Raw genomic sequence first — 144,179 nt, forward strand, 5'->3', positions numbered from 1 at the left:
TAGTCTCCACAAGATTCATCCCCATTGACAAGCCCGAATCTACCCAGTCAGAGTCCAAGCCTGTCCGGATCTGAGCGATTTTATCCTGCAGATACTGAACAAATTCTTCAGCCCTACCCTGCAAGGGGTCTTTCCCAGCTCCTTGGTTAAGTAAGGAGTGGGTCACCCTAAACAGGGCAGTTGGGCAGTTATCTGCGGATGCGATAAGAGCAGAAAAATGTTGCCATTTTGCTGCTTTTATCGCCACTAAGTAGGATTGAATATGAATTCTTACTAGTGTTCGATCAGATTCGGACTGGCTGGTCCTCCAACCACTCTCTAGGCATCTTTTCCAGCGTTTCATCTCCTGGAGCTCCTTGGTAAACCATGGAGCTACCCAGGATCGACACTGGGTCAGAGGCCGCAAAGGCACAACACGATCCAAAGCCCCAGTGCCCCCCCTATCCCAGGCTTCCACTAGGGCTTCAATCGAGTTGTGAGCAAGGGATTCAGGAAAAGTCCCAAGCTCCATCAGGAACCTTTCAGGGTCCATCAGGCGCCTGGGGCGGAACCATCTAGTCAGTTCCGCCTCCCTGTGGTGAGCGGTAGCAGTATGGAAGTCAAGCCTAATGAGGAAATGATCCAACCATGACAAGGGTTGGATAGAAATATCCCCTAAATCTAGATCATTCATCCACTGCCCAGAGACAAAAATCAGGTTGAGTGTGTGTCCCCCATTATGGGTGGGGTCTTGAATTAACTGAGTTAGGTCTGTAGCCATCATGGAAGCCATGAACTCCCGAGCTGACTCAGATGTCTCGCCAATGGAAGGCAGAATGAAATCCCCCAGGATCATAAGCCTGAGGAAATCAACCGCCAATCCAACTAACAAATCCAGAAGCTCTGGCAGGGCCGATGAAATGTAGCAGGGAGACAGGTACGTAACAAAAAGGGCCACCTGAACTCCAAGGCCCCATTTCACAAAAAGGGACTCACACCCGCCTATCTGAGGCACAGTGACCTCCTGAAGTCTGAGACTTTCCCTAATAACCACCGCCACCCCCCCACCCACCCCTGCCCTGGGCTCTCAGCTGGTGAAATGCCCGGAAGCCTGGTGGGCATAATTCACTAAGGGGACCAGGGTCCTGTAATCCCGAGCACCCAGGGGTGTGAGAAGGTTGATGAGGGTCGGAACACGCGATCGCTCTTAAACAGCAGACCCGCGTGTCCTGAACATAATTTGGCCCTTGGCCCCCACCATATCTGCCTCTCCCACAAACAGTAGAGATGGTGAACCCCCCAATGGAAAGGCTTAATGTCTCCCCCGGAATCCCAACCCTTCCCAGCACTCCCGACCCACGCCCATTAGTTAGCTCTGGCCTCTGCCCTGGCAGACTCCCCCCAAGCCTGTCTGAGCAATCCGTGTCAACCCCCCCACCCTCCCCTTAAAATTTGATTTAAAACCCCCTGTAAAAAACCCCTAAGAAGTCTCTTCTTCGCATGCCACCTCTCGGGATTCCAAGATCCATCATTAAGGAAGGATCTTGATAGGCAAGAAGGCCATTCCCGGGAAAGGGGGAGTTCCTGAAGGGAATAAAGTTCTGTCGCAGTATAGCATAGAGGAGAGTGTAGCATCAACAAAATGGGATTACATCATGGGGAGATGGAATGAGGAGATGACATGTCCACGGAGGGGGAGCCGACAGTGTTCAAGGGGGGTAGCGGGAGGCTGCTGCTGGGCACACCCACTCCGGCTGGAGAGATCCCAAGCTGGGTGACCCGCAGCCGCTGCCGCTGAGCACACCCACACTGGCTTCAGATACCCCAGGCTGGGCGTTCCAATGACCACACCCACGCCAGCTGTGTTCAAGGGGGGTAGCGGGAAGCTGGTGCTGAGCCCATCCACGCCGGCTGCAGAGATCCCAAGCTGGGCAACCCACCGCTGCTGCCGCTGAGCACACCCACGCCGGCTTCAGAGACCCCAGGCTGGGCATTCCGATGACCACAGCCATGCCAGCTGTGTTCAAGGGGGGTAGCGGGAAGCTGGTGCTGAGCCCATCCACGCAGGCTGCAGAGATCCCAAGCTGGGCGTCCCGCCGCCGCCGCTGACCGCACCCACATCGGCCGCCGCTGACGCTCTTCATTCTCCTCTCACTGCCAGCCGCCCCCTTTCACTCATGATGTTCCGGCTATGAAGCAGTAAATCGCAGCTCAAGGGTATCCCCGAGGTCCCAGGAAGTTCTCATAGCTAGACCTGGAACCAACGATGGAATAGGGTACCCCTGCAAGCCCCTGAGAAGGACAATCATCTCTCCGAAGTTCTCCTCAAACACGACAGGACACCATCTTGGGCCTGCGCACAGAGATGGGGGGGGGGCAAATGTGGAAGAAGCAGATAATGTTTGAAAATTAGGTCAGCTATTGTTGCAACCAAAAGGTCATCAAATTAGTGACAGTCTCAATATTTAATGTTTTAGGCACTTATAATTTTTGCAAGCATCAGTTAATCTGTAGCTTTATGAATCAAAGCAAGTATGACTTTGTGACTGGCCTAAAATTCTGAAAAATAAAAATTGACCAAGTGTCATATCTGTTTTCTGCCGTAGTTATCAGGAAGGTGTGTTTTTATGGTCAGAAAGATATACTTCTTGATAAAGGAGTAACTTTGTGCTATATTGGGAAAACTTTGGATTCTTCAGTCAAGAACTGTTTTTTTCCCAGTTCCATCCGATTGAAGTGAAATACTCTGGAGCTTAATCAATACGCCCTGATGCTTCCAGAATATAGCAATTTATCTGAGGAACTTATTTTGCTAGCTTTGCGGTTGAACTTTGCTGTTTTGTTGGTGATTACCCTAAACCCTGTGATTGCTATCAAATTCGAAATAAGTGGCTACTTTCTTTCATGGAAGCCTTCTTAAATCTATGAAAATAAGATGATAAGAAAGAGAAAAAAATGAATTTATGAACCCCCAGCTTTAAAAGCGTATGGATTGGGGTTCATTTCCTTCCAGATATTTGGATGACAATACATGTTCCATAATATTCCTATAATGGTTCTTCCATAGTTTTGCCTCTGGAGAGTCTCAATCATCCAGGTCAGGGTTGTCCAATTGCCTTCTGAAAGAAGCACCTTTGGGACTTCCATAGTTTTGGTTTTGACATGTTAGGTTAAAGATAATTTCTTCACCCCCTTAAAGAAAATGACAGTAAGTGCAGAACATAGTTTATCTTATCACATACTACTATAAAGGAAGAGGTAGCAATAAATGGAATGATATTTTTTCTGTAATTAATGCAATAACAGAAGCCATATTGTATAATATAGAAAATACTGTTTTGTTCTCAGAAATGTATTATATATAGAGAAGTGTGAAGTTACTTGAAGAAAGCATTCAAGAACACGATAAGTAAATGGCAATTTAGACCAGGAAGGAAGAAGGGGTGAGAACAAAAATGAGGATGACCCTGCCTTTAATCCATTTAGTATAAGAGAGAGCATAGGGAAACTTTGTCAACATTTCGATATTCTGTTATTATATTCTACTACAATATTTTTATGGATTGATCAAATTGATACACTTCCTATTTCACTATCTAAATGACCCTGAGTGATTTAGAAGTAGAAAGATAATGAAATCCTTACAGATATACTTCCAGTAGTCCTTATCTATAGTATTTGTCGATCTTTCTGCTTTCTGAATCCCATGGGCTGACCACAGGATATGAAAAAAAAGGGGAAATGAGAAGATCAATGACCTAATGAGAACAAGGTTAAGAAAAATAATAATGTGAATGTAGTGAGACTGATAATTTATCTCAGCAACTTAATGGAAGAGGTAGTAATAACTGTGTGATTGAAGTGAGGGATTTTAATGAAGTACTTCAGCCACATTTCATCATTGTCTTTCCATTTCTCATTAGTGTCTTTTTAGATTTTATATAGTTATTTGTTTGTTCATTTGATTTTTATTCCAGTCTTATTGCAAAAAGGCCATAAACATGACAGAACTTTCTGTTTAGATATTTAGATCTTGGGACTCATTTAACTGAGTTATTTAGCTAGTTTGACAAGAGTATTATATAGTAATGTTAACAACCATTAAAATGGTGCCCTGTCTTGTTTAAATATTCTATTACCTATGTTTCCCTGAAAATAACACCGGGTCTTATTTTCCTTTGGACTCTGAAATAAGCACTAGGACTAGGTCTTATTTTTGGAAGATGCCCCCCAGGTATGGGAGGCCCACTTCTTCTTGCTTGTGGCCACAACAGAGCAAGAGGCCATGCAGCATGCCACTGCCACCACTGTGAGGCAGGTATGGTACTACTGCCCCACATGCTCTGCACTTGCTTACTTCAGGGCCTCCACAGCAAGGCCACCCATGCCCTGACTCCTGCCTCCCCTTGTGGCAGCAGCACTGGTGCATCTCTTGGCCTCCTGCTTCGTTGCAGCTGCAAGGAAGCAGCTGCAAGAAATGGGTCGGTGGCCATGTGAGTTCCTGCAGCATATGGTTGCTGGTGCTTCCACTGTGAGATAGGTGTCGGGACATGGATGGCTGTGGGAGCTCTGAGGTAAACCAGTGTGGAATAGGTGGGGCAGTGCCACATCTCCCCTCATCTCACCTTGTTTCAGTGGCACCATGAGCAACCAGATATAATGGGCAGGGGGCCAGCTGCACAGGTGCTTAAGTAGGGCTTTTTTGGGGGGAGGATAGGGCTTATATTAGGTGCATGTGTAAAACATGCTACATCTTATTTTGGGGGGAATGGGGCATTATTATTATTATTATTATACAATTGTATCACAGCGGCCAGTTGTTTCGCCGGATTTGGCATTGGTTACTAGTTGGGCCCCACCCAGGGGCCTAGGACGTCGTAACGTATTTTCATAATATGCATGCAGATCCAAGCAGTGCGGTTTTCTGCATTTGACTGATGGTGATTTTGTCAATTTTTAACTGTTTTAAATGTAATTCCAGTGCTTTTGGAATAGCACCCAGTGTGCCAATTACCACTGGAATTATCACTGCTGGTTTGTGCCATAGTCGTTGAATTTCGATTTTTAAGTCCTGGTATCTTGCGATTTTTTCATGTTCCTTCTCAGCGACCCTGCTATCACCTGGTATTGCGATGTCTATGATTGTGACCTTATTTTTCTCAACCAGTGTGATGTCTGGTGTATTATGCGCCAGTATTTTGTCGGTTTGTATACGGAAATCCCACAAGATCTTGACCATCTGATTTTCAGTGACTTTTTCAGGCTGATGTTCCCACCAGTTTGTTGCTGTTTTAATATTATGATTTTTGCACAAATTCCAATGGATCATTTGTGCTACTGAATTGTGCCACAATTTATAATCAGTCTGCGTGATTTTTTTTACAGCAGCTGAGTATGTGATCAACAGTTTCATCAGCTTCTTTGCAAAGTCTGCATTTGGCACCATCAGAGGATTTTTTGATTTTGGCCTTAATGGCATTTGTGCAGATAGCTTGTTCTTGCGCAGCCAGGATTAGTGACTCTGTTTCTTTCTTTAATGTACCTGTTGTTAACCATAACCAAGTTTGTTCACTGTCCACTTTATCTTTTATTTTTTCCAGAAATTGGCCATGCAGTGCTTTGTTCTGCCAACTCCCCATTCTTGATTTTATCACTTCTTTTCTGTATTCTTGTTTCGTCTGTTGGGAAAAATCTTCAGTAGATTTTTGTTTTTTATTTCGATTAATAGATGTTCTTGACTTTCTTTTAAATAATCAGCCAGTGCATGTTTTTCTTCTTCAACTGTTTGCTTCACTTGTAATAATCCTCTGCCACCTGATTTTCGGGGCAGGTACAGTCTATCAGTATCACCACGTGGATGTAAACTGTAGTGCATTGTCATTAGTTTCCTGGTTTTTCGGTCCAAAAGGTCCAAATCAGCTTGTGTCCAGTTAACTATACCAGCTGTGTATCTTATAACTGGTATTGCCCAGGTATTTATGGCCTTGATTGTATTTCCACCATTCAATTTAGATTTCAAATTTTCCTAACTCTGTTGGTGTACTCTCGCCTGACAATAGTTTTTACTTCTCCATGCTTGATGTTATCCAACTGCAGAATGCCTAAGTATTTGTAGGCTTCATTTTCTTTGCATTTAATTAATTGGCCATTGGGCATTTCAATTCCCTCACATGCAGTGATTTTGCCCCTTTTTATGGATACAGTGGCGCATTTTTCCATGCCAAACTGCATTGAAATATCGGTGCTGAATACTCGGACTGTGTTTGTCAATGATTGGATTTCTATTTCTGACTTTCCATAGAGTTTCAAATCATCCATATATAGTAAATGCGAATTTTTTTCAGCTTCTTATTATAATATATTATTATTATTATTATTATTATTATTATTATTATTATTATTATTATTATTATTATTATTGTTGTTGTTGTTGTACAATTGTATCACAGCGGCCAGTTGTTTCGCCGGATTTGGCATTGGTTACTAGTCGGGCCCCACCCAGGGGCCTAGGACGTCGTAACGTATTTTCGTAATATGCGTGCAGATCCAAGCAGTGCGGCTTTTTGCATTTGACTGATGGTGATTTTGTCAATTTTTAACTGTTTTAAATGTAATTCCAGTGCTTTTGGAATAGCACCCAGTGTGCCAATTACCACTGGAATTACCACTGCTGGTTTGTGCCATAGTCGTTGAATTTCGATTTTTAAGTCCTGGTATCTTGCGATTTTTTCATGTTCCTTCTCGGCGACCCTGCTATCACCTGGTATTGCGATGTCTATGATTGTGACCTTATTTTTCTCAACCAGTGTGATGTCTGGTGTATTATGCGCCAGTATATTATTATTATTATTATTATTATTATTATTATTATTATTATTATCATCATCATCATCATCATCATCATCATCATATAATACTATTATTATTATATAATATAATATAATTATTATTATACAATTGTATCACAGCGGCCAGTTTCACCGGATTTGGCATTGGTTACTAGTCGGGCCCCACCCAGGGGCCTAGGACGTTATTATTATTATTATTATTATTATTATTATTATTATTATTATTATCATCTTGACTTGCATAATTAATTTAATTAAAATTATAGTTTAAAAACATTTAATGATAAAATTAGATTTCCAAAATTATGTTAGATTGATTTAGAAAAAAGGGAAACAAACTAGCATTTTTTATAATTTACATTATGTATGTTTTCCTTCACTATTCTCTGTATAGAGCTACAGTGAAGAAAAAATAGGAAACCAGCAGTACAGTGAATGGGAGAAGTAGATAGAATTTATCTGAAATTGTAGCTTGGAACAAATGAATTTATATAGTAAAATGAACAATTGACACTGCTACTGACAGGTGTTAGGCATTTTTAATATAACTTTATTGGTGATATTTTTTAACAAGATAAAACAAGATGAATATTGTTAGAATGGAATTAGAAAAGAAACAAGCAAAATAAGGAACAATATTGCATGTCTAAAAAAGAAAATATAAAAATACAAATATAAAAGAGAAAAGATTATAAAGAAGCAGATTCCAATCTTTTTGATCACTGTTAAAAAGTATGTGAGTTAAAAAGAAAAAAAATGTAATTGTTTTGTATATAAATCCTGAATTGCAATTGAAGTGATATCAAATGATGATTATAGTAGATATGTCAGGGTGGAAGTGCTTTATATAGGAGGTGATTAGGCTGAGCCTAAAGGAGGGGTCAAACATGTCATCAATCATGAATCCCTTCACACTTACAAGAGATCTAAGCCCAGCCCACCTTGAATTTCTTTTTACTCTTAACTCCCACTAATTTTCCTTGACCGTTAGTAGTTTAGATTCTTGTACAGAGCTTGAGCTTACAATAAATTTTATACACATTTGAACTGCCTGGTCTCCTGATTTCCCTGGAGCTTGACATGACCAAACCTTTGATACTGAGAATATATGTTCCAAATGAGATTAATGTAACTTTTTACAAATGATTTATGGACAAATAAATGGTCACCATATGAAAATTGGTGCTTAATGGCAGATTGGAATGGATTAATTTGTCCTCAAGGTAATGACCAAAGAAGTGTGTTCATTATTTGACAGAATAGACAATCTGAAGCTTGTAGATGCATGGAGACATATAAAGTGATGTAGAAAATATATTTAGTTTTAAGAAAAAAACAGATCATGTTTTGAATATTTTACAATTTGGTTACTGCTGTTCACAAAATATAGATACTGCCAAAGATTTTTTTCATACATCAATTCAGTGTTAAAAGGAAAAGCAGATCTTTCAGATGAAGATTAAATGAAATATAGTTGCAGAAAGAAGCAATGGTGGAAAATTGTGGGAAATATATATATATATATATAGTTAAAAGACTTTTTTGATAACAATCTTAATAAAGGCACAGATATAAAATGGCTTGGGACACTATGCATTAACAATAGATGGCAGTATTGGCAATTTTCCCAGACATTCGATTTAAAATTAACCATAACACAAGCAAAAAAGAATTCAGGGGAAAAAATGCAAGCATACAGGCTTTTAAAATAATACTTTTGCAGAGGAGCTGTAAACAAATTCAAACTTTCCTGCAACAGATCCCATGGAATGAAATCAGGCTTGTCCATCAGCAGATTTTAAAGGTAAGATAAAAGTCTCTCCATTCAAAGGACAACTGAACTTGTGAAACTGCTCTTGATGATTAACACAGAAGGTCGTTGAGAAACACATGAAATGTTGAAGTTGTATTGATCTGGTGGGACTTCATGCTTTTTTAAACAGCTTTCACTTTTTGGAAACTTCAGTAAAATCGATCTTACATTGACTAGAACTTCTGTTCAAATGAGACTTGACTATTTCCTGGCAATATATACATAAACTCTCACTTCTTGTGATAACATGAAAGAACTGAACTATAATATTAGAAGTAGTTCCAGACTTCACATTAAAGGAATTATAATCACATGTCCAATTTTGACAGGAAAATCTGTTCCAAAAGGAAGGAGTTTTTTCCCCCAAAAAAGTCCTCCATAAATTCAGTCAGTTTTGATTGAATTGGAAGGTTTTCAATGCCCATCATATGTAGATTTTTCCTATACAATTGTGACTCTAAGTAAGTAATTTGTTTATTTAAATATTACTACTGGCTTGAATAACTGACCTAGGGCCATTTAGCTGATTCTCAAAATGAGCCATTTTTTTCTTGAATCAGTTTTAAATCACATTTACGCTCAGCCAGATCATGTTGGATTACTTTAATATTTGTTCTCAAGCCAGGATCTCTTTTAACAAATTACTAGAAGAATCTTCCTCTGCCTTCATGCAGCTGAAATTAAAGCAGTTTCTGAATGTTTGGATATAATTCAATTCAATACTATAGAAGTTAATCAGGAGAGAGAGAGTGAGGGGGGGGGAGAGATGAAATATGTGTATTCACAGTGCCAGCCTAAAGAGGAAAACATATTTTTTATTTTTTAAAAAAATAATTATCTTTAATACATTTGATTGGCTTCTTTTGTACTTTTTGTAAGCTCCTTGTTGATTTTTTTTATAGTTATTCATTTTCTTGTCTTCCTATTTTTGTTTTCTTCTTTTGTACTCCTTTAAGTAAAACTTAAAATAAAAAGTAAAACAATTTTCTCATGTACACATTACGCGAAAGAAATCATATTGAATAAAATGTCTTATATCTATGTTTCATTTTGGATTCTGTGTTTGAAATGCAGATTTAAATCAGTATATTTGTTTTCTTCTTCAGGGTTTTCTTCCAACCCTGGTTCATCTTGTATAGATAATATGCCATTAGAAAAATATTGATTATTTGAATAGACTTACATCCCTTGTCTAAATAGGATAGAGGTATCACTAAAATCGCAGAGAGGTATTGTGCTACCAAGTTCCAAATCATATTTATGCATAGCTTTCATAAATACAACAAAGAAAAATCTGAGAATGAAAAGGGTGCATAGAAACAGGTTTTCTGTTAGAAACAAATTTGTAAAATTCAGAGCAAGTTTAAAGCCCAACTTGGGCATAATGCTAATTCACTGGTTGACCAAGTACTCAGTTACTATTTCTCAATGAAATTTGTCTCATGAGTTTATTGTCAGAGTAAAATAGGGTATTCTCAAAATGACAAGATGATTTTTAAAATTCCCTCCAATTGTTTCGAACAAAAACAAAATTTAAAGTTTTGGAGACCAGCAGTGTCCTATATGTTTGCCATGAATTGTTTAGCTATTCTTCTGGATAACATTTCTGGCTCGCTGTGCTGGGAAAACTTGGCTACTTTTTAAGCAATACTGTCATGAAAAGTACTATAAAACAACTTTCTGTCATGAAAAGTATTATAAAACAACTTTCCTTAAATTTTAATTCTCCCCTGAAAATAAAAATTTATTCTCCCTCAAACCTACAGTTAGGCTGCTCTGAATTTTAATTTGTTTTAATTTGAGCTTCTTTGCATAATATAAAACTGTAGAAATTCTTATAAATCACTAAGAATGATTATATATTCTTGTACTGGCACGCCAATTAATTATGAGCTTTAAATTACCACATTTATAGAATTGCTTCATTGGACCAAGCTACGCATTTACTGTATCTGATTCATACTATTCTGTCCACTTGTCAATCTAGGAAACACCTTATAAGCTTTTAATGAGATAGTTTCTCAGATAGTTGTTTTTTTTTTTAAAGGCCAGTATTAAATCTATTGATCGAAGCATGTTAAAATTGGACAGCCACATATTATGTGGCAATTAGATGTCTGATACTATATTTCAGGACACATTATTTTGCAAGAAAACCCACCTATTTTCACTATCAGTTATCAGAAGGTTCAATATCCATTTTTGGACAATGATGAATATTTCATAAATTTGTATTGAAATATTAATATTCCTCTGCATATTTTAGTAAAATGTTTCAAGCTAAAATAGAAGGAAATATATTCATTTTTTAAAATATGAATATGTAAAAATCTTTAATATTTTGCATTCATTGGGAGTTAAGCCTAACTGGAAGGATTTTTATAAGTAATGTTATCACATTTGTATCATTTATTCTCAATTTTATGTTTAAATTTTAAGTAGGTGCATTAAACTCTATTTCCCCTTTTTTGTTTTTGAGAGAAATATTTGAATTTTCATTGACTTTATTTAAATTGTCGTAGTTTTCCTGAGCTGCTTTCACTTTACATTTTTCATGTAAAAAGTAATTTCACACTAAAAAAAAAGTAACAGAGAAAGAGAAAAAACGGCAAAAAGTGAATATAATTCTGAATCCTTTGAAAAAATCTACTTGATTGTTGGGAATTATTTGGAAAAATACTGAAATATAGTTGATTTATACTTTTTCTACCATAGTTTAATGCTCATAGTTTTTCTGCAAAGTTACATCATAACTGGTATAATAACTTGCATATCATTCTTCCCAGATCAGTGCATCTGGATCAAGCTTTTACTTTCCATTGCTTTTTCTCATGTATGAAATACAGGTTTTTGGCTTTTATTCATACCTCTTGATATTTCCTTTTTGGGAAAAAGAAATCTCTTACAAATTTTGTTTTGGATTTTATTCTGCCAATTCTTATTTGACCTTTCCCAAATGAATGGAATCTAGTCAAATTTTATAGTGGCAATCATTTTATTTCTCATGGACACATATATGTAAGACAGCATGGACATGGTCATGATAGGTTTCCAGAAAGTGATTTTGACATAAGTTAGCTAAATTAAGATTCCTACAAAGAAATCCTAGAACTACTTCTGGTAGAAATAGTTATGGAAGACAGGTGATGAAATCTGACTTCAATTACATAAATAGTATTTTGCCAATAACAATAATCACATAATCCCTGAATAAGCACCAAACCCAGGCACATCAGGTTGGTAGATTAAAGAAAAATAAATTTAATCTTTAATGCAAAAGCAATTATTCACTAGCTCTATCACAATCCCCAATATGTAAAATGCTAATTACGTCCATCTAGTCCCCCCCCCCTCTCAGTGATATAGTCTACTAAAGTAAAAATACATTTCCTTATAGCTGATTGCTAAAACTAATTAAACAATTTTCTTAATTAACAAAGTCTTATAATAAAATCGTCTGTCATCCTCCCCCCATATTAAGATAGTTTCATAAAAGGAGAAATACTGAGAAAGAACTTTTGTCCACACTCAGTAGGAAGAGTATTTGCTTTTTCTTTAATTATTAATACATAATGTTCCAGGTTGATCCTGACTGGCAAGTTACGTACGTATAAGGAAGAAGCAGTGAATGCTCCTAAACAGGATTAGCATGGGCAGCACCAGCCCAAAGCACTGCATATCTGCAAAATCTCTGATTTCATTCTACAGGTGTCTGATTTAGGATTACTGTATAAAAGAAACCATATTCTTTTATGCTCTAGGTGAATATTTTATGGATATGATTATTTTCAATACAATATCTGTTGAAGGGTTCATTTCCCTGCTCTGTTTATTGTAGGCCAATGATGGCTAACCTTTTTGTCATCGCATGCCAAAAGGGGGGGGGGAAGCATGAGGGGGTCATGCATGCACATGCCCACACCCATAATTCTATGCACCTGCCCCCATGCATGCGACCATGACCCCCCCATTTTTGGCATGAGATGACACAGTGGACCCATTTTTCGCCCTCCCCAGCCTCCAGACCCTTTCTAGGAGCCTGGGGAGGACGAAAAAGGCCTCCCCCACCCCCCTGAAAGCTGAATACAGCCCATTTGCTAACTTCCGGTCAGACTAGAAGGTCCATTTTTCACTCTCCCCAGGCTCCAAAGCCCCCCCAGAGGCCCCCCCGGAGGCTGAAAATGGCCCATTTTCCAACTTCCAGTCAGACCAGAAGGTCTATTTTTCAGAGGCCAAAAACAGCCTGTTTCCTGACTTCTGGTGGGCTCAGAAGGCCCAAAAATCAGCTGGCCCACTGATATGGCTCTTTGTGCCATCTGTCGCATGCATGCCATAGGTTCGCCATCACAGTTCTAGGCTATAGAGATAGGTAACTGGCAATTTGCGGTGTGGGAAAGAAAACTTGAGTCACTGGGAATCACTCTAAACTTGGAACAGGCTGTAAAACAACTTACCTAATAATGTCAATGAAAACTTCAGTGCTAATTTAAAGCATTCATATCATTGCGTCATATTGAACTGTGTAATAGTCTTTCGCAATTTGTTACTTTCTGATGTGTTGAAACATTTTCCAGACTCTTTCAACAGAGCTTGTTGTCAGCCCTGAAGCCATTTTGAGCTGAAACTATTTTGGGAGCATCTTCAGGGCTGCAGCAGCAAGCCCAGTTGGAGCTGTGAGAACATAAGAGGGGAGATACAGATAGCTGCAGATGCGTAGCCAAAACAACATTCTTTCCCATGGAAGCCAAGGTGTTGGCTTCCAGGTGTTGGAGAGGCATGTAACAAAGCCAGCCCGGATGGTGGCTGAGACCTGATTTGGCCATGTGATGGACATGTGACCTGGAGGAAAGAACTTTGAGGTTTGATATGGGTGGGGAAAACCCTTCAGAGTTGGGTTTTTCCCAGATGTGCCAATATAACTTGCCTAATAAATCTATACTTGGAGGAATATGTCTGCCTTAGAGTTTTGATTCTGTTGTGTGTGTTAACTGGAAGACTGACACTTGTCTTACATTACCTGGGAATTTAGTGTTACAGTCCAAACATGGCAGAATGGCATTTTGATGTAGAAAACTGCACTGCATCATTCAAAAGTAAGTGATATGAAATCTATGGCATTTTTTATGTCAGTGAGTTGCAACTCTCAGCATGGTTGAGAGAATTTATATAGCTTGTTGACAACTACTGTAGAGGCCATAGCACTCTACCTCTGAAATGCCTCTGAAATACTGAATTGGGCAATCACTACAGATTTTTTTTCATTTGATCAGACACTCGAACAAATTATACAGAATTCGTGATCACGTAGGAAAACTTGTAGCACTTCTTTTATAATATCTACTACTGTCACAGATATCAGAGTTTAGGTTTAGGTTTTAGGTTTTATTTAATTTGTATGCCACCCTATTCCCGAAAGACTCAGGGCGGCGAACAATCTGAAGGGGAAGGAGGTACAAAATAGAAAATAAAAATTCAAACAATTTAAAAATACAGCAACAGTCGTAACCTCAGATGGGGCTGGAAACTTCAACAGCCCCAGGCCTGCCGGAACAGCCAGGTCTTAGTTGCTTTGCGGAGGCTGGAAGGGTGGTAAGGGTCCGGATCTCAACGGGGAGCTCGTTCCAGAGTCAGGATCATCCAGCATGATCTTGCCACCTTTTAATATACTTAGGATTTATGAGGTGCATGAAAAACATACAAGGCAGGAAACACAAGCAAATTTAATTTATTTAAGAAAAGATGGCAACAACATGACAATGACCTTTGTTGAGTTCTGTAATATATATCGTTGGAAATCAGGCTTTAGCTTCCAATAAACATATTGCTTTGTTTGAAGGAATGTTTTCATCGAGGAGTAATCAAGTAAACAGCAACAATCAAACCATCTGGATTTCTGAGTTGATAGGCACCCAAAGAAGAAAAGAGGTGGCCATGTATTTGTTTTCTATTAAGGAAAAAAATTCTTTAAGGAAAAAAAATCATGATCTGTATAAAATCAATACAAACTTAGAATCTTTTTTATAATGAAGGAAAAGCTAGTTACACAAGTAATAAGACGTCACACCTTATATTTGATTTGCTTTTCCCACTTCAGGACTTCGTTCTTTGAAACAGATGTTTTTTCACATTAGGAGTGCGTTTAAATATTTGGAAATATGCCAGTAATACAATCTCTTAAGTAAGATGTGGTTTAGCCCGGGGGAGTGCGTGTTCGTATCTTTGAGTATTTTCTACAAGAGTTTGAGTTAGTTGTGCAACATCCTGTTACTATGAAAAAAAGTGCTGAGTAATGGTTAGCACTAGCTCGTATGGCTGATGCAAACCTGTGGAATTTGCATCATCATTCAGCAAAGCTAACTTGGTATGACAAGGAAGCTTAAACACAATACCATACTGAAGTGGAGCTGGCTTCCAATGACAGCACCAAAGTAGCTGGGAGAAAAAGCAGGTGTTTTTCAGTAGCAGTTTGATATTGCTGAAAAGTTAAAAGACACCCGAGGAGCTTTATACCTGTTGGCACAAGCAGGTTTAACAGCTAGAGACAGTAAGGAAGCATGTGCAATAGTTTTTAGCTAGGAAAAGGTGAAGAGAAGAAAAAAAAAACAGAGAAGTTTGTTTTAATCTTTGTAAATTGTGTGAGCTGCTCTAAAGCATGTTTAGGAAGTCTCCAGTCTCCTCATGTTCGAATGGAAGCTCCCCTCAGGGACAGTCTAAGTTGCCTTCAACATATGACATCAAGGTAGAACCAGGAGACCAAGTGGTGCTGAAGAAGAAAATAACTTTGCTGAGAGGAATATCCATTATAATTGGCACTATAATTGGAGCTGGAATCTTCATCTCTCCAAAAGGAATTCTCCAGAACACTGGCACGGTGGGAATGTCCTTGATTGTCTGGACTGTCTGTGGCATTCTTTCACTCTTTGGTAAGTTTGGAAAGTTTTTAATTGATCCTTGGGGTGGCTAGCTGTACTGGTGATGCTATCTATCTGTCTCTCCATCCATCTATCTATCCACACAGATACGCACACAGTCTAAAGGTCAAAAGTTTGGTTAATGTGCCTTTTGTACTGAATGGATTTAAATGTTTGCTTTTAAAATAGATAGGGCTCCCAAAAATAGATAAAGAAAGGAGTTTCCTAAATCATAAAATCTGTTATTTGTGTTGTTTCTGTATGCACTCTAAAAACAAGTTGCAGCAGGCTTGCAGAATGCTCCAGCTAGAGAGGATCTTCTCAGTCTTGAGAACTTGAGGCAAATAAGTTCTCAAATACCTAGCTCAGTGTTTTATAAAGATAATTATTAATGGAGTAAATTTTAACTGAATTATCTGCTAGTCTCCAACATATAGCAATATAGACTTAAATTACTTTTTTTAAAATTAAATGAGACTAAACTTTTCCTGGAGCTGTAGATACTGAACAGGAGTTTCTTACTTCACTGATAGGGAAGATTATTTGATAAAAGCAAAATCCCTAGTGCATGCTCAGAAGCAGTCTTGTAATGTGTGGATGCATTCTTGTAATGTTGGCAATTGCTGTCACTTAAAGTTCTACAGTTTTAAAATTTAATCTTTAGTAGTATGCATTTTCATTATTGAGCAATGTGAATTTCTTGTCAGTAGTTCTATATACGAGTGTAATTTTGAGGAGCAGCATTAATAATATGCATTGCAATAATTTGCAATGTACAAAATGGCATTGCTTAAAGATTTGGGATTGCTCTAAATGTTAATAATTATATTGGGAGCACAATGTATCATTGATATTAGAATTATCTGTCCTTCTTAAACTGTCCAAACAATGAATTCATTGATCTCCTTAATCAGCTAAGAAGGGGATAATCCATATGACTGGAGTAATTATTATAATCCATGCTACTTTTTTCTAGCATTAGGAACAGTGAATAAACTAGATTGAGTATCAAATATCCAGCCAAGAAATGGAGTGAATGTTGCTCTCTGTCAATATATTCTGCATGTTAAAGAGCAGATGTGAGGCTCAATCCACCCTTGATAAACAAATTGCTTTACATATACAAACTGGGTCAGAAGTAGAATATAGAATTGACACACCAAGAATAATTTATGGTTGCTTCCTTCAATCTAGTTCTTCCTGGGTATCTAGATTTCAGATTTTTAGAATTCTTAGATATGGTTATCAAACATTCTAGGAATTGAAGATATGGAAAACAGCTAGGCCGAAGACGATTTCCCTTTCTTATAGTTCTTATAAATTCCAGATGTCTTATTCTATGATGCCCAGGTAGTGTGACTGGTTCAGATAGGAAAAATACAAACAGTATATTTCACACTTTTTGAAATTCCCAAATTGGTTAACTAACATGGAAAATCCAAGGATTATCCATACAACAGATCCATATTTTGAACTTCTTACAATGGTATTGTTTCACTTATGCTACTTGTTTTTATTAGGGAATGACTAAAGGAACATAATAATTTTTATTCTTCTGAAATTTGCAATGCACAAATGTTTTCTGATAAATTCACTGAAAATGAGTTCAGCAGTAAATCCTTCCTGCTACTATTCAGTATGTTTAACACTGCCCCAGAACTATTCCATTTTCCATTTTTGTTCCTTATGGGGTTTTAAGACTTTAATTATTAAATTAAACAAAATTAATCTATTAATCCAATTATGCCTACTAAAAAGTAATATGAAGATAGTTCTGTAGCTGCTTATTTTAGAGAATTGAACATTTTCTTAAGGGAATCAGGTGAATGTTTATTTTGAATTATTGATAAACATCTCTAGGTTTGTCTCGTAATTTTTATTGTGAATGATTTAGAAAAGAGGCCTAGAAATGTACTGATTTGATTAAATGTAAAGAAAATGGACTTTAGATTTTATTCATTTATTTCTTACCTTTGTGGAGAAGTTCAAGATGGCGCACATGCAGGGTCCTCCCCTATATTTCTGAGAGAGGAAATTACTGTCCCAAAATGGGCTATGACAGAGTGATGTTTGAATAGAAAAATATAAGGCTACAACATTAAAATATGTCCATATGAATAGCCAGCAAAATTCTGCAATAATTTTGGAATGGTTGTTGATTATTGATACCTTAGCCAATGTAAAATGACAAATATTTATCAGAAAAATGTTTTTACATTGTTCCTTCTATGGAAATATTTTGTACCCTCTTTTGAAAAGAAATGAAGGATAATTAAATTGTTAAGAATTTTAAAGTAGAGTTTCAAATGTTCAGAGTTTAATAGTTTAAAACATGCATAACTAGTTATATGAACAATGTAACTTTTTGTCTTGGATAACAATGGAGTTTTTACACTGAGGATCAATAGTCAGGGCTAATTTTATACTGTCTAGGGATAGGTGTCTAATACATCAAATGAACATGTAACTGTTTGACTACAATTCTACTGGAAAACTCACAATATTGTATGGTGGCATCAAACGGTATGCATAATCATACGTTTTATGATATAGTATGATAATAATAATGAATAGGTCCCATAGCAGAAAATCTTCCATGACATTTAAAAAATCATTGCATTCACAAAATTGACATTTGTCAGTTCAAAAGTTATATAATATATGGCTTGCATTATGACATCCTAGGTTCTTAGGAAGAATTTGATGCTTATGAAGGCCACTACAGCTAAAGAACTAGCAGCCATGACTTCACATTATTGTGAACTGATAACAATAATTTGTTGTTTGCAATGATTGATGTAAGACTTATTGAAAAAAGGAAAGTCTTCTGGGAAGGCTTAATGAATGTATAATGATGTGAAATCTAGGCTAAATATCTGGGTGACTATGAAACCAACCATAATAATTTTAAAAATCAGGGTGACTATAGCAAGCCATTCTGGGTTCTTTGGAAGATAAGAGGATTCTATCTTAAGGCTTCACAACACTGAAATTCTTGGAGAGGAAGTTCAATTGAAACCCCATGTAGTATATCTCATGTATTTTCTTCTATTGTAGAAAAGAAAAACAGTAGCTCAACTTCCTACTGACATTTCCCTATATGCTCACCTGAACTGACCTTGTGTTAATGACTGATAGTTTCCTGGAGGAAAATGAAATGTAAATAATTGTCAGTTTATTACATGAGTATTTCAGACACCAGTGAAATATAAATCTGCTTATTGATAACAAATGAACATCTGTCCCCTGATTGTGAAATTTTTTGATAAACCTTGCCAAAACAATAGTTTAAAATTAACTCTATTTTTTATAGGTGCTCTCTGCTATGCAGAATTAGGCACAAGTATTAAGAAATCTGGTGGGCATTACACATATATCCTTGAAGCTTTTGGTCCACTTCCTGCCTTTGTAAGAGTTTGGGTAGAATTACTCATCATACGGTAAGTAAACATAACATTTGTTTTCTTGCCATTTTACTCCTTATGTGCTTTGAAAATCAAAGAACAGTTATAAATACAATAACAATGGACACAATCTATTGGTTTTTCTTAAGTTTTCTTTCGCATCTTTGTCTCTGAAGACAAAGCAGAGCTAAAGTAAAAGCTCATCTATATTTTGGCACTGCTGTATTAAATAAATAACATGCTGGTTTCCAAGAACAGTAAATTCTGTTCAGAACCTAATGATTTGGAACCAGTAACATATCCAATGAATGATCAGTTCATGTTCTTAATTTGTTGCCTAAATATTGGCTGTGCTACTCTCTAAACCAAAAGCCAACAGTATTCCAATAGCAATTCCATACACTTGGAGCCTAGTTTTCAAAAGGAGACTCCAAAAAACTGATATGAAGCTGGCAAAACAAAGTGGCCCCAAGCCCAAAAGGGTTAAATTCAAGTTTAGCCAATATTCAATGGTAGCAATCCAGAAAGTTACCTTTACCTTCAGAAGACTGACTTAGACTCACAAAATAACATTGGCAACACAATTAGAAATATGAAAGATTGTCTTAGACATTTAAGTTTCAATTGATTTGATACATTTCAAGCACTGTACATTTGGGTATGGTCCAAGTTAAGCTGCACAGATAATTTGTAGTTAAACAGAAGTTTTTATTTTTATATAGTTTACATTAATGTCCTTATTTTTCTGATGAAAATAAATTGGAAAGGTAAGCTATAAACCTCTGGAGATTGAATACAGGGTAGTACTTAACCTAGAACTAGTCATTTGGCAACTGTTGTGTAGTGGGATTCAGTAGGCAAGAACCAGAGCAGTATAGATACAACAGCATTTATTGACTCAAACTGAAACTCAGGAACAGCAGACAATTGCCTTTAATTTATACTCTGGGCCTACAGGGTCTTAATCAATCATAATACATGAAAATCCCCACCCAAATATGAATGCTCAAAGTTTCCCTCCAAAACAGTTGGAGATAACAGTTAGAGTCATCTAAAGGTTAGTTTCACTTTAGCAGGGCTTAACACAACCATATATATATATATATATATATATATATATATATATATATATATATATATATATATATATATATATATGTATATATGTATGTATGTATGTATGTATGTATGTATGTATGTATATATGTATATATGTATATATGTGTATATATATATATATATATATATATATATATATATATATATATATATATATATATATATATATATATATATATATATTAGATTTTTTACAACCCCTGGTAAGCCCCAATTATGGGAGGAAGCTAACTGCTTCCATCATCTGTCTATCGGCTCGTCACAAGAGTCCATCACGACAGAAACCCAATATTTTTACTGTTGCCTTTGTTATATTTGTGTTTTTTTTATTTGTGCTGATAAATAAATAAAGGGAGACTAGTATAGATCTATTTCAAGCTATTTAGCTCTCATCAGCTAGCCATACCCTTACTGGGATTTGAACCTGGGCTATATTACATCCTAGGCAAACTTCTTAGCCATTAGGCCACAGGCTCTTATCCGTTATCAGCGAAGCCAGGGTGAAAGGTATCTATTACATTTTTACAACTCCTGGTAAGCCCCAATTATGGGAGGAAGCTATATATATATATATATATATATATATATATATATATATATATATGTATATGTATATGTATATGTATATGTATATGTATATGTATATGTATATGTATATGTATATGTATATGTACATGTACATGTACATGTACATGTACATGTACATGTACATGTATATGTATATGTTATATTTATGCTGATAAATAAATAAAGGGAGACTAGTATAGATCTATTTCAAGCTATTTAGCTCTCATCAGCTAGCCATACCCTTACTGGGATTTGAACCTGGGCTATATTACATCCTAGGCAAACTTCTTAGCCATTAGGCCACAGGCTCTTATCCGTTATCAGCGAAGCCAGGGTGAAAGGTATCTATTAGATTTTTTACAACCCCTGGTAACCCCCAATTATGGGAGGAAGCTAACTGCTTCCATCATCTGTCTATCGGCTCGTCACAAGAGTCTATCACGACAGAAACCCAATATTTTTACTGTTGCCTTTGTTATATTTGTGGTTTTTTTTATTTGTGCTGATAAATAAATAAAGGGAGACTAGTATAGATCTATTTCAAGCTATTTAGCTCTCATCAGCTAGCCATACCCTTACTGGGATTTGAACCTGGGCTATATTACATCCTAGGCAAACTTCTTAGCCATTAGGCCACAGGCTCTTATCCGTTATCAGCGAAGCCAGGGTGAAAGGTATCTATTAGATTTTTTACAACCCCTGGTAAGCCCCAATTATGGGAGGAAGATATATATATATAATACACAAATACAACAAAATGTAACAAAAAGGCAACAGTAAAAATATTGGGTTTCTGCCTGGATGGTCTCTTGTGACGAGCCGAAGGACAGAGAGTGGAAGTGTGACCTTCCTCCCATATTTGGGCATACCGGGGGTTGTAAAAGAAATCTAATATATATATATTCATATTTATATATTCAATTCATAACACAGCAGTACTGAAGAAAGGGACTTATAATTGGTTCTCATAATTATAACTGTTGCAGCATCCCCATGGTCACATGATCAAAATTTGGGTGCCTGGCAAATTCAGCATTCTTGTGTGAGGTGATCAACATTTGCAACCTTCCCAATCAGCTTCTGACAAGCGAAGTAAATGAAAGAAGCTGAATTCACTTACCGATCATGTGGCAAATGGCAATGGGAATGGTTCGCTTAACAACCATGGCAAAAATCAGGATTGACTCACTCAACAACTGCCTTGCTTAACAACAGAAATTCCAGCCCTAACTATGATAGTTGAGGACCAGTTGATGGGATCTTGTATCTGGACAAACCAAGCATCAGTATTGGTTTTATGATCGGGAAGAATTATATTGTCAGAAATGAACAGATCATTCTGAGCTGCAGATATTTTTAAATGACTTCTTGTTTTCTGGAGATTACTTATAGTAGGGGGAGGGGTTCCCTTTTGTGTATTACCATGCAATCTGTCTTTATGTGTGGTGGAGACACTAATTTACTACCATTGTTGAAGTAATAAAGTTTCATCTGACATTGCAGATGATTTTTTGTGGAATGGAAAAAGGTATTCTGTTATATTTTTGAGGCATAAGCAGATGACTTGACATGTTACCTGAAGAAGAGTTGTTTGTCTGGATCCTTCCTGAACTTATTGAAAAAAATTACCTGTAGACTTTTTAATACTAAAACGCTCATTGTTTACTGTGTTCTGTTTTTAAAAAAAACACAGCATACAAATGGAACTAAACTGCTAATCAGTTTATGCATAGAAAGTTCAGTCCCCTGATTCCTTTACTTAGTGTACATATGACAGGTTCACATTATGAAAGGATTTCATTTCTGTGAAACTAAAATGCTTTATAACTTCCTCTTTCAGGCCTCACTCTAGATACCTCTTTTCTATTTATCTTATTGCTACATACACCCAATGTAATTCAGCAAGCAACAAAGATTTGCATATTTAACATGACCACAGTCATTCAAAATGCTGTCACATGAATGTTTTGATTTCTTACTCTTCTGGAAATTTTTGGGAGTACTGAATCAATTAGCACTGATCCAAATCTGGGACTTAAAAACAAATAATGGAAAATCATTTTTAAATTATGGCAGTTAGTGTGATTGAAGAAAAATGCTTGTTCAAACCAATAACTATCGCAGGATAATTTTCTTCTCTGCCAAAAGAAACATCTACATAAAATATATTTCTAACTTCAATTAGTACTGTTCATATACAGTAAGGCTAAAATTTAACAGAGGTTCTCAGCTCACTTTTCTAAAGATCCAACCTGATAACCAGTAGTAAGATTCAAAGATTGTAAAATCAAAAACATTAACTTTATCTACTAACTAATGACAATAATAATAATAATTCTCAATGACAGCAGATCAGATGAGTGTGAGTTAACTTTTAATTGTTCTAACTTGACTTGCTGTTTGATATTTCTCTTAATTGTTTTTTAAAAAAATGAATACTGTACAAGGTTTAATTCTTCTGTTTTTAAAGCTTTTAAAGCTTTTGTGGTAATGGTTGAGCTATCAAGTTATTATTTAGGATCCATTATGGATATAAATGTATTCTGGAAATTTGATATCCATATTGTTTGATGCATATTTATATTTAATATAGGCACAAAATTAGTAGTTTTGGCATTCCTTAGAAAAATAACCTCTTTCTTTTTCTTCCAGCCCTGCTGCCACAGCAGTAATCTCTCTGGCATTTGGACAGTACATATTGGAACCATTGTTTATACAGTGTGAAATCCCTGACCTTGCTGTTAAACTCATTACAGCTGTAGGAATCAGTAAGTATTGAATTTTGATACATAAGGGTTTAGGCCAGTGGTGGCTAACCTTTTTCTCTGCGTGCCAAAATCGTGCCCACACCCGTAATGCAATGTGCCCTGCCCCCTGCAGATGTGTGCATGACACCCCCCTGGGCTCCCCCAACCCGTGCATGTGCATAACCAACCCATGCTCTCTCACACATGCGCATGACCCCCTATGCCCCATTTTGGGCATAGCAAGCCTCCCTAGAGCTTCCTGGGACCAAAAATGGGCCATGGTGGGTGTCACACAACCCCCCTGCCCCCCACTGTGCATCAGTGCATGAACCCCTGCTCCCCATGCATGCATGAATGTCTCCCGCATGCATGGCAGCGATCTGAAAATCAGCTGGCTGGTGGGAGGCATGCACACTTGCGTGGTGGAGTTGAGCTAGGCGATGGCTCATGTGCCTGCAGAGAGGGCTCCCCGTGCCACCTGTGGCACACACACCATAGGTTCACCACCGCAGGACTAGGCAGATGATAAGTAACAGATCATTAAAACCAATTTGTTATTTAATGGTGGGATATGGAAACCAATTGCAAGTAACTCTATGTAGGTGTATGTTCAAAGGGAAAGACTGCTGTTATAAAACTATAGTCAACTAGACTCTCTGTTAAGGAAAAATGGGAAAGCCATTCTCTTTTTGAAGTTCAGTTTTTCAGAAGTAAAACACCAGTACACCTTGGATTAGATGTTTCAGTGAGATATCAGTGAATCAGATAAACACATTACAAATTAAAGAATGAAACACACAACAAATTGAAGTTATAATATAAGGAAAAAGCTGGAACCTGTAATAGCTAACATTCTCAAAAAATTAAGATGTTGAAAGTTGCAAAGTATTGGAATTCAATTTTTAATCTTGTAGTGTTTTAGTGCTTTTTTATCAGATAGATAGACCATCTCTGCCATTCTGAATACTGTGGAATCTCTGCTTTCAGAGGCCCATATATTGGGCATTTGGGAGACAAACTTTTCCTGCTTTGCTCCAGGCTATGGGGTGTATTCCTTCAGAGTTTGTATTTTCACCTTAGAAGACCGATAAGGTGCATCATTTTGGCAGACCACTAAATGTTCATGATATTTTATCCTGCCTTGAGTGTTCCACAAGAAAACAGTAATTAAATGGAAACATCATCCAATCATGGAACTGGATGGTAGTCTATAACTGAAATTACAGAAAACAGAAATATTAATGGGTCCAGATCCCGTGCCAATGATGAGATTTGGCAATGGATTTTTTGCTATTAAAATGGAAAAATGCTGGTGGCTAGGTATTAAAATAAAACAAAAACATTTCTGGCTAGGGTGTTAGCCCAGCTTTACCTAAACGTAACCCTGAAAAGAAAACATAAATGAAAAACACACACTCATTAGATCCCATTAACTCTTCCGCTTTTTCCTTGCCAGTTTTCTAATTCCAGTCATCCATTCTACTCTGTTTTGAAACTACTAAATTTAATTTAATCTTAGGTTCTACCCCAAAAAAACAGCAGTTGAGAAGATGGCTTTGAGTTCTACAAAAGTTCTTGAGGAGCAGTATATATATGAACTATATACATTATAGCCATGGGGTATATATTCTGCATTTAGTAATCTCTCCTTTATCATATTTTATTCATATTTTCCTATAACTTTGAAGGAATGTTAAAAATTTTGCAACAATTGTTTTTCGGTGCTTAATTAAGTCTAATAGTTATCTAACAAATACATTTATGATTTGAGAATAGAAAACATTTATTATAGATCCCATGTTTATACTCCGATTTAATGCATTTCAGTATTAAAAATAAACTTTTCTAGGTAATGATATTTATGACCAAAATACCATATATCTCTGGTTTAAATCAGAAATATATTCCAAAATATGGAGAACTACTGGATGATAGCAGAAGACTATAATAGATACTAATTCTTTGTGGTCATGTGGAGATTAGTTTTACAGACTAGATATAGTGGCCTAGGGTAGATGCAAGTAGGCGGTGCAGGATGATGAAGATGGCAGAAAAGATTATTTGCAGTTCACTTCCTTTTATCCAGGACGTAGCAAAAAAGCAATGCTTGAGCAGGCTCTGCCTGGGATACTACACATCTGATTCACAACTTGCTTTCCTTTTTACCTTCTGGGAGGAAGCTTCATGGTATCCGAAGCAGAACATTCAGTCACAGTTTTGTTCCATATAGCATCAACCTTGTGAACTCTCAAGTTTCCTCTTTTCGCTATGTATTAAAATGTGTGTTTGTCAGTGGTGAGTTCAGCCGAACTGGTAGTGGTTTGGCGGCCTGGGTCGCTGGAACTGGCAGCAACCCAGGCCTGCCATGTACCCAAATCAGTTCTCCTGGCAGCACCGTAGGCACCACCATCTTGGTTTTTTTTTTTGCTTCTGCGCATGCTCAGAACAATTTTTATTGCACTGTGCATGTGTGTGCAGTGTGCACGCGCGGTGTGCCCACAAGCAAATCAGCAGTAGTGACTGCTGGAACACACCCCTGGTGTGTGTGTGGGTTTGTGTGTCTATGTAGCATGTGTATATAAGTGTTATGTATGTGTATGTGTAGATATATAGTTTCTTTTGAGAACAGGAAACAGAATCTCATTTTTGATGACAATAAAGGTTGTGTTATCCTGTCCAGTCTGGCCTGTTCTGTCCTATCCTGTCTTAGGCTGTCTTAGTAAAGCTTTCATCTCAATTTACTTGGGATATGGACATAAAAGCTACTGGTCTCTATTCTACTATAAATTCCACTTCTTTATTCTAAGAAGATTGCAATGTGAGTTATTTGGAGACTTGCTCTGATTGAAACAAGAAGGAATAGTGGTTTGATTGTCATTTAAATGATCTCCATGCACAGCAGAAATGCAGCTAAGAGCCATTACTATTGTGAAACATTTAGGTTGTTTTGGGGAAAGCTTTACTGCCTCTATTAATTAATAGAGCATTTAACACTCTCTTTTATGAGGATCCTGCAAATGATTGTTTTACTAGGGAAAAGGTGGCCTTTTCACTTGCAGAAAGAGATGCAGTCATGAAGCTTTAATAATGGGGTATGCCACCCTAGGCATATATCATGTGGTTTGTGAGCACAGCTGGGGTTAATGAAGCTCTTTAGAACTGCTGTATGGCAAAAGTGTATAAGAAGATGTTATACAATATTAATCTGTATGTGTTTTATAAATTTTGCAACATATTGAACGACAATAATAACAACATCTCTGGCCATATATGCCATCTAATATTTGTGTATATAATAATTTTAAGGAAAATATTGTTTCTCCCAGATCAGTTTATTTGGGATATAATTTATAAAGGATCCATATGTGTGTCCATTGGTCTCTGTCTGGTATTTTATTCTTAGAGGGTCTAGCTACTAAGAGAATTAGAAATCTGATGTCGCAAGAAAACAATATATGTGCTTTATTTATTTAATTTAGTACTTAGTTCTCTTTATATGCTGGCCAGTGAACACTAGGAGGATTAAGAAAAGTTCCATGCCTTTTATGGTTCCTACTTGACCTTGAATATAGAAACTGAAGGATAAAAACTGCAGAAAACTATGAATGCTAATATACTATGTCCATTTGTATTTTTTGCAAGCAAAACTATATAGGCTGCTAAAAATGATACACCCAAACTCTGTTTGTTTATTTATTAGGTGTGTATTCTACCTTTTGTACAGGAATGTAAGAGTGCTCTCTCAATCTACTATATATTATCTATATTGTATATTAAAATTAATATCTATGCATTAAAAAGTACACACTCTTTGTGCAACTGCTTAACACCCTCTGTCCCCTCTCTTTTTCAAGCAGTATCTTGTAAGTCATGGAAATTTCCAAATAATTAACTACTCTAGAGTAGGGAAGTTGAACCTCATTCAGAGTGAAAGACGGAAATTCCCCCAAAGAAAGAATCATTCCAACCCCCAATCTAAAGCCATTCTTCCTTGGAAGGGTTCATTTGAAATTTATTCTTCATCACTACCTATTGGACCAAAATACAAGATGCATTGGGTATTATCAGCCTATTAATGATAAGAAAGCTCTGATCAGCAATGACCACCTTTAGCAGCTTCATGACAATGTGAAACAGAAGTAGATGGAGAAAATATCATGGAGGGACTCAACAGATTAGAGGTGTCCAGATACAATAGAGATCTACTCTCCCTCCACCATTGATTGGAATCAATCTTTCAGGAATAGGAACTGGGAAAAAGAACATTCTTGGCATCAGTCTTTTAATGGTAGTTTTGATGAGTGCTGTGTTCCATATCAAACCCCCCTGAGATGCTAAAGAAGACCTTGAGCATTGCAGTCTGCCAATTCTGATCCCCTGAAAGGTCATATACAAGCATCACCACTGCAGTTTCCATACTACAGGTAGTCCTTGACTTATAACAGTTCACTTAGTGACTGTTCTAAGTTACAATAACAAAAAAAGTGACTGATGACTGTTTTTCACATTTCTGACCATTGCAGCATCCCCATGGTCACATGATCAAAATTCAGATGCTTGGCAAATGACTCGTATATATGATGGTTGCAATGTCCCGGGGTCATACCTTTTGCAAACTTTTGATAAGCAAAGTCAATGGGGAAGCCAGATTTACTAAGCAACTGTGTTACTAACTTAACAACTGCAGTAATTCACTTAGCAATTGTGGCAAGCAAGATAGTAAAAAGGGGCAAAACCGACTTAACAAACGTGTCACTTAACAACATAAATTTTGGGCTCAATTGTGGTCATAGGTTGAGGTCTACCTTTATAGCCCAGGTTGAATCCTGTCTTTCAAAGACCCAATCTGTTTCTTCTAGAGTTCTTATAAAATTACCACTTTCCGGGCAACCTTTCCAAAATAATTATCAAGGCAGTTGGATCAAGCAAAAGCTTCTTGAGTTGGAACACAGCTTTCTTCAAAGGAAATACTCTGGACTCAAAAATACTTTGCATCATTGATGGCTCTCTTTCATGTGATTGCTTACAGAGAGGTTGGACATGGTACTGTACTATTGTAATACTATAATTCAAATAACTGGTTCTACTTGAAAGAGTTAGGAGAGTTTTTACATTATCCATTTTCCATTTCTTTACAAAAAACACCACCACCTGCAGACAGTTGTTTAGGAGTATGCAGAGATGTAGCATGAATTTACAATTTTGTAAAGTCCACAACTGAAGAACTATTGAATATAGTAATCCTGAACATACATACATACATACATACATACATACATACATACATACATACATACCAAAGTTTAATTACCCAAAGTAGGTAACATCATCAGTGCTAGTCATTACTTAGTTTGAGTAATGAAATGTCTGCAAAAAAATAAGCAAGCTCAGAGAGCACCAAGGACTCCTTATTTGGGCTTCAAATATTTTTCTTTATAAGTAAAATTTGAATTACAGCAAGTCATCTATTATCAGAACTAGTCCTACCATGAGGATCAAGCTTAATTATGTTTACTGGAAGGCTAACAGAACACGATGATTGATGCTTTGGAAGATGGAGATTTTTAGTTGATGATACTTTGTAAAGTTTTTTTTAAAATAAGCTATAAGAAGACTGCTCAGTAAAGGTTAGTAAGGGTAATGTGAGTTGTTCCACTAATGCCCGGGATGCATGGTGGGAGAGGTTTTGCCTAACAGAGCTTTTATAGTGCTTTTGAATGGATGAGAAATACTTCCTTTTAACTTTTCTTTTTCTTTTTCTCCAGCAGTTGTAATGTTCCTGAATAGTATGAGTGTCAGCTGGAGTGCCCGCCTTCAGATTTTCCTAACCTTTTGCAAGCTTCTAGCAATTTTGATAATTATAGTCCCTGGAGTTATGCAGCTAATTAGAGGTATGAAAGTAAAATGCTATTTTATGTGCTTTCATCTCCCTCCTTCTCATTCTTGCCCCTACCAAAGAGTGCTTATGCCAGCAAAAATCTTTTAATTAGTCTCTGCTTGTTCAATTTAAGTTCCATACTGTCAGGTAAATAACTGGAAATAAAACTTACACCACAGCATCTGGCTATGAGATCATACTGAGTCTCCATCTACCATTTTTAAATGTTGAACCAAAAGATTGTTTCTTGCAGCAAAATCAAAAACAAGCAAATAGGGTCTCAAAGATTCTTGTAATGATGGAAGACTCAAGCTTCTATACTATATGTTTTATATAGAATAATGTAGTGTATTTGTAATACAACTTTATAGCCTTTCTTTTTATTGGAAACATTCTTGTATAAAGCACCACTCCCACTAATTGGTGTTCACTCTTAAAATGTTTCTTAAGTAGAGTGTTTAAAGTTCTTTAAGAAGATAAGTGAGTTCTATTCCTTTAGACTGCTGTTGGCTACAGTAATATTATGCTTGTAGCAGATGTTAGTTATAATATAAAATCTCTAATAGTGTGGATTTACTACACAAATAATATTTTATTACTATTATTCCAACACTATTTCTTCACTATGAACACTATTTCTTCCCCTTTCTCTTTCTGTATGTGTGAAGGGGATCCAAGTACAGTTTGGATTAAGTCACAGTTTCCAACATAAGAACTGTAATTTGTCCAAGCTATGGCCAATTAATGAACCAGAATCTGAAATTAGGTGATGAGTAACAGTTACCGTACTCATCACCTAATTAGTCAGGTATTTAATAGTGGAAAGCCAATTATGAATAAAATATTTAAATTTTATTTACTATATTTAAATATTAAAATATTTGCTTGCTCTAGATTTTTTTTAAAAAAACACAGAAAAGCAAAGAAATAAGTGCCAAAATATTATAGCATGTTGTGTACATTATCTCTACATGTGCACACACACCTACACTTTTAAAAAGGCAGTGATGAGTTTATGCTAAGTCTGTGTTCTTGAATTTTAAAAAATGGTATTTCAAGGATGGCTCCAAGGTAAAATTGGGAAACCTTAAAGGGATACAATTAAGAATATAGCAGTAGACTTATATACCGCTTCATAGGCCTTTCAGGCCTCTCTAAGCGGTTTACAGAGAGTCAGCATATTGCCCCCAACAATCTGGGTCCTCATTTTACCCACCTCGGAAGGATGGAAGGCTGAGTCAACCCTGAGCCGGTGAGATTTGAACCGCTGACCTGCTGATCTAGCAGTAGCCTGCAGTGCTACATTTAACCACTGCGCCACCTTGGCTCTTTAGCTAAATTTAATTTCCTAACTGGTAAGTTTATCAGAAGTAAAAAGGTTAAAGTTTTATTTTCAGCAACACTGTTGCATCATTCAAGAACCTCTTAAGATGTTGATACCAAAATTGGGCTGCAATTCTTGGACCACAAATTGCAATAAGTTCTCCGAAATCTTACAAAAATGTCATGGGGAAATAAAAAATATATATTTTAAAATGTAGGCTATTGTTTCAGTTTTTTTCTGAAATTTAAATTAGTCTTAAAATGCAGATTGTGTTCTGAATGCATTCATAATGGAAGATGTTATCAGTGTTATTACCACCTGGCATGCAGGAACAAAGAAACTATTTTGATTTATCTAAACAATTGGAGCAGATAAAACTGAACTGGAAAAAATTACTGGATATGGATTTATCTCTGGGTTATTGATGTTGGTAATATTTTAACCTTAATAAAATTGAAATCAACCTTGGTATGTTTGTTTGTTTTTCCTTTCCCAGGAAAAACTGAACACTTTAAAGATGCATTTGTTGGAAATGCAGCCAGTGTCAAAGGATTGCCTCTAGCTTTTTATTCTGGAATGTACGCTTACTCTGGTTGGTAAGTTATACTGCTGATTTACTGAATGGCTTTTGATTAAGAACCTTCTTGTGAAATAAATTCTAACCCACAGAGACATTGCCTGAAGTTTTCTTTTAGTGTCTCTTTGAAGCTAAACATGGGGTGGAAAGAGATTCTGTCCTAATGAAACTTTTCATATGTGAACTCCAAAACAGGGAGTTTCAGAGACAGATTCCAGAATTATTTGCAATTTCAGGGTGCACAAGAAAAGTTCCAGGAAAACTGTTGCTATATATGACAGTGTTCAATTTCTCTGGTTCCATAGGAGGAACCAAGGGAAAAGTGCTATCAGGGTTTCAGTACAATAGATAAGATTATACTGGTTTCATTTGATTTAGTTTTGCTACTCTAGATTCTCAATTATACTGGATCATAAGGTGACTTCTATGGTTTGAGTTTATAGAATGCTATTAGAATCCTGCCACTACTAAACCTTTGTTTATTTATAAATCAAGCTCTTTTGATTTAGGCAAGAAATCATATATAGCTTTCATTACCTAACTGTGTAACATCATTAGTGCTATTAAGGAGTGCTGTTTGCTGTCAGTTTATATTCTGTATCTTCCTTGTCTGTGCCAGGGTGAAGGCGGGAAGTCTTAGAGATTCTTTGGTTGGGCTGTTTACTAATGTCTCTTTGGCAGTTTCTTGATTGGGGTATTGCTTACTTACAATCAAGTAAGCAACACCCAATCAATAAACTGCCAAAGAGCCATTTGTAAACAGCCAAACCAAAGAGTCCCTAAGATCCCCCCCCCCAATCCTCACACAGACTGGCAAGACATCAGAATATAAACGGATGTCTGCAAGAGAACAAGCAAAGTCAGAGAGCATCAAGGACCCCTAATTTCAACCCTGAGCTACAAATATCCTCCTTTATTAATAGCAGATTAGAGTTTAGTAATTCCTGCTATTTCAAGATTACTTGCAGTTTTTGGTTTGTTTGCTAGAATTATATCTTGTCTTTTATTCAGGAGCTTAAGATGGCACATAGAAAATTACCCCCTCCTATTTTTCACCACAGAAAGAACCTTGTGAGGTAGTTGGGACTACCAGCCTTGGTAACCTTACCTAAAGTGCCCAATGGGCTTCCATGGTGAAAGTGGGCTACAACCTAAGTCATATCAGTGTCAGTCCAAGACACTAACTGCTATACAGTTTAACTCTTTCAAAGACAGGATTTTAAAAACTATGGATAGAACTGCTAATCACTTTTACTAACACTTATATTGTGAGATAATATTTTGATGTAATATAAAACAGGCACCGCACTGGAGCCTTACTTCCAATTTTGTAGTTGGCCCTATGCCATAAATCTGGTTACGCTTCTCCTCCTATACCACATTTATTCTAAGCACATATTAAGACAAGCTATTCAAGTAATATATAGAAATTGTTATGGGAATGATGGCATTAACAGCAACTTTATTTTTATAGGTTTTACCTCAATTTTGTTACTGAAGAAGTGGAAAATCCTGAAAGGTATGTACCCACCTCTTCTTAACTTTTAGCAAAATTCTTAAACTTTTAAAATTTATATTGCTGGTTAAAAAGTGGGAAAAGATTAATATTCAAATCCTATATTCTGTTTAAGCTTATGTTTCATGATGGTCAGATTGTTTTTGTTTTGCAAAGTCCAACCGTGTTATCGCTTCAAACTTTGCTAGTTTTGATTTGACTTGTCCTGGGTTAATAAGCAAGTAGATCTGTAAATCTTCCTTTCGTAATATGAGATCATTTCAGTGCCAAGGCCCTAAGGGAGAGTTAATATTCTTAATGAAGATTTTATAACAGATGTTATATCTTGGATATAAGTCAGTCGAGTTGTTTTGTGATTTCATCCTACTAAGACCCAATTTAAATAAGGAAGGACCCTGTGGACAACATTCATGTAAATTGTTGCTGCTTTAAATGGAAGCACACAATTAAACCATTTATGTGCAGATTTAATATGTTAACAATCTGAATCCTGTGAGGATGTTTTGCTAGTCTTTTAGCATTGTTTGTAAAATGGATACATAAGAATTTTTCAGTAAGAACTCCCTTTTTATGACTCTACAATCCCTTAATTTGGGGTAGAATTGGGGCTATAGTGAATATTTATATGCCTCCATCCACCATGAATGTCTGATGTTTAAATCTAATTGGGGAACCATCTAAAGATTTTGGAATTGTGATGGAACTTTACTACCAGTGCAATGTAGTAATGTTGTTATGTATTCTTGGACACATATAAGTTCAAGTTTGGCAACTTGCAATTGCAGAGCTACAGGCTGTCCTTCCCCCTGCTTTTTGCAACCCCTGAAGTTCAACACGTTGGTAAGATGGTTGAAAATTAGCAAAATGTTTTCATACAACTTTGAGGTGGGCCAACATGAATATTTAAATCCCTAAATGTATTTTACCTGGTTCAAAACGGTAGCAAAATCCTTCTCCATTACCTCAAAATTGGAAAAGAAATAGAAAAATAATAATCCCACCCACATACCAATTTTAATTATTGGCTGATCCTTCAGAAATATTAACTGTGTGTCTGATATCAGAAAGTTGAGGTCTTGTGATGTAGGCTGAAGAATTATATAGTTGAATGGAAATCCAAGAGCAGCAGGGGATACCTTTGTCAGGAAAACTTAAGATTTACAAAAGACTAACAAAATAATACACAGCATAGCTTTCAGTCTGTGCTGAGCTTGAGGAATGGATGATAGGCAGGAAAATCCACCTTCCTATTTTCTTTCTGTTTGCCAAAAAGCCTCCCATTTGCCTCCCAAGAAGAGGGGAAAAGCAAAGCAGCTGGATGTGGAGCTGCCAGCTTCAGGGAAGCAGCCCAACAAGCAGAAGCACTGCGCCCAGAAAGAGAAGGGCAAAAGCAGTATTTGCACTGCCTCAAGAGGCTAGTGGGCTTCAGCTGCAGCCGGACAGTTGCCTCTCCACACCCGCACTGCCATGCATCCTGGCCATACCCATCCCCCCGGTCTTATTTTTGGGTTGGGTAATATTAGCCCCCCCCAAAAGTTAGGGTTGGGCTTATTATTGGGGTGGGTCATGTTTTCAGAGAAACACGTTATGTAACATCTTTTCAAGCCTCCCACCCCAATCCCAGACTACAATATTCTTTCTTTCATCCTTTGGTTTGGAGCAAACACTGACATTATTGCTTATATGGTAAAGGATAATTAAGCAACCGTTTAATTAGAAACAAGATGATGGAAAAGAGTAAGATAGCATAAGAATGATTTAATTAAATAAATTGTAGAATAATAATTGATAGCCAGTTTGATCCAGCAGTTAAAGGCACCAGGCTAGAGACTTTGAGATTATGGGTTCTGGTCCCGCCTTAGGCAGGAAGACAGCTGGGTCAGTCATTCTCTCTTAACCCTCAGAAAAAGAACTGGCAAGCTGCTTCTGAAAACTGCATGGACTTTTTCAGGCACTTACTAAGAGTTCAGTCAAAGGCATAACACAACAACCTTAATCCAATAAGAATGAAGTACATTCTTGATTTACAAGCATTCATTTAGTGACCGTTCAAAGCAGTGGTGGGTTTCAAATATTTTTAGAACCTATTCTATAGGTGTGGCCTGTTTTGCGGGAGTGGCTTGGCAGTCACGTGACCAGGTGGGAGTGGCGAACTTGATGTCACTCACCAGGAGATATCATGGATTGGGTAAAATGTGGTGAAGCTCACTTAACAAAGCTCTTGCTTAGCAACCAAAATTTTGGGCTCAATTGTAGTCATAAGTCAAGGACTATCTCTACCTTCCTCTGCATGGCAGCCTTGTCCTAGTAAACCATTTCTCCTTTCTGGCAATTTTCCTCTCTGTTAGAGGCACCAAAATAATCCATACAATGTAAGGTTTCCTGCTGCAGCAGGGGCTGGACTAGATGACCTCCTAGTAGCCTTCTAGCTCTAATTGCTGTGTTATTTTTCTTTCTTTCTGCTAACAAAGAAACCTGCCTGAGGCTCATTCCACATGCCTGGCAGATAGAGATAATGAGATAATGACCCTAGAAAAAGTTTGGCTCTATTCACATGCAGGGAATCATCCAAACCCTTTTAGAAACACTATGCTCATATTGCACAAACCACAAAACTTCAAAAACATACAATCATATAACATATAACCATATAACCATATAACAATATAACCAATTTGTTCTTTCCTGCACCTTTTCAATTTAAAGTTATTAAGACTTGTGGACTTCAACGCCCAGAATTCCACAGCCAGACATGCTCAGTTCTGATTTAAAGTGACAGCATTTGTTTTTCTCCTTTGCAAAAGAAGTTTCCTTCTTTCTTTTTCTTCTCCCTTCCCCTCCTTCCTCAAACAGACCCACACACACAGACACAGCTTCACTGATTACAAGTTGGATTGGATATCTTTTCCAATGGCTTAAAAGCAGTTCCTCTGCCATCCCCCCCATTCCCGCACTGCCTTCCCCAAACACCTCCCTCATTGCAAATGCAACCTGCTGTCTGGGTGGGAAATACCTGGAACGCAATAAAGCCCACCCACTCACCTTCTTCTGGCAGGTTGGGGTGAGAGGAGAGGCAGAGAAGCTGGAGGGGAGCCGATCCAAACCTTCTGAAAGAAAGGGGCTGGTGGAAAGTGTGTGTGCTACAGCATGGTTCTTTGCCTGGCTTCCTGCCTCCTCCTGTGGTCTCCTCAGTGCTCACTTGTGTTCTCCCTCCTCAAGTGTAGTTTGATTGCAGGTGGAGCCACGTTGCCTTTTCAAACTTGTAATCAGTGAAACTGGGCTGGATTTTTACATAGCTTTATTCAGTTCTCTCTCTGTGTGAGAGAGAGAGACAGAGAAATGGGGGCCTGGGGAGGGAGAGCATGAGCGAGCACTGAGGAGACCACAGGAGGAGACAGGAAGCCAGGTGAAGAGCCATGCTGTAGCACATACACTTTCCCCGGATCAACTATGTAAAAATTCAGCCCAGCTTCACTGATTACAGGTTTGAAAAGGCAACGTGGCTCCGCCTGCAATCAACCTACACTTGGGGAGGGAGAGCACAAGCGAGCTAGGGTCCTTCCCTCCAGCCTTTGGCCAAAGCCCCGCACAGCACCAGGAGGATGAAGTTTGAATTCCTCCCCCTCCCTCTGACCCACATGTACCTTTTTCAGCTGCTTCAGAGAGGGCTTCAATGCTGAGGTCCTCTGAAGAAGCCTCTTCCTTCCTTCCACAGCTGGAACAGGTTCTAACTGGCACAGTAGATTTGTGAAACCTCTTCTACCAAACTGGTTAAAACCGGCAGGAACCCACCCCTGGTTTAAAGTTACAACAGTATTGAAAAAGTGACATAGGACAGCTTTTCACACTATATGACGGTTGTAGCATTCCTATGGTCCCAAGGTCAGGTATTTATGACAGTTGCAATGTCCTGGGCTCATGTGATTTCACTTAACAACTGTCTTGTCTAACAATGGGAATTTTGGACTCAGTTGTGGTTGTATTATCTGTATATAAACTATCAAGCGATATAATTAGGACATTAAATCCCAACCCAGGAAAACATCTATCTTCTATATATTTTAAAGCATTTAAAAAAAAATCTAGGTAAATTAAAATGTGGTGTTAGGCTATAAATATGGAATCCTAACAAATTAATTTACATATTTGGCATCTGGAACTGCTTCTAAAGTTTTTAGTTCCAAATGAAAAACATGCAATAAATGAATTGAAACAACACTTGATAAATGAAAACAGCAACACTTGAGGGCAACATTCTTTAACAGTCAGAATGACCAGAAACATAGATATGGCTACGCTAAGAGCTCTGTTAAAGAAATATAGAGCAGAATTCTTTATTTACATATGAAATGGACCTTTCAGAAGTTTGCAAATGATCTGTTTCTGCTTGTTGAATAAATTTGAGGCTGTTCTGTCTATTTATCATTGTTTAAAAAGTTACACTGTGAAAGTAATGTATTATTGAGATGTATAGTATTTGTAAGCCTGCTCTTGGGTTGATAAATCATGTCTAGTGCCTGTAGAAATCCAAAGAATGCATTGCTTTGTTATAACCTTGAGGGGTCTTAGATTAGTCAGTTTGTCTATTAGACTTACTTCAGTGTAATTCTCACTTCATTTATTCCTTCTGTTCTTGAAAGTCAGGATGCTGCACATTTGTTGCCAGGGCTTCATGTCATTAATCATTTCAGAAAAGCAAAATATCAGACTGGCCTCCATAATCTTTTGCATTTTTTTAAAAAAAGGTTTAAATAATCTGACTGTCATATTTAATTAATATATTGTCTGCTTTCTATTTATATTAATTAATGCCCGAAAGATTTAACATCTGAAGTCAATAAGAAATGGAAACACAAAGCAAAATAGTGAATATATTTCCAGTTTTAAGAATATTGAGAAATATATTACTTTAATTTATATATTATTAATACAGTAAATTCCAACTCTTTCAAAAATGTTGAATGCCAGAGTCTAATGCATCTAGTTAAATCACTAGCTCTTATGATGCTTTAAAAAGTAATCTGAATATACTTACTTTTATTAATTAATTAATTATCAAATTTATATGGCTGCACATTTCACCCAAGGTGACTCTGGGTGAGATACATTAAATCAACAATTAAAACAATATAAAAACCAGTCAAATCAGTTAAGTAACATGAGTAAAAACAAGATTGCAAAAGGGTTAAGTTAAGAAATTAGGCTTGCCTCCCAGGTCCCATCAGATAAAACACCTTGGCAAATGGCACCTGGAGCATGATTCTCCTGTTGGACCTGATGAAATGGATAGATTTAATTGGGGAGCGGTGGTCCCTAAGAAAAATCATACCGTAAGGCTTTTTTTAAAAAAAGCACGGAAACAAATTGATAACCAATGCAGTTTAGGAGTAGAGGTGGAGTGTGTGTCATTCTAGAAGCACATATAACTGCCAGTGCTGCTGCATTGTGCACCAACTGAAGCTGATCCAGAAAGATATGGGCTGGTGGTATTGAAAGCTGTCAATACGTCATGGCAAGCCAGGATGGATGCGCTTCCCCTATCCCACTTCTGCCACCCTGAAATTGTGAGCCGCCCTGAGTCCCCCCAGGGAAAAGGGCGGCATACAAATAAAGCAATTACAGTTACAATTACAATTCTGTCACAGATCATCCAAAAGTGTGACCAATGCTTTTCTGTACCAAGTCCAATGCTGAATCTTGATAGAAAGAGGTATAGATCAGGGGTACCCAATCCCAGGCCACAGCCCATACTTGAGCCCTTTGGAACTGGACTCAGGCGAGTGCACGTGCATTGCCACTTGCATGAGCAGCAGGAAGCATGCCCACTGCTTGCACAAGTGGTAAGTGCACCTGCCACTGCTTGTGCAAATGGTGCTGGGACATGCATGCTTGCCTGCTGCTTGTATAGAACTAACTCCTATTCCTCCTGGCCAGTCCGCAACAGTTGGGGAATATGCTTCATCCAGGGTCTTGTGAAACTGAAGTGCATATTCATATTTTCCATCGTCTTCCTTTAAAAAGTGAAATTGGACACCGGAGAAAAATGGTCAAGTATGAAGGTATATCCAGTGGTGACTTCTTGAGGAGTGTGTAAACCAACACTTCCCAAAGATGTAATGGGATAACCTCCTTTCTCAAAGATTTAACATTGCTAGAACCTACCCATATTTCGCCCCTTAGGCAGCCTTAGCCAACTAGGTGCATGGGTCTAAAGAGCAAGTGCTCAAGCTCACAATAATGTCCACTTCCCCAGGATCAATAAGTTAAAGCCATTCCCCATATAGTAGGACAAGATGTCCATATGTCCAGGCATCTCAATAGGACCTGGATCAAAGAGGCATGAAATTCGGAATGAATTTCAGCAACTTTGTTTAATAAATGCTCTGAAAATTCCCTTGTGCAGCTGTGTATATGAATCTACAAGTCTTCTGTGCCACAAAGGGCATTGATCACTTGGAACAAGGTTATAGGGTGGCAGCCCATGGATGCTATAAAGACAAAAAAGTATTGATCTTTTATTCTAACTGTCTTCCCTTGTATTGAATAGTCTTGATATATATTTGTACTTACAAAATAGAAAGTGTTGAGGTGTTCAGTGCTTTATTTACTTGCAGTATAAATTACAACAATTGGCCTTGGGAAAGTTGGTTCACTTTTATGATTGTTGTTTTTTAATTTGTTTGTTTTGGAATATGAATTGTGCGACTAGCTTCTTTGGAAAGTAATGCCTGCTGTGAAGAGACATTCCTTCACAGAGATAGAGTGTCAACCTTGCTTATGACAAGATAAAATAGTTTGCTTTTGGCAATATCATGAGGAGAATTAAGTGATGTTTGTAATAGTCCAATAAGGTTTTGGAAAAAATGGGACTATGGGTTAATGGTAGTGGGGACGAAAAGATTTCAGATGGAAAAATATACAGTACTAACAGTATTGTAAATAAATCCTGCTTAAAAATGTATAGCTTTAATACATGATTAGTCAAGACAATGCTTAACACACGTTTGTACACACACACAAAATCTACAGAATAAGAATTCTGAGATATGAACTGATCTATAATTTGTTTTTAGTAATTAAAGTTTTGAGGTTTGTGTTAAGTAAATGTACAATAAAAGTTTTGCTTCTTTGCTATAGTTCAAGGCTATTCCTTAAAGCTAATTGCTTGTAGCAATAAACACTTCTTCAACCTAAAAGATAGTTAACCTATTTTTTAAAATTATAAAATCCAGGAAAACAACAACAAAACTAACATATAAACACACAAAAAGAGCAGGAAAAAGAAACCAACAGATACATAAAGGCAAACTCATTCAGCTCAAATTTTAAATATTCCTTTGAACTATGACGACACAAAATTACTACTTGAGAAACAGGATTATGTATTGTTTTCAAACACATAATTGTTTTATTAAAAGGGCAAGTTTAATAAAGGCCATTTCCTTGCTTGCTGTCATATGTTATCCATGAACTATTGGTATAGGCTTTCAAAGCTGGTATTTGATGAGCAAGTGTTAAGCTTCAGGGTGTAATGACTGTGGTCTAGAAAACAGATTTCCTGGTATTTTGCCAGTAACTGTGGCTGACATTTTTAGAGGCTGTTTGAAAATGTGAGCCACAGTTTCTGGTGAAATATCAGAAAATGTGCTACCAAACCATTGTCCCTAAACCCTGAAGCTCAACACTGTCCAGCTATCCATGAATTGCGGTAAAAGTATATTTTTGTCATTTTATTCCTTAGCAAGACAGAAGTGTCCTCCATTAAGAAACACTTTGACTATCGTGGATTTTCTTTTTGTATTATTCAACTTCATTAAAAAAACATGCATTAAGCCACTGTACAAAATAAGTGTTGAAGATATAATAGGCTTTTATTGTGAATTTTTTTTATCTTGATGTAATCAATAGTGGAATATCTTAATCCTAGAAATGCTCTTTAAAGCTCTCATGTTCATGTAAATGTAAAAGGTACCTATTTACCTTATCATCACTTTGAAAGGCATGACTTCCATTTTTTTCCTTTCCCGTCTGTTCTGTACAAAGTATAATTTTGAAATAATGAGTTCAAGTTCCATATGACTAGATTTTTTTTAATGACACAGAGAGACAGAGAACACAACTACCAACCCTATTTTTTGTATTCATTTCTTAGACATTCATTACAGTACATCCTGCCATCTTCAACATCTTAGTTTATGTATTATAATCCAATACAAGTCACTGTAGCCTTATAGGGAGTAGATGGCATAATATCATTTTCATGAAATGGAATGGAAATTTAATTGAAAAGTTAGTATACATGAAACTAAACACAATGATTCTTGTGACATGAAATACATTTGGCTCCAGATTAAGCTGTTGTTTATTTCCAGTAAAATAATTATATTGTAATTTCAGTACAATATAAGTGTGACTAAACATCAGGGAAATTTTTGTGAAATTTTATCATTAGTTTCTTCATGTACCCATATTATATTACAGAAATTTTCCTTGTCCCGTTTAATAGTCAAAGCAGATTATAATAATCTATATTAATTATCCGCTTGTGTATTAGTTAGAAAGCTTTACCTTTAGAATAGTGTCATCTATGAAACTATTCCATCTGCAGGCTAGCATTTGAGTTTTAATCTCTTAGAATTTGAGATAATTATTTTAAAATTGACTATAGTATTATTTTCAGAACTAGATTTTTCAGCATCATTTAACATAGCATTTAGAATAGGCAATCTTATTTCAAACATAGATCTGTTTAGGATTAATTGAGTAAAAGAAAAACATGGTATAATTTTTAGCTCATTATTCCTTCATGTAATTAGTAATCAGCCATATATAATTTGTGGGATAGACATAAGTACGATCAAGACAGATTTATTTGAATCATGGAATTGTTCTATAAAATGTGTAAGCAGGTGATTCTAAGGATGACTCTGTCAATTGAAAAACTGTTGGGAATACAACAAAGTTAGAGGGTCAAGAAAGCTACGTAGGGTATGGAGAAGACATTGGGCAATAAACACGAAAGAAATTCCATAGATATTATCTTTATTTTCTTTGGAGAAACAAAAGATAAGTGGAAACAGGAAATGTCAGGCAAAATGTCAGAGTTGTATAGCTTTTGGGCAACAGGAGCTAATCATTAGTGCTAGCCTTACTATTTTAAGCAAATTGAGGTGCTTATTTCAGGCAAGAAATCTGAAGACAAATTGACAACCACGAAACCTATGGGTGCTCCTTATGTGAGTATACATCCTTAGTTGATATAACATTACAGTTGTACAGTACATCACTGTTGTACAAGATCTCATATTACTGTCAAAGAAAGATTCAGATGGAAACACCAGAAGGAAACATAGCCATGTTCTTCCCTGCAGGTATCAAAACACCTTGAGGCAGCCTTGTTAACCACAGGTTTCAGAGAGACTACCTCTCAGAATACTGTTCTGTGTAAAAATGAGGGGAAAACAGGTCGTCCCACCATCAGCTCCCATTTTTTGACAAAAAATGGCCCTGCTTTCACAAAAAAATGAGCCATTTTTTCCTCATTTTGCCCTCCCAGCCCCCAGCCCCCAAGAGCACTGTATAAGTCTCCTAAAAGCTATGCATGTCCTTTTTTTGACAAAAATGGGCCATTTTTGGGAGGTCTGTAGAGTGCAAAAACTTTTTTTAATTTGCCTCTTCAAAAACTTGGTGCATCTTATACTTCGAGAAATATGATATGTCTAGCCAAACTTTAAAATGTTAGTAATCTCAGATACTAGCAGGGTTTGCCAAAGAAGCTATGCTTACTTTTTCAATTTTTTAAAAAACAAGTAAAAAGCACTCTAAAATCTAAAGTTTTAAAATTCAAGTTTCCAGCTTCAACAGTATTTGAACACTATTATCTTTGGTATTTTAACTAGGAGATAAGCATTTTTAATGAATACTTGTCTGATATAGTTAGCTATGAAAAAGATAGAGAAAAACCTATCTACAGTTGCAATTACCATTGTGCAGGGCTCAAGCCCAACTCAATGTGAACTGAGCATTATATTGAATTACAGTTTGGATATATTTATTTTAGCTTTTATGTTAGTAGTAGATAAAATATTTTGTGCATAATAACATAAAAATGACAATTATTCACAACTATACAATATTAATGTATACAAATAATAGCAAATTATTTAGAAAATTTATATGGCTACCCACTTATTTCCATGATTTTGGGAGGTTTACACAAATATGTATTTATTACTGATGGTCATTTTGGAATTGCTTTAAAAATAATCTAAAAAACTTAATCCTGCTAGACTAATGAAATACAAAGGAGTCCTCCTGTTTTTTTCTAATAAATACCATAATTTTCAGAGTATGACACACTTTCCCCCGCTAAAAGAGGCTGAAAATTTGGGTGCATCTTTTGGTGTCCTGTGGTGTCAATAACTGAGGAGGCAGCAATTCACTTAAACGTTATTAATGCGAACAACGATAGAACTGACAGAACTGAACAAACCCCGCCTGACAGCTATTTATACTTGTAGGGGACCAATGAGTGAGCTGCATTTTTCCCGCTGGCCGGTAGGCGCGCCTGGACCAATCAGAGGCTCTTTCCTAAATGCTGCCTGCCGGCCACGTCTAGTAAAACACAATACCCCTTTCCCCTGGATTGAACATGCGTAGTCCCGGAGGTATCCTGCGTGTCTGCGCACAGGCTGGGATCGTCTCTCCATAGGTGGGGCTGCCACCAAAGGAGGAGTAGTGCCGGATTCATCGCACGGTCAAATAGGCAATGAGAGTCGCGCTGGAGGCCCGACCCCAAGCATGGCGCCAGCTTTCAAAGGTAAGGCAGCCAACGAGAATGCAACGGAGTTTTGGACAGAATTGGACAGAGTTTTCTGGATTGTCTGGCCGGCAGGTGGCGTTCGTAGGGCCTGTTCGTACAGGCGCGGCTGGTTGGATCAGAGGCCACTCCATGTTACACCGGTGGAGTTGGTTTACATGCCAACACCAATGTCTCCCATCATCGAGGTGGACCCTGTAAGAACAAAGCCCCATTTTTTTCACAATGTGACCGGACAACCATTTGGGGTCACCTGCAAAATTCTATGTGAAAACCCCCTCCCCCATCAGGAAAGATCTTGGGTGCTCATGGAAGTGGAAAGAGGTAGTGGCATAGAGAGGGTGCAGTCAGTCCAAGGTAGTCTGTAGTTTATGGCCCATTAAAAATTCAGCAGGGCTTTTGCCAGTCACTGGGCAGGGCATGGTGTGCTGAGCCCTAAGGTAGGTGGACACCCTAGTAAACCAGCGAAGAGGGCCCATTCGGCTGAGGGCCTCATTAGCAGAATGGACAGCGTGCTCCACCAAACCGTTCCCTGCGGGGTGGAACGGAGCAACTGGGGCATGTACTTGTACTTGTACTTGACGCCTCTTCACCCATCGTGGGTATAGGCGACTTCCATGGAAATTTGACGCCACTGTTAATACGGCGATCCATGGAAGCTGTTTCGGCCTAAACTAGCAAGATAGTGTTGGAACTCTTCGGAAGTAAATTGTGGGCCATTATCCGAAACGAGAACGTCTGGGAGGCCGTGAGTAGTAAAAAGAATGTAAAAAGAATGTCCAAAACATTAATGGTGGCCCCAGAGGTTCTGCTTCGCATTGGGAAGAGTTCGACCCATTTTGACCAACCGTCAACGACAATAAAGAAGGTCAGACTGGCTTTGGGACCCATGAAGTCGACGTGAAGGCAACTCCATGGGGCAATGGGTTGTTTCCAGTCCCTGGGTGGAATGGCGGGAGGCGCCGACCGCACACTTTGGCAGGGCATGCAGCGCTGCACCCAGGCAGTGATGTCAGCATCCATGGTGGGCCACCAAACATAGCGGCGGCTAGGTCAAGGCCAAGGCTTTTCATATGTACTATGCCTGGGTGCCCCTCATGGAGGTGGGTGAGCACAGAGTGGCAAAGGGCGGTAGGAATGACAATGCAGTTGCCCCGCAGAAGGCAGCCCTGGAGGACTGACAGTTCTGTGTGGCGGCAGAAGTAGGGTAGGAATTGGGCATCCCTGGAGCCAGAGGCCCAGCCCCTGTGGACCATGTTGACAATATGGGAGAGAACGGGATCGGTTAGGGAAAACTGTACTTTGTCCGTGGTGGACATGGGAAGGCGCATGTTATCAATGAGGCAGATAGAAGCAGTGGGGGTGGGATCAGAGACCTCGATGGGCAGGGGGCAGCAGCATGACCCATGTGCCGACCCGGCTTGTGAATTAGAGTGTGGAGTAAGCAGCCAGGAATTCTACCCACTGAGACATTCGGGGGGAAATAATTGGGGTAGGCCGGTCCCCGGCAAGGATCCCCAGGAGGGGCTTGTGATCCGTTAAAAGTGAGAAAGGTCGGCCTTATAAGTAATGGTGGAAGCGTTTCACTCCCGCAATGGTAGCCAGCGTCTCCTTATTCAACTGGCTGTGGTTGCATTCAGGCTTGGATAAGGTGGGGGAGTAAAACGAAATAGGGGACTTGGACCCATCAGGGTAGGAGTGACTTAGAACAGCTCCAACGCCGAAGGGGGAGGCGTCGCAGGCTAAGACCAAGGGAAGGCGCTCATTATATTGTGCCAATATGGAGGAAGAAGTCAACGAGTGTTTGACAGCCACGAGCGCATGCGCCTTGCAGCTCATCCAGGCCCACTGAGCGGAGCTGTCCAACAACCTGTGGAGCGGCTCTGCCAGGGAGGCGTTATGTGGAATAAAAGAGGAGTAGAAGTTGAGGAGGCCTAGGAAGGCTTGCAACTCCATTTTATTCATGGGGGTCGATGCGAAGAGAATGGCGTCAATCTTTGAGGGGGCTGGGTGAATGCCGTACTAATCTATTAAGTAGCCTAGAAACTCTACGGCGGGGACCCCCAGCTGGCACTTTGACTTCTTTAAGTGGAAGCCGGATGCACGGAAACGCATCAAGATGGCCCGGAGAGTTTTGCCAAGTCCTGATTGGTCAGTGGCAGTGATCAGGACATCATCAAAATAAGTGGTGACCCCCGGAATGCCATGGAGTAAACGCTCCATCAAGCCCTGAAAAATGCCCAGGGCCACACTGATGCCGAATTGTAAACGTTGGCATTTAAAAGCACTGTGGTGCGTGATGATAGTCTGCGCAGCCGCGGTGGCTTCGTCCATGGGCAGTTCCTGGTATGCCTGCGTGAGGTCTAACTTAGCGAAAAAAGTTTCGTGGCCCAAAGAGTGCAAAATGTTTTGCACCACGGGCACGGGGTATAGGTGAGCCTGCAGCGCCTTGTTTACTGTGGACTTAAAGTCTGTGTAGATCCTAATGGATCCATCGGACTTTAGTGGAACCACTATAGGGGTCTCCCACCGGGAATAATTGACTGGTTCCAACACTCCCTGGGCTAGGAGCTTGTTGAGCTCCGCGTTGACTTTCTCTTTCAATGTGAGGGGCAACCTCCTAGCTTTAAGGCAAATGTGCGCTATGGTAGGGTCTAGGTTTAAGGAAATAGGGGTGCCTGTGTAGCACCCTAAGGCTGGATCAAACACATCTTTAAATTCAGATAGGAGGGAACTAAGAGCATCCCTGGAAGGATGGGAGAATTGTGTGGAGTGAATTCCTGTAATGGCAAGGCCTAGGGCCTTGAACCAATCGAGCTCCAGTAAGGAGGCTAGGGGCTTCTGCACCACAAGGAGAGGCAGTTGCTCCAGGAATTTGTCATAACGAATTTGGAAATGGCCGCAGCCAAGTAGCGGTATGGGGTTTCCCTGATAGTCCCTTAAACGACAGGTTGAGGGTGTCAGCTGGTCCCAGCGGAGGCTTGGCAGAAGGGAGTGCAATGTATCCCAGGACATGATGGATCTTGTGGATCCTGTGTCCAGTTCCATAGAGCAGGGTGGCCTTCAAGGAAGACTCAGCAGTGTAGCTTATCCTGACCTCCCACAGAAGATGAGGCCGAGTCAACGCCCCACTCAGGGCAGGCATCATCGGCGTCCTCAATGGTGACACAATTCTGACGCCGGTTAGCAGGTGGTGTGGAGGGGCATTGGATGGCCACAGTCAGGTCAGACCCTCGAGGCTCAGAGAACGCAGATTGGCAGATGGAGGTTAAATGGCCTTTCTTTCCACATTTGCGGCACACAGCAGAATGGAATCTGTGGGAGGAATGGAGATGCCGTTCTCAGCAGCTCAGGCAGGCGCGTCCCTCTTTGTGAGACAGGGATTGTAGGCGATCAATGGCCAGGTCCAACTCGGACTTGTGAAGGTCAGAGTCTTGCTGGTGGTGCACAGTGGAGGCAGAAAATGGCAGTGCCGGTGGCTGTGGGAAACGGCGGAGGTCCGGTGTGGACTGGTCAGCCATCTCGGAGGCGCGAGCTTTGTCCATGGCAATTTTTAGAGTTAGCTCTGACCAGGAGAGAGTGCGTCGGTGGAGGTTGATATCTTTGAGGCCGTAAAATAACTGCTCAAGCAACGCCTCATCAAGATTGGCAAACTCGCAATTTATAGCAGTGGCACTGAGGGCAGCCACATAGTGGCTGATGGACTGCCTCTCAGCCTGGATAGAGCAGCGGAAAAAAATGGTGGTGTGCGAATCGGGATGGAGCAGGCTCATAGTGTGTTTTGAGCTTAGCGAGAAGCAGCTCCCAATGCATAGTGTGGACCGGTGTAGGCAAGGATAGCGCTCTAGCAGTGGCAAACATCTCAGGACCACAGTAATTCAAAAAAATGCCCTGTTTCCTGTTGAGGGAGAGTCCAGTGAGGTCATGAGCTAAAAGAAACATTCAAAGCGTTCAAGGAACGCGTCCCAGGATTCTGCTTCAGGGCGAAAAGGAGAAAAAATCATAGTGGTAGCCATAGGCGGCACTTGATGGAGATCCATTTCACCAGTCCTCATCGCCAGTTTTGTGTTCTGTGGTGTCAATAACTGAGGCGGCAGCAATTCACTTAAACGTTTATTAATGCGAACGATAGAACTGACAGAACTGAATAAACCTCGCCTGACAGCTATTTATACTGGTAGCTGTCAAGCGGGGGACCAATGAGTGAGCTGCATTTTTCCCGCTGGCCGGTAGGCGCGCCTGGACCAATCAGGGGTTCTTTCCTAAACGCCGCCTGCCGGCCACGTCTAATAAAACACAACATATCTTATACTCTGAATATTGCTTTTTCAAAGCTTTTTTCCAGCCCTAATGAGGTGCTAACGAGTGAAGCAATCTTCCTTGATTGGCCTGCTTTTCTCATTGCGGCTCCCTTTGACAGTCAGCTGTGCTACAGAAGCTATTTTTCAGCCCTAATGAGGTGCTAACAAGTGAAGCGATCTTCCAGGCTTCCCCTGCTTTTCTCATTGCTTCTCTCTCCGACAATCAGCTGTGTTTTAGAAGCTGTTTTTTTATCCCCAACCAGGGATAAAAAGTGCTTACGCATGGGCTCAAAAGCAGCAAACGTATGTGCTGAAGGTGACCAGACTAAAGACGCTAGCCAGATGAATACCTGGTAGGCAGATTTTTTTCCTATTTTCCTCCCCAAAAACTAAGGTGCGTCTGGTGTGTCTTATTCTTCGAAAAATATGGGTATATAGATAATTTCCCAAGCATAACTTATCAGATAGGATAATAGGATAATAACTGTAGCCATTAAAAAGAAATATCTTTTATGTGCAACTGTTCAGGGCAGAGTATATCTTGGGTGACGAAATATATATATCTTCAGCACCTAGTCTGACATCAAGCAATCCAAGACAAATAGATTTATTCAAGTAACCTCCTACCGTTTTTTCTCCAGTAATTTGTTCCTGCTAAGGACTTCTAGAAAAGGTACAGTCTCAGTAATGGGCTGTACCAGTGGTGGGTTTCAAATTTTTTTAGAACCTCTTCTGTAGGTGTGGCCTGCTTTGTGGGAGTGGCTTGCCAGCCATGTGACCGAATTGGGGGTGGCATGGCAGTCATGTGTCTGGGTGGGCGTGGACAACTTGTAAAATGTGAGAAAACTCACTTAACAATGCTCTTGCTTGGCTCAGAAAACGCTGGCATTTGAAGCACGCAAGTCTTAAAGCTGTCAAGTTACAAGAGCCTTGCACCCCTATCCTTTAGGAAAAAAATCCCGGGGGTGTTCAAAACTTGACAGCTTTGAGACTTGTGGACTTCAACTCCCAGAATTCCTCCTCCAGTCACGTTGGCTCAGAAACTCTGGCATTGAAGCACTCAAGTCTTAAAGCTGTCAAGTCACAAGACCCTTGAACCCCACTGGTTCATGCGTGCCCGCTTCACACACATTCCTTCTGCCCATGCACTTTGCTCGCATGCGCGCCTTCTGTGCATGTGTCTGGCCTCAAAAACATGGCCTAAATATGACAGGATAAGGTCGGGGCAAGCAGACTTGGAATATGGTTGCTTGAAAACATATCTTGGAGTATTTATTGTATAAAAACTAGAAGTGATAGTTATTATTTTCATACATCTTTAACAAATCTTGGAAAGTTGCCATATTTTCCCCTCAATATGAATTTATTTTAATTTTCTGTCATAATGCAGATACCGAAGTTAAAATCTTCATTTATAAGTGTAAGATCATAACTAGGGAAAAATACCATGTAAATTCTATTGTTATATTGAAACAACAACATTTTATTCTAATGTCTATTTTAATGTTCCCTTGCTATCATGACGAAAAGTACTATAATTCAAATAAATTCAGACTACTGCAATCTTGGACTATGTATCTGTACTGCATATCATTAAGCTAAGTGTCACCATATTTAAAGATGCTGAGGGTCATCGTACATTGAAATTTGCTTTCAATTATGATACTATATAATTAAAAAGTTCTAGCTGTGTAATGCAGTAATAGCATTATAATTGGTTTTGTTAAGCATATATTACCTTAGAAACTGATACCAAAATGTTTGCTTTGATGATACATATTTTATATTGTAAACTGAAGCCAGAAGATGTGCTTTTAGGGGTTTTGATATTAGACAAATGATAATATATGCCTTAGGACATGATGCCTAAATATGTATGTACAGAGGTTTTTTTAAAGTAATACAGGAACCTTGGCAATACAATCAGCAATTGGTAGAAATGTTTTGGATGAAACTTTATAATTTTATAATTCTGACTCGGTATCTACTTTTATTTTTTTCCTCATCTTGTTTTCTGTAGGATTGTTAAACTGCAGAATGGAGCCAAGAGGAAAATGAATGATTCTTATAGAAGGCAGAATTAATGATTAAAAATTAATAACATTGGATTTCAGTCATTATGAATCTTAAGTCTTGTTTAATAATTAGAAAAAGTGGAATTAAATTTTTCCTCTTGGCTCCATCTTTAGTGAAGAAAAGCCAATATTGCTTTTTGATTGTTATTTTCAAAAGTTAAAATGATCTTGTGAAACATTTTTTTAACAAGGTACTCAAATAATCTTGCAAACTTTAACCAAAATCATGCAAGCTCCTTAAAAAAAGGAATTAATTTATATCTTCCTGCTTCACACTCTTCTAAGGCATGCATGAGTTTGGTGAAAAGAGAGTGCCCCCCTTGAAACGAATGGAATAATAGTATGAAAAGACAATAAACATCTATCATTGGTGCTAAAGAAGGTGGCAAATATTATCCCTTTTCATAAAGCTGTTATATAAAGCATAATAATAACTTACTACTTAACATTTCTAAAATGAAAACTGCAGGATTTTCTATTCTATTCATTAGAATTTCAAATATGCACAAAAAAGGTCAGGAGCATTAGAAAATAATTTAAAAAGTGCACAATAAGTGGAAGGTGGCAGTATGCATAATTTCTATGTAAAGATGGGACATAAATCTAATAAATAAATACATACTTGTATTCCATTTAATTTGGTTTGGAAAAGGTGAAAGGAGAAGGACACTTTTTAATGCTAAATATAATATGTAATTATCTGAGTGGTTCCAGAGTAAAATACTTTTGTAGGCAATGGAGCAGACACTGACACTTTCCTTATACATATATTCATTTCATAAATATATTCTTAGATACAGTGGTACAACAGCAGTTTAAGAGCAAATGTTCTTTAGATCCTTAAAAAGTACATTACACATTTATCAATTAATTGAATATCAAGTGACAGCTATAATCTAAAAATTGCAGATGGTAGTTGTTGGACCTTGAATGTAAGTGCAAAAATGCAATGCCTCTTTTAAGATTATGCTTATAACAGTGTAGTGCATATTAAAACTAGTTTAATTGAATCAGAGATATTTTAATCAAATGCAAATTTAACTGACTGAACAATCAATCAAGGTAATTACAATGGCCTTCTGATTTGGCAACCCTAGTAAAAGTATAATTTGGAAGCAATTAGATAATATCCAGAAAGGAACACACTGTGTCTCTGAAACAAGCTTCAGATAAAGACCGATTTCAATAAAGGAGAATATTTGTAGCTCAGGATTGAAACGAGGGGCCCTTGATGCTCCCTGAGCTTGCTTGTTTTCTTGCTGACATTTTATTACCCTAACTAGGTAACATGATCTGTGATAGTAAGGAGTGCTATGTGCTGTCAGTTTATATTCTGGTGTCTTGCTTGTCTGTGTGAGTGGAAGTGATTTTAGGGATTCTTTGGTTGGGTGTTTACTAATGTCTCTTTGACAGTTTCTTGATTGGGGTATTGCTTACTTGATTGTTGGTCTGAAGTTGACCTTGGACTTAATCTATGCTAATATGAGTGCTGATTACTGGTGGAAAGGTGCTGGAGTATTTTTCTATTGTGGCTGATTGAGTGTCTCTTTTGTATAGTTTATAGATCTTGTTAATGACTATATGTCTATTGATAGCTGATTTGTCAAAGTGCCTGGCTTCTAGAAATTCCCTGGCATTTTTGGACTTGGCATGGTCTAATCAAGGGTGTCCAAACTTGGGAACTTTAAGACTTGTGGACTTCAACTCCCAGAATTCCCTAGCCAGCCAAGTTCCCAAGGTTGGACACCCCTGGTCTAATTGAAATTGTGGTTAAACCTGTCTACATGTTGTGAAATTAAAGAATTTTTATCATGCTTTCTGACTGCCAGTTGGTGTTCATGGATGTGTTCTGTCAGTCATCTGCCTATGTTCTACATAGTGGTTGTTGCAGTTCTTACATTGTATGTTGTAGATGACTCCGTTTTTTCTTCTTCTGGGGTTGCTGGGTCTTTTGGTTTGCTTATGCCAGGGTTGTCAAATTTGCGGCCTGTGGGCCTACATCTGCTGGCCACACCCATGCCCAATTTAGTGAAGGGGAAAATGTCGTGATACATCAGGTGATGCTGCTGTGATGACGCAAATTTGACACCCCTGGCTTAGGTCTAATGCTAGATGCTAACACTGATGATGGTACTAATTTGAGTAACAAAATGTCTGTAAAAAAACAACCAAGCTCAGAGAGCACCAAGGACCTCTCATACAACATATGAGTCATTCATAGCTTTAAGTAAAAATTCCTTTTCACACTTTGTGCAATAAAGATGAATATTTTTTTAATCATTTGGATGTCCGTTTAAATTGTAACAAAAAAAAGGCATGGATTTGCTTTTTCTTAGTTGTGCTTATGAAAACGATTGCCTGAGTCTTTAAAAGGACGATAACAATTTCATGTAATTTCTTGAAGGTCAATATAGAGATGCAACCTCCAATTGCTCTGGTGATAGATTTTTGATGCATGGAACCAAATAATAATGGAAACGTGATTTGTCTTTTTCTCATTGTACTGTAATTGTATGACAAGAGCACTAGAAATTTACCAGCTGATAAAAGTTGATCAGTGATACTAACTTTTGGCCATTGCTGGAAAATTTAAATGATATTTCTCAGTTTATTCTGGATTTGTTTTATTTAGATTTGGGAGACTGTTTTAATTATTTTTAATGGGTAATCAGATCAAAATTAAAATTAGGGAATAAAGCATTATATTTAATGGTTTAAAAACTGCTACTTTTTGTTAGCATTTGGTGGCAAGAATATGCAGTAAGAACAGTAAAATACTGTGATAATCAGCAATATGTGTGGTTCTCAGTGGGTTAGCTGTGGGTTGGTTTCCCCAAATTCTCATTCTATTTGTGGATAGAGAATTTGGAGGAGAGAAACACTGAATTTTGTCATTTACTTCCTGGAACTAGACATCTTCCCAATGTTGAACATTAGCTTTTGCTATAGAAGCCAATAAAGGCAGTTACATTGGCAACATTTGTATCCTGTGCAATGTAGAAGGTTGCTTACCATTCAGGGACTTTATACTTTATACAGCAGCTGTTACACAATAATACAAACAGATAACTGGAAGCTAATGAGATCTAACTTAATGAACAGCCACATTGAGGAATTGTTTGATCCTCTTGATTACGAAGAGTTCCAGAACATATTTAAAATATGTTAATCTCTTCTTAAAATAACATTACGTTTATTACAATATTCACTTTTCCTAAACAAACAAAAAGGACCTTCAGCACCAACTCAAAGATGTACAATGATTATACATGTGAAGGAAAAAGTAGCTATATAATTGTTATTAATATAAACTAAAAATTAGGGGGGGGAACCCTAAGTAACAGAAAAAGAGCCATATAATAAATATAGATAACAATATAGTACTAATTGAAGCTTACATTAATTCTAGGCTGTATAGAAACATATCACAGCATCTTTTCATTTTAGGTGTAGAGACTTTTAAAAAAGAAACAAAATCATATCATATATCAATTCCTTAAAATAAATTCATTTCTAGTTACATACATTTATCCTGTTTGTCATATTCTAGGTTTGATGTAGCAAAGTGTTTATGAAATGACAAATTCCATGTTTAGCAATATCATGCAAAATCACATTAAGATTCTTAACTATAATATTTCCTCCTAGAATTCTATTGATTTATATAGTGTTTTGAAATTAAAATAAGGCTATTACTGACAACATCACATTATTAGAACATTATATGCCATTATACAGAAGAATGTATTTATTTTTATCAATGTTTATATGCCTATCTGAGAGGATTTGATAAGCTCAAAATAATATTATGGATGAGTTACTTCCATGTCTGTTTCATATTCCTTAATACTGGATTCATTGATTTCCAAAACTAGATATTCCAATTCTTCATTCCACCATTCAATATACAGTTAATAAGCTGATTTATTTATAAAAGTGAACTGTGTGTTTCTATTTAATAATTACATTTGATAAAAATTCTAACATTGAAGGCATGCTGGAGGTTTGTTTATTTATTTATTAAACGTATATGCCACTCATCTCACTCATCTAGGAGATTCTAGACAGCTTACACTCGATTAAGACAATTATATGAAGCACTAAAACAATAAATAGTAACAGTAAAAGTGGTTTAAAATTGACAAAGATGGAAGGAAGGGACAAGTGTTAAGTGTTACCTGTGATTCAAGTTTGTTTGTTTACATATGTGTTGCATGTGATAATGGCTTGGAAATGAGCTATTTTACCTTCAGTAACAATAATTTCTCTTACTTTATTTTTACACCTACTTAGACTCCCTCAGATATGTTACATGTTCATATAGTCTACAAGACTACATTACACATAGACATGGTTAATAACAAACTTCCTAAAGTTATAAAAATATTAGTAAACATACCTTACAAACATTAGATGTCCCTTACATTTTTAATAGTTTGGAAGTAAGATATGTGAAGGATCACTTGTTCATTCAAATCTTAAGTGCTCATCTTACTGACATCTCATCCTACTGACATGGTGTCATAGTTAGGACTACTGTCAAGTAAATAATTTTATTTAGAATATAAGAGGAAATAATGCTTTTGTCTTATGATATATACTTTGTCATTTCTTTAATTAAAATTCTTATAATAATATTAGTATTGCCTATCTTCCTTAGCCTCTGTTTCAAACTGCTGCAATACCAGTATTGGGTTATTATCTGCAACAGTTTGTGATTGTTCTTGCAGGCAATAGAATAGTTATTGTTTTCCCTTCCACTCTTAATCTTCTTGTTGAGTTTAGGGTTTCTGCAGTTAGTTGTTGTTTACAGTATTGATGAAAGTACAAAATAGTAGCTATTGTTTGTATATTTTTCCATGTTTCAATTATCATAAAATGCAGGATATTTTGCAAACACTGGTGAGAGGTGATTCTGATGAGTCTTGAAGTGTTGTCTCCTAATGACAAGTGGCAGATGTTTCCTAACAAACTTGGAAAATTTATTATTAATGTATTGGTTCCCTCATTTTATCTTGCAATGCTTTGAAACAATACCAGTGGCTTGTGTTTGTTTTATATTTGGCTTTCTGTGTAACAGTTGAGTTATCATATAAGATCACAAATTTAGGAGAAGGATTCAATTTGCAACTAATCTCAAAAAACTCAGGCTAATTTTGTCTTCAATACTTTATAGGAACTCCTACACATGAGCAACAGCTCTTGTGTATCTCTGTAAGAAAAGCACACCACAAAAATAAGTTCCTAAATTGTGCAATCCTTATCTATTAACATTTGTTAAGCTGTAGGAGATCCCAGGCAGATATTTAGCATGGACATCAGAAATGTTCTGGTATAGGTAGTCCTCGACTTACAGCAATTTATTAAATAAAAGAGGGATGTTCCAATTTACAACGATGCTGAAAAAAGTGATTTATGACTGTTTCTACACTTACGACTGTGGCAGCATCCTCATGGTCCACATGATCAAATTCAGACACTTGGCAACTGACTTGTATTTATGATGGTTGCAATGTCCTGGAATCATGTGATCCTCTTTTGCAACCTTCGACTAGCAAGTCAATGAGACAACCAAATTCACCTTAGCAACTGTATTACTCATTTAACAACTGCAGTGATTCACTTAACAACTGTAGTAAGCAAGGTCGTAAAATGGAGCAAAACTCAACAAATGTTTCACTTAACAACGAAATGTTGGGCTCAATTGAGGTCATACCCAAGGACTGCGCATATATATATATCTATATATATATATATATATATATATATATATACACATACATACATACATACATACATACATACTACAGATAAACATACATACATACATACATACAATACATACTCACTACATACATAGATATATATATATTATATATATATATATATGAATGATACAAGGTTGAGGCTAGAAGTTCTGTCCATGAAAAAGTATTATATAAGAGCTTGATGATACATTTCTCATATGAAAAATACATAGGTACTAGCTTTGCAAACATAATTGTAGCATATACATACATCTAAATAATAAGAAAAAATGAGCAAATGTAGAAATTATTACAGAAAAGAGGCATTGTTAAGGCTTTTGAAAACTTCAGTGTATTTATGTAGAAAATAATTGCAAATCACATGAAATCAGTGAACAAATACAGTTTACCTTTCTTGACTTTCGATTTGATAATCCTAACTTTTCAGTCTTTCTGCCTTTTATAAAGAGAATTCCATATATCCTTCTTCAACTCTAGATTTTTTTTATTCTCACCTTTTTTCTCATCAGTTTTTTTTTTTTGCAGCTTAGAAAAGATGTCCAATTTTAATATTAATAAAATACTATGTATTTTGGAGCTTCTCCATTTTCAAACAAGACTTTATGAATAATTAATTTAGGAGTTATTCAATTGAAAAGGGTTTTTCAATTTCAATAGCCATATCGATACATGAAGTTTATGTGTGCCAATTAATTTATAACAAAAAACCTAATTACTGCCTCAGAGAGAACGAAATTGTCTTTCTGTTTCAATGTGTTAGATGGCAATGTAGCAAAAGGAGTGAACTGTGGGCTTATGTGTTGCATAATGAAAACAGAAAATCTAACTTTTTGGTTAAAATGGATAGGATTGAGTAGCTTATCACTGGAATCATTAAAACCAGATATTCATATGGTGTTTTTCCCCTCTGTATGAACTCTTGTCACTGCAAGCCATCAACTAACAAGTAACACTTGCTGGTGTTACATGCTAATGGGTTGCAATTCCCTAAGGGGCCAATTGTACTGGGGGGAATGACAGAAAAACCTCTTATTCTGCTGCAGGCTTCTAGGATCATGGAGAGTCCCAGCTTTCAGCAAGGTAATGAATAGTACCTGCTAGTTTTTATTATTATTAATATTATAGTTTGTCACATAGGCAGCCAGATGTTCAGTTCTGGAGGTGCATTTTATCCACATATCAGATCCTTCCAAGGCCTAGGATAGGTGGACATGGATGTTCCAATGATGTTAAAGGTATTGTCTCAGGTTGTTAGCTGTTTAGAGTAAAGTGTGTTTTGCAAGTGACTGATGTTTTTGTTCAAGTGGTGCTCCAGTTCTTTTGGGATTGCGCCCAAGGGACTTATTGCTATTCTTACTACCCTTTGCTTTCTATTGCCACAGAATTTCTATTCTATTTGCAGGTCCCAAAGGTGCTTTTTCAGAGGCAACTGGACTTTCTTGTTTTCTTTGAAGACATTTCGCTTCTTATCCAAGAAGCTCTTCAGCTCTGATTGGATAGCGGGAAGAGAAGGGATTCATATTCCTTGAAGACAGTTGGTCATTTGCATATTCAGAGATTTGTTGAGGCCATCTGGAGGTTTATCTGTGTCTTGGTGAGTCACCTGAGTAGTACAAATGGCTGTGGAGCTTTCTCCGTACTGTTGAAAGGACTGTGTTGTAGCCTGGAGATAGATAATGTATTCAACGATTCTAAAGAAGGCAGATGACCAGTGTCTACAGTGAGTATAAATTTGCAGGTCTTTGTATTTGTCCTCCAGCACTTTCTTTTCTATTCTGCCATCTCCAAGTACTGTCACATCCACCACCCAGACTTTTTTTTGTCTTCTTATTGACAATTGTTAAATCTGAGGTGTTATGTGACAGATACCTGTCAGTTTGAATTCTAAAGTCACAGAACACATTAGCTTATTTATTTTCTATATTTTATGGTCCCCACCAGTTCTTGCTTGCAGGCAAATGGTATTTATTGCATTGCTGCTACTTTGTTGTGCTGTTGTTTGTAGTCAGTGTGCAATCTTTTTGCAGCAGCTAACCAGGTGGCCCACAATTCTTCGCATCTTTGCAGAGGCAGCACTTGTTGTTTGTCATTGCCTTCTCAATTCTGGATTTGTATTCATTTGTTCTCGTGCAGCCAGAATTGGCACCTCTGTCTCTTTCTACAGTTGTTCTGTTCTTAGCCATTATCATGTCTTGTTATTTTCTGCTTTGCTGTTTGTTTTAAAATTTAATGTACTGGGCAAATAATACTTTGTCTTCCCTTTCTGTTCTTCCTTGTCTGTTTTCTGTTCTCTGTTTGGTCTTTTATATAGGCCAGTTGGTTTTTTTAGTACTCAGTAAACTTCCTGATATACTATCTTCACTATCTTCACTATCTTGTCTTCACTATTCATCAGATATTCTTCCAATGCCCTTTTTACTTTTGCAACTCTTTAGTATATACAACTCTTGTGATATACTTGCAACATTCTACACCCACCTATTTTCCTTGGCAAGTAAGAGTTTGTCAATATCACTACGTAGAAGAAGGACATGATTCATTGTCATTATTTTTCTGGTTTTCCTATCCAGAACTCTTCGTACTGCTTCTAGTTTAATAGTATATCTAATGACGGTAATTGCCCAAGTGTTAATTGCCTTGATCATATTTCCTCCACTTAGTTTGATCTTTTAGATGCATTTATTTCTAACCTTTTCTTGACTTCAGTGTGCTTGATGTTGTCAGCTTAAAGGATACCTATGTATTTGTAGTGATCTTCTTATCAGACTCTCAATGTTATTTTCAAAGGGCATTTTTATTCTTACAGTTTTTCCACTATTTTTCCTGTTTGATAGTGACACATTTGTCCAGTCCAAATTTCATTTATGATATCGTGATATATTGACAGTGTACAGCAGCAATTTATTTTATCGTTATTATTTTTATTGTCCTCAATGGGACATGCAGCTTAGCATAATATGACAGTATTTCACCTGCCAGATACATACAGGCTTAAGAATGCTTCCTCACTGGTTGGCTTATATATTCACATTTGGTTTATAAAAGAGTACATTAATTTATATACAAGAGATGCCTTGGATTTTTAAAAATACTATCAAGGCAGAGCACCAGGCCTGTGATGATGAAGCTAAAAAGGATAGCCTTAGTAAACTTAGGGTTAGGGATAGGCTATTGCTATCAAATGAGCAGTAGACAGTGTCTTGAAGATGGACAAATTTAGTGATAGTATATGGACATAAAAAAGTATTTAGCTGTGAAAGCTAGAGCCCATTTTCCATTCAATGTCTTTGGGATCTATCTCAGTGTTGCATTTATCTGCAGTGCTACTTTGGAATCACGGATATATGTGGACCAGCTTGATGTCTGTTAATATCTGGGTTGTGTTAGGCTTTTAAAGTGGACATGTGTCACTCATTTCCAAAGCCTTAGTAAATTTACTGGATGAGAGTGATGATAAATAGCAATCCCAAAGGTGTTTTTTCAAGAGGTAACTGGAGTTTCTGATTTTTCTTTGAAAATGTTTCACTTCTCTCATCCAGAAACTTCTTGGATGAGAAGTGAAACGTCTTCAAAGAAAAACCAGAAAGTCCAATTGCTTCTTGAAAAAAAGCACCTTTGGGACAACCATGACCTGGATGACTGAGAAACTCATAGATAATAGCAATGTTATTAAGTACTAACTGGAGAGCGGCAGCAAATCCTTTTTTCTTTGTTCTTGCTACTGCTGCCCAATATCCAGGAAATGGTGATTCTTGAATCTGGATTCTCTTGAATAGGGGACTAATTTTTACTAATGGAGTAAAAAAGATTTTATAGCCTTTTTTCTCTGTCTTTCTTCAAGTGAAATATTTCAAGATATTGTATTGGATTTGTTGTGAGATCTCTAAAGAGTACTTTTCAGGCAAATGAATATTACTACTCACTCAAAAAACCTACCTCTGAAAATGATTGAATAATCTTGTTATGATTTTTCTAATCGCTGAGGCAACAGGGTTAGGTTTAGGCTACCCTATCTATCAGCCTTTCCACTCTCTCACTACCTTACCCCTGTCTACCCATTCTCTATCTAGCAGGGACATGCAGTCACTGGAGGCAGGGGAAGCGGGGCTTCACCAGTCTCATGAAGAAAAGTAAAGAATTTTTAAAATAATTAAAAAGGCCAAGGTAGTTGCTGCCAGACTCCAAGTCACAGTGACTCTGAGTCTGCTTAGTGCTAACTGTAGGGGGAGGCGAGAGAACTATGGGCCTCCTTTGCATAAGGAATTTTTCACCTTTTAAGAGTTAAGCAAGGGTTAAAAAGTGAAAAATTCCTTATGCAAATGAGGCATGTGATTCTCTCGCCTCCTCCTGCAGAGGGCACTTTGTTTAGAGGCTTTTAAAAACATTTAAACAAAGTCATCCATGTGGTGACTCCAGCAGCAAATATCCTAGCCTGCCTGGCCCTGGCTAGACCAAATCTTGCATTTTTGACGCAGCTGGAAGGTATGTGGGTCAGAGGGAGGGGGCAGGAATTCAATTTATTTGTAATGTAAGTAATTGTAATTTGTTTTTAGTGTGTGTGTGTGTGTTTTACATGCCTTTGCTGGCGCACGAGCTGGCACATTTATTTTTATTTTTTATTTTTCATTTTTTGGCCTGCCATAGAGTGAAACATGTTTCGCTCTATGGTGGGCCGAGGCAGCATGCACTTTAAAGTACCGGCATGCCTTTCGGGCCGGCCATTCAGTGGGACATGCTTGATGTGCTCCATCCCGGCAGGCGGAGAGGGCAAGGGAGGACTGGAGGCGGCAGGCAGGTGGCGAAGCAAGGCTGTTCAGGTGACTGAGTTTCTAACTGCCGCACAGTAATTTCTGTCACAGGCTCCAGAAGCTGAGGGGCCTCAGAAAATCTACTTAGCACGGGCACGGGGACAGCAGCAGGAGCTTACGTGGCACAGCAGGTCTCCTAGGACCTCCTAGGCACCGGCTGCACTGCTCATTACCATCAGTTGCCCCGTGTTCAGCAAAGCAAGTGTGGGGAAGTCCTTTGCAGGCAGCTAAGACTGGCCGCCCGCAAAGGAACTCAACATACTTGTTTTGATGAGTGCGGGGCGACTGACAGTAGTTTGTGCCGGCTGCGCCTGCTCAAATTAGCCACAGTTGCCCCGTGTTCAGCAAAGCAAGCCCGGGGAGGTCCTTTGTGGGCGGCCAGTCTTAGCTGCTTGTGCCCAGCACTGCAGCTGAAGTGAAGCCCCAAAGCCCCCGCTGCCACTGGAATATCTGCTGCCACCTCCTCCTCCTCCAACAACACTGCCGGATTTGCTGCCCAATGCTGCGGCTGAGGTGAAGCAGGCAAAGGTCCTACCAGCGCCCCACCTGTGGCAGCGGCGTCTCCCCCTTCGCTCGGAGCACCTGAGCTGGGCTCCGCATTACGCCTGCCCCTTCCTCCTCCACCATGCTTTTGAGGAGCCATGTGTCCGCGGGAGGGAGCGGGAGCAGGAAAAAAGGCCGCAGCGCTGGGCAGCAAATGTGGTGGTGCTGTTGGAGGAGGAGGAGGCAGCATTAGTTACTCTGGTGGTGGTGAGGGCTCATCGGCATCTTCAGCGGCATCCCTCCCCCCCATGAATAAAGCGAAGTGGAGCAGATCCATGCAGATGACATCATCGCAGCATGACTGGAGGAGGAATTCTGGGAGTTGAAGTCAGCGGGGCTTTCGCTCTTGCCTCACTGGCCATGAAGCTCACCACACGTCACTGCTATCTAGGATATAAAAGCTATCCTGTGTACCAATCTCTTCAGTTTATCCTTATTAATCTGCTGCTGGATTTGGCTAGGATTTTATTATAGCAGGTTGGATGAAGAAGGGAAAAATTACCAGTTAGGACAAGTAAGGAGGTACAACATTTGCTTTTTCTGCTCTCTCAATCAGATTGTAATTTAACAATTCTAATATGTGTAATTATGCTATTATTAAAGGCTAGGTCTGTGGTGTGAATTGTAATAATTAAGTTTTAATTACAGGATTTGGTAGGGTGACTCTTTACAACCAGGTGTGTGTTAAATATAAAACCCAAAATGTATTATGAAGCAAGACAACACTGACTAAGAATTTGGTGAATTGCAAGATCAGACTAAAGAAAAGATCTAATGGTTGAGTGATATCACCCTGTTTTTAAAATGTCACTGTCACTCTTCTGAGCCATTAAAATGGGGCATGTTATGTCTAAAAATGTTTCTTAAAATGTATCATTTAGCCTTCATTCAAAAAAAATTATATATGAAATTAATTTATTCATTTCAAACATAAGAGTTTAGGATTCAATTTGTTTGGAAAGATTCCCAGTTACATTTCCTTTTGTCTCTTAAGGTAATAGAGTCTTGTAATATCTACCGTGAAATACTGATGGTCACAAAAGAACTTGCCAAATTGTAATTCCTTATTTGAATAGGTTATATTCAGATTTGTGGTTACAATCTATCTTGGATTATCTAGATTTCCACCCATTACTGTTTTGCCCAAGAAAAACCGGTGGTCCACTTTGATTTCAAAATATATGTTAAATTACAATTTGATGATAATTCTCCAGACTAGCTCAGAATATAGTGTATCCCACTGGCTGAAATAAATTCAATGCAATTGTAAATTAGAAAGTGGTGAGGATAAATGCAATTTTCAGCATTTCTGTTTGAATAATAAATGCCTGACCAATAAAGCTTGCTTACAATGTTGACCCAAAATAGTTTTTTTAAGTGTAATCAATGGAGGCATCATGTTTCAGACTTTGCAAACAGGGATGGGACAGAACTTGCCTACTGTTTGCAATCTATCCAGTTAGCAATTATTTATGATGCAAAAGAGAAATTACTCTGACTGAGGTATAATATTATAAGCAATCAGGTTTCATGTAACAAGATTTATCTTATCTATAAAATCAGTAGTCACAATGAACGCGATATAGCATGAATCAAATATATTTCCTAACCAAACTGATTTAATTTTATGTGCAGATGGATAATGCTCAATTTTTTTCTGTTTTTCAGAAATGTGCCACTCGCCATTTGCTCATCAATGGTAATTGTCACACTTGGCTACGTCTTAACTAATGTGGCCTATTTTACAACTCTGAGCCCTGAGGATATGCTAATCTCCAAGGCAGTGGCAGTGGTAAGTCGTGGTAAAAATGCATATAGGAAATTAGGGAGCATTATAACATATTGGAAATAAATCCTTTGATTATAAGAGAAGAACTGAATTTATAGGATCTATATTTTAATATTAAACAATATATATATTAGTAATGTTTTCTGTTTTTTTTTGTTAGACTTTTCTGAACGTCTACTGGGAAATTTTTCCTTAGCTGTTCCTATTTTTGTTGCACTTTCTTGCTTTGGATCTATGAATGGTGGTATATTTGCAGTTTCAAGGTAAGTTATTCTTTTGCTAATGAAAGCTAAAATAAAAGTGAACATAGAAATATACTGTATATCCATATACACACATACAATTTATTAGATTTATTTCTTCCTATGTAAATATCAACAACAGCCCAATAATTGAATAAATACAGAGAGAATATTATACTTTTCCTTTAGGTTTAGTTCACACTGAATGCAGTCTAATAGTAAAATGAGTGAAAGCAATAGAACAATGTATAATATTGCACAAAGTCTCAGTCTCAGTCTGTGTGTGTGTGTGTGTGTGTGTGTGTATACAAAGTATATATATATATACACACAGACACTTATTATTATTATACAATTCGCCGGATTTGGCATTGGTTATTAGTCGGGCGTCACCCAGGGGCCTAGGACATCATAATGTATTTTCGTAATATACGTGCAGATCCAAGCAGTGCGGCTTTTTGCATTTGACTGATGGTGATTTTGTCAATTTTAAATGTTTTAAATGTAATTCCAGTGCTTTTGGAATAGCACCAGTGTGCCAATTACCACTGGAATTACCACTGGTTGTGCCATAGTCGTTGAATTTCGATTTTTAAGTCCTAGTATCTTGCGATTTTTTCATGTTCCATCTCGGCGACCCTTCTATCACCTGGTATTGCGATGTCTATGATTGTGACCTTATTTTTCTCAACCAGTGTGATGTCTGGTGTATTATGCACCAGTATTTTGTCCGTTTGTATACGGAAATCCCACAAGATCTTGACCATCTGATTTTCGGTGACTTTTTCAGGCGTATGTTCCCACCAGTTTGTTGCGGTTTTAATATTATAATTTTTGCACAAATTCCAATGGATCATTTGTGCTACTGAATTGTGCCGCAATTTATAATCAGTCTGCGCGATTTTTTTACAGCAGCTGAGTAGGCAATCAACAGTTTCATCAGCTTCTTTGCAAAGTCTGCATTTGGCATCATCAGAGGATTTTCGATTTTGGCCTTAATGGCATTTGTGCGGATAGCTTGTTCTTGCGCAGCCAGGATTAGTGACTCTGTTTCTTTCTTTAATGTACCTGTTGTTAACCATAACCAAGTTTTTTCACTGTCCACTTATCTTTATTTTTTCCAGAAATTGGCCATGCAGTGCTTTGTTCTGCCAACTCTCCATTCTTGATTTTATCACATCTTTTCTGTATTCTTGTTTCGTCTGTTGGGCCTTCAGTAGATTTTTGTTCTTTACTTCGATTAATAGATATTCTTGACGTTCTTTTAAATAATCAGCCAGTGCTTTTTCTTCTTCAACTATTTGCTTCACTTGTAATAATCCTCTGTCACCTGATTTTCGGGGCAGATATAGTCTATCAGTATCACCTCGTGGATGTAAACTGTAGTGCATTGTCATTAGTTTCCTGGTTTTTCGGTCCAAAATGTCCAAATCAGGTGTCCAGTTAACTATACCAGCTGTGTATCTTATAACTGGTATTGCCCAGGTATTTATGGCCTTGATTGTATTTCCACCATTCAATTTAGATTTCAAAATTTTCCTAACTCTGTTGGTGTACTCTCGCCTGACAATAGTTTTTACTTCTTCATGCTTGATATATCCAACTGCAGAATGCTAAATATTTGTAGGCTTCATTTTTGTTGCATTTAATTAGTTGGCCATTGGGCATTTCAATTCCCTCACATGCAGTGATTTTGCCTCTTTTTATGGATACAGTGGCGCATTTTTCCATGCCAAACTGCATTGAAATATCGGTGCTGAATACTCAGACTGTGTGTGTCAGTGATTGGATTTCTATTTCTGACTTTCCATAGAGTTTCAAATCATCCATATATAATAAATGCGAAATTTTTTCAGCTTCTTTGGCTGTTTGGTAGCCTAATTTCATTTTTTTTAAGATTACTGATAGTGGGATCATTGCGATGATGAAGTGAAGAGGTGAAAGTGAATCACCCTGGAAAATTCCTTGCTTGATATTAACCATTCCGTAGATCTCATTCCCTACTGCCAACTCAGTTCTCCATTGTTTTATTGCCTTTTGAGTAAAGTATGTAATATTTTGCTAATGCCAGTTGTTTCTAAGCATTTATGATCCAACTATGTGGCAGTGAGTCAAATGCCTTTTTGTAATCAATCCAGACCATATTCAAGTTCGTTTTTCTGTTCTTACAATTTTCTAATATCATTTTATCAATTAGGAGCTGAACTTTTGTGCCCCTGCTCCTTCTTTTGTTGCCTTTTGCTCTACTGGCAAGATGTTGTTTGTTTCCAAATAATCAATCATGTTATCTGCAATAATGCCTGTGAGTAATTTGAAGGTTGTTGGCAAGCATGTTATTGGTCTGTAGTTTTCAGGTGTTGTTCCTTTAGTTGGATCTTTCTGAATCAAGTATGTTTTTCCAGTTGTCAACCATTCATCAATTTGGCCCTTTTGTAAAATTTCATTCAGTTGCCTGGCCAATATTGCATGTAAACTGGTCAGTTATTTGAGCCAGAAACCATGTAATTGGTCCTTTCCAGGTGATGTCCAATTCTTTACCTTTTTAACTCGATTTTTGACCACCTCAGTTGTTATTTCTAATACTTGCATTTGTTTGTTGCCAATACTTTTCTCAAAGTCATGTATCCACTTTGCTTTCTTGTTGTAGTCCTTTGCATTTCCCACAATTCTTTCCAGAATTCAACTGTGGCCTGTTATTCTGGTTTTTCACTTTTGGTGTCACCATTCACATTAAGACTTTGATAAAAACACCGTTGGTCTGATTGAAATTGCTTTTGTTTATATTGGATGATTCGTGCCTCATATCTTTCAATTTTTCTAGCTGTTGCTGTTATCCGCTGTTTTACAATCTCTACAGCTTCATTGATGTTTCTTGTATCCAATCTATATCTTCTGATTAGCCAATCTATGGTTTTGTTGTTTTAAGGTGTTGCTCATGCATGTTCTTTAAGTTACTAGCATCTGCCTAATTTTTTGACTTTTTGTTCTAATCGGATTTTCCCCTTTGGCTTTGATGTTTTCTGTTGTGTGACTAGGTACTTTGATTTTAATGCCTAGTTCATTAGTGACTATTACAGCTGCGCTGTACATTAACTGGTTTGTTTCCAAGATGGATCCTGATTCAATTGTTGAAAACACTGCATTAACCATTTTCATGATAGGGGCCAAAATTTTCTTAGGCACAGTTTTTAGCGATGGTAAACGTTGCCTTTCCACATTAAGCAGAAAATGCTCCATGATCTTATCCTTCAATTCTTTTGTTTTTGAGTTAGTTCATCAGTTGGTTCAGTGATAACTAGTTCTAGTGGTGGTGGTGTTATTTCCTTCCCAAGAGCTTCTTCTGGGAGTTCTACTATAATGTCTTTAGTTGTGTCTTGAATATCAGTTATTTCTGCTTGTGATATGTTTTTTTTTGTTTTGCAATTTGCCTGAATTTCCTCTAGTTCAACTTCACTAAACACTTTATTCCGTATAATAAAATCGCCTTTGATCTGCTAGTCATTGTTCACTAACATTTGAATCTGGATATTGTTGTTTCCATAATTCATACATTCGCTTTAAATAGCCTCTTTTTCTGGCTCTGAGTTGTAGTAACAGGCCATTATGGCACGGTTTTCATCTGCACTATATTTTGTCGTTTTGTTGGCTGGTCCACTTGTAGCCCACTTGTTGACGGATGTCCAGGGACCCCAACATCCGCCACGGCCCTTGTTAATCCGTGCAATGACCGATGTGGTATGGAATCTTATTGTTTTTTTTTCACCATATTGTATGGGTTGGCGGGGTTTTTTTATGGGACCAGATGCCAACCTGACCCAACCCTCCTCCTTTCTCATCCGGGCTTGGGACCGGCAATGGTGGAGTTGTTGTTGTTGTTGTTGTTGTTGTTGTTATTATTGTACAATTGTATCACAGCGGCCAGTTGTTTCGCCGGATTTGGCGTTGGTTACTACTCGGGCCCACCCAGGGGCCTAGGATGTCGTAACGTATTTTCATAATATGTGTGCAGATCCAAGCAGTGTGGCTTTTTGCATTTGACTGATGGTGATTTTGTCAATTTTTAACTGTTTTGAATGTAATTCCAGTGCTTTGGAATAGCACCAGTGTGCCAATTACCACTGGAATTACCACTGCTGGTTTGTGCCATAGTCGTTGAATTTCGATTTTTAAGTCCTGGTATCTTGCGATTTTTTCATGTTCCTTCTCGGCGACCCTGCTATCACCTGGTATTGCGATGTCTATGATTGTAACTTTATTTTTCTCAACCAGTGTGATGTCTGGTGTATTATGCGCCAGTACTTTGTCTGTTGTATGCGAAAATCCCACAAGATCTTGACCATCTGGTTTTCGGTAACTTTTTCAGGCTTATGTTCCCACCAGTTGTTGCGGTTTTAATATTATAATTTGTGCACAAAATCCAATGGATCATTTGTGCTACTGAATTGTGCCGCAATTTATAATCAGTCTGCATGATTTTTACAGCAGCTGAGTATGTGATCAATAGTTTCATCAGCTTCTTTGCAAAGTCTGCATTTGGCATCATCAGACGATTTTCGATTTTGGCCTTAATGGCATTTGTGCGGATAGCTTGTTCTTGCGCAGTCAGGATTAGTGACTCTGTTTCTTTCTTTAATGTACCTGCTGTTAACCATAACCAAGTTTTTTCACTGTCCACTTATCTTTTATTTTTTCCAGAAATTGGCCATGCAATGCTTTGTTCTGCCAACTCCCCATTCTTTTCTGTATTCTTGTTTCCTCTGTTGGACCTTCAATAGATTTTTGTTCTTTACTTCGGTTAATAGATGTTCTTGACTTTCTCTTAAATAATCAGCCAGTGGATGTTTTTCTTCTTCAACTATTTGCTTCACTTGTAATAATCCTCTACCACCTGATTTTCGGGGCAGGTATAGTCTATCAGTATCACCTCGTGGATGTAAACTGTAGTGCATTGTCATTAGTTTCCTGGTTTTCGGTCCAAAAGGTCCAAATCAGCTTGTGTCCAGTTAAACTATACCAGCTGTGCAGGGGTGGGTTCCTCCCGGTTCGCACCGGTTCTTGCGATCCGGTTCGTCAGTGAACCCGGAAGTAATTAACTTCCGGGTTCCTAGCCCCTGTCGCTGGGTGCCTGCAGGGTTTTTCTTTTTAAAAAACAACCTCTCCGGAGAGGAAGCCCTGTCAAAGCGCACCTTTCCTGCTCAGCGGCTGCAGGGACCACCCCGCTGCTTTATCTTCCTCCTCCTCTCTCCCCTTCCGCCCACAGCAGCAGCAACGGCAGCCGAGCTGGGAAAGGGGCGCTTTGGCAGGGCTGTGGGAGCCCTGTCAAAGCGCACCTTTCCCGCATCAGTGGCTGCAGGGACCGCCCGCCGCTTTCTCTTCCTCCTCCTCTTCCCTTCTGCCATGAGCAGCAGCAACGGCAGCCGAGCTGGGAAAGGGGCGCTTTGGCAGGGCTGTGGGAGCCCTGTCAAAGCGCACCTTTCCCCGTCGGCGGCTGCAGGGACCGCCCCGTCGCTTTCTCTTCCTCCTCTCCTCTTCCCCTTCTGCCATGAGCAGCAGCAACGGCAGCCGAGCTGGGAAAGGGGCGCTTGGCAGGGCTGTGGGAGCCCTGTCAAAGCGCACCTTTCCCGCGTCGGCGGCTGCAGGGACCGCCCCGTCACTTTCTCTTCCCCTCCTCTTCCCCTTCTGCCATGAGCAGCAGCAACGGCAGCCGAGCTGGGAAAGGGGCGCTTTGGCAGGGCTGTGGGAGCCCTGTCAAAGCGCACCTTTCCCGCATCGGCGGCTGCAGGGACCGCCCCGCCGCTTTCTCTTCCTCCTCCTCTTCCCTTCTGCCATGAGCAGCAGCAACGGCAGCCGAGCTGGGAAAGGGGCGCTTTAGCAGGGCTGTGGGAGCCCTGTCAAAGCGCACCTTTCCACGTCGGCGGCTGCAGGGACCGCCCCGTCGCTTTCTCTTCCTCCTCCTCCTCTCCCCTTCTGCCATGAGCAGCAGCAACGGCAGCCGAGCTGGGAAAGGGGCGCTTTGGCAGGGCTGTGGGAGCCCTGTCAAAGCGCACCTTTCCCGCGTCGGCGGCTGCAGGGACCGCCCCGTCGCTTTCTCTTCCTCTCCTCCTCTTCCCCTTCTGCCATGAGCAGCAGCAACGGCAGCCGAGCTGGGAAAGGGCGCTTTGGCAGGGCTGTGGGAGCCCTGTCAAAGCGCACCTTTCCCGCGTCGGCGGCTGCAGGGACCGCCCCGTCGCTTTCTCTTCCTCTCCTCCTCTTCCCTTCTGCCATGAGAAGCAGCAACGGCAGCCGAGCTGGGAAAGGGGCGCTTTGGCAGGGCTGTGGGAGCCCTGTCAAAGCGCACCTTTCCCGCGTCGGCAGCTGCAGGGACCGCCCCGTCGCTTTCTCTTCCTCCTCCTCTTCCCCTTCTGCCATGAGCAGCAGCAACGGCAGCCGAGCTGGGAAAGGGGCGCTTTGGCAGGGCTGTGGGAGCCCTGTCAAAGCGCACCTTTCCCGCGTCGGCGGCTGCAGGGCCCGCCCCGTCGCTTTCTCTTCCTCTCCTCCTCTTCCCCTTCTGCCATGAGAAGCAGCAACGGCAGCCGAGCTGGGAAAGGGGCGCTTTGGCAGGGCTGTGGGAGCCCTGTCAAAGCGCACCTTTCCCGCATCGGCGGCTGCAGGGACCGCCCCGTCGCTTTCTCTTCCTCCTCCTCCTCTTCCCCTTCTGCCATGAGCAGCAGCAACGGCAGCCGAGCTGGGAAAGGGGCGCTTTTGCAGCGCTTCCGCCACACCCCAAGGACCGCTGACCTCGCGCCTCGTTTCTTCTTCTTCCCCAGCCTCCCAGTTAGCTTGCTTGAAGCTCCGAGGAGGCGGGAGGAGGGTCGCAGCAGGAGTGGAAGTGGGGGGAGGTCTTCCCGGCTGGGAAGAGCTGAGAGGCTGCCGGCCCCTTTCGCAGGAAAGTTAACTTTCTTGGCGAAATCCTGCCCCCCCGCGTGGGTGAGTGGTCGGCTGTCCTCTTCCCGTAAGCCGCCCGGAGTTACCTGTGTGTGAGGTGGGCTGCCCTATGCATTTGCGTGTGTGCGCTGGAAAGAGAGTGAAAAAAGAGAGGGAGAAATAATTATATTAATTAGATAGATCAATCTTTCTCCACCTTGGAGACTTGAAAGTGTGTGGTCCCAACTCCCAGAAAGGGAGTTGGGAGAAAGGGAGAAAGGAGGAGAGAATGAAAGGAAGATGGGGGAAAGAAGAAAGAGGTAAGGAGAGGAGGATGGAAAGGAGAGAAAGAGGGGGAGAGAGGGTAGAAAGGGGAAGAGGAAGAGCAGGAGTAAGAGAAAGGAAGGGAAGAAGGAAGGGGAAGGAGGAAGAAGGAGGAAAGTAGAGAAGGGAGGGAGGGTGAAAAGAAGAGGTAAGGAGAGGAGGATGGAAAGGAGAGAAAGAGGAGGAGGAGGGTAGGAAGGGGATGAGGAAGAGCAGGAGTAGGAGAAAGGTACAGGAAGAAGGAAGGGAAAGGAGAGCAGGAAGGAAGAAAGTAGAGAAGGGAGGAAGGGAGAAAAGAAAGGGAAAATAAGGTGGTGTTTAACAGGAGGAAGGGATGGTAAACAAAGCAACCCAAACTGTATATTATAACCTATTAAATGAAATATAAATGTATAAGAATGATAAATGTTAAAACACTTGTAACCAAACGACATGCTATATGTGATGATGGGTTTTTTTCTTTTTTTGTTTTGTTTTTATTGTTGTGGGTATGTGGTCTATGTAACAAAAAAAATAAAAAAATATTTTATAAAAAGGTAGAACACTAGATAGATGATAATGAGGGAGGGAGAGGGAGAGAGAGAGAGAGACCATAACTAGATAGACAGTTAGGCAGGCAGATAGACGGATGGATAGAGAGAAAGAGAGAGAGATAGGTAGGCAAGCAGATAGATGGATGGAGAAAGAGAGGGGGGAAAGAGGGAGAGGGATACCATAACTAGATAGGCAGTCAGATAGACAGACAGACGGATGGATGGATAGAGAGAGAGAGGATGTATATAATTAAGGTGACCAGAAGTCCCTAGCAAGGTCGCAGGCTGGCAGTAACTGCCGTGGCCTAGCTCCCCCCCCCCCGGTCAATGGTGTCCCTCTTTACCAATCTGAAAATCTGGTCACCTTACTTGTTTAGGTAATTCTGAGGTGGTTGATGGTTCTGGAGTGCCTGTCCTTTATAATTTTCCACATTGCCTTGATGGTTTTTATTCCAGTGACTTAGTCTTTCCTGTTCTTAGGCTTAGGAAAAAAAAACTGGTTTCATTGGCAGTCTTTCTTTTTTTGGGGGGGGGGATTTTATTTTTTTGGTGTTTTCCTAGCACTGTCATAGTTTGTGGGTGTGGGTGGTGTGTAAGTCCCACAGTTATCTATGCATTAATAATGATCTAGTAATATTAATAATATCTAGTAATTAGTAATATCTAGTAATAACATCGTCTTGGCCACTCCCACCAGGTCACATGGGCGGCAGGCCACTCCCATCCGGTCACATGGGTGGCAAGCCACTCCCATCCGGTCACATGGGTGGCAAGCCACTCCCATCCGGTCACATGGGCGGCAAGCCACTCCCACAAAGGAGGCCACGCCCACAGAGGTGGTTCAAACAATTTTTGAAACCCACCCCTGCAGCTGTGTATCTTATAACTGGTATTGCCCAGGTATTTATGGCCTTGATTGTATTTCCACCATTCAATTTAGATTTCAAATTTTCCTAACTCTGTTGGTGTACTCTCTCCTGACAATAGTTTTTACTTCTCCATGCTTGATGTTATCCAACTGCAGAATGCTTAAGTATTTGTAGGCTTCATTTCTTTGCATTTAATTAGTTGGCCATTGGCCATTTCAATTCCCTCATATGTAGTGATTTTGCCCCTTTTTATGGATACAGTGGCACATTTTCCATGACAAACTGCATTGAAATATCGGTGCTGAATACTCGGACTGCGTTTGTCAGTGATTGGATTTCTATTTCTGACTTTCCATAGAGTTTCAAATCATCCATATATAATAAATGAGAATTTTTTCAGCCTCTTTGGCTGTTTGGTAGCCTAATTTCATTTTAAGATTACTGATAGGGGATCATCGCGATGATAAAGAGAAGAGGTGAAAGTGAATCACCCTGGAAAATTCCTCACTTGATATAAACCATTCCATAGTTCTCATTCCCTACTGCCAACTCAGTTCTCCATTGTTTCATTGCCTTTTCAGTAAAGGATGTAATATTTTGCTAATGCCAGTTGTTTCTAAGCATTTCATGATCCAACTATGTGGCAATGAGTCGAATGCCTTTTTGTAATCAATCCAGACCATATTTAAGTGGTTTTCTGTTCTTACAATTTTTTAATATCATTTATCAATTAGGAGCTGATCTTTTGTGCCCCTGCTACTTCTTTTGTTGCCTTTTTGTTCTACTGGCAAGATGTTGTTTGTTTCCAAATAATCCATAATGTTATCTGCAATAATGCCTGTGAGTAATTTGAAGGGTTGGTCTTAGTTTTCAGGTTGTTCCTCTTCTGAATCAAGTATGTTTTTCCAGTTGTCAACCATTCATCAATTTGTCCCTTTTGTAAAATTTCATTCAGTTGCCTGGCCAATATTGCATGTAAACTGGTCAGTTATTTGAGCCAGAAACCATGTAATTGGTCCTTTCCAGGTGATGTCCAATTCTTTACCTTTTTAACTCAATTTTTGACCATATCAGTTGTTATTTCTAATACTTGCATTTGTTTGTTGCCAATGCTTTTCTCAAAGTCATGTATCCACTTTGCTTCCTTATTGTAGTCCTTTGCATTTTCCCACAGTTCTTTCCAGAATTCCACTGTGGCCTGCTTTTCTGGTTTTTTCACTTTTGGTGTCACCATTCACATTAAGACTTTGATAAAAACACCGTTGGTCTGATTGAAATTGCTGATTTTGTTTGTATTGAATGATTCGTGCCTCATATCTTTCAATTTTTCTAGCTGTTGCTGTTATCCGCTGTTTTACAATCTCTACAGCTTCATTGATGTTTCTTGTATCCAATCTATATCTTCTGATTAGCTGATCTATGATTTTGCTGTTTTTAAGCTGTTGCTCATGCATGTTCTTTAAGTTGCTAGCATCTGTCCTTAATTTTTTAATTTTTTGTTCTAATCGGATTTTCCACTTTGGCTTTGATGCTTTTTCATTGTGGACTAGGTACTTTGATTTTAATGCCTAGTTCATTAGTGACTATTACAGCTGCGCTGTACATTAACTGGTTTGTTTCCAAGATGGATCCTAATTCAATTGTTGAAAACACTGCATTAACCTTTCATGATAGGGGCCCAAATTTTCTTAGGCACAGTTTTTAATGATGGTAGACGTTGCCTTTCCTCATTAAGCATAAAATGCTCCGTGGTCTTATCCTTCAATTCTTTTTGTTTTTGAGTTAGTTCATCAGTTGATTCAGTCATAACGTTCTGGCGGTGGGTAGTGTTGTTTTTCCTCCCCGACAGCTTCTTCTGGAAGTTCTACTATAATGTCTTTAATGTGTCTTGAATATCAGTTATTTCTGCTTGTGATGTTGTTTTTTTAGTTTTGCAATTTGCCTGAATTTCCTCAAGTTCAACTTCACTAAACACTTTATTCCGTATAATAAATCACCTTTGATCTGCTAGTCGTTGTTCACTAACATTTGACTCTGGATTGTTATTTCCATAATTCATACTTTCGCTTTAAATAACCTCTTTTTCCTGCTCTGAGTTGTAGTAACAGGCCATTATGGCATGGTTTTCATCTGCACTATATTTTTGTCGTTTTGTTGGCTGGTCCACTTGTAGCCTCTTGTCGACGGATGTCCAGGGACCACAACATCCGCCGTGGCCCTTGTTAACCCGCGCAACGACCGATGCGGTATAGAATTTTTATTCGTTTCTTTCACCATATTATGTGGGTTGGTGGGTTTTTTTTTATGGGACCAGGTTGCCAACCTGACCCCAACCCTCCTCCTTTCTCATCCGGGCTTAGGACCGGCAGTGTTGTTGTTGTTGTTGTGTGTTGTTGTTATTATTATTATTATTATTATTATTATTATTATTCCCATTGCCTGGTACAATTTCACTGATACTTATAGAAATTATCTGCAAAAGTAAAATAAAGCAGTGCTCAACTATTCCTGTCTTTGAACACTGACAAAGATGTAGGTACAAAATAGGTTTTAGAAGGTTTTTTCTTAAGCTTTTAAATTTGCTTTCTAAAATTCTTTAATTCAGCTTCTAATGCTGGCCTTGCATAGAAACAAATAGTACTATTGAGGATAACTTTGAATGAATTCAGCATCTCTGGTGAACTGCTTCAATTAATCTTGGTAATGAGCATCTTTAAAAGCTGTCCAAATTTATTTTCCCATCAGGATGTTCTACGTTGCATCCCGTGAGGGTCACCTTCCAAAATTCTCTCCATGATTCATGTTCGCAAGCACACTCCTCTACCAGCTGTCATTGTTTTGGTAAATCATATAAAGAAATGGCTATTTATCAACACTGTATAACATGGTCCTGCTCGGAAGCATTCAAATGTAACTTAAACACTACTTGAAATGTGGTTATTTATTTCCATTTTACTATGTTTGGAGGGGTGGAAAATAAATAACGCGATGATGTATTCAAGAACTTTCTGCTAGTTGTCCTTAACTCTCACAGGTCAGCACTTAAATCAGACTGCTGTATTTTATTTGAAGGTTGAATGAGAGTGATTAGTTAAACTCTCAATGGAATGACTTTTCCTAGATAGGAGGCAGACCAGTGAAATTCTAAAGACAGGCTATATGCTAATGTGTTGCTTTGAAGATCTGAAGTTACATTCTCAATTTTGAAGAAATATGTAAACAGCAGTGATAGATAAACAGCACTATCCCTCCTTTCATGGTGCTAATTCTATGTAATTCATATACATATGTATATAACTCCCTTTTTATTTCACCAATCTACAATGCTGAAATGAGATGGCAGGTTGGATAAAGGACCACAATTTTAATGATGACAATGAACATGTATAATAGAACCTGCAATTGGATAAAGTGGAGGAATACACATTGCTTTCTCACTGTCACAATTATCAAATCCAATGAACAATACAAAGTCCTGTCAAGCTGGATAGCTGTAACCTTTCACTAATACAATAGTTTTGGTCTTAAGCACTTACACATATATAAGTTAATCAGGTTGCAGGAGAAACATTTTCTTTCATGACTGTATAAAGAGAGAATGAATTGACTGAGGAGAATAGGGTCAGACGCTCTTATACCCACTATATGGCATCTCATTGTGGAAACAGTATATTAGAAAATTAATTATTCATTGCTAGTCTGTGCAGAGAGATCAGAAATGGACATGGGTACAAGCTCACATCCAAGTGTATATTGTGGTGATTAGGCCAGTAACATTTCTGTCCTTTACATCAGTAGTCTGTGCCTCACCAGCCACTTTAGTGTGATTTACTCCCTACCCTGTAACCAAGACTTCCCCAGATAATAAACCCAACCAGGCTTTTGAGCACATGCGCTAAAATAAGCTGTCTGCTGAAAATAAGTCCTCTCTGAAAATATTGCAACACAGCAGCAGCCATGAGGTAACCACACTCACTGCCTCCTGCACCTCAAAAAATAAGACCTCCCTGAAAATAAGGCCAAGCACTTATTTGGGGGATCAAAAGAAAATAAGACCCTGCCTTATTTTCAGGGAAACACGGTATTAGAAAGTGACAAACTAGAGCTATTTATAGGCCACTGAATAATTTGACAAGTTTTCACTAATAGCATTGGTCAAATTTACTGAGGTTTGGACTCCATATGGGCAGGATATGAGACATGACAAAAATAGAATCTTTAGAATCTGGCATCAATTTTATTTCATGAATTCTGAGGAGTTGGATTGGGTGCTGGACCATATGAGCTTCCATATATGGGCTGCATTCACACTCAACTAATCTCCTTTAGGATGATTGGATCAAGTTCAGTGAGGTTGATAATGTTCTTCTCTTTGTGAAGCCATCTCTAGATCCAATCATTTTGGATACCAGTTGTCTAGTGTACCACATTCTTCAGTGGCAAAGATTTTGGAGAAAATGTTAGAACTCCAACTTCAAGAGTCTCAAAGAGATGGATTAACTGATTTTTTTTTCAGTAAGTGCGGGGGGGTCAATGTGGTTTATGGTATCCAATACAATGTAATAAGCAACAACTTCTGTACCAATGAAACTTTTTTATTTTTAAATTATTTTTCAGTACCCTCTCACTATGATCATGCTCTTCACCAGTGATCTCTACAGCCTCTTGAACTTCCTCAGTTTTGCAAGATGGCTTTTTATCGGATTGGCAGTTGCTGGGATGCTATCTCAGATATAATGTCCTGATATGCCTCGTCCTTTCAAGGTAACCATGGTTCCATGACTGTTTTCCATAAACAGTCCAAGCCCTATATTTAAAAGAGATTGCCTAATGAAAATATCCTCTTTTCTGGTTGTTCCTACATCATTATGATATCTGTTCTCTGAAAATAGCTCGTGAGGCCTTGCTTAGGAAGAGCCCCAAACAAGATGGTATTATGTCACCAATAGAACAGCATGGTATTTCTTATCTTCAACAGTGTCCATTACAATTATGGTAGTAATTAAGTTTGGGAGCCAAACAGGTTTGGTGGCAAATGTAGCCACATTCTTCAACATCAAACTGAGGAACTCATGAAGAATTGTTAAAAAATATTGACAATTCTTCAGTCATTGTGTCACATGGCAGTTGCCTGAATTGGTTCTGCTTCTTTTAGGGATTATGTATCTCAGCTAGGCCTTAAGTGATTTCAGTGCTGGTTAAAGAACACAGATTCCAGTCCTGCAGTCAAAGAACATATTTTGCTCAATATTACTTTATACAGTAATATCGTGATCATTGTTTTATATTGCTTCATGATACAGGAATCATTTCCCCCTTATTTTATTTTAGTTTTATTTTCAATAGTTCATTGGGATTTTATTATTAATGGTCTAATTGTTACAGCAATTAGAAACTAAGAGAAGATAGGTCCTGCCATAGGCATGAAAGCAGGCTGGGTGACTTTGGACCAATCACTCTCTGTCAGTCCAACTCACCTTACAGTGGTTGTTGTGAAGAAATAGGAGGAAGAAATATTAGGTAGGTTTTCAGCCTTGGGTTATTTAATAAAAATTAAAAAAGCTAAAATAAAATCTAAAAATTTGCTTTTGTTTTTCCAGTAAGGAACACTATATCATTCTTGAAAACTGAAGTGTTTAATTACTTATTGTAGGTTTCCTACATTTTAAAATAGATTCCAAGTTTTTAAGTTAAAAATATACTGTATATTTTTAAAATTTCTGTGAACAAAGAAGTATGAATATTATAGGTACACCTTGCTATCAGAACTTGTTATTCATTTCTAAAATTCATTTAACCTGCCAGTCTTTTGCCTGATTATTTATTGAGCTGGGAAGTTAATCAATATATAGTGAAGAGTTTTAAATCATAGATCATACACTGAAAATCTTGTTTCATTGTAAGAATCATTCAAATAGACAATTCTAAAATACTACATTCTGGTTCTCATTGCTTATGCATTATCATTTAAAATGGTAGATGGTAGACTAGCAAAGCAAAAAAAATGCTGGGAAAAAATTATACAAGCCTTTCAAATTACAGTCTGCACAGATTTGTGAGAACATCTGATCAGCCTTACTGTATGGGACTAAGCATTTTGTTTTTCACAGTGCAGATGCCTTTGTGGTACTTGTGAGCAAGACACAGATGCAACCTCTCTTCCACTGTTTTTCTATTATACTGTTGAACTTGTGGCTTCAGGTGTAGAATAACAGAGTCTCAAAACTAATAGCCATTGACAAAACTCATTTTCATAAATTGATGCAATTCCCTTTTATTTTTATTTATTTAACCAATTTCTAAGGCTTCTCACCCACAAATGACTGTGAGTGACTTATGTTCATTCAAAACAACATTAAAAGAAAACTGCACCATGAAGAAAAAAACCAAAATATACAATAAATAAACTGTTACAATTACATAGCAATTAGCGGTGCATGTGGATTTCAGCGCAAATGCTGTTCCAGAAGGCAGCATTCTTCTGAAAGAATACTTTCAGTCACATAAGATGACATTGCTTTAATCAATCAACCAATGGGATCCAGAACATGCCAATTCAGACAGGTCTTAAATAGACAATTGAAAAGAGAAGGTCTTGCAAATACCCAGATCCTATATCATTAAAGGCTTTATAGATGATTACCAATACCTTGAATTATATTCAGTGGTGATGGCCAGCATAGCTTCAAAAGTATTTGTTTACATAGACGTACCATTTACCAGTTTAAAGACATCTTTCCAATTTTTAACCACATCAACCACTTTATTCCACTGAGAAAACTGACAATAGTATAGAACGTGTTATTAATTAAACCACCACTGGGATGCATGTTGAATAAAAATGCATGTAGTTTCCTTTTCTTTTAATAGCCACTTGCATTTGCATAGGTCATCTTCCTCCCAGTCCAGCAAGGAACAGGGCTTATTTACTGAGGTTATGAGGGTGAAAGAGCAAAAAAAAAAAGGGAAGAAGACTTCCTTGTAGAGTCCATTAGTTGAAATAAGTCATTTATCTTTGGTTGTCTGTGTTTGCAGTTTCCTCCCAACTGTAATTCCAATTTATGTCTCCTTTTAAGTTTTCTTTTCAAGAATCTTTTTGTTTTTTCTGCTGGCCTTTGTTTCTGCATCCTTGGGCAGTTATAAAAAAGTAAAACATACTCCCATAGCTTCAATGATGTTCTGATAAATTCTGAAACTTGTAATTTAAAACTTAAATCCTATGTAATTCTAATCTAAAAATTACTGCTCCTAATAAAAAAGCTAACTTAACTAATTTATAGATATTAGTAAATAAAACAAACTATTTTACAGCCATATAAAAGTAGCTGTTACAGGAAGATAAGGAGCTCACTAAAATGGCTGTCACACAGCAGCCATATTCCCATAATTCTCCTGCATTTGCCTAGGTCTTCCTGAATATCCAGGTTTTTCCAAAGTTGTAAAGTGTCACTATATTTAATTGTCATGGAATATTAAATACTACTGACATTTAATAGCTAATTTAGATTTATAATACTCATTGTTTGGAATGTTTTCCAGGTGCCACTGTTTATTCCTGCTCTGTTTTCCTTCACCTGTCTCTTCATGGTTGCACTGTCACTTTATGCTGATCCAGTTAATACTGGCATTGGTTTTGCAATTACAATGACAGGAGTCCCTGCCTACTACCTCTTTATTATATGGGACAAGAAGCCAACATGGTTTAGGCGATTTTTAGGTGAGTGAATTTTAAGCAAAACTATTTTTTTTGTATTTTTATGTATGGACTTATTTATAAAATTTATAAGCCACCCATCTTACCTAAAGGCAACTCTTATTTTTATACTGTTTTATATATAAAAAAAACTTTAGAGCAGAGAATGTATGTTTTTCATACTTTACTATTCTCATATAACACCAGTCATCATCTTTTTTAATCTGATGTACTGGATAATTTGTTGCACTAGTTTAATTAGAGAGTAGGTTTTGGTAATAGAAATCATCACACATTTTATAATTTGGAATACAACTGCATTCGCCGTTCTAATCCTCTTTCCATTAAAAAAGTGAGTCTCTAGTTGTCTTTCCTATCACCATAAAACCATCTTCATGTGTGTCTATCAAATGAAATATGAATGCTGACTGGTAATTCCTAAAATTTGTTGAGAAAGGAGACAATTCATTTGATAGGTATATTTCCTATAAGCATGCAATGTTTACATATTGCTCCTGTACAGAAGGAATATTTTCTTCTGTACTTTCTCAAAGATAGTGTCTTTTTCCAAGTATATTTGAGACAACTGAATAATTGTGTGGAAATTTCTTTGAGTGTATAGCAATGCATTATTTTTATGTGAATTGTAGAGAAGAAACCAGTAGACATTTCCTCACATTTATGACTTTATCTCATCAAGGTCACAATTCCTTTTCTGCCTGTTAATAATATAATTGACTTTTCAATTAATATCAGTGGTTTTGCATTATTGGCCACCAGGAATCAATCTACAAATTACTTCAGCCTTACTGGAATTCATCAAGTACAGCTAGCTGTTATAGTCAGTATCAGATCTTATAAACTCAAAACCCACTATTGGGAGTTAGTCTAATGTGATTTTATGCAGTGCACCAGGTTTTATAAACAATAATGACCTTGGTTGGCAAAGACTGCCAGGAAGGATATAGACTAGGGGTGTCAAACTCTAGGCCTGCAGGCTGCATCCAGCAGATGGGGTGCTTAAATCTAGTCTGGAAGTGTCAAAGGCAAGACCCTTGCATGGCCTGTTTTGGCTGGCAGAGTGGTGCTGGAGGCCAGTGATACTGAAAACAGGCCACGGAGGCAGTGGGGCCTCCACGTGGGCCATTTGTGGCCAGCAGAGTGCTGCAGGAGGCCATGGAGGGCAAAAGCATTCCCCGGTGCCCCCTTTTGGCCAGTAAAGTGCTGCAGGAGGTCATTCATATTTAAAATGGCACCCCCAGTGCCCCATTTGGCCAGCAGGGTGCTGTAGGAGGCATCTGTCCCATCTCACTCCCACGCTTCCTGCCCTGGCACCGACCCACAGAGGAGAACTACAATGCTGATCTGGCACTGGAAGAAATCTAGTTTGACACCCTGATATAGATAAACTATAAGTATGTATTCATTTTTAGTTAGTTCCATGATAATACCACCAAGATAAAGACTATTTTAGTATATTTCTGTGGTTTTATATCTTATTGACCCCAGAAATCAGTACACTTCACTTTGGTCATAATTGAGACTTATAGGTACATTTTAGTTCAAACTATTTCTCTACCCTTATGTGAAGACCCCTTATGGCATTATGTTTAAGTTGAGCACAGATGCTAATTGAACATTAGAAATAAATTGTTAGGAGCAGAGTGTCAGTACTATACAGCCAGTTTCCAAGAAATTCCTTTTACCTGTGCTAAAGCAGAACCCAGATAGTCTTCTGTCAGGGATCCTTTAATTTGCACTCCTGCACAGAAGAGGATGTTGGGCTTGAAGGGCTCCATCTTTTCAATAGAAATTCCTGTGAAAAATCTCAGCCTCTAGCATTTCAATTAATTTTAGGAAATATTGTCAGCTGAGACAATTAGGAATCTTTTATACCACAAAGCTAATTTTGGCCCGGGGGACAATGTCAGAGTTATAATGGGTAGGAATGATAATCCATATCATTCTTTCCTATGTATTGCAGCCCTAATGAAAAACCCCAGTACCTGTGATTCTTCTAAAAAGAAATCCCTTAATATAGTTGCAATTAATTTTAACTAGTTATGCTTTAACACACACAATTGTTGCTGCTTCTGCAGAAAGAAACATCTACAATCTTGTGTAATGGTGTTTATGCATGTGTGTGTGTTTGTGTGTGTGTATGAGAGAGGGGGGGAGGGAGGGAAGGAGGAGGGAGAAAGGGAGGGGTATATAGGCTAACAGACTATTTTTCAAGAATGTGAAATGGAATATTTACTATATATCCAAAAATTGTTATTAAAACATGGTTGCTAAATTATATCATAGAGTTATTATATATAAATATACAATCTCTCTCTCTCTCTCTCTTTTCTCTCTCTCCCTCCCTCCCCCTCTCTCTCTCATATATAACGTATACGTATACATATACATATACATATGTTTTCGTAGATTTTCAGGGTGTAGGTATGCTGGTCTTGTTGTATTCGGGTCCTTTTCCATGTAAGATTGAGATTGTCTTGGCAACGTTTTGGCGAGGTCTCATTCGCCATCCTCAGGCTGGTGTTTTGGGCTTAAAGTGTGGCCAGAGCTGCCATCTTTCTATAAATCTTGGTGTGTGTTTGTGGAGTGTTGTTTCAGTAAGTGGAATGATTGGTGTGTGGTTGTATCATGATTGGTAGATTGGTGCTGATTGGTGCTGGCTATGGGTCAGTTGTTGTTTTATGTTGTAACGGCCTGGGTGGGGTGGGGCTCGTTTGTTTACCAGGGCTGGTTTCCAGATATCTGGTAAGCGGGAGGTATCATCACATTTATTCATGGTGTGGGTGTTGCTCTATTTCGATAGCTTCCATAATTATTCTCTTGTTGAAGTGTTCAGTTTGGAGATTAACCTTGTTCCTTCAAATTAATTTCATGTCCTGTAGCTTTAAGGTGCTGGAAAAGGGAGGAAGTTTTTTTTTTTTTCTTACTGCATTCTTGCAAAATCTGCCCTGCAACATACACAGGACAAACGAACAGGAAATAAATGCACGCAACGCAGAACACAAGAACGCAGTAAGAAAAAAGGAAAAACTTCCTCTTTTTTCCAGCACCTTAAAGCTACATATCTTACCTTATGTCTGTAGAATTCTGTAGTCATTCTCTCTGCCTCAGAAGAGTCTTTGTATTTTATTATTTCATCAGGTAGTTACAATTTCACAAGCTACTGAGTTGCAGTTTCATAAATCAGTTTGGCCACAGGATGCCACTGTTGAACCATTACATTTAAGTAAAAAGTAAAACGTTTCAGATTTATGCTCTTGGTAACAATGCAGTGATTTTTTTTAGCGCTGCGACTATTATTGTTTCCTGGCAGGAGAAAATATAATACCATAAATGAAGCACACAGACTCTGAAAACCCAGTTTAAATTCGGTATACAAAATAGTTTGTAATTAGATTGCTAAGCTTCCATCTCATGGGCAATCTAATAGCAATTATTTGTTAGGGAGACAACAACGTATTTTTTTCATATACTAAATAATCCTATATGAAGGAACCATAGACCTTTGTTCCTTCTTAAGGCATCAGTGGTTTTGATCTTAAGACATATTACTAAATATGGATAGTCATCATCCCTTCTGTATGCTAAGTTAATTTGGTCAAAAAGGTTTCCTCATTTTTCTAAAATAGTTTTCAGGAATAATTAAATGGTTTAAGTAGGAAGAGAACATATGAACTATTTGAGTGGGACATTCACAGATGCAAAATTGCAATATAAATCAATTTATTTAAACTTTAAAACCAAATGAACACGATGGAACCAAAATATATTGAATGTCTTGGCATGTTTTAATGGTTTTTTGCATTGGTTTTTTACTGCATGGATGTAAAATCTGATTTTAAGGAACATAAGGGAGCTATTAGATAGGTAGAGTATGACATTTTGCCCTACATTCCAATAACAGTTTTTTATTTATTTATTATTATTTATTTATTTATTTATTATTATTTATTAATTATTATTATTTATTATTTATTATTATTTTATTATTTTTATTTATTATTATTATTATTTATTATTTATTATTTATTTTTTTTTTTTTTTATTTTTATTATTTATTATATATTTATTATTTATTTTTATTATTATATTTATATTATATTTATTATTTATTATTTATTATTTATTATTTATTATTATTTATTATTTATTATTTATTATTATTATTATTATTTATTATTTATTATTTATTATTATTATTTATTTTTATTATTTATTATTATATTTATTATTTATTATTTATTATTTATTATTTATTTACATTTACATTTACATTTACATTTCCTGGAAGTAATGCCAATAGTATGTAGGAACAATACTATTTTTTATTCTAAGAACAATTCTATGTGGTAATTTAGAATGAGAGAAACCAACTGTCCCTATATATGAATAAATCTAACAGGAGCAGGTAATGATAATTGCAATATATAATGTACTGTTGAGAGTAAGAATTTGCCAGATTATTTTTTAATTTATTTTTCTATTACTTTGTAAAGGCTATCTTCTTAAAAAGTTTAATAACATTCAAATTCTAAAAAAAAAATGAATTACCAGACTCATTTTATAACATTTTATGCAACACATATTTTGAATTTGACTCAAACTGTCAGTTGCTTCATTTGAATTCTATGCCTCTATCTCTTTTTCTGTCTATAGTCCTATTCCAAATGTTCTTTAAAAAAAGCTATTTGAATTTACATCTGAGTAAACATGAACAGACTCTCTCATATATTGTTCTTTCACAGACAACATGACATCAACATTGCAAATAATCTTAGAAGTTGTTCCAACAGAAGAAAATCCAGATTTGTGATCTTCAGCTAGAAGAATTTTCATTGTTAGACAAACGTCTAAGTTCTTCATTGATTGAATGAACATTTTTTTTTTGCCAAAATGGCTTTAAAAAAAGTTTTACTGGAAAAAGTTATATTGGGGCATCAGTTTTAACCTGATATTTGATGAAAACTTTAAATGGAATTGTTATGAATGTATGTGTATACATACTGTACATTAAAAGGTTATCTGATACTGTATCAACAGTTTTGTAGACAACTGTTTTAAAACTATTGTAAAATAGTATTTATCTTCTCCTTTGCAAATGGAGTTGATGTGGTATTTTCTATATTTTAAATGTATAAGACGTCCAATTGGTCATACCGATATTTACTAAGAACATTTGTTTTAAAAATGTTCATCATAGCTAGAAATATTAGAATGGATTATATCAGAACTCCATGCTGGACCTGATGTAAGACAACAGTAAAGAATTATATTAATACAAAATTATTCCATTATTTGTTCTTTTTTTAAAGCAACAGTTATAGTTCATTGGGGACACTATTGCATTAAAAATAACTCTATTTCCCCTTAATCAGTTGTAGTTAAGACCGCTGAATTGTCCTGACACCAAAGAAACATGCCAAATGATGGACAGAGGAACCTTCTTTGTCAATTCTTACACATAAGAAATGTATCATTCTAAATGTTTGCTCCATTTTACTGTCTCTTTATTGCAAATCAACACAAATTCACAATTTATTTGAGGTTCTCCATTTTACTGTCTTGTTATTGAAAAACAGCATAAATACAGCATTCATTTGAAGAGATCAATCAGCATTTGATCAAGAAAAAGCAACATGGTTTGGGCTAGGAATTTTGTATTACAACTCATATCAAACATTCTGGCAAATGATAAGGGCTTGTAAGGGGACAAATCAGCATACAGAGAAGAAGTCCAGAAGCTATCCACATGGTGTTCAAAAAACAACCTACATTTAAACAGTAGCAAGACAAAGGAGATGGTGCTGGACCTGCTCCACTGTATATCAAGGGGGAGCTGTGTGGAGAGGGTTTCCTCTTTTAAATTCTTGGGCGTGCTTATTAGTCAAGATCTCACCTGGAAAAACAACACATCCCTGGTGGTTAGTAAGGGTCAACAGAGACTTCATTTCTTTAAAGTCCTGCGGAAAAATCAGGTGGAACAATGACTGATGACCACTTTCTATTGTAGACTGATAGAAAGCATCCTTACATACTGTATAACAGTATGGTTCGCTGGTTCAACAGGGAGGCACTACAGAGAATGATTAATTTGGTACAAGAAACCATTAGTTGTGCTCTAACACCACTGAATGTCATTGCCAGGTCCCTTTGTTAAACTAGGTGTAGGCGTGGCCAACACATGATGTATCCAGCCTGCAGGCTGGAAATTTGACAGCCCTGCTCTAAGCCATTCTGCTTTGGTTTAAAATAGCATGGCAAATCTACTATAGTTGGTACATTAGCAATAGCAATATTATTTAGGCTTATATACTGCCCACTAGTGCTTTACAGCTCTTTTTGGTTTACAACATCAGCATTTTGCTTTCAACAATCTGAGTTATCTTTTTACCAAACTTGGAAGGATTGAAGGTTGAGTTAACTTCAGGATTGAACTCCAGACTGTGGGCAGAGTTTCCTGAAATATTGTAGTTTAACCATTGTGCCACTAGGGTTCTTTATAGTCTATAAGCTTATACATTGGCTTATAGCTTTGTGTTTTTGTGAGCCCATCAGCCCATCAATTGTTTATTGAACAAATCATGATTAAGCAAGCAATGGCTTGACATCATGTGTAAATATGATCACTTTTCACTCTGTTTTGCGGATTGATTTTATTGATTCAAAATTTCCTAAAGTTGTAAATCTCAATAATGTTGGCTGACTCTTGTCTTTTTTTTTTTTTTTTTTTTTGCTTTAATATTTGAAAGAGGAAGTTGTTCAACTTTACTGATGTTGATGGCATTCTGTTCGATGGTTTTGGTTTTTTTTTTTTTTGCATTTAGCAACACTGCATTAAGAAAAATAGTTTCAGGCATCACTTTTTTTGTAAGATTAGTGGCCCCAAAACAGGCTCTAAGTCCTTAGAGAGATTGCTTGTCTCATTAATTATGCAGTTTTATATTCTGCGCACATTGAATTATTTGTAAAGTAATAGTGTGACTTTAGAAAGGCACACAGGAGGCTTATTATTCTAATTAATAATTCCATCACATGAAAATTTACAATCATTATAATAATACAAAACTATATTATGAGGTACCAAAGGAGAATAGTTTGCAAAGATATGTATAGCTGAATGAAACCCAAGAGATAAATAACGTTGTCTGGTAAATAAATGGATAGCGACAACCACTGACTCAAGACAAAGTTCCAAATCTCTAACTATTGCATGGATTACTCTGCTACTGCCATGAAGAGTGAGGATGCAAAAGATGTGATTCAAGAAGGAAGGATGTATGGTGATGTGCAGTGTATACAACACTTGCGATGCTCTTCTCTGTTCTTTACACCTGATCAGTCTTGGTTAGGAGAAATTCATTCAATGGCATTGCTGCCATTTCTACTGTTCTGAGGCAGCAGGGGAATAACCAATTAGTTGCACTCTCTCATCTGTTGTTCCTCATTTTATGTCACATTTTACTTAGGTCTAAGTAAATAGAGATATAATCCTCCTATGGCAAGAAGAAGTTACAATTTGTATTGACACAGCCTTAGAGTCCACTCTGCTAGAAATTGTTTTCTGAATAAGGGTGGTAAGAACTGACAATGCTATCTAGTAATGATTCTCTTCTATGTACTTTGTATTACATGGTGTGCACATGTACATGCACCAGTGGTGGGTTGCAGGTGGTACGCCCCGGTACGGGTGCACCAGAGCCAGTCTGGAGCACCAGATACCGTTCCGTTCCGGTGCTCTGGAGGGCCCACCCGCCCGCCCGCACTCCTTACCGTGTTTTAAAGCTGGCACGTACAGTGCCTGTGCGATACTCTGCTGAGCAGCTGGAGAGTTGTGGGAGGCTTGCAGAAGCATCATTTCAGCTACAATGCATGCACGCGCCACATGCGTGCATGTGGGTGATGCTGGGGCAGTTCCAACCGTACTGGTTGGAACGGAATCCGGAAGCCACCACTGACATGCACGTATGCATGCTTGCACACATACACACACATTTTTTTAAAATAATTTTTTATTTTTTATTTTTCAAAACAAACATAACACATAAAATCTTCTTTCTTTACATACTGTAGAAAGTGTTTCAGTTGGTTACAAAAAGCTTTCATGCATCTCTTCCACCGTCATCAAGTATAGTTCATATTAACTCAAATACTTTAACTCCAATGTTTATATATGTTACCATCATCATACCCCCAGTTCATTTGACTATTATTGTTTAGATGTCCATCATAAAATATACCAAGATTTAATACATAACCACATACTGGCATTTCATTTACTATTTCTAAAATCCTCCAAAGCCACTAAATCCTTATATCCTATTCTAGCTAAACATCCATAATATTTAGTAACAAATTTTTCCAATCCTCCTTTTCAAAGCACTGTTTACAATTTACATCCAATTTCCTTATGATGTACCCAGACCTATATATTAATTATCATTATCCCTTCTTTATTTGACTATATCCTATATCATAACATTTTCCCCCTAATAGTCAAAACTTGACTCTATCTAATTAGTTCTTTTTTAAATTGACCTTTATATATAATCCAAAAGGTTTTCTGATCTTCCCTTATGGGTATCATTCAATATTCATATCCAATTATTGCTTATCATGACACTACACATTGTATACATTATTATCATTATCATTTTTTTATTTAACTATACCTATTAACACTAAATTTCACTAAGTTTAACTAGTTTTAAATAATACTCTTCCATCTATCAACCTGTATCTTTCCATTGACAAAACAGTCTCATGTCTTCTGCCATTTGTGGTATTAATCTTCTAAACATCTTCTTGATCAGCTTTGTATGGACTTCTCTTAGCAGCTCCTTGCTTGTAAGATCTCTCATATAATTTTGATGCCCTCTTTCTGTTTCTTATTCCGCTTATCTTTGATTGTCAGTAGTGTTATCAATATTTTTGCTGATAAGGTTTCATAGTCCATAAATTCTTTAATTTTTCTTTTTTCTTCCATGTCTTGCCCTTTCAGATAGATTTTCCTTTCCATTTATTTCCTCTTTCAATATTCCATTCTTTGCATTTTCAAAAACAAACCAGTTGCATAAATATCAGCAGGTTTAATTCTTTACATTTATTTTCCACTTCAGTTTTTTGGACTTCAATTCTCTCATTTTGCATTTGATAAACATCTTCATTTTTCATAATATTTGCTGTTAGCTGCTCCAAGTATTCCAATTTTTGTTCTATCTCTCATATGTATTTGATAATTTTAGTAATTCTGAAAATATTGTCTGTAAGTTTACAATCTGTATATTTCTTGACATTATGCCATCTAAGAAGTGCATCTGCCCTTGCTTGGAAGGTTGTTAATGTTAAAACATGGATTCTCAAAATCCGTCTTTTTGTCTCTTCTCTGGTTGAAAACACACTTCAAAGGAACATCTGACTTACCCTATCACTCTGTAACGAGCCGTCAAAACAAACCGTGAAGAGAGGAGGAAGTTCTGCTTGAATACACAAAGCTCCAATCAACAAAATCTCCCTGCAGTCGGACAGCATACCACTGTTAAAATGTTCTTTTTTATGTCTATTTTGTATTTCAAATTAGAAGAAGAGGTCCAATCTTTAAATGAATTTTAAAAAAATACCCGCAGCAATGAAAGAGGAGAACTTTGATCTTTAAATCACAGAGTCACAGAGAAAAAGTAGAAAAAGAAAACTTAATCCATCCATTTTAAAAGGCTTATAAAGATTCCATCCATAAAGATAGTATTTAAAAAAGTGAGATAAACACTGTCTAAAACCATTAAGGGTTTAATTTTGCCACTTGATTCTTCTATTCTTCAATTTAAATCAATTTTTTAAGTTTTATAGGCAGTCTCTCTTTTAAAACAATAAAGATTCTCACCAGTTGGAAACATTTTCACTTTCCATTCCTTTCATTTTGGGGGCTGCCCAACCTCATCAGCCTTTACCTGGAATTTTTGCCACTGGCTTGAAGAAATTCTCTTGCTTCTTTCGAGGATTTTGCGATATCCCCGAGATCAGCAAGACGTATTCTTCCTGTTCACTGTCTCTTCGGGACAGTTTAGATCCGTTTGGACCTCCCAGTGGCAAAAACTATTGACTGCGATCTCAGAGCATTGACATCACACATCGTCTTGTTGCGACTTCGGCCCCGCCTCCACACCATTTTATTGAATCAAATCACCACTGGAATTATCTGCCGCTACCAAGATGAAGTCTCAAAACTTCTTTGACAAATTCTCTACAGGTATATATTTGTTTCTTTTCAAAAACTCTATATAAAGCATTGGTACAAATCTAACACTGCTTGGGGTTACATAATTGTAAGTGTTTGACTGTGAATATTAGCTACAAGTGTTAATTGATAAATGTCTATTATTATTGGGTTTTAAGATGAGCCTAGGACAGATCTAAATCCTGCAGACTTTTCTCTCACGGAAAATATGCATGGATTTTAATTATAGGACAATTATAATGTATAAGGTTCTTACAGTACACAGACCTTATACCAAATGGATAAACTATTAATCACTTTATGTATTGATTTAAAAATGCTGAAAAATTAACTCCCCTTAATATAAAGTCTGTGTCCCACATGTATATGCACATACTGTATATTCAGCATGGATTAATTCACTGCAGGAGCAAGGCATGATTGAAGGTTATGGACCAGTGTCGTTAGGTAGATATGAGTTGTTGTTTTTTTTACTTCCTCCCTAGGGTTAAGAGTGACTGGTGCAAAGATCCTAGTCAGTCTCCATGAATAAGGGAAGATTAAATCTGCTTCTTCTTATTCCTTAGTTCTACTTTAGCACTTTAAATATTAAATCACACCAGCTGTCATATACTGTACTTTGAAAATTATTCAGAAGATGCATAAGTAGCCAGCCTCTACTACTCTTTTTTTTCAGGTTGTGAGATAGCATGGATGGGTGGTAGATACTTTCAGTCTCAATTAATCAAAGATGTACCAGGATGATAAAAAGCATGAAAAAGAAGGGGTTGCTCTAATGAAGAGTAGATAAATAATATGCTTTTCTATGATCAAAGCAATTCTTTCTAACTTTAAAGTACATTACATTCATACATTACATAAAGTGCATTCGGTATATTACAAATTAAGCTAAAATTAATGCTAATTATGTATTTTGTATATGTTCTCTGTGTAGTTATATACAGTATATTACATACTTATGATAAAAATACATAAAATAAAATACAATTTAATGTTTGTGTAGTTCAATGATATCATTGAACTAAAGTTCAATATCAATTACATAATTTTAAAATCTAATGGAATTATTGAAAGAATTGAGTATTTTATACATATGATAAAATACTGTACATATTGTATCATTACTATTTTATAATTGTCTAGATCTGTACAGGTCAATGGAATCAACTATATAATTTTATAATAATTTATAAAATTCATCATTTAAAATCATTGCAAAAACTATTTCTCAAGACACTTGCATTTCAACAAGCAGTTTTTGATTCTGTCAGTTTCAGCTGAAACTGTTCTGAAGGAATACATTGCCTTAGGGCAGAAACAAAACTGCTGACCAGAGTAAATCAGGAAATTTGCATAGCCCTTAAAATGGAATGAGGAAGCTCATATGCTTCAGAAGAGTATATGCTGCATTATCACTGATAATTATTAGGTGTCAGGGCTGCTTCCCTCAGTAACCAAGAAAGAAACCACTCAACTCCATTTTGCAGAATTAAGAGTACTTTTACTGGTTATGAGTAGATAGTAGCTAGGCAAAGCAAGATCTGAGGCAAAAGCGCGCGTAATCATAGATATCAATAAGTGACCCAACCCCCTCCCCTTGGTAACCCCATCCCATAGTCCAATCCGAACACCCCACAAGTGTCATGTGGGAGACATCTTCAAAATCATCATCAGGTTGGTATGCCGGACAGTTGGCCTTGGGGGCAACTCCTCTCTCTGCACCATGCACAGTAGATGGTGAGAACAACTCCCTTTTCACAGTCACTCCTGCACAGAACAATTCCCCACCCAAATACCAGGTGAGCAGCAAAACAGAGGCTGACATGTTAAGACATCTTGATTTTATATACACACACACCTGGTGGGATTCAAAAATTTTTATTACCAGTTCTGTGAGCGTAGCTTGGTGGCCTCAGCTTGGCTTGGTCAGCATGGCTTGGTGGGTGTGGCAGGGGAAGGATACTGCAAAATCCCCATTCCCTCCTGATCAGTTGGGACTCAGGAGGCAGACTAGATGGGGGCGGGGCTAGCCAGAGGTTGTATTTACCAGTTCTTTGAACTACTCAAAATTTTCGCTACCGGTTCTCCAGTACTGGTGAGAACTTGCTGAATACTATCTATCTATCTATCTATCTATCTATCTATCTATCTATCTATCTATCTATCTATCTATCTATCTGAAATACAATAAGGGGGGCGGGTATAAGCACGCCAGTGTGCCTACCGTCCCTGTCCTACTGTCCCCATTTATTTGTACTCATTTTCTTTGTTCTGGTCCATGTTTATACTTATAACTGTTATCTTGTACATGTTTGACAGATTAATTAAATAAATAAAATAAATAAATAAACAACATGGTACCTTGATGGTATACTGGGAAATCTGATTTCATTTTTCTTTCATGTAAAACTTTGTGATTGCTTGCTTGATTTTCCACATTTTAAAGAAAATGGTTAAGAACAAAAATATTAGAAAATACTGCAAAGCAGGGAAAAAGTGGAGATTGTGTTATCTTTTGTAGGGGGTCATCCCTAAATTCAACAGAGTATAATCCATTTTGAAACCATCATTCTTAGTTATTCATTACCCAAGGTCTACCACTTTTAATCTGTTTTGAGGGTTTTTTTCTTGTCAGTGAAATACATGAAGGAGAAAATGATGGAATATCTTTAAGATGTTATTTGAATAGTAGTTTTGGAGTCAGGTACCGGAAACACCTCAGGGTTTTATGGAACTTTTAGGGTTAACACATCTATTATACACTTTCACAGGTTACATCCATTTAATTAGATACTGTACATAAAATGTAATATTAAATAGTAATATATTCACACCTCTTTTCAGAAAGCATAGTAAACAATGACATCAGAACAAATAAATGTAAATAGAGGTGATAATTATTTTATTAAAAGTGTTTCTATATCATTTTAAGATTCTGATCATATTATAAAAATAAAAGTATTTTGAAAACTATGCTTACTTACAAGAGTGTGAAATTAATTTTCTGCCCATTGGCATTAGAACATATTATTTTTAAATATTTAAACATATCTGAGAACAAGTTATTGAATCTGATTTCAAAATCTATAATCTAGCAATATCTTTAGTAAGACTAATCAGTGTACACAATGGTGTGGCCAAATATTTACGACCTTTAGCTTTCCTTATAATGCAAGATACTACAAAAACAGCACCTCTAGGAAATACATGGATTGGTAAGTCTTGCACAAAAGTTAAAATCTATCCAATTTTCATGTCAGTGCTGTTACACTATGCACATTTTAAAATTATAAACTTGATAATGAATTCTGAAGCTTCTTAAAGAAATATAAACTTCTATTGATGGAATAATCCTCTACTCATTATTACAATTGATTGCAGTTGTTTGTTTTCTACTAATGAAAGTTGTTCACTTGAGCAATATGTAAGTACCCCGCATACTTTTAGAAACTCCTTATGATAATTACATTACATAAGTAATCATTCACCCCATTTTTTAACCCTACATTAAATAAGAACTTGGTAAAGATCTCATTCCCAAGCATGAGAATTAGAGTAAAGTAAATATATAAATGTAATGAAATATTCTGGTAATTGTCTCTGAAATTTCTAATTTAATGAAAGAACAACCTAATTCAGAGGTTCAACAGATGGATGAAACATTCTTCCTAATTCTGATGGGATCAATTTTTCTGCCTGTAACTGTGCAATAAATATGCAATTAGGTTTTATTATATTGCTGTTTGATTGCTAGCATTGACGCCTTCTCCAGAATTAAGCACTTAAAGATAAAGCAGCATTTTGCTCTCTACTAGAATGGCTAGAAGAGGAATTATAGCTTCAAATATTTTCTCTTATCTTAATTTTTGATGATTTGTTCAATTATAGCAAGTGCTTCGCAGAAGTATTAAAATAAATAAATGAATGCTTAAGCAAAAAAGAAAAGCTGGTCTAATATACAATAAACAAACATAGGTTATGATTTGGTTTTTAAAAAAAACGCATACCAAACAGTCCTTATGCAGGGATTACACATTAAATTGGATGTCCAATTGAAAGAAGAAGGGATTCATGGTTGTAAAAATGCATTGATTAAAATGTAGTAGAAAAGATAAAAAAAGCTTTTGTGAGAATAACTTTGTAGAAATTTCTTCAAAAGGGATGTTGATGTATTTCCTAAAAAGATAGTGCCTTTGCTTTTGCTCTAAATACATATTTATTATATAAAGTTATTTTTAATTATTCACCCTTAATGTTACTGTCTATACCACCTAACTGTTGGATGCAGGAAATAGAATGTTGACTTGCAAGGCATTTCCTAGAGCAGTGGCCCCCAACCTTTTGGGCACTAGGGACTGTTCCATGAAAGACATTTTTCCATGGACTGGAGGGGGCATGGTTTTGCATGCTGCCTGCATCCCATGGATTGGATTTCACTTGTTTGCAAGGCCCAGTTTCTTGCATGCTGTGGCCCAGTACCAGTACACAAGACTGGGGATTGGCGACCCCTGCTGTAGAATATTGATGCTAGTAGTGTGAGAAAGCTAGTAGTGTGAGAAAGCTAGTAGTGTGAGAAAGTAGTGTGAAAAAGCTTGAGTAAAATTGATTCTAATTTGAATGCCAGAGTTGTTGTTTGTTTGTTGTATTTATTTCCCATTTGTATTATTTTGACAATAACTCAAGGAGACGAACATATACAACACATTTCCTCCTCTATTTTCCTCACAATATGAAATAACAACCCTGTGAAGTGAGTTGGGCTGAGAGACAATGATCAGCCCATGGTCATCCAGCCAGCTTTTGTGGCAAAGGTGGGACTTGAACATATGGTTTTCTGCTGTCTACCCTGGTGCCTTAAACACTAGAATCTGATCCAGGAGTATCTTATTTTTACAAAAAGTGCCAGCGATGCTGGCTGGCTTATCTGAGTGTGAAGCAGGGAGATATCCCTGACCTCAAGTGATGTCCTGGATACTATGTGGTGGACCTTGGTTTCTGGTTGTTGCCAGGTCTGTTTGCAATAAAACGTTGCTAGTATCTAATGGTGGTTGATGACCATAGAGATTTGGTTTACTTCAGTCAAGTACTACCAAAACCTTTCTAAAAATGGTAAATAGTGTCTTTTGTAGATATGCTTTTTGTGGAGTTCTGCCCTCTGGAACAGGATCTTCCCAGAGATTTTCTTGAGTTCCACCCTACCCAAAACATAGGTCTCTTCTCACAGTTGTGTCCTCTAGGTTAGTGCGATGTGGAAGGTGTTATTTCTTATTATTTCCTTGAGGTAATTGTGATTTTTAATAGTTTTTTTTAATGTTTTTAATTTTGGGAGGTGTGTGGCCTGGAAATTGAACAGATAAATAAATAATCTCAGGTGGTATTAAAATTATTCTTCAATTGTCACTAGGGAATTTGAACCTTCTAATCTCTGAGAGTCTGGAACAGCTCAGGAGTTGATGGCCTAACACATACAATCAGTCATACATTACACCTTGCATTTTGCCCAAAGTATATACATATTTTATGCTATGCATATGGAGCCTTATTACACAAAGCCCTTTATATGATAAGACAATTATACTGACTATTGCTTGACCCCTTCTATGGGTGACTATGCCATTATGTGGTCTTCCTTAAGCATTTTATGAATCAGGTGGATTCTGGTGGCAATTTGGGGAATTTCCCATGATCACCAACCAGTTCTGTTGTTGGACTATGTTCCACTGGCAATAGGAAGTAACCTGGGCTTTGAAGTGATGTTCCTTAATGACATTTATTTGTTTGCTGGTCTCACTTAATTCCTTGGTTAGGAAATATGGACAGAAGCTATGAATACATCAATAATGGAAGACTAACCAAACTGAAATTTGATGGCACATAAAAACAAGTTCAAGACTGAGCTTATTCTGCAGTAGAAAGACCCTGACTTGTATTATATATATATACTATGTTATTCATTTATGATGCAACAATACTGAAGAAGCAAAGTGGATTCATTCTATTGGATTCAGCTTTAAATACATGAAAAAGTGTAATTTGTAAAGAACAAATATTACTTTCCATTACCAAGGAGAAGTCCAGTTTCTAGCAAATAGAATTTCCTTCATACTTCACTGAGAGTCTTGTAGCAGAATTTTTTCCCAGTAATACATATAAAAATAAAATGCATGCCAGAAATAATGAATTGCGGTGATTTAGGTTGGTGTGGCTGGTATAAATGGGAATTCATAGGTTGGTGATAATTGTATGTCACATGCCACTGAATAGTGATAAAAAGACCAGATGTCCATTTTTGGAAAAAAATGAACAACATTTCCAATGAATCTGATTAAGAAAATTCAAATAGGAGCTACAACCATGATACACCCAAAAAGGACAGGTCTTTGCATTGTTGTGTTCATCACCTTTAGTTTTAGGCTCTTTCTCTACAGACATCCCTATATGTAAGTACATCTTATAAAAACTCTTTGGAGTTTAGTATTAGTATTTAGTATTTATTAGGATTTATAGCCGCCCTTTCTCCCTGAGGGGACTCAGGGCGGCTTACAATCATTAGGGAGGGGGTGCAATTCAAAATAAACAGTATGTGAACAAAGTAAAATAATAAAAACTCAACTTGCATTCAACACTCAACACTCGGGTGGGGCACCTGAGTTCTTGAAATATGTTAGGTTGGGTTGATATTCAGACTCAGGGCCCTTGTCATCTGATTTTTCTTGCACCTGCTTCAATTGTCAGCCTCAGGTGATTGATTAAATCCCAAGGCTGACAATCTGCTGGAGCAGATTCTTCAACCTCTGACTTCTCTAAGTGAAAAGAGACATAAGAATTAAGGAAGTTTATCAAGAGAAATATGTTATGTATATGCATGTTTATGTATAAATGTGATACTTGCAATGCAGATAATCAGATATTCAACTCCCAAGAATCATTATATGAGATATTAGTCATATGAGCAAATAAATACATAAATAAATACATTTATGGCTAAAGGAAGACCCTGACATTATATGCCTTAAGAACGTTGAAAATCTGAACTGAAATCCTATCATACAATTCCTCAGTGCCAGTAACTGTTTGAAGCCTGAATTCAGTAAGTGATGGTTTAATGGTAATCAGGAATATGCCTTCACTTTACAACAAATGAAAAACTGAAACCAATGAGGATTATTTCTTTCATTTATTTCATGATAAGTTCTGAAAATCTTATATCCATCTATGGCTCATTTTCCATTAGCACCAGAAAAGGTCAGATGGAGGTTAAAGCAATGAAATGATAAAAGTATGGAAAGAAAGATGGACAGTTTAGACTGTAATTGTCACTCAAATAGTTTTAACATAAGTACCTATGCATATTTTTGGACTGGTTTACTCGAAGTTCACATGGAATTATAAACATGCAAAGTAGCTTGTATTTTTACAAGAGATGTTGTTTTTTCTTTTAGAAGGTTGTGAAAGTTGTACTGTTAAGATGTTATTCATACTACAGTATTAAAACTATTCACTTCTCTAATATTCCTTTAAGCATTTTCAACTTTATCTACACTATTTTTCTGCGCTTTTCCTATTTATAATTAGTAAAAATGAAAGACAATTTGATTTCTATGTGAATATGAGTGGCTTTATACAACATCCTAGGATGAAAATTCAATTGGCTACCTTGTTTTGTGAATCCAATTGGCTAATTTAAGGTCAAAAATAATGTGTGAATTCAGGCAATTGAATTAATTCAGTGAACCATGGTTCAACTTAAGTTTATGATGAAATAACCCTATGTTTAATTCCTATTGCATAGAGTTGTGTGAATGTGAAAGCTTTGTCCCTGTGGGTTCACCCCATAAAGTGAGAGAAGACTTCACATCTATCATTCAAGTTTTGGGTGGTTATTTGAAGCTTAGGTTTTGTGTATGCATATATCTGTATGCATTGGGAACACATTTCTGCCATAGCTGTCTAGAGTGAAAGTGACTTCTGCTTATCATGCAGGGTCTCCGAAGTGCTTCGGTGCAACCACCCAAAATCTCCATGCAACTGCTTTGAAGCTTTATGATGTGGATCCAGAAGGGTGCTTTATTTTGCTGAAGAATCTGCACAAGCATACTATTAAATACTGTTTCTTCATCTGTGAAATTTTGACAGTTCAGATATTTATTTTAGATTTATATCCAGCCTTCCCTCCAGGAGCTCTGCTTCATCCCCTACCTCATTTTATCATCATAAACAAGGTATGCTAGGCTGAAAAATAGTGATTGGCATTCATCATTATTTTCACCTATATCTGAGCATTAATTATTATATCCTTGGTTTTTTTTAAAAAAATCCATTCTGTACATAAAGCTATATTTAATATTAATATGTTTTGGTCCAGGATATATTATCACAAAGCATTAAAAAAAAGCCATGAACATTGACTTGATAAAAGCATTGTGTATCATAAAATTGATATGAAAGTTTTTGTGAAAGAGAATAAGTTATAATTTGCAGTTCCCAGATAGATGATTTCCTGCCTATCACTCCTGGCCATTCTGCTTAAGAACTAAGTTAGAGGAGATGCAGTGTAAAAAACATTGCTATGTTTTGCCACTAAAGAAATAATTTTGTAGGGAAAATGTTTCTCACTGGAAAGATAATGCGGAGAGCTGAATATTTCAGTGCTGCCATCATCACAATATTATATATAATATTTTTGTGTCCATGTTAAGACGCCCCCATGTTTCATGTAGTTTCGTGTAGTAAGCACATTATAAGCCATTGCTGTGCAAAACCTTTCTTGTTAGAGTGAGTAGTACAACAAGAACAGGAAATCATCAAAGGAACAATAGAGATGAAACCTGTGGAGGCAATGTGATACAGGAAATAACTACAATAGAGAGGAATGATAGACCTGCATATAAGATATAGGCTCATCTGGCATGTGTGGTCTTTTCCTTTCTGCCTCTGCCACCTGTGTATAAGATGCCCCTCCATCTTCAAGTAAATATTTTTTTTAAAAAAAGTAGCATCTTATACACAGAAAAATACAGTAATCCAAGTCATCTGTAAGCTTCCATGGCTTGAGAATGGGCCTTGAACCTGAGTCATCTCAGTAGCAGTCAAGACTGTAAACATTAAGTGAAAGTGCTGTTATCTACATCTTATCTGACTGTAAGGTTTGTGGAATAGGAATGTTCTGTTCTGGGACAATTAGTGACAATAGAAATCTTGGCTGTGGCTTCACTGAAGAATTTAGCTTGCATGTTTAATAGACTCATACAACGGGCAGAGAATAGTCTCACTCTTCCTCTGGGCACATCCAATAAATGGAAGAATATTTCATTCACATAACAACCCACATTATCTTGACTCTATTTATTCATTTTATTATTAAAAAAATTACATGCCCAGCCAACTCATAAGTAAGGTGATTCTGGATGGCTCACAAAACTAAATATTCACATTCCAATAAGCCATAGACCCTCCCAGACTCTTACAGATGGCTTTTACATATAAGCTGGGTTCACAAAATTACAAATGAGGAAGTGAAAGCAAAGGGAAATAATCAAAGCCATTAAAAAGCAAAAGTTAAAATATTTTGAACATGTGATGCGACACCCAGAAAAATACAGCATTCTTCACTTAATCCTCCAGAGAAAGACTGAAAGCAAATGAGGTCCAGGCAGAAGAAGAACATCATGGCTTCAAAACCTAAGGGACTGGTTTGGACAAAACTGAGCAGCACTTTTTCATGCGGCTGTTGACAAAAATAGGATTACCAACATGATTGCCAACGGCCGATGACGGATATGACACAAGAAGAAGAATAGACCTTCCCAGTCATCCACAGTAACAACAAACACCATCCCACCAAACACTTGATTGGCTTCACATCAACCTGGGGTCCCCATGCCTGTTGACAGAACCATATCTTTATGCCTTCTGCAAAAGTATCATGGTGTGGGCCATTCTTATCTCTGTGGAAGAATATTACATAAGGAAGAAGCCACCACAAAGAATAACCTTTTTCTTGGACTTAACAGATCTACTTCTCTAAGATGTCTGCTTTTCATAAAAGATTAATTAAAGTCCTTGTTGCTTATCCTAACCCTGAATGCACAAAAGGGTTGTCTGAATGAGAATTCTGTGTATACTACGACATACATAAAATTGTTCAGGGGCTTCTATTTTTATAAGAAACAAACATTCATAACCTTGGCTATCTTCCTTTTATTTTTCCAGGGATGATTGAAGTTATCGAAGAAGACCGTATTCATTGTCAAAACAGTGTTTGGAGGATTTTGCCTCTTACCAGACTATAAAAGAAAAGATAGAAGAGGTATATTTGGAGTATGGACAGCATTGAGAATTATACTTTGTCCTGCCTGCCCTAAATATGTTACGTACTTAAGTACAGGCCTTTAGTCCTCTCAAGTAGCTGTTTGGCCTCTTTTTATGAATACTAAGCTCCCTGAGATTCAGAATCAATAAAAACAATTCTGCAGGGAAAGAAGAAATGTTATTTGGGAAGCTGAAATATGCTTTTGCATTAAAATGTCTCTTTTTCTAGATTATATGGATATTTTAGAAGCAGGACTGCCAACATTCAAAAATAAAATATAACTCTCCAATGAGTTATATATAAGTTAAAATATTATGTTTACTTTGCACTGGAATTATTTTATTTAATGTATTTTAATAAATAAAACCCTGTTACTTTTAATTTATGTTTACCTAATGGACAAATACTGCTCTCTCAAAACTTCTATATACACAGTATATTCAGCCTGCATATATTAGATAATAGTTTAATAGTTTATTGACATTTATAGGCCGCCCTTTTACCTAAGGGGACTCAGGGTGGCTTACAATCAATGGGAAGGGAGTGTAGGACAAAACACAAGAAAGAAAAAAATGTGAATAAAAAAAATAAACCGATAAAACACAACATTCATTCAGCATTCGGGTGGGGCAAGGTTCGGATCTTATCCCCAGGCCTGACGGGATAGCCAGATCTTGAGGGCTGTGCGGAAGGTCTGGACGGTGGTGAGGGTACGAATCCCCATGGGGAGATCATTCCAAAGCGTCGGAGCTGCAACTGAGAAGGCTCTCCTCCGCGTAGTCGCCAGTCGGCACTGACTAGCGGATGGAATTCGGAGGAGGCCTACTCTATGCGATCTGATGGGATGGAGGGAGGCAATTGGCATAGATAGGAACTACTAACAGTTTTTGACAAAAAAGAATCATTTTCCATATGCAAAATTAAGTAACAGCAGATATGATGGATCACTTTTTCCCAGTGTGTCAGTTTTGCATACGTTGATAAGTTTGTTTTATCTCATTTCTTCCATAATGTCAATAAATATGTACAACTTTTCTATGAATTTTATGTATACCTACTTAAAAGTAATTCATATTAGGTTCATTGGAATTTATCACCAGGTATCTTTGTGCCTTGGGATGGCAGCGGCAGCAGAGGTGCCCTGGCTCCATAATGAGAGCTGGACCATGCATCGTGAGGCAGGGAGGCGGGTGAACGAGAGCAGAACAGTCGCTCGCACAACCCCCCTCTCCAGCCGTGCAGAGCGCCATTCACTGGCATTTGGAAGGCGCCAAGCAGCGGCAGCCAGGCAGTGGCAAACAGGCGGTTTGCCAGGTGGCGTGGTTGCTTCATGGCTGTTGTGTTACGCTGCTGCGACAGCGCAACACAGCCATTCGCCCATGAGGCTGTGTCCGGCTCTTTGGGAGCCTGCTCACAAGAGAGCAGCCACCCGGCAACCCCAAAACAATAAACCTTCCCTCCATAATTAAGCCCAAGCCATATTTTGTAGGTAAAAAGAAAATAAGACCCTGTCATATTTTAGGGGAAACACAGTGGTATAAAATTATTTAAAATTTTAATCAAAAGTTCCACCTAGAAAACTAACTATAATTGTGAAAGACAAAGAAAAAAATATTATTCTGAAATAAAATCCCCAAATTTCAGCAAGCATATTCTAGCTTTCCTGTAGAAGAAAAATGATAGCCTATTTATATTTATATTTTATAAATTAGATAATAATATTCTGAATTCGTGTTTGAGCCAAATGAAATCTTGCATGGTTCCTTTTATTTCTTTCATGATAATTTCTTATACTTCAGCTTAACTGGTTGGATGGAATGAGATAAGAGAATTTGGTATTATATTTATGAGTTTGGCAAAGTGGCCAAGAATCCTACCCCTATCTATGGAATTTGGTATCCATATCAGTGGGTGAATGGCAGACAAGATAATCTGCCTGATTAGGATCTTATATCCTGTCAGATGTTATTGCTAATGGCTTTGGTTAATGAAGATTATGGCAAATATGTTCTAAAATCTTCCTTTACTAAGTGTACATAATAATGATTGTGATAATAAGGAACAAAATTGGCTAGCAGTGTTTTCAGTAACAGATTTTAGTGTAAAGATAAGTTGCATTTCCCACTTTTCCTGCATATTAAATATATCCACAGATTCTATTATTGAATAGTGGCTTGTGAAGTAAGTTTGTTATGGATTTTACATTAAGATTCTATATTGTACAAACATCATTCTCTTCATTAAGAAAACATAGCCTTGATTTGCTGCAGTTTTGAGTTATGAGACTGTTATTGTGGGTATTGATTACAGCAACTCTATTGCAGCTGATTTTGCTGTAAATAATCAAGTGTCACATTAGCAGAGTTTCAAAAGGAATTCATGTTCATTTGATAGGGGTCAGAAAACCTGGTAATAGCTATTCCTGTTCTCCCTTTGTTACAATATATCCTTATTTACTGGCATAAATTCTTAAGAATAATTTCAAGATTTCTTTCCCTGCTAAATAATCTGAATACTACTTTAATTTACCTGGTAAAGAATTCTTGCAGTTTTCTTCATAAGATTTCAGGATAGATTTGCCATTGCCTTCTTCCCAGGACTAAGAAAGAATGACTGGCTCAAGGCCTCCCAGCTGGTTTTGTGCCTAAAGTGGGCCTAGAACAAGTGGCCTCCTGGTCTCTAACCTGGTGCCTTAACCACTATATTGAACCTGGTTCAGAGGTACTTTCAGCCAGTTCTGACAAGTTCTGGAGAACTGGTAGCGGGAATTTGGAGTAGTTTGGAGAACTGGCAAATAGGCTGGCCCTGCACCCGCTGCCTCCCAGCCTGAATGGAGCTGGAAAGCAGGTTAGTGGGGTAGAGAGGGAATGGGAATTTTGCAGTAACCTTCACCCAGGAATGGGGAGGGAATGGGGATTTTGCAGTATCTTTCCCCTGCCATGCCCACAAAGTCATACCACACCCATAAAGTCACACACACCCACAGAACCGGTAGAGAAAATTTTTGCATCCCACCACTGACTTGGTCTAAACTATTTCACTTTCACTTCATGGAGACAGAAACAGTTGTTAGGAATTTTGGGATTTTTAGGTCCTTTGTATCTAAGCAATCCTTCAGTAAACAAAACTTAACAGAATGTACCCTAAATAAGCTATAAGTTGCATACACAAAAAAAGAAAATGGTGTGACAGTCGAGTTCTTCAGGTACTAAGGCAAATCTCTCAGATGGGCAAACAAGAGAAAGAAAAAGGAGGGCTAAACACAGGCCTGTATCTTGCAAAACTCCATGAAGTTCCTCAGTCACCTAAAGTATGTTGTCCTTCACCACTTCACTCTATCAAAACATAGCTGCACATGCAAGTATCACTCATGCCCGCTCTTCTCTGAAGATCCCAGTTCAGGCACTTGAAAGCTGGATAATCAGTAGATGGTAATGTAGATTTTTGTATCTCATTGCTGCTCTCTCTAATCATTGCCTAGTTTTCCCAGATCAGTTAAGAGAGTGATGGATTAGATAAGGACAAAAGAGATTCAGCAGATTTCTGATCCTGCTGTCTTTTTGAAATGGACGCTATGCTTTAAAAACATTGCAATTCTGCAGTTCTTACAACTGGTCTCTTTTTCCATTGAGACTCATATCTGTCTCTAGACTCACATTAGCTATTACTCATTTCCCCCCAGCATCTTGTTCTTTACCTCCTTGCAAATCCATATTCCATAGCAACACATAACAGAGATGCTATTGGGAAATACGCATGGGTGCAAAATTGATTATATGCTATCATTTTAATCTTAAGAACCCCTAGAGCTTTAAGTGCAACAGAAATTTTCTGGAGATTTCAGTGCTTTTCTTTACATTTTTAAAAGCAATAACGTGAGCATTTTTTCAAGACTATATATGCATATAAATATGTATACATATAAACAACACGGAAGAGTTGTGATCAATTTATTGAATTTTATTTTGTGTAGAATGAAGGTAGAGAACTTTTTTGATATAGCTTCAGTGAGATGGCATTTGAATGAAAACAAACTCTTGTTGGTCAACAGGTCAGAGAAAAAGTGTTCTCTACATTCTGAATTCAAGTTGTCTACAAATAATGTTGATGTTGCCGATGTGTTGGCTTTAATTAGATTTGTAAGCCTGGGAGATAAAAATGCTACTCGAATAGAAGTTATGATGTACCCAAATGGTATATTTGTCAAATTAAATCCTAATTAAATTAATGCTTTTTAAATGGGGCTGCAGTAGTCCAAAATGATCTGAAGTATAGCTTGGGTTCTTTTGGATCTGGTATTATTACTGGAGCCTCAAGAGACTTGGAGGCTTATATCTTTATTCTTTTTAATTCTAATGTCCCAGAAGACTTCATTCAGTTACCAAGAAAACTGCATGGATCTATTAAAAATGAATCTATCTGGATAAATGAGTCTGTCATGGCAGCCTCCCTCAGTAACCAAGAAAGAAATCACTCAACTCCATTTTGCAGAATTAAGAGTACTTTTACTGGTCATGAGTAGATAGCAACTAGGCAAAGCAAGATCTGAGGCAAAAGTGCGCATAATCATAGATATCAATATGTGACCCAACCCCTTCCCCTTGGTAACCCCATCCCATAGTCCAATCCATATACCCCACAGGTGTCATGTGGGAGACATCTTCAAAAAGCATCATCAGGCTGGTATGCTGGGCAGTTGGCCTTGGTGGCAAATCCTCTATCTGCAACATGCGCAGTAGATGGTGAAAACAACTCCCTTTTTACAGTCACTCCTGCCCTGAACACTTCTCCACCCAAATACCATGCTCCCCCTCCCCATTTCAAAGGCAGCTGAAAGCAAGCAGCAAAACAGAGGCTGACATCTGGCCCTCCGTCAGGAAAGGAAATCATCCCTTCAGAAAAAGAACAAACAAACACACAAACTACATAAAACAGGACCAAGAAAAAGGTGGAAATGTCAAAGTCAATTTCAGGTCATGGCTTGTCGGGGTAGGTAGAGTAGAATTTACGTAAAAGTCGAGAAGCCCTAACGTGGGACTTATCGACTCATTCAGCTTGGGAGGGGGGAAAATGTTTCCAGGATGCTAGATACTGAATTCGATTTCTATGTTTTCTAGAGTCCAAAATTTCCTTAATCTCAAAATGTTGCTCTCCCTCAATGAGAAGAGGGGCAGGTGGTGCAGGTAGAGGAACTCACAAAGAGTAAGTGTGTTCTGGCTTCAAAAGGTTGACATGAAACACTAGGTAAACATGGTTAAGGTACTTAGGGAGTTCCTGTCGCACCGACAAAGGGTTAATAATCTTTACAATAGGAAACGGACCGAATACTTAGGACCCAGTTTCTTAGACTTCTGGGTGGCTTGGAGAAACTTGGTAGACAAAAAGACACGATCTCCAACCTTGAATTCTTTTTGTTTAGCTCTCTTCTTGTCAGCCTGTTTCTTGTGTGCTCGATGAGCAGCATCCAACGCCCTGTATGCCAAAGGCCAGATTTTGCGGAGCTGGTCACTCCACTCAGAGAGGGACAGAACCTGTGTTTTTTCTCGTGGCACTTCCAGAATAGGCACAAAATCATGGCCAAACACTACTTTAAACGGGGTAAAACCTGTGCTGCTGTGCACAGAGTTGTTGTAGGCCACTTCAGCATGAGGTAACAACTCAACCCAATTATCCTGCTGATAATTAATGAAACACCCGAGGTACTATTCCAAAACGGAATTAGTCCGTTCACAAGCTCCGTTAGTTTGAGGATGGTGGGCGGAGCTTGGGCTTCTAAAACAAGGAGGTGGATTGGACCTCCCTACACACCATGTAGACAATACACATGCATAATGAATAATTTAGCCAAGGATTTAGCCGGCGAGATTTTGGAACAAGGAACAAAGTGAACTTGTTTGGAAAACAAGTCCGTAATGACCCAAATCACAGTATTCCCTTGACTTTCTGGTAATTCAACAATGAAATTACCTGTGAGACTGCCTACTGCCACACTCCTCCCAGCGGCCAGTAAGATCCCACAGGGTGGGCCTCCTTCAGATGCCGTCAGCCAGACAATGTCGGCTGGTGGCTCCCCGGAGGAGGGCCTTCTCTGTGGCTGCCCCAACCCTTTGGAATGAACTACCCCCAGAAATCTGGACCTCACCCACTCTCACGGCCTTCAGAAAAGCTGTCAAGACCTGGCTATTCTGGCAGGCCTGGGGCTGTTGACTTCATCATTGAGGTCCAGCCCCGACTGAGATGAATGTATCTATGTTGTTTTTTAACTTGTCTATCTTATTATTATTTCATTTTATTTTATTTTATTTCCCCTCTCTGTAAGCCGCCCGGAGTCCTCCAGGATTGGGCGGCCTATAAATAAAATTAAACTTGAAACTTGAAACTTGAAATCCATAGATATTTCCTTCCATGGAAAGTCCATACTTCAAAAGGGAGTTTAGCCCCCTTCAGGAAATGTCGCCAGGTCATCAAGGCCCACCTGACTGCAAAAGCCTCCTTTTCCCATATAGCCCATCATCTCTCCGTCTCAGTTAGCTTCCGAGAGGTGTAAGCGCAAGGTTGCAACTTCCCATCAGCATTCGTTTGTAGTAGTACTGCCCCCACTGCTACATCACTGGCATCAGCCTGGACAACAAATGGTGAATCCATGTCTGGGTGTTTCAAAACTGGTTCAGCCACAAAGAGTCGCTTTAGTTTTTCAAATGTGGCTTGACATTCCATAGTCCAATTCAATGGCTTCCCTGGTCTAGGTTTGGCCTCCCCTTTAGATTTTAGGAGATTCGTAATAGGGAGGGCAATGCTGGCGAACGATGGAATAAATTGACAATAAAAATTCGCAAATCCCAAAAAACTTTGCAATTGTTTGTGGGTGCGGGGGGGAGGTGTGCCCATTCAGTGACAACTTGGACCTTTGCTGGGTCCATCTCGATGCCATCATGCGATACCCAAGGTAGTCAATTTTCTGTTGATGAAATTCACACTTGGACAGTTTGGCATACAGTTTTGCTGCATGGAGTTTTTTGAGCACTGAGCGGACCAATTTCACCAATTTCTTCACGTGTTTCCATGTAAATAAGATAGACCATCACGCCTTTGTACAGGTGTTCATGCAAAACTTCATTTATCAGTTGCATGAAAACAGCTGGCGCCCCCTGCAGGCCAAATGGGAGTACTCGGAATTGAAAACAACCAAATGGGCAGTTGAAAGGAGTTTTCCATTTGTCACCCTCTTTAATTCTGACTCTGTAATAGACCTCTCGTAGATCTAATTTCGTGAAAATCTTTCCTTTACCCAATTGGGCCAACATATCCTTCATTAAGGGTAGTGGGTAGAGGTTCTGAACACAGACAGCATTCAGGTTTTTGTAATTAACACAGAGACGAAAAGAGCCATCTTTCTTTTCTCTGAACAGAACTGGAGTAGCCACTCGGGGCCTAGCAGGTTCAATAAATTCCCTTTGCAAATTCTTGTTAATAAACTTCCTTAATTCATCCATCTCACGGGCGGTCATCGAGTAGATCTGAGGGTTTGGAGGTTTTACCCCAGAGAGAATATCAATGCTGCAATCAGTGGCCCGGTGTGAGGGTAATCTATCAGAGGATTTTTCACTGAAAATGATTTTTAGGTCCCAATATTCTTTAGGGATTTTCTCCTCCCCCTCAATTTTTTCTTGCCCCCCTGCTAGGTTAGAACCAGCGTTATTTCATTTGGGAGCCTACCCTCTCCCTCAGGAGGTGTAGCAGATCGGATGCATAACCACCCTTTCTTCCAGTTGATTTATGTAACCAGGGTAAGCCTAATATAAGAGGCCGGTCCATCCCTGGAGCTACAATAAAACTTATTGACTCTTGGTGAGTTCCCATCCACATGTCTATTGGCTCAGTTACAAAATATGCCAGGCTCCCTCCAGCTATTGAGTCATCCAGCTGGCAAAAAACAATTGGAACTTTTAAAGTTTTCAGTCTCAGACCCAATTTTTCTACTACTTCGGGGCTAACGATGCAACGTGTGCAATCTGAATCTAAAAGGGCCAGCATTTTTTCTTGTGCTCCAGTAGAGGGCACTTTAAGCTCAACTGGGATAGTCACGGGGCCTGATCGGGAGCTCGTCGTCAGATTTGGTTTCACTTTCCTCCGATGAGGAGGGTGATTCCTATTCCTCTGGGGCAGGGTGGAACTATGGATTAGGTTCCAGTGCCTTCATGGTGGTCTCCCTCCTCCTCCCAGGTGGTTTCTCTGGCTTCCTCTCCCCCCTATTAGATGGCCTTGGGCTCATCTTGGTGCGGCAGTTTGCTGCTTGGTGCCCCCCCATTCCCACAACTGAAAGAGACGAGCACCCTGGGTTTGCTTGCAGACCCACTTTCCCCTCCTTTAGGAGCTCCTTGGAGGGGGTTTGGGGGGGGTAGCCTTCTCCTTCTCACTATCTTCGCTATAATTATCACGGGCTAAATCAATCTCCATCTCTGCAGCCAGTTCATAGCAAGTCTGCAATCTGGGGGGGGGGCTGTTTACACAGTTCTTGTTTCCCTGGGTAAGGTTTTAAATTTAATTCTTGCTTTTCGCTCCATGAGCGAATCATCAAAGCGTTTTCTCAGAGCAGCCATAAATCTTGTATAGTCTCTCAGTATTGGGGGGGGGGGGTCAGCATTATGCAGAGCTTCCATCCAAACAGCTGTCTTATTTTCCAATGCCATTGTAATTATTCTTACCTTGGCCTCTTCATTTGGTAGATCGTCTCCGAACTGTTGCATGTAATTCCACACTTGATCCAGGAAAACCACAAAATCTTTAGATTCTCCCCCAAACTTCACACCCAAGCCCCCCCGTCTCCTCTCAGGCAAAACAAGCCCTCTGCAGACCTCTTCTCCATTTCATGGAGATCTGCTTCTCTTTCAGGGCCATGACAGGTACGTCACCTCTCCCAAGCCTCTTCAAACAACTTCATAGCCTGAGATATCATAAGGTTCCCCTCATCTTCCTCCTGGTCGCTGCCTTGGTGGGACATTTTCCAGGGGTTTGAGATTTTGTTGCACTCCCCTCAGAAGGTGTTAGCTCTGGGATGAGTGCGAAACTGAGATCTTACTTAATGTCACGGTAACCAAGAAAGAAACCACTCAACTCCATTTTGCAGAATTAAGAGTACTTTTACTGGTCATGAGTAGATAGCAGCTAGGCAAAGCAAGATCTGAGGCAAAAGCGCGCATAATCATAGATATCAATATGTGACCCAACCCCCTCCCCTTGGTAACCCCATCCCATAGTCCAATCCGTACACCCCACAGGTGTCATGTGGGAGACATCTTCAAAAAGCATCATCAGGCTGGTATGCCGGGCAGTTGGCCTTGGCGGCAAATCCTCTATCTGCAACATGCGCAGTAGATGGTGAGAACAACTCCCTTTTTACAGTCACTCCTGCCCTGAACACTTCCCCACGCAAATACCATGTCCCCCTCCCCGTTTCAATGGCAGCCGAAAGCAAGCAGCAAAACAGAGTCTGACAGAGTCTTTATCTTACAATGTATATGGCACTGACAAATATTGTTTTTTACAGTTGTATTATTTTATATATTTTAATTATTGCACAGAATTTATTTGTTACTAAATGATACAAACATGCAGTGAACATCCTCATCACATTCTTCTAACTTGTGCTAACATTATAATCATAAATGAATTGTCTTACAACTATAAAAAATATTCCTAGTAGTAGACATGCCAAATCCTACTTGCCATTTCCAATATATCAGTGCCAACGTTCCTGACCAAGTCATTAAATATCAATAGGTTCCCATTGTGCTATTTCTAGAATAAAACTAGGTTCTTGGTCAATTCCCAGCTATTCCACAATTTGAATATATTTCATTTGGAGTTCAACACCTGCAGAATGGCCTCTTGCACAACATATAGTTTAATGATAGACACATCTACTTTTATTAAAGCAGATGACACCGTTTCTTTTGCTTTGACTATAAATATCCTTACTTCATGCCAGTGTGGTGCTTGATGATGTTTCCCTTGTGTATGATTAATGCTACTAATTGTTATTCATGCTTTTCATTAGTAACATAGAATTGGAAACATTCTTGCTAATAAAGTTGATTGTGGCTAGCTTGCCTTGATTTTATGCAACTTAAACTTCAGTCCTCCAAAAGAATTTGCTCAATTTTATAACTGGCCAAGATAAGATGCTGTAGAGACAAAGTCTTAATCTGGCTCTCATTATAGCTGAACTCTATAATGAATTAAGCTGTTAAAACAAGGATCCCCAACCCCTGGGCCACAGCTATTACCGAGCTGTGGCCTATTTGCAACCAGGCTGTGTGAGTAGTGGGCTGGCATACACTCATGTGAATGGCAGCTCAACTTGCAAGTCAAATTTTGTGTGTATGCACATGCACAGTGGCCCACTGCTCATGCAAATTGAACTGCGTGCACATGTGTGCCAGTGCACCACTCATGTGGCCCTGTTTTCCTTCCTCCCCGCCAGACTGCCAAGCTGCAAAGGTTGGGGACCACTATATTAACATGAACAAAATATTGAACATTGGTCTTTCCTGTAGCACAGCATAATAAAGCTGTAGAAATGACCCATCAGACAATTTGATTGTATTATTGGAGATGACATACTCTTCTTTCAAGAATAACCAGAGCAGTTCTCTTTCCACTGTACAAGCACAGTTTGCTGATTCAGCACAGGAACCATTTTTCATTTCACTGCCACAAATTTTAAGTAGGCAAAGACAAACATAAGGTCAAGGTTAATATTGATTTTAAAACTCAACCTTTTGTTGTCATATTGAGTTTTGCTTTCAGTGACTGTTGCAGAGAAGATGCTTAATTGGTCATGTGTCATGCTATTGCAGTTCAAGATATTATCCAATAAACGGCTAAAATTGCTAAATTTTTAGTGAAACTTGTCTTTGTGAAAACTGTATGCTGAACTGTCGGAGTTAAAAGTGGTGATGGAGGTATATTGCCTTGATCCACAAAATACATTTGTTTGAGGAATAACAAGAGGAGTGAAGCATGAAGGCTGCCTGGCTGAAAATTGTATTTTTCCCACAGTGAATGGGCTGATGGAGATAGAAGCCTTAAATCTATAATTTCTTCCTACAATGGGAATATGTGGCTGGTACACCTGTTTCAATTGATTTCCTCCTTTTTATTAGCCATTGCTGTAAGAGATCATAGTTTCAGATGCATGGATTACCTCTTTGTTTACTTTTAAAATGACATGCTTTCTACAATGTGTCCTTCAGTTCTGTGTGTTTCAGATAAAAGAGTTTTCAAAAGATTTAAATCCTGTGACAGATACTTCAGTTTGAGTTGTTTTGTTGCGATGTGTTTATTTAGTATATTGTGCAGTAAAACAGATGTTTATGTGTTATTTGTATATGCTTAATATAGACGATGTAATGGTTAATATGTTGGACTAGGTCTTAGAAATCCAACACTTATTCCATAGAAACTAATTGAAGCTCTTTAGCAGAAGGCATTTTCTTAATCCAATCTACTTCTCAGGTCTGTTCTTACAATAAAGTGAAAGTAGGTGCCACCTGGCTCACCTGGAGTAAAGGCAAGCTATAAATCTAATAGACCTTCATAATTATAACCATCACCATCATCATCTGAGTACTGATGAAGAATGTGTACTTTAATGGATTCCATTCATATAAAGTAAGCATGTTGCACCATTCAGAGTGGTAATCTGATTTCTCTAAAGTATCACTTCCGTAATGAGGAAACCTTCCTCATAGCATAGCAACAAGGAAGGCTATGAATCTACCTTATTATAGTCCTTTTATTTATTTTTTTCATTTATCACGTACAAATTATTTGAGTCCGGACCTTTTTTTCAACCTCTTGTTGAAAACTATTTACAGTTTAGAGTTTTATTTCAGTTGCTGCTGATAATTGGTTCTGCTTGTAGCCTGAATTTTTCAGTTTTGAAGCTTGGTTTTACAGCTGCTTTGGGTGAATAAAGTTGAATGCTATAGCATGAGTTTGAGGAGAAAATTCTTAAAGTCTTAAAAGAAAGTGGAAAATATGTTTAAAACCAAAAATGTTTCCTAAGGTAAGATGACCAGACGTCCCGATTTCGGTGGGACAGTCACGCTTTCCAATAATTTGTCCCATGTCCCGCGTCATTTTAAAAAAGTCCCGATTTTTGGAAAGTAAATTTTGGCAAATAAATACATCGTTTGCTGGACACGGACTGCAGTCTCTGTACTTTGCAGAATGGCTGTGGAATCGTGAATGAAACCCCCTCTAGCTAATCGCAAACGGAGATGAACACTGCCCTATCAGTCAATGCTTGCCGGCTTTCCATTGGACTTGGAGGCATCACCGCAAAGCCTGGCGTCCATCGCGCGTTGATGACGTAGGCGGCCACGCACGTGGAAAGTAAACACCATGCAGCATTTCCAACTGCCTTTGTTTGCCGGACACAGACTGCAGTCTGCAGAGCAGTTGCACAATCGCAATTGAAACCCCCTCCAGCTAAACAGGTGCAGCAGGGCAGCAAAGTAACTAGGTTGAGGGCTTGTGGTGGCTTGGGCTTCCTGGAGCAACTATTTAGAGGGAACATTGCCCACAGCTGCCTTCGCACAAGTTTAAGAGTGCTAAATGTGTCTCGTTTGCTGGGGGGGGGAGGGAGGGATTGGCCGAAACTCGCTGAAAGAAAGTTCCATGATTAATTCAGCCTCTGAGATAAATGTATGGTTTGTGAAAGCAGCTGGCTTCCCTTCCTCTCCATCATCCGTGCCTCGATTAACACATAAAAGCCCACAAAGGGTGGGGCTGGGGCTGGGGGCTACCGCTTGAGAGAAACGGCAGCAGTGAGCCTCCTGAATTGGAATGAAACTCTGAATTGTCGAAATAAAATCCTCTGATGAACTCTAGCAAATTATGAAGACGGAGACTTGCAGGGTGTGAAAATTCCAGGTCAGCAAAGCCACAGCATACAGCAAACTCTTTTAAAGATTGCTGGTGCTTACTGATCATTTTTAACTCAAATATAGTAAGGTGGTCTTAACATATTGCATGAACAGCAGGTTCGCGGCAGTATTATATGCCTGTGAATTGGAATACATGACATTAAGTTTAGAATTGTTTTATTTAGTTATGCAACTAAGTATATTTCCCACTTGTAATTGTAATGTCTTCTAGAGTCATCCCATAATAAATTTGAAAGATCAGTAATGAGTATGGGTTTATATTTCTTCAAAATTGGGTGGATGGCCCTGAAGGCTTATAATTCATTAGTGAGGAAATGAACTTAATCTTTGAGCTTTAATCCTCCCTTCATTCAAAAGCTCAAAGCAATGAACTTTGAACTCCCTTCTAATTTTCCCTGCAGTGAGAGCATATTCACCAAAGACAAATTGCTTGTGTGTCCAATCACACTTGGCTAATAAACTACTCTACTCTACTCTACTCTACTCTACTCTACTCTACTCTACTCTACTCTACTCTACTCTACTCTAATCATTTCTATTTCAATTCTAATAAGGACTTTAACTTCTCTCTCTTGAAAATGTAAGCTAGCATAAGGCATTATAATGCAAGCTAGCCTTAGCTTTAAAAAAGTTCATTTCATGACCAAAGTTACAATGGCATTGAAAAAAGTGACTGATGACCATTTTTCACACTTAGCAACCATTTTTCACTCTTAGTAACCGTTGCAGCATCCTCATGGTCACGTGACCAAAATTTTGATGTTTGGCAACAGATTCGTATTTATGATGGTTTCAGTGTCCTGGGGTCATGTAATTTTTGTTGCTCCATATAAAATTTTTATTCAAGGCCCCCCCCCCCCCCGGGTCAATGGTGTCCCTCTTTACCAATCTGAAAATCTGGTCACCTTATCCTAAGGTGAAGTCTCCGCAGACTTTGTAATTCTATCTTCAAAGCACCTGTTTTGTCTTTCATTTTTTGAATAAAAAAACTGAATTTACCTCAGGACTAGTATTAAAAATATGTTACTGAAGCCTGGGTAATCCTTGCTTCCTTAATCTGTCTAGCATTATAGGGCATTGGAAACTCCAAGAAGAATTTCCAACTTCTCATTTCTCATTTATAATGAGCTCATTAAGGAGAAATCTCTTTGAATGATATAAAATGTATCATACCAGATTTCTTGCCATCTGGGTTAAATGTTTATATATAAGATAAACTGCCAATAGGCTGTTCTTCTATCTCTTCATTGCTTATGTCTAGTGACCTATTCATATCGTTCCTACAATCCTTCCCAGTACCAGAGTACTGATCATTTTGGACCTGACAGAAATATTGGATATACTTGATTGCCATACACTGATATGTAGATTATAACTTTTGAGCATTCTTGGTATGCAGGTTATAGGTTCAAGGTTTTTTTTTTGTTCCGATTATTCTTCAAGATGATATGTGGGAATTTCCTAGCATAGTAATCAAAATTAGTTCTGGGATCTATTTTATTCACTTTTGTAATTTTTGTGTGTGAATAACCTCATTCATGATTAAGTACTTTAATATCACTGCTTTGCTAATATTAATATCTATTGGTTTCTTGTGATGTTTCATGATAATGCATAGTCAACTCTGTCAGCATGTCTTATTAGTGTTTGATCACAAATGCCTTATAATCCAAAGCTGAATATGGGTAAAATGAAGATTGCCTTTCCACTTTTGGTTTTCTTTTCATCCTATTTTTGTCCAGATTTCCAAATTGTTCTTCTCAATTTCCAAATTGAGTCTTTGGGTTTTGACTAATGATAAACTGATTCAAACTAGCTACATTTACAATAAATGTTGTTTTATTTTTAATTTTACCAAAATTTATAGGACTTAATTTTTTTGATAGAAGGCTCTGAGGCCTTATCAATCTTTACTTTGGTGGTTCTAAGGCATAATTTTCTGGTATATATTCCTGACTGTTTCTTACACTTCTTACTATAGTCCACTAACTGATCCATTTGGCCTGTTTTATACCTTCTATGATATTCTTATGCTGTATTATATTGCAGCTTCTTCCTTGGTTTCTTACTCAAATTGGAGTACAGTTTATATTGCTAGGGCTTGTACTTAAAGCCTTGTAGTAACAATCCTCAGATTTATATATGATTAAAACACTTTTGTCTGTCTGTTTGTTACCTCCCTAGGGATAGAGCAGTAATTGATCAACCAAGGGAACGCAAATGCTAAATTACAAAATAATGGGACCCATGAATTCTGTGGGTATTTGAAGAAATTGTGGCTGCTTCAGCTGCAATCACAGTCATGTGATCCCCATTTCCAGCTCTTCTAACAGCTTCCCAGAAGTCATTGGAGAATCCTGCAGGAATTGTAAAACAATCATGACTGCAGACGCTCTTTGCAACCATCCCAATAGTAAAATATTTACTTGTGGGAAGCTTCCAAGAGTAAGTCAATGGCGAAACTGGCATGGAAGGTTGCAAGTTGTTAAGGTAAGTTTGTCTCACCTGTGCACTCTACCTAATTCCTCTGCTCATGTTATACTGGCCCTTGCACAATCCATCAATCCCTCAGTTCCATCTGGCAGTAGCCTCTTACTTCTCTCTTGGCTTTGAATTTTCAGCTTCCTGTTAGTTTTGCGATCTTGTTTAAGTCAGTGAAAAGCTGGCAGGCAATGTAAACTTAATGTGGCTTGAAGGAAGAGGGAAGGAAAGAGAGAGGGAAAGCAGTCATTCTGTTTTTTGGTTTAAGTAAAGAAATATATTTAATCTGATGCCTCAAAGGTTGTCTTGTTACACATAATGCTATACTCATTGAACATTATCCAGTAATTTCATAGTAGGCATAATGTCTAGTAGTGCAATCACATCTTATTTATTTTTAACCAGGATAGTGCACATTGTATTCCATGAGTCTTAATCCTTAGTCATGATCTGGTTTATACACAGGATATAACTATATAGATATAAGTAAGTAATTCACCATATTAGAGTACTTTATAACTTGATATAGTTTTATATATACTAACTTTTATGCTCCACAAGTCTAATTGCTCATACCCCTCTTTTAGTTTCTTTTAGATTCTTGCTATTTATAATTGTAGTTTTTAAATAATGCATCTTTTATACCTGCTAGCCTTTTACATTTTTTTTAACTTTTAATATATCCTTCATGCATTTTAATCAGTATACTCCGCTTTTCTTATGCTGGTCTATAACTGTAATAAAGTTTTGATTTAATTTAATTTAATTTAATTTATAGTGCAGTATGATATGTATCAAATTTATAGAACTTCATCTTCCAAAATGTATGCTGTGTTTACCCCAAAATAAGACTCTGTCTTATATTTCTTTGCTTCCAAAAGAGGCACCAGGTCTTATTTTGGGGGGGATGTCTTCCACTATTTCACCTCGCCATGGTGGCACAAATAGCCCCACCTAGTAGGAGCCCATGTGGCCACTGCCAGCCCATTTTTTCTGTGAGTCTCTCCCGGCCTCGGTTTCACTGTCAGAGGCCTTCAGGAAAGGCCTCTGAAGCCAAGAAACAAGGTCTGGATTGATATGTGGGGGCATAACCCTAACCCTTTCCTGAAGGCCTCTGACAGTAAAATGGAGGCTGGGGGTGATGCACGCAAGTGGCGACAAGCAGCTGCAGAAAAAATGGGCCAGCAAGGTGTGTGATGCCTGGCTGCAACTGTCCAAAGGCTGCAGCCTTCCATCCTCACCCTAGCTTGATTTCTACCCATGCACCTCACCCCCATACCATTTAACCAGGTGCAATGCAGTGAGCAGGGTCTTAACTAGGGCTTATTTTGGGGATAGGGCTTATATTGGGCACATATGTAAAAATCTCAGGGTAGGTATATATATATTTAAAAGTCTCCCTTTATTTATTTATCAGCACAAATACATACATACATACATACATACATACATACATATATATATATATAAAATAAATTATAATAAATAATATATCTATTTGTAGATTTTCACGGGTATAGGTACACAGGTCTTGGTGTCTTCAGGTCTTTTCCCATGTAAGATTGACAGTATCTTGGTGACATTTCGACGAGATCACACTCGTCATCTTCAGGCTGGCGAAGCCAAAGGCACCAGCCTGAAGTTGATGAGTGTGACCTCATCGTAACGTCGCCAAGATACTGCCAATCTTACATGGGGAAAAGACCCGAATACGCCTAGACCTGCATATATATATGTGTGTGTGTGTGTGTGTGTGTGTGTCTGTGTGTGTTTATGTGTGTGTGTATGTGTGTGTGTATGTGTGTGTTTATGTGTACATATACATATGCATGTACACACACACCTTGAAAAAGAGATGTAACCAAAATGGAAAAGAGGAGTTTCATTTTGGAGAATGTATCTTTTAAAGGAAGAAGCATGGCATCTTCTTCTATAAAAGAAAAATAACAGAAGGCTGATTAGATTCTTTTGTTACTCCACAATGTTATATTGAATTGATTGTATGATATTTGTTTTGAAGCAGCATAAGTGAAACAAAAGGAAGAATGGCTTATGTTCTTCCATAGAACTGACATGTAGATCTACCACTTGCTAAGTAATCCCTCCTGAATCTAACACTGCACAGCATGTCCTTAAAACAACAAGGGTGGTGGATGCAAATACAAAGGAGAAAAGCAGTAAAGCTACAACAATAGCTGAATAGGATATTTAATGTATTTTTCTTATTGTTAATCTCATGTTTCATAATAACATAAGAGCTATATTAAATATTTGTTTAAACTAGAAATTTGGCAGTAGGCAGAAAAATATGTCTGCATTTGTTCTACAAGGTCTCATTCCATTTGGTGTGAAGATAATGCTTTAGAAATTAATTAACATACAATTTCACAGAAATTTCCAAGGAGAATACGCTTATTCAAAAACTCAAATTTTGATGTAAAGAAAAGTTTTGTGTGAATTCCTATATTCCAGTGCATCTTTTCTTCACCAAGAGTCTCTCTACTCCCAGTTCAATAAATTGTCAAGGGAAGACACAGTTCTTCCACTGTGGTTTTTAGTGGAAATGCTATTTTCATCTCTAAAAAAGAGTCCTGCTCTTGATAAATTGCTAATTAACTTTGTTCAGTTAAGTGGTGAGAAAATTAAGTCCTGCACCTAGACAGGAAGTATCAAATAGCCAGTACCCAGTTCAACAGTAGTCCCTGTGAGAGGCATCAGGTGTCCTGCGGACCACCACTTAAATATGAGCAAGCAGTGTGTTTAGATGCCAAGAAAGCCAATGCAGTCCGAAGCTGCATCAATAGAGGGATAGCATCAAGAGCATGGCAAGTGATAGTACTGCTTTATGTAGGAATAGTGAAGCCACACGTGAAATAATGCATCCAATTCTGGTCACCATGATAGATGCTAGATAGATAAATGCTGTCATCCTAGAAAGAATGCACATGATGATAAGTGGTCTGCCACTTGTCTTACAACAACTAACCATGACACTTACGACAACTATGATGATTGGGATAAATTGTACAAGGAATGATTTAGTCCAACAAAAAGAAGAATTAGGGCTGACAAGATTGCTGTTTTCTTTTACATGAGGGATTGCCACAGAGAAGTGGGGGTTAACTTATTCTCCAAGGCTTCTGAGAGTAGGACAAAAGCAATGAGTGGAAGTTCATTAAAGAAAGATCATACCTGGAGCTAAGGAGAAGTTTCCTGACAGTTAAGGCCATTAACCAATGGAATGGACAGTGAGGACAATTAACAATGGACTACATCCTGGAGTTGTGAGTGCATGATCACTCAAGTTTTTCAAGAAAAGGTTAGACAACCATTTGTTCTAGATATATAAGGTCTCCTGTCATGGATAGGACTTTCAGCCCTATGATTCTATCTTTCAACATCAACTATTTTTTATTGAATAAGTTTAAATATATGTATATATTCAGTCATGAAAAGCCAAGAATGAAGACATGGGTACAATAAAATTATCCATCACATGGTTATAGTAACCTCATGGAATTACATTTTTGTCCAGTCCTTGCAATTAAGTGCACCATTGGATCTACCAGAAATGAGGATGCATTAATATAGATAGTTCACCTAAGGAATCCTATACATATATATCTCCATGTGTGAATATTTAGGCTGACAACAAGGACATACTGCTCTCTTTATTCATTATATCATGGATACGGTAAATAAAGCAAAGTTTTTTGGCATGCCATGTGCCACTTTCATGCATAAAATGAGATCAACTGACTTTGGTTCAAGGCAGATAATTAGTTATTTTGAAACTTGTCTCATTCTATTGGTAATTTCTTTAATTAGAATTTTTCTGCACAAGTTTGCTTTATTTTCATTTTGTTATATACCATATAAGTAGAAAGACATCTCTCCTTCCAAATAACCACCTATTTGTTTAGAAAATCATCTTACTACTTCTAGTATGAACGTAAGTTTTTGAAGTAAATAAATGGACAGGATGTACAAATGATTGCAGAAATCACTGGTTAAAAAACTTCTTCCCTTTCTTTTTCCTTCCCAACTATTCCTTTCTTTTAGCCTGTCTTACCTTCCTTCTCATCATTGAAGCTTTTTGCTGGAAGAATGGGATGTGCCTCAGTGTTTTTTTGCATGATCATCAATTGATTTGATAAACCAGCTTTTATTTTACACATAATTAATCTGAATCAGTAATGATTAATTTAGTGTTTGTTCTCATAGCCATCTGTTCTTTTCTGGAGTGTAACTTCTGATAGGTGTATGTGTATTTGTATGTAAAAAAATATGTACACATAAGATGGACCTAGAAGCACATATCTATTGTGGGAAGTGCAATCTTCAGGACTTTTGAAGATAGGGAAGCCAAATATTGCATGTACTCATAGATCATGAACAGAACCATTGAATATTCAATGGGCAATAGCCATGATTTTTGAATAAGGCACATTATGGTACCCTTGGCAAACACTGCCCACTGCCTAGTGGGCTTCAAAAATAATGACAATTATTAGATGACAACAAAATTTAGAGCTCTCTATATTTTACTATATTGATAGTGATTCTCTGGGTGCCTTCTGGATATGATAAGACTAATTTTGCCCTCTGCAAGCTGTTGTCCTCTGGTATCCATAGTTGTACTTACCTGGTAGAATAGCTTCCCTTCTAAGATGTGGAGGGTATCCATCTTCCTGACCTTCCTGCTAAGATGTGCTTTTCGCTCAGAAAATGAGTATTTTTGATTTTATGCTGAGACTGTTCTAGCACTTGGTGACATGAATGGACTTTTAATTTTTTGTCTATTGCTATCTATTTGTTGTTAGCTGCTCAGAGTTATTTTATATAATGTGAACAGCCATACAAAACTTTCAAATAAATGAACGGGACTACTTAATTCTCAAGCTTCCAGCTGTCTAGAGGACATCTAGCCAAGGGAGGCTAGATTAGTATTATGATTGCATAATGCTGACTGCATATTTCAAATATGCTAGAGACAGCACATTGTACACATAGAGATAATAGTTTCATCTTCCTAAATTTGGCATGTTTTAAAATAAATCTCAGAAATTTCTTAGTCATCTTTTAATATCAGGATATAAAACTGTAATAATGGAAAATAATACAAAACACAACAAGCAACAGAATTGTGTCCATTGTTGCTGCCATAGGACCAGTGGTGAAATAAAAAAAAAAATTAATACCAGTTCTGTGGCATGGCTTGGTGGGAGTGGCAGGGGAATGGTACTGCAAAATCTCCATTCCCACTCTGGCGCCAGCCAGAGGTAGTATTTGCCAGTTCTCCAAACTACTCAAAATTTCCACTACCGGTTCTCCAGAACCTGTCAGAACCTGCTGGATTTCACCCCTGCATAGGACACATAGCATTTGGTTACCCGTGGGGGATTATAAGATCAGGAACACCTCTAAATTTTGGCATTACCTGACTCAGATTTCATCCCTACTAATTACTTCCTAGATTACAGTTCTCCTCGTATTGATGTAGGAAGAAATTCTGAGAGTAGATTCATATGCAGAATGATGACATGGTGAGTTATGATAAACTGACATGATACCCTCATTTTATTATCTTCATTATCAAAAATAACTGAAACAAGAATTACAGTAAATATTGGAATTTAGGTTTGATACAAATTTAGGATGATATAATCCAAATTGATCATGATAATTTCCCTGTGAATAGATTGAAATATTTAAAGACTGATAATAGATACAAACATGTATTTTGTTTATTGTGCTAAGGTTTATAAATGTAAAGTGCATAATTTTTCATTTGGAAAAAATACTGCTTATATCTGTAGGGCAGCAAATAATCTGGCATAGTATTTAGCTAATTTATTTTAAAGACTAAGAATGAGCAGGTAGCACTCATCTCTTCTCCCACCTTCCCAAATAATCTTTTAAAATTCCCTATAAGAATGATGTTTCCATTTTGAAGTCTCAGTAGGAAAAAAGAGAAAGGGAACAAAATATTTCTGTAGATTATTTTTAACATAATTAATAATTTAATTATGTTTATACTTTTATTTTTGACTGTATATTGTGGCAGAATGTAAATGAAAATATGAATTATTTATTACTGTACTTGGAATAATTAGAGCTGCATTTGAATTAGTGTTACTAAAGTCTTACTTTTTTATTATATACTCATTATGAGCATGCTTTGATATTTCTTATCCCCTATAGACCAATATTTTCAGAAACTAGGCATGAGGAAAATAACTTCAATAATCCTTTATTTTGCATTCTTAGATAATAGCTAAAATTTTGCACCGAATGTTTTATCTTCATATATCATTACTTTATGAAACATTTTCCTCTGCTAATTGCTTTATGATACTGTTAACCACAAGGTGGCATCATTGGTACAGCTGTAACTTCTAAGTCTCAGAAAAACAAATCTAAAAAGCAATACTGCTTTTCCCAGAAAAATTGAAAACAGACTTTGACTATTCTCTTCTGGTCATAAAGTCGTTGTAGGTGATAATTATTGAAAATTGATGCTTCATGGCAGTGATGTGCGGTGAGGTTTATGGCTGATGAGGCAAGCGGGCAAAAGCCGCCCTATGTTGGACACAGCGGCAGGGCTTTTGGATGCCCCGGCGCTGTGTCCGTCATAGAGGCAGGATGCCTCTATGTTGGACACAGCGGCAGGGCTTTTGGACATCCCGGCGCTGTGTCCGCCATAGAGGCGGGATGCCTCTATGTTGGACACAGCGGCAGGGCTTTTGGGAGCCCGGCGCTGTGTCCGCCATAGAGGCGGGATTCCTCTATGTCGGATACAGCGGCAGGGCTTTTGTATGCCCTGGCGCTGTGTCCGCCATAGAGGCGGGACACCTCTATGTCGGACATAGCAGGAGGGTGGCTTTTGCCTCTAGCGCCGGGGCGGCAAGTTGACTTTTGCCCGCTTCAAGAAAGTTCAGTTCCAAGTCAGGAGAAAGACATTGAAAACAGGGAGGCTGATTGGAAAGAAGGTTTAATAATGAACAGAACCACCAAACACATGGTTCTGCTGTAGCTGACAACATGGGATTGAGAGTAGAGGGTTTTTATACCTTCTTTGAGCTTTCTGCTTGAGCTTCCTGTTCCTATACAAGAACATGTATTCTATTGGCTGTTGTCAGACTACCATTGGGCCTTGAAGGGGTTATTTAGGAATTATAGCTGGTTCTATGAGTAAAGCACAAATCCTAGGTGTTTCTTTGAACTAAGTTTGGTTGAAGTTGAGGGTGATAAAATAATTCCTATTGTGCCTTAATGGCTTTATCCTGTGTTGGATCTTGAGTGAAGGCTAATCCTGCCATTCTGCCTTTGTTTCAAACTACTCTGTCTGCCTCCTCAGTTTGGTTTCTGAATAGACTGGCCCAATCTTTCTTAATGGGCACCTACATGTCTACTGGGGTATTAAGAAAGACTTGGAAGCTGCTTTCTGTCTCCAAGAGCATGTTTCTCCATTTCTCCCTTTGGGGGAAATATAATACACTGCCTTTTTTAATATTTCCCAAAATATTTCATTCTTCTAGGAGAGGAGTGGGTGATAACTTTCTACGTTTCTATTAGTTTTATTCATCTACCCAGTTTCCAATGTTTGTCAATGTATGCTTCCACCACTACCTCTGCTACTATCACCAACATTACTGACAAAGCAATATTCAGACACCTCCTGCCTTCTCCAATAACCAAATATCCTTTTTTTGAATCTGCATATAAAGTCATGGTGAAGAGCATGTTGCTGACTTTTCTTTATCTTCTTAGTTTGAGAGGTTCTCTATGTATCACAGACTTCCAAACGGATGAATAAATAAATGAATCAATGAACAAAATATTGGATGGCTTTGTCTGGATCTGTAGCAACAATATTATTGAAGAACACATAAATACACATGTAAGCCAAGGACTTGTTATTCAATGGCCATGATACATGAAGGTATCTCCAAGCAAATCTTGTAAGCAAAGGTGTTTTTTTAATCACTTGAGATGGAAATTTGCCTAATCAGGGTTCCAATTTGTTTAGAAAGTCTTAGGAAGAGTAGTTAGCACACCTTAACTTTGTCCTACACAAAAATATACTTTTTACTGGGTTTAGAAAAGCTGTACCTTTAACCTTTTAAATCCATGTATTTAATATGGGAAAACCTAAGATTGGCAATAGAAATATATTTTTTCTCATAAAAAAGCATCTTTTATTTCCGTTTCAGCATCAGGTGAAAAATGACTTATTTATAGCCTAATAGGTATGTGATTAGCTACAATTTAAAAACTGATTTGTTACTAAAATTATTGAAAACTTTGTACTGTAAAACTTTCATTGCAGGTGCCTTGACTACATTGCTCCACTAGGGGGTAGCATGATACAAAAATATACATTCCATGGCTGCAGTAAGATTTTTCCATTAGCAAAACCTTGAATTTGCAGGGAGGGTTTCCATTTGCCTCCTCTATCTAAGTAACACCATGTTTTGTGTCTCTTTTGTTAGACTTCAACTTTTGTTTCTGAAGCTTCCTGCAGTATAATTAAAAAACACATCAACATGATGGAAGCTGTTTGGCACATTGGCATACATGGATGATTGTAACTATTTTGATTTGGCATGCAGCTCACCATGTAGTGTCATGATGTTTATTTATTTATTTGTATTGGAAAGGCAGACGATTCAATTAAACAGGTTAATATGGCCACAGCCATTTGCCCCCTGCTATCTCCCACAATTATAGTAAATCTGCCACCTGTTTATTTCCATAAAAATTCAATTACTGCACTACTAATTTATTCTTCTTATGTGAGCAATTAACTGCAGGATGTTCTTAGCTCAGAAATATTTCCCTGTCTAGGTTATTTTGTTGCTTATATTTTGCAGATGTTGTAGATCAACCATTCCAAAATGGATATATACAGAATTTTAGGTCTTTGACTAGGCAGAATTTTTGGATCAAAGGATAGGCACACTTCATTCAATCTTATTTTGAAGTAACTCTTGGAATCTTATGGTTCATTACTAAAATTTGAATTTAGCAGAGCGTACACATGTGGATACAATAAAGCTCACTAAGGATATCTAAAGACAGATGTTTAAGGTTGAAAGGGACAAGTAAAAGTTTTTTACACAAGTTGAATGTTCCAATAGAAACATTAGTGCAGGGAAGGAAAAGAATGATGGAAGAATTTCCTGTAGGAAACTAGTTAAAGTTAAACTTCCTGTAGGAAGCTAATTAAAGTTAAGAAAACAATCTAAGAATATAGTCTTCTGACTAGGTGAAAACAAAGAAAAGAACAAAGCTATCTCAGCTCCTAATGCATCAGATAATTAATAGGATAATAGATGTACAGTATCAATCTTTTTGGAGTAACATTTCCAAAAAGAACAACCAATTCATTATTCTAATTATGATTGGTCTTCTTGAAACAACCCATATGAGTCATAGTGAGATGTTCAGGATAACAGCCCTCCTGTACTAGGGTATTTTCCTGTTGGGAAAGTCTGGTCATTTAGTATATTTATGTATAAACAAAAGATAGCTGGACATGCTGATTTTGATTGACTCCACTGTCTTGATGCTCAAATATTTACACAAGAGTTGGAATGACACTGAAATTTTGATCTCTTAACTTTTGAATGCCAAGGGCATACCTATCTGTGCAGATTTTTTTCACTTTCATCTACCAGTTCCTATGTAGAGAGAGTAAGGAATATTATAATATTATATTATTACCTGATGGTAATATACAGAAAGTAAACAAAAATGACAAAAATATTATTTAAGCCCATTAAGAATATTTGGAAATGATTGAGGCAACACTTCCCTAATTCATTGAAAGTTTGAGAAGAAGGAGGAGGTACAGTAGTATAAGACTTGCAACTGTCTATCATTGTATAACCAATGATTTCAGCTTTCCTGTGGAATTGATTCTCTGGTCTGGTCTGGTCTGCCTAATGGGGTTGACATTTTGTGACCTGAATGTTCTTCTGAATGACAAAAGCTAGGCTTCATTGTTCTCTTGCCTTTCTCTGAACTTAATCCAATTTCTCTGAATTCTTTTTGAACTCCTTATAGTATGTAATACTTAAAGTGGATGTCATCTAAGTAGAATAAAGTGAAATTATTTCTTCCCATTTTGCGGAAATTATAGTTCTGTACATGTATCTTAAAATAACATCTGATTTTTTTCTTGCAACAACATCAAACTACTTGCTTGTATTTAGTTTGCTAAATTCCACTGTTTAGTTGTATTTGATTTTATACTAAATTACTATTCACAGATCTTTTTCATAAATACTATTATTAAACTAGTATTCCTACCCTGCATTTGAGTTTTCTTTTCTAATTGAAGAATGAAAGTTTCAATCTGTTACTTTCACTGTGTCTGTCTGACAGTGATACATGATTTAGGATATTAACCATCATATTCCAAGTTTTGTTTGGGAAATTTGATAAAAATAGGTGTGAGAGTTGGACACTAAGAATGGCTGATCAAAGAAGAATTGATGCCTTTGAACTCTGATGCTGGAGCCAGAGTAACCAACAGTGAGGTGTGAGGTTGTATAAAGCAGACACATCACTAGAAGCTAAAATCATGACTACATCTGGTTTGTGCAAATTCATTGGAGAAGGCAATGATGTTAGGAATGGTTAGTGGAACAAGAAGAAGAGGCATACAAAGAACACAATGGCTTGAGAACATCAAATCTGATACAAAGTTGATTATCCAACAATTGAAAGAAACTGTGCTTGACAGAGTAGCATGGAGACCACTTCCCAATAAGTTCGCCAAGAGTCAGACATGGCTAAATAGTTAAAAAACAATTAATGAAAATATTGTATAATAGAGGATGCAAGCATGATTCTTGTGTAGCCCATCTAAAAATGTTGTGTTTTATTGGAACTGCTAAAATGTGCTCTTTGACTATTGGTTGGAAGGATTGGAAAAGGGCATACACATATCAATACCAAAGAAAGGAGTCTTTAGGAGTGTGCAAACTATTGTGTAAAATTACCTATTTCAGATGCTGGCAAAATAAAGGTTAGAATCAACCAATGCAGATCAAATCCTTACAAGGAAAGAGAGATAGATGTTCAAGCTGCCTTTAGAAAAGGCTGAGGAACAAGAGGCATTATTATTGATGCATGTTGACTAACAGAAACGAAGAAAAAGAAGCAAAAAAGGTAAATATATCTTATATATTATTGATTATAGGAAATGGTTTAATTTTATTGATCATGTCAATACAATTCAATGTATATTCTATTCAATGTATTCAGAAAAAATGGATATCTCAGAACATCTTATTGTCCTTATAGAAAACCTGTATTTAAGTCTGAAAGCCATACAGGACAGAATAGAACATGGTGGAATAACAACTAATAACAATTAGATGGCAAAGTAGTGAAACAAAGCTATATACACTTTCCTTATTTGTTCAGTTTTTATGGTGTATGTATGTGTGTATGTATGTATGTATGTATGTATGTATGTATGTATCTATCTATCTATCTATCTATCTATCTATCTATCTATCTATCTATCTATCTATCTATCTATCTATCTATATGAAGTGCTATTCAGCAAGTTCTGACCAGTTCTGGAGAACCGGTAGCAGAAATTTTGAATAGTTCGGAGAACTGCCACCTCTGACTGGCCCGCCCCCATCTATTCTCTGCCTCCCGAGTCCCAGCTGATCGAGAGGAAATGGGGATTTTGCAGCAACCTTCCCCTGGAGTGGGGGGGGGGGGGAATGGAGATTTTACAGTATTCTTCCTCTGCCACACTCACCAAGCCACGCCCACAGAACCAGTAGTAAAAATGTTTGAATCCACCACTGGTATGTATGTGTGCATTCATATGTATGTATGTATGTATGTATGTATGTATGTATGTATGTATGTAGGTAGGTAGGTAGGTAGGTAGGTAGATAGATAGATAGATAGATAGATAGATAGATAGATAGATAGATAGATAGATAGAGACAGAAGGGGTCTATGTGTGGATTAGAGAAAGATGAATGGGGTTTTAAAATTAAAGAAAGACCCCTCAATAACCTGTATATTGATGACACTACTCTCATAGATAAAAATGGAAACAATCCATAAGCTCTGCTAACAAAAGAAGAGAGCAGAATGCAAAAAGGGGACTAAAATTAAATGTAAAGACAACCAAACTATTGATAGCAACTATAACAAAAAAACAACAATAAAGATTGTCACTCTATGGAAATGAAAGTTGGACTTTGAGAAGAAGATTACAAAGAGTATTTGCTGCTTCATAAAATGAAAGTCAAGCAAGCTATGATCCAGTATATATCATTTAAGCAATGATTCTTTCTGTAGAGTACTATACTGTGTAAAATAAAACACATGGCAAACTCTATGCAGTAACACGTGGGAGGTGTTTAAAACCACTGTTGAATTTTGGACAAGGTAGTGCATATTAATCACTTAGAAAAACATGGGGACATTAACCAATAGTCCTGATGACTGGAAATAACATAAATCCAATCAGTTCTACTCAGTACACTTTTGAATGGTGCATCAAACTACCAGACAATTGGGGGCATACCTAGCACTACATATTAAATGTCTGCACATTCCCAACTTACTTGTCTTGTTGGAAACAATGTGGTAATTATGATAAGTAAGCCTACATTTCTTAAAAATGAACATTGCCAAACTAACTTCATCTCATTTTCTCTAATTAGGCAACCTCATTATATCATGAGAACAATTTAAACCTAATATATCATAACTTTAGCTTGAATTTAAAAGTATTTGACATAATAAACTGATTGATTGATTGATTGGTTGGTTGGTTGTGTGTCATCATGTTTTCTCCCTAAAGCCACATCTATGTTTAAAGTTATGTTTCCACATGCTGGATATCTCTCCCCCCCCCCCCATTTTTTGTTGGAAAGTAGTTTTCTCCCATAGTTTGTCACAAAAAAAAGGAATAGCAATGGGTAGATACATGGGGTTCTCTTGTATATTTTATAAATGCCTTATTCAGTAGGCTCTTCTTCAACTACTGAATGGGTGAGATCCTGAAATTAAAAATTAATCTCTGCCTTTGGGGCAAATCTCCACTGACTTTCCTTTGATCCGCCTTGGAATTCTCAGATATCAAATTGTTGCTCACTCTGTCAGCTCAGCTGGGAAGGACTACACACTTTTCATAAACAAAAGTTACAGTTGTGTATTTATATGAAAGATAACTGCATGAAAGGACACAAGGTAAGGCATGGAGCATTTGGGTTGAAGAAGCTTAGCTGGTAGTATCTACAGTGACAGCTTCCAGTATCACTAAAGAGATCGATGTACTTCTTGCACAAAATACCTGATTTGCTCAGTCTCTTCTTCTTTGGCTGTATGAGTGGCAAGTTATTTCAGCTCAGGGTCATGAGGAAAAGTGGAAGGGAGTGCCTGAAATAGGATCTTTTCCAAAAGCCATGTCCTACCTTAGCTGTTTTATCACAAGACCAAATTGCATTATTGTATTTGTTAAAAGACTGTACAGCTTCCTGATTTATTTTCTTCTTCTTTTAAAATTTGATTTTAGTATGCCTTCTGATGCAATAATTTGCCAATTTTTCATGTGGACGCTATTTCAGTACAACAGCTCCCAAGATGAAAGTGAAGAGGTAAAGGCATTTTATAGTTGTAAAAATGAAGTGAAGGGACTCATAGGTCCTATAAATGCATTGATGTGTTAGGCATGGGTGGTGGGGTTGATTAAATTAGAGAGTTAATAGTATATCCAACAGCACAACATGGCTAGAAAATGCAACAAAATTCCCTAGTTGCACAAATACTGTGATTTACTGAGTTGGAAAATGTAAGGTATTTGTCCCATATGGTGTTTCAGATGAAGAGTCAGATCTACTTGTAGAACAAACTGCTCTGCACCCCCACTCTAAGGCAGTAACATCAGATTGTGGCAAAGGTTTTTGGTAACAGGAAAGCCTAACATGCAAGCAGTAAGTATCACTGCAAATTAAATGTGCTTTGTTTTCATTACAGTTACTAGCCAATGTTAAAGCTCTGATTGACTGATCATCTATTGTTCAAATACAAAACATTGAATGGCTTTTGTACTTTTCAAATATGATATATTCATAGCATAGAAGTCATTATAGCATCCTGGTATTTATAATAGTTAAAACAGACCATTCAAATGTGAAATTATAGCACATAGACAATATAGGGTATCATTTATGAATTGCCTTAATTTTACAAAAGTCCCTATAGGAAGTGCTCTTTTTTGTGATGTATGTATGATATGATTCTTATTTTTGAATACATGAATGTTGTGTATGTATGCAATAAATATTCTTGATCCTCTAAGAAACATAGAGTCCTAATAGAATGGAACTTTAATCACTCCAGTGAATTACTTATATAATTTTATTGGGTTTTTTTAAAAAAAAATACAAAGCGCACACTCACATTTTTGGTTCTGGGCGAACAGGTTGTTACAGTATGTGACGTCAATGTCTGCTATATGCATAACTTTGTATTCATTCAGAGCCAAGGTGGCGCAGTGGTTAAATGCAGCACTGCAGGCTACTTCAGCTGACTGCAGTTCTGCAGTTTGGCTGTTCAAATCTCATCGGCTCAAGGTTGACTCAGCCTTCCATCCTTCCAAGGTGGGTAAAATGAGGACCCGAATTGTTAGGGGACAATATGCTGACTCTGTAAACCGCTTAGAGAGGGCTGAAAGCCCTATGAAGCGGTATATAAGTCTAACTGCTATTGCTATTCATTCATTCATGTATATGTAGTGTATATTGGAGGTGGTGACCTTTTGAGAGCTGTATGCAATGAAATTTCATTTTAATGTATGCTGATAAGTGTACATTCAAAGTGACAATGAAGTTACTCTATCCTATCCTATCCTATCCTGTCCTGTCCTGTCCTGTCCTGTCCTGTCCTGTCCTATCCTATCCTATCCTATCCTATCCTATCCTATTCTTCCTGTGGAATTAGAGTAGGGAACCTGTAGCTCTCTAAATATTGTATTCCTCATGATTGTCCATGCTTACTAGGGATGACATGACAGCAATGTTCAATATCTAAGGGGCTGCTATAAAGAAGAGGGGGATCAACCTATTTTTCAAAGCACCTGGCAGGGCAGGAAGCAATGGATGGAAACTAATGAATGAGAGAAGTAATCTAGAACTAAGGAGAAATTTCCTGATTTCCTGTTTCTGTTAGAACAATTATGGAATGACTTATCTTCAGAAGTTGTGAGTGCTCCAACACTGGAGCTTTTAAAGAAGAGATTGGACAACCTTTTGTCTGAAATGGTGCAGGCTTTCCTGCTTGAATAGGGATTTGGACTAGAACAGTGGTTCTCAACCTGTGGGGGTCGAATGACCCTTTCACAGGGGTTGCTTAAGACCATTGGAAAACATATATTTTTTAAAAAAACAGAAAACATATAATAATTTTATGGTTGGGGGTCACCACAACATGAAGGACTATATTAAAGGGTCACGGCATTAGGTAAGTTGAGACCCACTGGACTAGAAGATTTCCAATGTATCTTCCAACTCTGTTATTCTGACTTGGGCTTCTGTAACTTATGGTGAAAAAAATAGCTGGAGGGCTACTGCTTTTCTCTCTTTGCAATAGAAAAAAAACAATTAGCGTAAGTATCTTATTTATGTCATTTTCAACAACATCAAAAAAATTCTTATCCTATATTTTGTATATTTTTACAATATGGCAAGTTTTTCAGAATTTGAAGGTGTGTTAAAAATAGAAAAACTGGAAAGATTATTTTCAGTATCTGCCACTTTAGAAGATATGCACTACTCTGTACTGCTTATTTAATAATAGAGAACATTCCAGTAACATTGTATGACAACTTTCCCCCCTGGGATCTTCACAAAACCTCCTGTAGTTTTTTACGTCTTGTGATGTTATCCCATTGGAAAAACTCTTTAAAATAAACTCAGTGTGGCTTATATAGTTATATGTGAGATTTTGCCGGTGGCAATGTTGATGTAAACTCCTCTGTGTCTAAACAATGATGGCTTAAGAATTTTGAATTTTACATCTCCATAAGAAAATGTCAGACACAATCATGCTTACTTTTTTTAGTTAATGCCATATATGTTGAAAATTCTGTTGCAGGCATGTTGATTTGCAGCTTAATAAAGATGTTGAAAACACTGACAGCTCCATTAATATGGTTGCGGTTGAAGATGGATTGCAAATAACAACTCAGACATTTTCTTTGTAGGTGTGGTTTGTGCTTATGTGGGAGAGAAAAAGAAAAAGAGAGAGAAAACGGGAAGGGAAGAGAGAAAGAGAGAGAGAAAAGACATTAAATTGATTTAAAGGAAAATTTCCAATCCTCCAAAGGGATACGTGAACCTTATCTAATCTAGATTGGACTCATTTATATAGGATCATTTTCCAATCAAAAATACCTTTCACTCCTTCAGGATATATCAGATGAGGAACAGACTTCAGAGAAAACTAGAACTACAGTTTTAGAGATAAGATGTAACTACAGAATCCTGTGACTGATTGTTGGAGATATTCTGGTCCAAACCCCCGCCTGAAGCAGGAAATCCTAAACCATTTCAGGCAAATGTCTATGGAGATTGATAGTTGTCCCAAAGGTACTTTTTCAAGAGTCAACTGGACTTTCTTTTTTTTTCTTATCTAAGAATTTTCTTCAGCTGAAGAAGAGAGCTGAAAAAGCTTCTTGGATGGAAACAAAAACAAGAAATTCCAGTTGCCTTTTGAAAAAGCACCTTTGGGATTTTTCCTTTTTTGAAGATGGGAAACACATCAATTCTTTTCCAAGCATCAGACAGTTCCATGGTGTTCTAGGATTTTTGAAAGATATGCTACAATGATTCTGAGATGACATCATATATATAATAGATACTATATAAAAATAGGCTGCCTTTTTCTGGCTTCACACGTTCTCCCTTATCTTCCCAAGTTGCTACTACTTTTCTGTCCAATGAATTGAAAGAAGGAATATACTTTTATATCTGCAGAACGTATTTTCTGATTTTAATAAATTCAGTAAGGTATACAGCATCCCGTTTTGGCCACCACATTACAAAAAAGATACTGAGACTTTTGAAAAAGTGCAGAGAAAAGCAACTAAGATGATTATAGGCCTGGAAACTAAAACATATAAAGAATAGTTTCAGGAACTGGGTATGGCTAGTCTAGAAAAAAGAAGACTGGGGTGACATGATAGCAGTATTCAAGTATTTGGGAGGCTGCCACAAAGATGAGGGGAGTCAGGGACCAGCTTATTTTCTAGAGCACTGGAAGACAAGACAAGAAACAATGGATGGGAATTAATCAAGGACAGAAGCAACTTGGAATTAAGGAGAAACTTTCCAACAGCAAGAACAATAACCAGTGGAACAGCTTGTCTTCAGAAGTTGTGGGTGCTTCATCACTGAAGGTTTTTCAGAAGAGCTTGGATAGCCACTTGTCTGAAATGGTATGGGATCTCCTGCCTGAAGCAGGGAGTTAGACTAGAAGACCCCCAAGGTCCCTTCCAGCTCTATTCTGATCAATAGATTTCCTGATCTTTATTTAATTCTTTAGATTAAAGAATTAAGTCTATCATGATTTCAAATCATGTTTTCATTACATTTAACATTTCATTTCAAATGTGTTCAGTACATTAATAGTGGGCCTTATTTGAACAGATATATATTTTGAATTATATTAACTACTAATCTGCAGGTTATTGTAAATGTTATGAAATGCATATAAATTTTGTATATGTAGGCATACTATTGCTTGTTTCTTTACATTAAAGTAATAGAAATTTCAGATAGAAACATGGAATTTTGATTAATTAATATTTACTGGCATATGCAAATAAATATATTTATGCCAGGAGAGTTGAAGATGAATAAAATTTATGATCACTAAATTGAATGTCCTTTAAATAGTTTGAAATTAAAATATTGAGAATCTGATGAAAAGCTGTGATCATTTAAAATAGGGGCATCGAACTCAAGGCCCGGGGGTTGGATCTGGCCCGGGGTGCTTAGACCTGGCCTGCAGATATCTCTGCCAACAAAAACAGAGCTTGGGTGCGCTATGTGCTGTCCTCCCAAGCTCCATTTTCACTGGCAGAGGGTTAAAGGACCATCACAGCTGAAAACGGAACTTGGGAGCCCATTTTCACTGGCAAAGTGCTCAGGCTACCACAGGTGCCCCAACATGAATGATGTCAAGCTAGCCATGCCCACCTGCCACCCCGAGATCAAACACAACCCTGATGCAGCCCTCAATGAAATCGAATTTGACACCCCTCATTTAAAACAAGTGAAACAAGATATTACCTCTGAAACTTAAAAATGGTAGACTGAGATTCACTGATAATATATATATAAATTTTATAATTCTTATATTTATACTATTTATATATCAGCAGCAAATTGCTAATGCTTTGTTTGCTATTCAACCTCTATTTCAGGACTGTGTGGGAGACTATCTTGGGAACTATCTTTGAAGCTTCAAGAGATATTAGAAACAATTCAATTGATAAAAACTGGGAAAGCTCCTAGCCTAGACAACTTTCTGGTGTAAAAGTACAAGTATTTATAAATTTATTGAAATTTAATCAATATGCATGTATGTGCATACATATATTTGTTGGTCCCAATATTATTAGAAGTCTATTATATATAATTTAAACTGTTTTTATCTTTTTATGAGGCTTCTATAACATTGATTTCAAAATTGGGTAAAGATTTAACATTCTGTGTAAGTTATAAATCTATTTCATTAATTAATATAGACACTAAATTATTAACTGCTTTGTTGAATAGACAGTTGCAGAGTGATGTTATACATATTTCATCTATCTCAGCCTGGATTTATTACAAATAGATAAGCTTAGGATAATTTATGTTTATTAGTAGATTATATGTACTTCAAGAGAGTTGGGATCCTGCTGTATTAATATCTTTAGATGCTGAATTTTTTAATATGGTTCATATAAAGTTTATAAAGCAAATTAGAGATAAAAATGAAATCATTCATTGTTTTATTTATTTATTTAATTTATTATTTATTACCTTTATTGGCCATCCATTTTACCAAAGGGCAACTCTGGGTGGCTTTTATTGGATGGGCTGCAATTTATTATTTTCAACCAATAAGAAGAGAAACAACAAATTGGTTAATCTGGGTTATTGTATGGCACCTGTCAGTGTTGTCCACTTTCTCAGTTGCTTTTTTTACTTAATTCTTGAAGTATTAACTTCAAGATTACTTGAAGTAATTCTGGATATTATTGCACTGGTGGATTTTGAGTGGCAGTATCAGATAATTGCAATTTCTAGTTCAACATTCCGAAGAACACCATTGCAAATTATGATTAAGCTTAAAATAATGGTGTTTGCTAAAAGGTCCAAAACTATTCCTGAATATCAAAAAGCTTTTCATTGATGTGTCATGTTTTAAGTACCTACTTTATGTGTCAGAGAGTCAAAGGGCATGTGTCAGTTATGTTATCTTACTTGGTCAAAATAACTTAGTAGTTGCTTGCTATTTTGTAAGACAAGGTAGGGAGGGCTACCTCCCAGCTTCCCTTAAACTGTTTCAAGCTCGGCTCATGTATAGCTTGGACCATTATTCTATATTTGCCCTTTTGGAAAGTGTTCAATCCAAATTATCTAGAGAGATATTTCAAGGCCTGTTGCACTTCTAACATTCTTTGAATTAGGTTTGATGAAGATAAAGGCCAGGTTGTTACCTACGGGCTGGAACTTGTCTTCCTGCATGAGGACCTTGCTCCCTGTTTCATATAGCAATTAATCTTTTTTGATTACCTCTCTTGAAAACAAATTATAGAAGTATGGTTTTTCCATGCAGGAACTTCTAAGAATGGTTATGAATAGATAAAAGTGAACTATCAAATAAGGTGTTATGGATGAGGAACATCAAACTAATTTAGGCAGAGTTCTCAAACCCCCTGTGAAAGAGCAGATACGGTATTGTCTTAAACCTTAAACTGGTTTATGTGGGCCATAGAACAGCCATTACTCTGGCAAGGTATGGTGTTTTTGCTTTAGCACCCTTAGTAGTGCTAGATATACAATACTGCTATTACATTTCATTCTGTTATTTTGTAGTTCATTTTCCCCAAATGATTTTGAAATTTGTTTTTATATTCTAGGATATTAATTATCTCACCCAATTTTATGTCACTTGGTATTACTTATGCCTTTATTTTTCTGCCATACAATTTTTTCCCAACAACCATGGGATCTCTGGAATCACTTGATAATCTCTAACACTGTTTTCCAATCCTTAAAAGAACCCCTATAAACAGATCAGTTATGCTTTGATATTGGCATTCATTCTAATATATATATTGTGTCTGTATGTGTTTATAATATATATTTCATATATACATTTCATATATACTATGCACACTTTATACATGGTGGCTCAGTGGTTAGAATGGATTACTGCATGCTACCTCTGCTGATTGCCGGCTGCCAGCAGTTTCACTGGCTCAAGGTTGACTTAGTCTTCCAACTTTCCGAGGTGGTAAAATGAGGACCCAGATTGTTGGGGGCAATATGCTGACAGTGCTGTAAAGCACTGTGAAATGGTATATGTATATACCCTAATCCTATCCATAACTAAGCCTATATGTTCACTTCTTTTTATACAAGAGTTCCACAACTTCACACAGATCTGTTGCATATGTTTCCTTTTTGTTAGATCACATACATACAACATAGCTTGTATATTTCGTTGACTTTTGTTCAACAAATTTGCAGAAGCTACTTGTTTTTGCACTGCACTTATCTAGTTCTTATAGTGAAACTATTAATGAATGCTGTGACAAGGGTTTTGGTTATAAAGTGACTTGTCAGAAATTGAGAGGGAGTAACTGACTCAAGGAAGGATGAAAACCTAGATCTTCCAGGCTCTTAAATACCTCCTTAACTATTATACCATAATGGCTCTTACATATACCATTTGCTTCTCCTCTTCCTGCTATTCATTATATCATTATGCCAGTGGTGGGATACGACCAGTATGCCATGGTACGGGTATACTGGTGCCTGCTAGGAGTACCAGGTACCATTCCGATATGGTGCTTCGGGGAGCCCACCCGCCCACCCATGCTCCTTACCTGTATTTGAGCCGATTGGGGCTTTCACACATGCGCACGGTGCCTACGGTGCCTGCACGATGCTCCGCCGAGCAGCTGAAGCATCTCAGAGTGTCGTGAGTTGTACGTACGCATGCATGCACTGCTCACGTGCTGTGTGTGTGCATGTAGTGGACGTGCAGCCCTGTTGCATTGTACCAGTTGCAACGGGATCCGGAACCCACCACTGCATTATGCCCATATGCACAACCAAAGCTCAGTGTTCCCCAAGCATATACTATTCTATTCAAGCTAGGATCTCTAATCTTGAGATTATCTTGCAATTGACCATATTATTGTCCTCACTCCACAATTATAAATATACATTCAAGATCTATTTTCCTAGGCTTGGGATAAACATGCTGGAGAAGTAAAGAACAAATTAATTCCAGAGAAAAAGGCAGTAATAAATATAGATAAAATCAAAAAGTATGGAAATATTTCTATGACAATACAGACCAGAATAGTTAAACCTATGGTTTTTCCAATAGTAATGTCTAATTTAAAAGATGGACATTAAGAAAGAAAGAAAAACATTCATATTAAGGATTTGAAGAGAGATTTCAAGGTTAATCAATAAATTGTTCCTCAACTGGAAAAAAGATTGTCTGCTTCTTTGATAATCAATAAGTAAAGCTTTATGTTTTTTGATATGTGATGCAGGTGGATGGTAAAACTAATAAAATTACTATGCTTTGCAAATATAAAGGCAGTGGAAGAAAAAGGCACCAAATATGGTGCATGGATAAAACCAAGAAGATCTTTAAAAAGCCTTTGGAAAGGATAATATTCATCACTGAAATCAAATCAAGATGATTGGCATTTGTCCATAAAATGGATGGCTAAGCCTGACATAATAGCACTACTTCTTCTTGTGCTGTATCTGTCATTAGACATTGGCGATCATGTTGGCGATCTCATTTCTATCATCAGCTGCACAAAAAAATGCTGTTCAATTTTGACCAAACCAGTCCCTTAGATTATGAAGCCATGATGTTCTTCTTCTGCCTGGACCTCATTTGCATTCAATTTTTCCTTGGAGGATTAAGCGAATTATGGCGTATTTTGTTGGGTGTAGCATCACATGTCCAACATATTCTAACTTTTGTTTTTTTATGGTTTTGATGATTTCCCTTGGCTTTCCCAGGCACTTTATCACTTCCTCACATCTGATTTTGCCAACCCAACTTATATGTAACAGCTGCCTGTAAATCCATATTTCTAAATGCTTCTAGTCTCTTCAAGTGGCTTTCTGTCAGACACCAGCTCACCACTCCGTAGAGCAGGATAGAAAAGATGTAGCATTTGACAAGCCTGATTTTCAATCTTAAACTTATGTCGTGACTGCAGAAGACCTTTTTCATTTTGAAGAATGCTGTTCAAGCTTTCAGTAGCACTTAAGGACCTAATTCACTAAAGGGTGAGCTGAGTCTGATGTATGACTCCTCAGTACTTCAAATCAAATATTTTTTTATTCATTTGAGTGAAATTGTGTTTCTCACTGGATTGTTCAATATTAATCTGTCAAAATATGACTATTACATCATTGCTGTAATTTACAATCTATAGCTCAATGATAATAATACCAAACAATTGCCTCATTAGCATTAATGAAATCATTCTATTGTCAGAAACTCTGGGAAATAAAGTTTAACCTAATGGCAAATGGTTAGCATAGTGTATTATTTCTACTTCCACTATACTAAAGTTATAAAGAAGTTTTTTAATGGTGGTATTATTTGTGCCATCAAAGGCTATTTGCTATATTAGGTAAAGGTAAAGGTTTCCCTCGCACATATGTGCTAGTCGTTCCCAACTATAGTATATTTACTATATTTATATTAATAAAATAATTTACTATATTATTTGATTATAATTAAAATAACACATTTGTTTAGTCAGTCCAGTTGACGTACAACATTATTCAATGGTATTTCTGGTTAAATACAGTCTAGTTATAGCTTTTGGCAGAGTTTTGCATTAAGATTTCAATAGTACTTCAAATGATTGAATAAGGCAACAATATGTGGTCAGAAGACAGAAAAAGACCATATACTTTGTAATAACATCAAGATAATTGTCTGATTCAATACAGAACCAGCATGGTTATATAAAAACCCTATTGATCTAAGTGAGCCAAGCATGTTGCATTTATGCATATGTTCACTTATGGGAAACACTTAGCAAGAAATTGAGATTTATTTTCTGATGTAATTGTTCATAAATGTAAGTTTATAGTACAATTCCATTCTGTACTTGAGGCATTTTATCTATAGTTGCTACCACTTTCATGTATTGAATATTAATGTTGCCATAGTGATTTTGCTTTTCTCTTTTATGAGATGACATGGATAAAATATTAGTATTCAGTGGTATGAAAATTTATGCCATACTGTAACTTAAGGTGTTGTGAAACTACTTATTACAAGTTGCCCTGCTAACTATTATATATAGTCACAACCCCTGGTATGCCCAAATATGGGAGGAAGATCACACTTCCATTCTCTGTCCTTCGACTCGTCACAAGAGACCATCCAGACAGGAACCCAATATTTTTTTACTGTTGCCTTTTTGTTACATTTGTTATATTTGTGCTGATAAATAAATAAAGGGAGACTAGTATAGATCTATTTCAAGCTATTTAGCTCTCATCAGCTAGCCATTCCCTTGCTGGGAATAGAACCTGTGCTCTATTGCCTCTTAGGCAGATGTGTTAACCATTGAGCTACAGAGCTCAACTCCTTATCAGCCAGGCCAGGGTGAAAGGTATATATTTAAAGTCACAACCCCTGGTATGCCCAAATATGGGAGGAAGATCACACTTCCATTCTCTGTCCTTTTTTTAAAAAGGCAACAGTAAAAAAATATTGGGTTCCTGTCTGGATGGTCTCTTGTGACGACCCGAAGGACAGAGAATGGAAGTGTGATCTTCCTCCCATATTTGGGCATACCAGGGGTTGTGACTTTAAATATATACCTTTCACCCTGGCCTGGCTGATAAGGAGTTGAGCTCTGCAGCTCAATGGTTAACACATCTGCCTAAGAGGCAATAGAGCACAGGTTCGATTCCCAGCAAGGGTATGGCTAGCTGATGAGAGCTAAATAGCTTGAAATAGATCTATACTAGTCTCCCTTTATTTATTTATCAGCACAAATAACACACACACACACACACACACACACACACACACACACACACACACACACACACACACACATATATATATATATATATATATATATATATATATATATATATATATATATATATATATACATACATACACATATATACACACACACATACACATACACACATACACACACACAATTATGCAAAAAATAATACCAATCTTTTAGAGAATATATAAATGTATATCAACAGAAAGACAAACTTATATGAGGACACGATGCATAAAGAAACAGAAGTAATTTGTGTGTAATCAAGAAACATTCAAATCAGACAGTATCTTTTTTCAAAATGCATTTTAATTAAATCTGGTTGACAACTGTTATACTCTGGATTTCTTTAGGGGAAGCTATGGTGAACAGAAGGCAGTGCCATGAAGAGACAAAGAAAAAATGATAGGAAATTAATTTGTGGGACATTATTTGAAGGAATCAAAGATTGAAATTTTCAGTATGTTGTTTCTGGTAACATAATTTAATCAGATTTTTTCTTGATTAAGTTTAAATGAATAGGCTTTAAAGATTTGTTTATACATATGATATGGGAAGAAAAGATTTGTTGTATTTTTAGAGAAGATTATGTTCTAATTTAAATATGTATTTCTGGTAGCTTTTAATAGATTTTTAATGATTAATTTAGTAAATACTGAATGAGGAGGTTTTATTATTTGCTAATAGATAAACTATCTAAATGAATAAAATATCAACCAAGATTTTTGGATGAAAGGTTAGAGAATGTGTGTGTGTGTGTGTGTATGTACACAAACACACATTCCCTTCCTCATTCTCTCCTCTGCACTTTTTAGTTTTTAATATTTATCTTAATTTGTATGTTTTTTATCTTTATATTTCAAAGTTCAATAAAAAGTATAAAAATGATAATTCTATGAGTAAAACATATATTTTTATTCTAAGAAAAGATATGCTTGTCTTCAATTTTGGAAATGGCAGTGCTAAATTTATTGACTACATTAATTATAACAAAAATATACTTTTTAAAAAAATCAATGTCTTTGTTGACTATATACATATCAAATATGAAGTATTAATTAGTAGTGTTTATGTGTGTTTGCTTGTAAATTGAAACTGGAGTAGCTGCTTAATTTGTTCTGGCACGTACAAGGGAATTGTCTTCCAATATGTCACCACCTTCTCACTTTCCTTTCATTTCAAATTAGTCTATTCAGAGTGTTAGTATGTAATAGCTACTTTGTGGTCAAAAAAAGAAATGCATTTGGGGAAGCTCTTTTGATGACTCGGTGTACAGAAGTCCACATTAAACCCACTGCAGCACCTATCCCTAATTGGCAATTGTTGTGGATAATTTGCACAGAGATTTTGTGGACTGATCGAGCATGAAGATTATGTCAAGGTTACATTGAAGAGAACTTGTTGAGAGGGGGAAAGGTATTCATGAAGTAAAATAAATCACAACTTGATTAGTTGTACTAACAAGAAAGAATTATTTTCGGCAAGGCATGAATACTTATAAAAAGGAAAGAAAACCTTTTTAGCCCATAAGGGAAAAATTCCTATTATAATAATTCCTCTCCTTTCTTTTCTTTCCTCTTTTCTCCCCCATCATAATTCAAAATATGCTACTAAAAAGTATGACACATAACTATTACTCTGGATAGATATTCTCCTAGATAACTATGCTATGACTTTTTGTTACCTGGCATTGTGTAAGATTTGTTTCAACCCCAAAATACATTTTACTAAACATAATTGGGAAATAGTAAGTTGGATTCTGCATTATATCTGCAGTTATTCCAGGCCAAATTGAGAACAATGTAATATTATAAAGCAAGTAAAAAAACAGGTGTTTTGTCTGGAATATAGTGGAAATATTAAATATCTCATGTCTACTTCACCATACATAATAATCCTGACAGCCTGGCTGCAAAAACAGCTGTGATCATTTTTTTTTCTGGAATTCTCATCAGTGCTTCAATCTCTTTTAACCTAGACTTTAGAATTCCCTGGTCTCTAAAGTTTCCCTCACATATTCTATTTCAGAAATGGTTAACCTTAATCTTGCTTCAAAATAAATGTAATGTCCCATTCCCACATAGGGCTTAGAAACTTTTATACACCCACATAAGTACTTCACCAGCCATTTTAAGTGACTTAAGAAGTAGAGCGATTATTAAAGTCTGCACTTTCTTGTCTGAAAAATATCATGTTGCGAAATTCACTAATGATAGCTTCTCTTATGATTTCATGGAATAATAGAAGGCAAGTAGGATGCAAACTGCTGGTCTTGAGGTATACATAAACAAACTGAAGGAGAACTAGTAGAAAGAAATTCAGAATTCCACCCCTCCACCGCAAAACTCAGGTTCAACGTATCCAGCAAATAGAGAAAATTGCACTGCATTTTAGTATGTCAGTAGTTCTTATGTTAGACAGTCTACTATAAGAATTTAAAACTTAGCCCTGCTGGGGCAATCTAATATAAATTTCAGATGAATAAGATGTTTAAGGCAAGGCCAGAAGCAGATTGCCAGAGCAATAAATCTCAGTTGGCCACTGTTTGCCAACTAGAGTCTTCCGTTTCTGATTTTTGAAATATACCAAACCACATTAGTTATAAATCCATATGTTCAATGATTTTGTACAGTTCCCCTTTAAAGCCATCTAATGTGATCAACAACTTTATTTTTTACTTATTCATTCACGTATTTTATATCCTGCCTTTATTATTTTCACAATTAAGGTGACCAACATCTTCAACACATCTTCCTCCTCCTTCCTTCCCCACAACAATTCTGCCAGGTGAGTTGGGCTGAGTTCTAAATTCATCCAGCCGGGTTTCGTGGCCAAGGCACAATTTGAACTCACAGTTGCTTGCTTTCTAGGCTGGTGCCCAGTCATCTTGATTTTTCCAGTTTCTGGTTTCTGTCCCTTACAAAATCAAATAAAGATTACTGTTCAACATTCACCCCTTAACGTTAACACATTCCCAGATGTAATTTGCAAAGTTGTTGAAAATGTGACAGTTAGCAGCAATGTGTTTCTGTGCATATCAGAAGTCTTTTCCTGGTATTGAGAGCTTTCTATTTGCTTTTTATCCTTTCACTTCCAACAATATTATTCTGTCAAAAGAAAGTTACATTTAAAATAATAAATGATCCCATACTGAAAATGAGAGGAAAATTGTGATTGCTGCAGGATTGTGCCAAATGCTATTTCTAACTGTAACAATATTTAAAACATTCCAGTATAATTTCAGTTTAGAAAAGAAGGAAATTAGCTGACGTCTTTAAAATATTAAAAGTTTTCATTCAAATTCAAGAAATCCTGCCCTTGTTATTTTAAAATTAGACTACTGAAATGCAATTTTCATGAGGCCGCTTTAGGAAGACCACTCAATTACTTAATGCAAAATGCAGCATCCCACCTACTGGCAATTATGAACTTCCACTGCCTCATAATGCAAGTTCTGTGGGCACTGCTTTTATAGGCTTCTGGATACAACCAAACATTCTTAATTCTCAGGTATTAAGCCCAGGGTGCATGGGTTTTCATGTATCTCAGGGGTCATCTTTTCAGATGCAACTATTCCATCCCATTTGCTTATGGTGCATCCCTGCCATTATGGGATTCATGTAGAACGGTTGGTTCAGGTCAGTCAATCAACATTCAATTAATTCAGAGTTAAAACTATTTTGTGATCTTTCAGAAAACAAGCTAGCTAAAAATCAGTTTTGATTTTCACATAGTTCTTTTAATCCTACCTAATTAACTCCATTATCATTATGAAGTTGAAAAATTATATTAAAATTACCATATTTTTGGACTATAAGACGCACATTAGGTTTAGAGGATAAAAACAAGAAAAAAATCTACCTATTAATTTACTAGCATTTACATGCTTTCAAACTGCTGGGGTGGGTGCGGGAGCTGAGGCAAGGAAAGGGAGCTCATCCCATTGCATGGCATTTGGGTCTCAAACCCAGGCTGTCAGCTTTCCAGCTGGCAAGCTCAGTGTCTTTAACTAATGAGTCATCATATCTGTAATAAATTATTCACCAAGCTAATACACTCATACAAAAGTAGAAAAAGTAGAAGACGGTTAGTGAAAAGTGGCTATAGCTCAAGAAGTCGCTGGTGTACAGAGTGGTGAGCTACATTTTTATGTTCTTTTTTTATCTACAAGCTTTATACTTCTCTTATATTCACTTAACGTTTGATATAGCTTTGGACAATCTTGTTCAACAACAGTGATTTTTCTGTTGCATGATTTGACTTTTAACTCCAACCTTCCAAACTCTGTTTGGTTCTCTAAAATTTAGCTGATAATTTAAAAGACAGAACAGTAGCTGAGTACCTGAAGGGAAAGTAGCATCTTAATTATGTATCATAGTGCCCTTTGGTTTGTTAAAGTTGAACTAAAATCCCTGCAGGACCTTAGAAATTCAAGCAAGTGTTGTTAACTGCCAACTGCTAGATGTGGATGTGTTAATT

At 37.5% G+C, this 144,179-nt stretch overlaps 1 protein-coding gene across 1 annotated transcript; it reads left to right on the plus strand.

Annotated features, from left to right (window-relative positions):
* The first annotated feature begins 14,237 nt into the window (after positions 1–14,237).
* Positions 14,238–84,990, plus strand: SLC7A11 (solute carrier family 7 member 11). Its single transcript, XM_032223950.1, is given in 13 exon segments — positions 14,238–15,563; positions 18,865–18,991; positions 23,294–23,409; positions 29,154–29,279; positions 31,087–31,186; positions 32,642–32,686; positions 62,666–62,793; positions 62,947–63,049; positions 74,403–74,437; positions 74,440–74,498; positions 76,275–76,421; positions 79,197–79,374; positions 84,117–84,990. Coding segments are annotated over 13 exon segments (1,503 nt in total). The 5' UTR covers positions 14,238–15,292; the 3' UTR covers positions 84,185–84,990.
* The last annotated feature ends 59,189 nt before the right edge of the window (positions 84,991–144,179 follow it).

The sequence above is a fragment of the Thamnophis elegans genome, chromosome 9 (genome assembly GCF_009769535.1).
Source record: "Thamnophis elegans isolate rThaEle1 chromosome 9, rThaEle1.pri, whole genome shotgun sequence".
NCBI classification, from domain to species: domain Eukaryota; kingdom Metazoa; phylum Chordata; class Lepidosauria; order Squamata; family Colubridae; genus Thamnophis; species Thamnophis elegans.